Source organism: Psittacula echo, assembly GCF_963264785.1.
Source record: "Psittacula echo genome assembly, chromosome: 9".
Classification (NCBI taxonomy): domain Eukaryota; kingdom Metazoa; phylum Chordata; class Aves; order Psittaciformes; family Psittacidae; genus Psittacula; species Psittacula echo.
The window spans coordinates 1,989,371-2,133,549 of record NC_137745.1 but is presented as its reverse complement, the minus strand read 5'-3'; the positions used below and the strand labels follow the sequence as shown (position 1 = coordinate 2,133,549).

Sequence of the window (144,179 nt, the reverse complement as noted above, 5' to 3'; positions counted from 1 at the left end):
AGGAGAGGTATATGTGCTAGGACATCTCTAGAGGTCCTGATGGCCACCTACTGAGTTTGCTAAGCAATTATTTACATAAGGGTGTGTTTCTATAGGGAGCAGCTCTATGGTATTTGCATACACGCTTTACTCCAGCGCTGCAATACAGACAGAAGCTGCAAGAGACATGAGGAGTACTGGTGTTTGAGGCCCCAAATAAAGATATTCTATAGTAACTAATTAAGCCTGGGGAGCCAGAGACCCTATAAACTAAGGCATCATGTCTAAAGTCACAAGGTGCTTTCTGCATTTTCTAGTAAATGTCTTAAAATGAGTTGTTTGAAGATACAATACTGCAAAGCCTGGCTTATTCATGTTTATATTAGGAATCATTTGCCTTTCAGAAGAAGCTATATTAGAGACACGGAAAAGTCATGTATAAGGTGGGAGTAGAACCTGTTGTGCACAAGACACGTGTCTGCAATGATTTGCCTGGGTAAAAGTGATTTAATTTAGTGAGATATGTTGTAGTCAAGTGTTTAAATTAGAAACCTGCTCTGAGCTGAGGATCTCTGATTAGACAAAGAGGGGAACAGTAATCACTTGGAGCACTGCACACAAGGGACGAGCAACCACTCAGAATCCCTTATTCATAACTTCTTTATGCACTGCAAAGCCCACGCACCTTAATGATTTAGATATTCTGCTTCATGCCAAATGACTAAACGCTCCTCATGTGAGCAGGCAGCCGCTCGCAGTCGGATCATTCATCTTTCAAAACAGCAACAAAGCAAGCCTGTCCCCTCCGGTTGGTGGTCTCTCTCTAGGCAAAGGTGTCTCGAGGTTGCTCCATTTCAATAAGCATCATTTGAGAGCCTGCTGTGGGTAAGTTCAAGCAGACAGCAAAGTTGTGAAGTTGCTTCTCAATATGCAAACTGCGATGGTTATTGTGTGCTGTGAAAGTACCAACACGTCACTGCACACAGTGACCACAGGACAGCTGCTTCTAGAAACACAGCAAGAGTCCCCTTTATCCCAGCATCAGATCTCTATTTGTATAGGTAACACATTGAAAGCCTGAAGCAGTGAGCTACCTGTTCAAATGCATCCGTATTGAGGTAACATCTCCCCATATCAGCACCTTAACCTGGCCTCTTCCAAGCCCAGTAACAGCGGCTTCCCAGCTTGACTTCAAATCTGCATCTTTCCCTGGGGTTGAGTTGCAGATGTTGAATTGCAGAAGAGGGGAGATTGAGATGAACTTTTAGGCAGAAGCTCTTCCCTGTGAGAGTGCTGAGAAGCTGTGGCTGCCCCATCCCTGGCAGTGCCCAAGACCAGGTTGGACAGTGCTTGGAGCAACCTGCTCTAACGGAAGGTGTCCCTGCCCATGGCAGGGGATGGGAACTGAATGAGCTTTAAGGTCCCTTCCAACCAGAACCAGTCTGGGATTCTTTGATGCTGGCTCTGTGGTCTGAGCCTTTTTGTTTTTCCTACACTTTTAAGAGACCACACTGCAAAGTCTGCGTTACACCGAGCTAGAGACACACAGAACCACCCCCATGGTCTCTTCAGGAATCAAAGACTGCTGCAGTGAGCCAGCAACGCACACTGGGGGCTCAGGCTGTATGGGCTGATGGGACACACCTCTGTCCTGTGTACATGGGAGCAGATTCTCACCATCTTGCTTTTGTCCCATAAAAGTCACTGCTCAGACTCCTGCCACAGAGGGAGAGAGAAGAGGAAAGCCACAAACATCTTCCTGTGTGGCAAGTACAGATAGTGCTGTTGTCTTTATGGCAATTTCTAGTGGCATCAGCAAGCACCAGGCTTGAAATCTATTGTGTCTGGGATGAGCAGAGAGATCTTTGCCTGCTGTCTTTGATGGTAAATTAGCATGTCTTACATTAATTCATCAAATTAAGAGCCCTGCCATAAAGCAGAGAAAACTTGTTGGAAAAAAAATCCCTTGTTAAATAATTTGTGCAATTTTGTTTTGGATACTTCAACCAACAGCATCCCTACCCTGCAGGGAGAGTCAGGAAGGCTCCCTTAGCACAAGGGCCACAGCCAGCCAGCGGCTGGGCTTGTACATCCTGAAGCATATGGATGGAGGGGGCTCAGTGCAGTGGCTTCAGGAGGTGTGATGATACACTTAATGTAGGGTATTCATTCCAAATGACAAGTCAGGGCAGTTTTGTGTCTCACACTATTAATGCCTAAGAGCAGAGCACTGGGAGCTGGGGTTTGGCTGGGCTAACACACACTGTATTGTGCTATACATCCCTGTGTGCGGGCAACTCCAGTTACCCCAGTACCGGCACCATTCATCCTCAGCCTGTATCCTCAAGTCCACCCGCAGCATGGCAATCCCAGGAAGGGCACTTCCCAGGACCCCCTGCTCACCCCATACCGCAGGTTTGGGGGTTCAGCTGGCTGGGGTTTTGTGGTGGCTCCTTGAGTCAGTCCACTCACCATAGGGGAGGATTTGAGGTTGTGCCCCTCCTTGAAACCCTGTTCACCCAGAGCATCTCCAGGACTCCTGTCGTAAATAACAGAGCCCCTTTGTACTTTCAGCCTTGTGTTTCTAGACAAGCCACCATGTCCCAGCTTTCCTTACATCCCCAAGGATCCATTAGCTAATGAATAACTGAGACCTGATTCTGGAGCAGTGTCTCAGCGCTCACTTGAGATCACATCACGAGAGACGTGGTATTTGGCTCCCACCACAAGCACCTGCAGAAGGGGGTCTCTTGAGAAAGAGCCGATGACTCTTCTGTAGTAATTACCTTCGGCGAGATGCAGTTACAACACAGCAGTGTGATACACACAAATGGCAAACCAGCAAGTCCCTGATATCGTCATGGCCCTCCCTTCCCCTGCTATCTCCCTATCAACTAACAGGCAGATAGCTGAACAATCAGATTAAAAAAAGAGGGGAAAAAAGGTATTTTTGGATGATTTTCCACTGCAGATCAAGCCACAAGTGCCTGTGGTGGAGCGACAGCCCCTCTTGTTAACATCAGTACCAGAGACATGGGAAAAAGACAAATGCAACACCAGGTTTTAAAGAGAGCCCTGGGACCTGGCAGCTTCAGTACCTGGAAAACTGGGGGAAGCTGTGTCAAGAGCAGCATCATCGGCAGGGAGGGAGCAGGGTGGCTCCTGGCAGAAACCAGCACCATCACACAAGCAGCAGTGACCAGCACAGTGATTATCTACTCCATTTAGCAGCATTTTGATGCCAAAGGGCTTCTGACAAAGCCCCTCTCAAAAGCACTTAAAGCCACTAGGATATCACAGGAGGAGAGGCAGGATCCTTTAATGCATTAATAAGTAGAGGGATGAAAAACCCAAAACCCATAAGGTTTGGAACAAGCCCCAGTTTTTCTACAGAGGAGGGATGTACACAGGGATCTGCACTGTTCACTGTAGCCAAAAATGTCCTAGGAAACCATGCAGAAGCAAGACAGAGTTTGTAAGTGAGGCATATGAGGACAGTAAAAACTGGAGGAGATTTTACATATGTATACGTACACAGAGAGATATTTTATATATAGCTTATATATAATAAACATAAATGATACATATATATCTTGTGTATGTATAAACCAAAATATAATGTGTATTATTTTAAACATATATACATTTTATATACATATATATACACAAACAAGTGCATACATAACTAATGTCCATCCCCTTTGCTGCAGTCTTTCCCTGGGTACCAGGCCTCAGCCCCTCTCACAGGGCAGATGCAGAGGTAGTAATGCAACACAGCAGCACGCACGGCTCCATGGGGCAATGACAGTAGAAGCATCTCAGCAACAACTTAAATACATTTCTTCAGCGCAAACTGAATACCAGACCTTGAGCATGGGATCCACTTTGGTCCCAGAAGCCAAACCCTCCTGTTCTCTCCGGGGATATCAGCCTGTTTCCATCCTGGCCACACAGACAGATGGGCAGGCACACAGCCACCCTCCACCAAGACCCACAAAACAGCTTCCAGAAGAGCCCATAAGTGCAGCAAGTGTTTTTAGGGGTCATTACAGAGACCTGGGCTGCTGCAGCAATTGGCACCATGAAGCTTGAAGAGGTAACAGTTTAAATTCATTTCTTTATTAGCCAATAGCTCAGGCTCTGGTCTATTTCTTTAACAAAGTGACTGGGCACTTCCATTGATCTTAAAGTACCTATTGGCCCCTGTTAACTCACAGTGCTCATTAGGATGCACATATCTAGACAGGAATCTTGTTATGAAATAGTTGTCAGTGGCAAAATACTCCCAGATTGCAGGAGAGCAGAGAGCTCGCATGGCTTCCAGCTCAAGGGAACAATCCTGCCTTTCCTAAGCTCTTAGTGCTTACAAAAAGAAGCAGCAACACCAGACTAGACCTTCTTAAAGCTGTTGGGATGCAAGCTTTGTGCTCAAGACAGCCTTCACAACTGAATTAAGTCAAAGACACCAACAACCCCCACACTGATCAGCACCAGCATTTGTTTTCTTGTATATTAAGAAATCCTTGATGCAAAGAGATATTTTACATACCTGTAAAGCAGCACAAAACAACTCTCCCTCCTGCACACCATGAAACCCAACCTCTCTCCCAAGAGAGCCACAGAAAAAGGGGGTTTTCCCTTTATCAGAAGTCTGAGCTGATTTGAAACACACAACAGCTGAGAGCTCCCATTTAAATCCCTAAGGAAGAGATGCTAAATGTTTTTCTGGGCTAGAAAAGGAGAGAACTGGAATGTTCCCTTTTGAAGACTTTGTCTATAACAGCTCTGGGAGGCAGCAGATATGTCCAGAGCATGGCTACCACTTAGTAAAGTTAAAAGCTAAGTTCCTTGGAAGAGCTTTTCCACCGTGTTTGATGCATACATCCAACATAGTGAAAAAACCGGTCTCTTCAGGTTTCAGAAGTCTCCAGACTCAACCTTGAGCTTCCTTCAAGTCCAAAGCTCACTCTCCTGTTATGTCAGTGATCTCTTAACTCCCACAGAGGATGTTAATCCCTCCCAGACCCTGTATCAGGCAGCAGAGACCAGCTTCCTTCACTCTGAGGTGCTGCCTGTGTATCCTGGGGCACCAGCATCTTGCCTACCATCCCAAACACCCACCCGAGCACCCGCTGCCCTGCTGTGCTCCCTCCTCGCTGGGTTGTGACTCTGCAGCGACTCTGCAGCACTATTGCTCCTCAACCATCATCACCCCAAGCCAGGCATAGCCTGAGATTTGCTACATGAATCCAGATGCATGTGGAAGAGCCTTCCTTTCAACCTGGCGCTGCCACAGAGGCAGCTCTTGCCATCCTTTAACAGGGGTAAAAAGCCTGCAGTTCTCCTGTGGTCTCAACGGTGAGAATAAATACTGAGAAAGAATTAAGTGTTGCTCTTCTATTTGCTAGCTTACCCACTCTTTCCCTCACATACACTCGAGCACCCTCAGCACTGCTTCACCTCAGGTCGCATTCAGCAGAAGGCTTTAGGTGCTCATTAATAAATACCTAATTTGTGTAGGCCTCTGCTTACAATTCTTATGCAAATTGCTCTCAAATTGTGTTCTGTTTTCAGCTGAGCTGAATCCAAGCACTTAAAAGCCAGAAGAGAAAAGACAAATTGAGGAGTATATGTGCAGGTAATAAAGCTTTTCTCTTCTGCAGAGGCTTGGCAATAACCTTGGGTCATGTGTACTACAAGCATAAATTTAGAGATGAGATAAAGAGCACTGTAATGGTTGAGTCTTGCAGAACATGTGAGTTAGAAGCTGCTCTTGGAAAGAAACTATTGATAAACACTCACTGGCGTGTTGGTTATTAATGTGATGTTTTTATATAAACTCTTTCTTCTCTAGGAACATGATGGATTTTTACCACAGGAGGAAAGAAGAGCTTTCCATGTATAATTTAATCACTATGTATGTGCCTGGTATTAACACCACATTTGACAAAGCCATGTCTAGTGTGATCCGGGTTTAATTTGGGCTCTTTATTACAGTTTGTTGTAGCTGCCTAATTAAAGTAATATATATAAATAAAATTATTATTATAAAATAATATTTATATTATTATTATTAAATTATAATATAATTATATAATAAATATATATAAATTATATAATAATTATATTTAATTATAATTATAATAATTATATATATATAATATAATTATATAATAAATATATATAAAATAATATTTATAATATTATTATAAAATAATTAAAGTAATATAAAATAAAATAAAGGGAAGTAATCAGCCTTATTACCATAGTGAGATCAGTTTAATAAGAAGGTAATTTTGCTATTTGTTTTCATTAATTAGGCAAATCCCCATAAAAACCACACAATGGCATATAAGCCCAGGGAAGCTGTGACACCAGCCACGGTATCCAAGGAAAGATGAAATTTACCTGTTGATGTTCTATCCTCAATGTGGTTTTCACTCTGCAGCTTTAGAAAAGCAAACTCTGTCATACAACGCTTAACCTGGATGTCTCTACTAGGGCATTTTGTCATCAAACCAAACCTAAAAGAGCATTGTGAAGGATGGAGGCAGAACAGCTACATCAGGAGATGTGGGAAATGAGTCAATGTCTGTACACAGGCTTCCTCCAACCGTCCCAGGTGTCAGAGTAAACCAATCTCATTCTGCTGTGAAAAGGAATCAAAGTAATGGTGGGAGGGCTCTCTAGGCTATCTCTGGAGAATGAAAGGTCTCCGGGCTGGACTGTAGATCTTTCTGCATGTCCCCACCGTAAGAATACTGGGACGATTTCTAGTACTAACCAGCTTTGTTGTTCAAACTCAAGCAGAGACCAAGCACACACCAATTTATCCAAAGAGCTGTCCTAACTCTGGCTGCCTTTCCAGAGAGCTTGTATTTAGTTTTGTAGCAGTGATTAATACTTAACAAACCAAGCACTACTCACATGCAGCAAAGCAAGACTTTCACCAAAGATCATTTACTGTGATGCTTGTTCTCCTCTGCTCTGATGATGCTAGGGTACCCAGAGGTCAACTAGCTGCTGCATTGCAAGGATAGAAGAGCTCCTGGTATCCTGTACATCGCTTATTGATCATCTCAGGACAAGCAGGGATTGACTTTGCCCACTGATGAACCTCTGCATCTGTTTGGGCTGCTGGTTTTACTGTGGGGTTACAAACGTGGCCACTTGAGGAGCTGCTTCCCTCCACTCCAGAGCTCCTGACCCGTCACTGATTTCAGCAGCAGCTTCACAGGAGTATGTGCTGTGGTTCGTGTTTCTCTCGACATCAAGATCCAGCAGACAGCAACCGAGAAAGCTGGATCATGGCAAGGGGAATAAAACAGAGGAAATCACAAATGGAAATTGGTCCCTTGGCTCCAGGAGCTGCATTATGGGTGTCAGAAGGGGCTGCACCTTGTGCTGCCATCTCGTGAGGGGCCATCACTTACACAGGATCCCTGCCTGCCCAGAGGCCCTTGGTACTCAAGGTCCTTTTTGAGACTCAGTGGCAAGCCATTACAGATTCACTATAGAACCCAGCTTGAGTTTTGTCCCAGGGGAACCAAGCACCACCTATGATTCTCTGCACAGCAGAGCCTTTCCAAGTTGGCCTTTCTGGGACTTCTGAATGGGAGAAACGATGATCGAGGCACTACACCAGCTATGCACCACCAGCCCCTGCTACAGACAACCAGTGCTGGGCTTGGGTCAGTCCTGTAGGTTTCTTTGTGTTCAGTTTGGAGGATCACAGCTCAGCTCCTCTGTATGTGCTGGATGCTGGGACTGAGTCTCGTGATGGCTATGCATCGCTTCAACTCACTCCCACAATAACAATGAATAAAGGCTAAATTCCGCAGCTCTGAATCTGTCTAACCTAATGGCTGTTTTGTGCGGCTGGGGATTACAGGGACAGCCTGATATATCTGTCTGCTGAATACCATTTGCTGTTTACCTTTCCTGGAGGAGGACTGAGATCTAGGACCATAACACTTGCAGGGTGAGGGAACAGCAGATGAACAAAGCAAGATGACACAACTTCATGGAAACCTTGTAAACCACCAACTGCAGTAAAATTCCATGCAGGAATTAAAAGCTGTCAGTTCAGAAAGACATAAAACCAGCACCCTTTCTTTATCTGGATTCCCTGGCTGAGCTTGGAGCAGAGATCTTCTGTTTTCCAGGAGGTGTTTCACAGTGTTCCTTTGAGGCACACAAACCATCGCGCTTTGGAGAGAACATAATTCTGGGACAAAACTTCTCATCTGTTCTGTAGTGGCCTCCTGAGGGGATGCTGCACGTAGTATCTTTGTTAGTCATTCCAGCACTCCTTTAGAAGGTTTCCTTACCTTGTAGCTGCATTTTTACTGCTACCTTGGCGGGCTATGATGCAAACCTCTACCTCTACATGCAAAGTGACCTGTTGCAATAACCACTAGAGTGGATGTAGCAAGAAGCTTTCCTAGACCACAACACTTGGAAGTACACACACATACTTGCAAAGTCTGTGCAATCACAGCAGGGTTTATTTTACATGGAAGGGTAACACAGCACTTACTTTGAGGGAGGAGGAGACAGGCACAATGCCTCGGACTGCAAGACATCCTCAGCATTCATGCTCCAGTGCACCAGACAGGTCTTACTGAAGGTGCAGTCACAGAGAGACGGTCAGGGAGCACATTTCTCTTTGCTGAAAGATTTACACATGATTGCACACACGGCGTGTGTGGCCATAGGCCCCCAGCAGAAAGCTCAACGTGCTAAGCTATGCTGTGGGTCACTGTAAGTCAGTGGCTGGGTGTGAAAGCTCCCCTGCAATCTGGGAGAGCACCTTAGGCTGAAGCCAGATATTCAAAACCTCCAAGTGCAGCAGGCCACAGAGTTAAGGCCAGACAGGGTGTAAGAAGCCATGGGTAGGAGCTGTAAGTGTGCTGTAAGTATGAGAATGAACCTGCTTTCCTGAGCTGATACTGGGAAATGGAAGCTGAAGATCTGAGGCTGGAGCTCTCCCTGACCCCCATTTCTCCTTTGGCAGTCATTTGGAAGCTCACGTAACTGCAGAGGTGACTCAGACTTTTCAGAACAGAACTTTAAGCTTACATGGAAAGTCTGCAGAGCCTCCCAAGGGTGGTTATTCACCCCTGGACAGTGTAGCTGCACAAATCCCAACCCAAGCCCATAGAGGTCAGGTTTTGACTAGCTGCTCTTCATCCTGCCTTCACTTCTAGGGGGTACCAGATATTGATGCAATGTTCACACATGCTGAGGCAGAGGAGCCTGCAGATTTCATCAGTTTATCTGCCTGCTCAACTCCTTAGCACTTGTGTGGGCTCTGCTATGAGAAATCAATGATCAATTCCCATCGCTTCCAATAGGAGCAAGCTAGAAACAAAATAAAGCACAACAGTAGCCTTTTAAGCAAGCTTTTAGCCAGCTCCCTGAGGATGCAGTCAGACACACTGCCTATGCCAGATCAGCTTCAAAGCTGTTAGCTGAGAGGGCTCAGAGCAGCCACAGCCTGAGCTAATAAAAATGCATCTTCCACAGCCGAGCTCAAACTTCTGCCTACTCCTAACTGCAGGAGGACGCTTTTCCAAGTGCGTCCTTCTGCTTTTGAGCATTGGGCAGGACTTTCAAGGACGGATGCAGATCAAGCCCTGCACATCCCATTCACTTTGTTCAGGAACTCTTGTAGAGACCATCAAAGTGACTCTTGGAAAACCGTGGACTTCTGTGCAAGGAGCCCAGTGTAGATTGACATCCAGTTCCAGCCCTGCTACACGTGCTGAGCAAGGCACTTGGTTTTATTGTGTGCCGCTGATCCCTTCTTTACTATCTGTATATCTTTGCTATTGAGTTGTTCAGGAATTGCTTCTTACTTTGGATTTGCACTGTGCTTAGCTGAAGGGGCTTTTGATGGAAGCCAGGGATTTAGGATGCTAGCTCACAGCACACTGTGCTACAAGAAAAGAAGTTTGCATATGACGAAATGGCAGAGTGAACCGATCTGATGAAAGGGTCTTAAGTCATTAATTCAAGCCATGCAAAATTAAGAAACATTTTAGCAATAACAGAAGCTGTGTTAAGGCCTTATCAATTTCAAAGAACTCTTTCTTAATTGTCTTCACAATATTGCTCCTTTTGGCTATTGTTGTAAAGGGGTATAAGGAAATTTATGCTTTCAGAGTCACCAGTGGCTCCCAAACAAGATTTTCAGGGGTCTGCCTTGTTTTCTCTACTTTAGTAATGGGAAAGCCTTCCAGGGATTTTCATTCCATCTTTTCACCCCAGAAAAGGGGCATCAGCTGATTTTCTGAAGCTTTCAGAGATCATCTACCTAGAGAAGAAAAGGGACTGAGCAACACTAGGGACACATCATCAATATGAAGCTGTGATACATGCATGGATAAGGCTACCAGATTAAGTCCTCATTTTGATCCAGGCTGCTTGGTCAAGATCTGCTTCCTCAGAGGACACAAGCCAGGGGAGGTTTGCCCTCCTCATCCATCCCTGTGCTCCCATATCCCATCTCTGGGAGCTTTGATGGGCACCTTATGGGGGCAGCCATCCTCACAGCACAGGTTCACCAGTCCCTCAGTGCAAGGTTTGTGGGAGAGATGTGTCTATGACCAAGCAAATGGCTGCTTGTGGGTTCTGTCACTTCTTGCCACAGGTTTGGTACTGCTGTCCTTGCACTCACTATCAGAGCAAGGGACTTGGTTGATATGAGGTTTTACTTGTAGGAGGCCCATTTGTGAACATTTAGCCATGTCCTGACTGAGGCCAAACCCCATGGGGCAGCACCTTACCTGCTGAGCCTCATTTCAAACCCCGCAGCATCCATTTGCATTTCATCTCTCAGCTCCATCCAATATAGCACAAAGACACAACCCGTCTTTCTCAAAACAAACGGCTGCCGGCCTCCTGCTGCCTTTCCTTTGCACCAAAATCCATTACAAAGCATCCTCTTAGCTTCTGGGAGCACTGAGAGCCTTTTTATGTCAAGAAGTTAGATCTTGTTACTCAGCTGGCATTAATTTCCCTCATTTAACACCAATGCTTTTGATCCCTTCCTCTTAAAAAAAATTATGCACCAAAGCTAAATCATTCTTGTCTTCTCCTTTCCAGACAAGGAAGAAGAGACAATGAAAAGGGTTGCAATGTTCCGCTGGCTCACTCATCTCTCTTGGTAGAGGCTTGTTAAATTCTTACAGATGACATTCTATTCCTGGGGGAAGAGACTGCTTTTTGTGCACCAAAGGGGTGTCATTGGGCTAAATGTTAGCTCTGAGCTGGGATCTCATAGGTAGGAATTGAAACAAAGATTAGGATGGTGAACATTTAATACTGAGGCTCTGGCACTCACCAAGCCCATGGCTGGGTGGCCAATTATCACTCAGCTCCAATACAAACACATTATTGGCCACCCTTATTCCTCACCATCATTAGTCTGGGCCATTCTTAGCTTATCTGGTTTGTCCTCTTCACAGTCTGATGAACCAACAGGCTCAGCTGACTGACATGTTTAACTAAGTCAGCCCCTCAGTGCTGGTGCAATCACAGCACTGCCAAAGCAACACTGCAAATGCTGGACCTGAAATTCCTCCCATAGTGATCCCTCAATGAAAAGGTGAGCTGGAAGAGGAAATAAACACACATAAATACTTCTCTCAGGAGGGTCAGTGACGGGTTGCAAATCATACAGGATGAAGTCATTATTTACTGAATGCTGTAACAGATTTGTGGTCGCTACCAATTGTGGTTTCACCATCCCTGGTATCACTCTCTCAGGGCTGGGGTAACAGCTGGGAAGCTGACTGGCCATGATGTGAGTGCTGTGCCCTGAAGAGAGATGGAGCTGCATGTTTTTGAGGCAGTTTCCCCATCATTTCCGCGCAATGGGGTGGGAGATGATGGAGAGGTCTGGGAGAGCACAGGCTGCCTTTCCCCAGCATTAAGCTGGGCTGGGGGCTGCACCCTGATGCTACCTGGTGTTGAGGCCTCAGGGCCCACTGAGATGCAGTCAGCACACCATCCCAGAGCATGTACATGAAGCCCTTAGCACCAACATTTCACTCCATGGATCATTTGTATAGAGGAGTGAGATCAGCCAGGTCCGGACAAGACTTTATTCCATATAAAGAGATCAGAACAGAGTATCCAGGCATTCAGTGTTACCTCTGCTTGTGCTTCTCGCCTGCTTCCCTTATGAAGCACCAAGCCCTTTCTTCTCCTAAAGCACTGCTCATTTTGTGGTTTTCATGTTTCTGATCTGCTGCAGCAGGTCAGACATTAGAGTGAGGCTGACTAACAAGATCATGAAGTCTTCAAAATCAATTTTGTTCTCCGGCTCCTCATCCAGGGCAGAAATGATTTCCTGGTATTTTGGTTTGTTTTCTTGGCCCTATGGAGGATTTTAAATGGGAAAAAATGAAGAAAAAAAAATTATTAAGAAGTTCCTTTTGTATTGCATCATACAGAAAGACACCTATAGAAAAGTCTGTGTATTTTCCTATATTCCCATTCAGGTTTTTGTGCCCACATTCATATTAGTTTTTCTAAAGGTATCCCAAGAAACTCGGACAGAACTATTATCGTAATCAGTGAGGAGAAAAACCGGTCGCAGAATACATCTTTAAAGACACCTCGTCATGGCTGAAAATCTGGCAGGGATGATGCTGCAGCAGGTAACTGCTGGGAAAAATGGAGTCCTGTGTCTTGATGAAACCAACCCACCCTCCTACCTTCACATTCAAGACATTTCTCATATATATACTGCAAACACCTCAGAAACTGTTGATTTTACAGGCGTAACTTCCATAGCTTCTATTCTCTGCCCTGTTAGACATTATTGTTGAAATGGAAGGGATTATTGACAGTATATATCATGCCTGTTATTCGTATTTCTTTATACATAAAAGAAACAAAAAAGCTACAGGATTTATTTTTTAGCTTAATAATCTTCAAAACATCACAAACTCCAGATTTGATTGGCTATTGAAATTTTCACATCATTTTCCATAAGGAACCTATTTTCTAACCAGCTGCCAAGTCCCCCTTCCCAACCAGTCACACTATTTTGTTATTCTTGGAAGCAAAGGTATTGCCAAGAATGTCCTAAACAGCTCATTTACTGAGTTGAGCTCTTTTTACTAGTCCTGCATTGTTTTTCCTACCACCTTGAACGCTGCCAGGGATGGAACGTTCACAACTTCTCTGGGCAGCCTGTTCCAGTGCCTCAGCACCCTCACAGGAAAGAACTTCTCCCTTATATCTAACCTGAGTACCGGTATAGCTGTTTCTCACCATACTCAGCTGCCATAAACACCCCGGGTGGGTGACTGATGGAGAGGTGCTTTCTGCTCCCTTATTCCCTGCAGTCCCACCAGTGACCACAGTGTTGCAGCTCTGCAGCACTGGGCTGGCTCTCCTGGTACCAGGCCAGTGCTCTGGCAAACTACCAAACACCTCATTAAATGCCATGGGATGACAGGACAAGGGGGAATGGCTTTAAACTAGAATAGGGTAGATTTAAATTAGATCTTAGGCAGAAGCTCTTCCCTGTGAGGGTGCGGAGGCGCTGGCACAGGGTGCCCAGAGAAGCTGTGGCTGCCCCATCCCTGGCAGTGTTCAAGGCCAGGTTGGACACAGGGGCTTGGAGCAAGCTGCTCCAGTGGAAGGGGTCCCTGCCCGTGGCAGGGGTTGGGACTGGATGAGCTTTAAGGTCCCTTCCAATCCAGACTACTCTGTGATTCTATGCTGGTTTCTTCTTTTCATAAATACAGTCTCTTGTCATCATCTGAGGTTTTTTGTTTTGTTTTTCTCCCAAAAATCCATATTTTCTTGTAAGAAAACCCCACAAACAAGCGCATCAACTGTAATTTATTGTGCCTCTCCTCCTTTAGCCCTGTGTTAGGCCCAGCATCAGCATAAAAGAGCTAATTCACTAGCAGTGTTTGTACTGAATCACTGAGGTTTCATTTGACATTGCCCCGTGGAGTGATGCCCAGGCGCAGAACAGAGCCTGAGGTGCCATGTCTGTACCCAAACCACCCAATCAGTGCCATCCCACCACCACCCTCTTGCCCACAGTTCCCCTCACCTGTATGAAACCCCCAAACTGGGTTTGCAGCAAGCTTTTGGTTTCACCTTTGCTGACCTTGCCCTCAGAGTCAGCAAAGTTGTTGTACACCAAAGCCACCGTAGCAAAAGCTTTCTCAAGGTCTGAGCCTTTTCCTAGAGCTGGGGGGGGGGAAGTTATCAGACTATCAGAAAAGGTGGCATTATAATTTAAAGGAATCTGTCAGAACCATCCTGAGTGTGGGGGAATCTGTGTAGTTTAATTAAAGTTAATGAGACTGAAGCTGTTTATACCCACAGAGGACCTGGTCCAGATTTTATTTGGAGCGGGACAGCAACACACCTCATGTCCCATGGAAACACACCCTGAGAGGAAGCTTTTGGGGCAGCAATGCAGGGTGACACATGAGACCCATCAGGTCTACTCTTACCCCTCTTATTTTGCGTCAGCTGAGGGTCTGCGTGGCCTCTGCACCCCTGCTAAATCACCAGATTTACTGGCCAAAGAGGACCTGAACCCAAAGAGGCAATGAATAGGTCCCCTTACCTTTTATTGATGCCAGCTGCTTGGCTATGGGTATGCTGGTAAGGAGAGAGAAGAAAGGCACAGTTATCACCTGGTGAATTGTGTGCATATATAGTTTCTCCATGAGTAAGCTTGCTCATTTCTGTTTTGTTTAATCCCCCAGAAACTCAGGGCTTCCCAGGGGAGACCAGCTTTTCTTCACAACTGAAAGGAAAATGGTCTTTACAAGCAGCACTCAGCATCACACAGCTCCTAATTCCTCACCTAAGCAAGGAGCCTGGAGTTGTTACTAAAGGTGCTTATTAAATGGTTTTCAGAGAGGGGCATTGCAACATCCTTTAAGCCATTTCTTTAGGACTTGAAAGAGCTTCCCAGTTTTAAGCCCGTCCCCAGGGAAGAACAGAGGGGTCCATCATACCCTGCCCACCAGTGCTCCCAGTTTGGAGCAGACATGTAGCTTTTATTTCCAGCAGGACTTACATCAGTGAGCAGCACCTCCCTGCTTCCTATTAAAACATAGAGTCTGCTTACTTTAGCTAAAGGGCCAGAAATACTTACAGAGCAGCCAACACACAGCAGAAGATTTTGCTTGTAACAGAAGCAAATACATCCAGATAATGAACTTCAAGTCAAATGGCAGATCACCTGAGATGCAAAGAGCAAAATGATGACTTACCGCTTGGACATGTCTGCTGCAGCCAAAGGGCCCTTTTTGGTGGGTGCAGGAGCTGGGTTATTGACCAAGCTCTGCTTTGTACTGGAGACGCTGGCTCTGCAGCCACACATCTCGAGGCCAGGGTGTTTGTGATCTCTAAGCAACTTGAGTAATAACAAGCAGGTGAATTCAAGCTCTACCCTGTGGAAGCTTGCAGCCCTGCCTTATCAATAATGGAAACACTATCTGGTGATCATGGAGCTGGTTAAACACATGGGTCTGAAGAAGCCCCTGTTGACAAGCAGCATGGCTTTGATTTGATGTGAGAATTTGACAGAAACAAGTCAAATTAATGGAACCTGAATCCTCTTAGATCTGTAGGGATGTAACTGCATCAGGAATAACTTAAGAACCTGAATCCATTGAGCTATACACATTATCATTTCAATGGGAAATGTTTCTAGTGTGGGCTAATGTAACTTGCCCAAAGCTATAAAGTGAGTTGTTCCAATAGATAGTCAGAAATCCCATTTCCTAACGCAGCATTTATCCCAGGTGAGCACACTCCTGCTCTAATATTTATTCCACAATGCAGAGCAAAGAGATTTGTTCTTTCTCTGAACCTCTTGCAAAGCAGCATCCAGCACAGAGCCTCTGCTTTGGTTTCTATGTGAGCGGATACTACCTGCTTCCAAAACCAGCACGGAGCCATATGGCAGAGCAGTCGCACGTTGAGGAACTGGAAGAGCTCTGATGAACTTTGTTATTTATTGGCATGGATATTGCTTTTAGAAAACACACATCTTGTCACACTGCCTGTCTCCATGCACGGAAACCCAGAGGTGTCTAGATGGGATAACTTGAACCTAAAAGACCAAGCAGCCCTTTTAATCCCAGGGTGGTCTGTTAATAGGTAGTGACTTCAACTGCCTCACCCAGCTTATCATTCCTGATGAAAGAATACAATGCTGATGCTAAAACTACCCAGGATGAGACTTTATGTAACAGGACGTACAAAGGAGACTGCAACAGATGGCCTGGAGAATTAAAATGTTTTCCTCAGTTAGTAGAAGCTAAATTACTGAAGACTAATGAATAAGGATGTTCACCACCTTACTGTTCCTGGATTTTAATTATCTTAAAAAGCATGGGAAAAGAGAACCTTTAATTTTCCATCTAAGAGTGTCATTACTCAAACAATTCAGAGCCTTTTTCTGAGAGGTTTAAGCTGTCTTAGATCTCTAGTGCATTCTTTAGGACTGGCTCATGAATAAAACAGAGCCTGTAATTGCAATGACGCAGCCAAAACACATATAATCAATGCTCATTATCCCATCAATTAACACACTAAAATTAAACAAGAATTCAGGCTTAGTAATATGCCATCAGCTAGCAAAAAAGAAAGAGAGAGAGTCTTGATATCATGTTGAAGTGATAATTCCCTTTCGCATCTGTTGAACCATACAAGGAGGCATGAAAAGCCTTACATCCCACTTAATCCGCAGGATGCTGGTGTTTGGTCTTAGCGTCCAAGGTAAAAATGAGAATGAGAAGCAGCCTCTGCTACATGTTTATCAGCCACCAGCAGTGCTGAGAGCTGGCTGCAAACCCAGCCCTCTGTGTTTTGGGCTCTTTCCACTGTACATCAGATTTCAGCACGCAGCCTTTTTAATCTAACCGACTCCTGAGAACCTGAGCTCTAAACCAGATGATTTGCTTTGCTTAGGTACTAACAAGTTCAAACAAGCCCAGGGTGCATTATCCCTCTAGGATACACTAATCAGCGTAGGCAGCAGTGTTAGTGCCTAACAGATAAAGGGTAACATAAGGATAAACCTTGCCTTTGCAGATGACCAGCTTCAAAGACGGCAAGATTTTGGCTGTATGTGTTGCTCAAGTATTCTGGTCAGCAAGGTGTGCAGGGAGCTAAGCCATCTGCTCTCTATCTATTTTTATACACACTATTTATGTTTGAAATATTCAGGTGCTTTTATTGGTCAATTTTTAGCATGCTTCACACATTAACAATATTGTCTGCCCCAAATAAGCGACCTGACACCTAAAACTGCAAAATCTTTACAGGCAGTTCACTTAAAATAATTGCCACTACAAAAAGCTTCAGCCCCTGCTTCACTTCTGGTATTTCCCCAGAGTTTTCTCACCCTTTTTAAAGTACTTTGTGCAATCCAGGAAGTCCTATGTTGCGAAACAGTGGTGTGTGATGGAGCCCTGGCTCCCTTAGAGATGACCCTACAGCACTGGGCAGGTGTGGGCATGCCCAGGGCAGGAGGCACAGAGACACAAGGGAATTCCTAAACCAGGAGTTCCAGTCACACCATTAACCGCCCAGACTTCATTCCTTCAGCTGACCCTTCAGCAAATGCAGAAGTGATGCTAACTTGCACGCAGGGAGGAAAAACACCTCCATCCCTGGCAGTGCTCAAGGCCAGGTTGAACGGGGCTTGGAGCAACCTGCTCTAGTAGAAGGTGTCCCTGCCCATGGGAGGGGCTTGGAACTGGATGAGTTTTAAGGTCCCTTACAACCAGAACCAGTCTGTGATTCTATGATGATTCTATGCATAGCTTGATTTCTTTGTGACCAGAATATGGTCATTTTGATCTTATGTGATATGTGTACTTTTTTCCAAAGAGCCAAGACTGAGAAGCCCCCCCCCATCATCTTAGACCAAAACAGAACTGGCTGTCACAGCCTAATACCACTTTCCTTTTGCTCCATCCCTTTGAAATCAATTCCTTAACATGGGAAAAGCCAGCAGAAGGAGCAGGTCTAATGCCCTCGCTGTGGCTGGTCTCAACACCAGCCACAACCTGTGATGCCCCTACTGGGGAAGGACCTTCTTCTCTTCTGCATGGTGGCATGCAAAGAGGAGACACAACCCAGCACAGGTCAGTGGAGGATTTAACCAGCTGTACCAGCTGTAGGGATTAATATCCCTGCTGCCTCAACAAGCACTCTGCTTTCCACAAATCTAAGTGAACAAATAGCCACTGTACCCCTCTGGTCACAGAGCCCAGCTGGCTCCTGCTCACCAGTCACTGGTTTACCCATGTTAACATACTGCCAAGCATCCTGAGGAGGAGGATAAATAAATTGGTCCAGGAGGATAAATAAAATCAAAGTGCTTCCTAGTCATTTGTTTCTCCATCACCATGCCTTTGGGGTGGATGCTGCTGCTGCTGCTTCCGTTCATGCTGGGGTAGCTTAAGTGATGATCTGTGTGTCCCAGGAATATTTTCCTCTTGGACATCACCATTTTATAAACAATATCTCTTCGTAGTCAATTTGATTTTGCCCAAGGGTGAAATCTGCACTAGTGCTTACCTGCCTCAGCCGGGCTGGGTGCAGTTTGGTGATTGATGCCTGATGATGAAGCTGGGACCAGCGCTTCTCTGGGTAATGCCAAATGCTGACATGCTCAATGGGTCTGTGCAGGGGTTGAGGGGAGGGAAAGGCCTGGCTGGGAGGCACGGATGGGTCAACCCATGTCCCCTTCCACACACATACGAGATAGTTCCGACTGACCTTTACCTCTGGAGTCATGAATGATTGAAATATGAATCCTATTGCTGAGACAAGAGCAGGTAAAATGTCATTTAAGAAAAGCCACTAGAACTGGTCTGTCTGCAGGGAAACATCATTTGGCATCTCTTATCCAGGCATTTTTCAGATGTGCTACAGCACTTTGGCCAAAATGTGCTCGTGCCTCCTATGGGGGCTGTCAGGGAGCACAGTGGCTGTGGAGGTCCCCTGTGTGCAAGCACCCAGCTCTTCCAGTTTCTATAACAGGGATGAGCCCAGCGTTCTTGGTATAGTATTCATTTTCAGAAGGAGGCCTGAAAATACACTAACAGAATAATTTTTCCTTTGAGCAATGCTTTATTATAGGACTTTTAGACTTTAGAAAGACAGCTATAAACCCCTAAAATGTTATTAAAGAAGGACACGACAAGAAAAAATGCAAGAAATGAAACTGGTAGATAAATGCAATAAATGGGGTGCATCCCTACTGAACTATTAAAATTTCACATTGAAATGCTAAGGTCTCCATACTAAGGACGTATGGCATTGACAAATGATGGGATGATCAGCACCAGATATTAATACTGTCCATTCACATTCATAAAGATTTTGACTCATATCTGGCTTAAAACTATTAGACAGAGGACTAAATTCTTATGACATGATATGGCATAACAGGGGAAGAACTTTTCCAGAAAGGATGGAACAATACATGGTACTTTCTACTCTGTATTTCTTCATCTGTCTGCAACATCAGTTGTGAAACTCTGGAGATGATGTCAGGAGCAGACTACAGGCAGGTGCAACGTGGGTTGCATGCGACTGCCTCCGTCATCAGTACATCAGCATTCAGCCAAGAATACTTCAGGGCTAGAGCCCGAATTGCTCATTCAAATTGAGAGCACATGCAGATTGGAGATAATTAACCTAATCAGGTCAGGCAACTGCAATGTGAATTCATGCAGCAGAAGCACAAACTTCCTCCAAGTCCTGGCCATCACTGAGGCTCTGTTATGGGCAGCTCAATGGCCATGGTGAAGCAGATTTAATCAGGAAAGTATTGCACAATAAGAAAGTACCTTGTCCAGTGAGGGCACAGCCCTGTGGCCTGGATTTGCATCTGACCTTCTCCTTGGCTCCTTGACGTGCTGGGCAGGGAACAAAGCAGGCTTCAAAGCCACTGTGTACCCAGAGTTGTGCTCCCTGCTGTCCCCACAGAGGGTATGATGCTGCATCTTTGCAAAGTGCATCCCTCCCCAGCCAAAAGCAATGGGGAATCCCTAAGCCAAAATGCGAGCATGATTCCTCTTGCTTGGCTTCTGAGTCACCTGGAGAGAAAGTCCTGTGCTTCCACTTCCTCTGCCACACTCTCAGAGGTACCTGAGAGTACACAGCTCTCCTCCACATCTCTACACTTGGTAATGCAAATACACTCCCATCCTGGGTAGCTGAGAAATGGGCTATAAAGAGAAACACATGGGAAAACAGGAGGGACAGCACACAAGATCAAGGAACATGTTTTTTTTTCTCCCAGGCTGACCTAGTTATTCAACTAACTGGCAGAGATACACACTAATGATGAAGTGGGAAAGCAATCAGCCTGCCAGCAGCAGTTTCACAGAGGATGCTCAAGTGTACTGAGCTATTTGTCTTAAGCCCAGGAAACATCAAATACAGGCTTTTCCATCTTGCAGCTCAACACTTTGCTATACCGTCACTATTTCTAGTTCAAATAAACCTCCAGTTTCTCAGTGATTGCTAAAGGATGTGATAAGAGTTGAATCCAGGAGAACACAGAGGAAACATTCAGATACACTTTCTTATATAACACAGGCAAGTGCATGCATCATTTTTGTTCTCCCTGTTGCTACTGTTATATACTATATTATTATAAGAAGCCACAGGTGAAGAGATTTTTCATCATTCCTAATTCACAGTGAAGACTATAGCCCCCAAAGTGTAACAACCAGCTCAATTGTTCTGCTTGGCAGCAGGGAGCTGAGGTACCTGTGAAGATGTGAGTAAAGCAAAGGGCAAGTCTCTCATGAAAACAAGTGCCTCTTTCACTACTTTTGTCAACTTTTTGACCAGCTGTGCCCTTCATGAGAAAATCTTAGATTTGGAGTTACACAAATAATACCCAAAAAAGTAATTCTGTCCCCAGTCTTGTGTTAGAAACTGCCCTTTCTCCAGGGGTGTCAACTCCTAAGGGTTTGGAAGCTGCAGCTCCTGTTCTCACAGAGTCATACAAGAATTTCACCTTGTTTGAAATGCAGGAATAAACCTAAGCAAAACTCAAGTTTCTAACCCTCAGCATTGCATAGGAAAGTCTGGAAATGGGACCATGTTGGTTTGGGTGGAAAAGTCCATGAAGAGAAAGCTGGTTGATGCAAAAAGCCCTCTTTCTAGTGAGGAGGCTTAGATAAACCTTGGGATATTCCTTATTAACTAAAAGAAAGTGGATTTAAAACAAAAAAGGTAATGTGGGAGGGGGCACGGAGAGCACACATTCCATCCCCATCTCCTGCACTCAAACAGATTTCATATTCTCCTGGCTTACTTTTATCAAACTTTACCAAAACTTAAAAATGCAAAGAATAAAAGAACTGAGAACCAGAATTATTTTGTCATTGACCTAGAGAATTGTATTTGCTCCCATTTGGAATGCCAGGACATTGAGACATTCCAATATATATGTAGTTTGTCCTCTCTTCAGCTGAAAAATGGCTTTCCAGCAATACACAGAAGTGGGATACTTAAGTACAGTGCTAAGCTAGTCTTACTGACAAGTGGAAAGAGATGTAAAGAGGCAGGTAGGTATTAAATTGCACAGTTTTAATTATTCTGTATTAAACTTATGATGCTGACATTTAATGACCAGTGTCTGTAGAAGTGCTGTACTCCACTGTACATTAAAACAATCCTCATTAAAGTGTTGGAAAACAGCAAGAATATGACCAATAAGGTCAAGCACAGGAAGAGTTATCTATCTTTAATAGTTATCTTAGTTATTTTGCAGAGACATTTTAATATTAACATACTCTGAAAACATGCATTGTATGCAATAACTTTATTAGGATCAAATAGATATCACAATATAGATTCATCCACCGAGTAGCCATAAATTGGTTACAACAATCATGGAAGAGACTAAGCTGTTTTAAGCTAAGATGCTCTCAACATTACAGCTCATACAATAAGATTATATACTGATACACTTTGATTTAGAAATGCAGATGATCAGTTTTGGTTAGTATATTGTGCTTCAGGCTTTCATTTGTGTCAATGCATCTCATAAGCTGTAGTGAGGAAGGGATGAATTTCCCAGGGAGAGATCCAAATGGGCTACAATTCTGGCTTTGGCTATTTCAGGATGAGTTCCTCTGAGCCTGGGTTATTTGGTCAGTCCAGTTACATTCTGCAGTAGCACCAGGCTAATGCTCAGAGCAGCAACCTAACAGAGGGAGATCTGACAATCTTCAAACAGCATGGATGGAAAGGTTTTGATATTATAAGAGGGCACAAAGGAATATTTATGCTTTCTAAGGTCACAACAATACATGTGATTTGCATGTTTTGCTGTATTAAGCAACGGGGCTTTTTCACATAGGTTTGTATACTGATATCTGCACCTCTGTTATCTTAGTTAAATAGATACCTTTGTAAACATATAACACAGTTACTTGGTCCTTAATTCTCCACAGCTCACGTTAAAAGATTCACAAAACATCCATAGAAATAGTGATTTTATAGAATGAATACTTAGCTGAGTTAAATGGAATACACATTGGTCAGGTACCATATATACTACTGAATGCTATTTCAAGGAAAAACATTTTAGTTACAAAGCATTCAGAACTTGGGTAAGCCATATATTCAACTCTGCAAAATATATATAAAAGATGCATACTTCTTTTAAACATACATTTAACAAAATGTAGTGGCAGAAGTCAAGAAGTTCCATTTACACAGTCCAGACATTTGGTAGTATGAAACTGCTTATCCATGCACTGAATTACAGATGTCTCAGATAAGTGAAATAATAGTGCAATCTTCTGAACCCAAAAGGTATAAACCAAAACAAATGCTCTGAAGAGTCACAAACAGGCATTTTTGAGAATTTAGGTGCAATGTTACATGCATGGATATACAGAATAATCTGTAGAAATAATAGTAAAACACTCTTGTTTTTCACCAAAATGCAGAAGGAAATTCAGTTTTATTATGCATATTAAATACTACAGACTTGAGGCTACAAAATGCTTCTACCATCTCAACACATACAAAACTACCATAAAGTTATCTCTACAGTACATACTACAAGACTGACTTCAGGTCACCACCAGCGATGAGCATATGCCCTGTATCTGGCTAGTCAGGGTTAGAAAAGGCCATCTCCAGCCTACTGGCCACCTCAGGAAGTAGGCTTAGACCTTCCATCGACATTAAACACCATGTTGTAGTATTAATTTATGTAAAACCCTTAAAAACCTGGCGCCACCGAAACTTGAGACCTGTTAAACTCTCTACACATGAGGGATACAAGAGCTTGTTCTGTGTGAACCCTATATTTGATTAGCGAAGGAGGTTGGCCCACTCTGGCCATAGCTCTGGGACTGGCCATATTCACCCACCTGGCTGTAGGAGCCTGGCTGGTTGTAGCCACCAGCTGGCCCATAGCTGTCTTGGTTGTAGCCACCTTGGTTATAGCCGCTGGATTGCTTCTCCATGGTGTCCTGAGCATGCCGCTGGCCCGAGGAATGCCAGCCTGTCTCCTTAAACACAAACCAAATGTTGCCTGCCCAGAGGATAAAGTTCAAGAAGCCAAAGACCTAAGAGGGAAGAAGAGGAGCTGATCACCCAACAGCCAGGGTCTCACAGCCCAGTCTAATGTTATGGACCCTGCACCATCCTGGGAGAAGAAAGTGTTGCTCCGAGTTCATCCTTTGCCCAAAACACGCTGGAAAATCTTTCCAGCTTTGGAGCAAATTCCCAAATTCACCTCCCTTAACTGTATCTTACAAGGGGGTTGGTTTCCTTTTTGTTTCCATAAAAAAAGTTGAGTTTTTAGGCCAAATATTTTTATGTTTGTAAACATTATCTAGCTTAAAGAAACTATGGAAAGATAAAATAGAAGGAAAACAACTTTAAAGTGAGATATTGATCGATCCGCTGCCTGGAGGGGCTTGTTGTGTGTGTTTTCTTTTCAAACATTCTAAAGATCAATTTTTTGTTGATTTTCAAAGATTTAGAAAATTTTAGGCACAAAACCTTCTCAGGGTTTGCAGGAGTTTCAGACCCCCTTTCAAAGTGTTGCAGGGAGCAAGTTAAAAGCAGACAGGCCACCCAATGCACTCCCCATCCCAACCCCGCACGCTCACCTCACTGCTGCTCCACAGCAGATAGCTGTAATGAGTCAAGCTCTGCCTTTCCCTGCAGCAAGACTATATTTCCAGTTAAATCACGTCAGCTAACTGGCACCAGCTGATTTAGGTCAAAACATGAGTAAAAGAGGAGAAAACACATTTGCAAGGTAAGGGTGAAAAGTAGTGGTCAAAGTCACTTACAACAGAAGTATTGAGGCTTGACATAACAGGGCTGCGAACAGGCAAGCATTTGTTGGACTGCTGTTTGCAGGCAGACATCAGCAGCAGCACTTCTTCTGGGTCGGTTGCAATCTTTACATCAGACAGTCCTTTAGCCCAAGCGGATGAGCTCACTAGCCACAAGAATGAGAAGACCACTGTCACAATGAAATCCTAAAAGACAAATTAGTTAGAGGCATTATACTGATGTGCCCATGGGGAAGAAAAGAACATTAAAAATCACCAGAAAACCGACAGCTTGCATCAGAGGAGACAAAAACACAAGACCAAGAGCTTGTTATTTTGTGGAAGGTTGTGATTTATTGTCATCATTTACAGAGGTGATTTTCAGAAGTGCTAGACGTGCCTGATGGGACAGAACCCTTTGGCTACCATTTGCATCTCCAGCCTTGAGCCACATTCCCACAAACATGTGGCTGGTACCCAGGACACTGTGCTGCCCTAGAAATTTGGCTATTCACAGCACCTGGCTCATGAATTGGGATCAGTTAAAGAATATAGATGCCTGGAAAGGAGCTGGGACCTCGTGAGGGCTGGCTCTCTCCCTGGGTGCTCCTACAGACATCCAGGGTGGGTTTCCAATAGGAAATGTTTCCATCTGTGGCAGCATCACAGGGGAAACCTGAAACTGGCTAATCCTCAGCTACCAGATGAGGAGTTTTCTCACAGCTACAGGTAAGGCCAAATGTCCCTGCTTCACGAGCCGTGCAGCCATTAATCATCACAAGTGAACGTATGAACAACAAGACCTGCCAAGCACAGAGACTCCTCATCTCCTCCCTGTCCTGGTAAAGCATTTGCTCCTAATTCCCAATCATGTGAAAAGAGGGGAGAAGGGGTGGAAGTCCCTCCAGGATCCAGCACCCCCAAGCAGCTCTGCTCTGAACCACTCTGCTCACTTTTCCCTTGAAAGACTCTCAGGAGCACACACAGGCATAAACTTCTCCCTGTCTTAGCCAGAACAAGTGGCCAAGTGACACTGTTGTTGTGTGGGTTTGGGGGGAAAGGAGGGAGGAGGTGTGATTTTTCAAGCTTTCTTGTGTCTTGCTAAAACAGAAGAGCCTTTCTGCTGTCATATTTCATCCCATCTGTCAGCCCACAACAGATGGTAGAGGTGCCAAAGTCTAACGTACCACTAACTGCATCGCTGCGTCTTGATATCCCACCTCCCATGGGGGCTGCTTCCCCTTCCCCCTTACAAAGTGAAGGTGTACACGGAAGGAAGAGAAAACATTCATTAAGAACAGAGCGTTTTGGGTAGCTAAGCAAAGAAATAAGTGATCCCTAGGAAGTACTCTCATCTTCTACAAGCACACCTGACATTTGAGGAAGGAACTCTCCACAGCACTGTAGGAACGGAGGACATGAGCCTCTGTCATGATGGAAGAGGCACCAGTCAATAAACCAGCCGCACAAGCGAGCCATGAACAAAGGATTTCTCTGCTCACGCAGATGGGATTAAATTAACTGTGCTTGGATGCTTTCCCAAAGGATACATCCTCCTCTTTTAACAGTGCCACAACTCTTTTTCTGCAGGCCTGTGTCTGCCACCAAGCTTTGAGATCCTCTGACCTCCCTTCCTGCTGCCCAAATGGGCTCGCTTGAAGAGCGTGAAGCCTAGGAGCTGACAACTATCTTAACACCCAAAGAGACCCCGTGTAGGCAGAGGCATATAGCCCAAAGGAATTATTCTTCTTAGGAAGATTTCCAGCAAAAGAGATTAATGTATCTTATATGTCCTGGCAGTAACTGACTGAGAAACAGAGTCCTAGAGGCAACTGTTCAATGGCAAACATCTCCTAAATATTCCAGCTGGTAGAAACACCAGATATTCACTGAGCTGTGGATTGGGATGGGATACCCTTTGTATTTGCTAAGAGGCTTGACATGTTATGGATGTCAAGCCCTTGTATAGGCTCTGATTGATACAACAGAAAGGCACACATCAGTGTTTTGGGGAATCCATTTTTTAGATGCCAAGCGATTCTCCCTCAATGCCACCTCGCTTTTAGACTCTGCCAGCTAAATCAAGCTCTCCAGTCAGGGCACTGGCAATAACAATAAAACAAATGCTGAACAGCAGGTGGAAATTTGAAGCAGAGACAAACCGACCCAAACTAACAGAGTGTAGGAGCTTGAACTTGCTAAACAAAGGGAAGTTTTAAAAGTGAGCAAAGTTCTTCAGGCAGGAGACAGCAGCAGGGATTTACCAGATCCTCACCCCATGTTGGTGATGCATTTGCACAACTCATGGCACAAATGACTGCCATTTGCAAGAGTCCTTCACTCTAACTGCTAGTAGCTCATGTCTCTGCTAGAAACACCCAATGACACTGGGCAGTTGAGGGGCTGGTCCTAAATGGGCTAAGTATTTAATGTTATTTCTCCATCTCATCTCATCCTCCAGCCTTCTGCTGACTTCCTCTGCTCCCCTGCATCAGGGTGTCCACACCAAACCTAACCCTTCCCAATCTGACTCTAGTTTCCCTATTTGAGAGCAGATCAGAGCCTTGGGAAAAGGGTCCCTGCTCCTTGGGGGCCGAGATAAGCCCTTTTATACAGGAACACCCCAAAACTGTGAAGCCTGGCTGGGTGCAAGATGCACACTAGGCCAAATGGGAAAGATCACACATTGGGACTTACAGAAGAAACCATGCAGCTTGTTCACTAGCTGGCTGACAGCTGATCAAGAAGATAAATTTAGATTAGAGGGATATTTAGATTAGATATTAGGTAGATTTGGATTAAATATTAGGAAGAAGTTGCCCAAAGAAGCTGTGGCTGCCCCATCCCTGGCAGTGTTCAAGGCCAGGTTGGACACAGGGGCTTGGAGCAAGCTGCTCTAGTGGAAGGTGTCCCTGCCCGTGGCAGGGGTTGGAACTGGATGAGCTTTAAGGTCCCTTCCAACCCAAACCATTCTGGGATTCCATGGTTCCATAGGACAGAAAGGCCAATGAAACACCGGCATTTTTCCGGTGCTCTCCGGTACCAAGGCTGTGTAGCTGGACTCAGGCTCTTGGAGGATTCATTCCATCTCCTGTGTGCTGTGCAAGAAGCAAAATCCGACTACAGCAAACTTGTGTCTTCCTATTTATTTCAAAAGCTTGCTAACCTTCAGCTTTGGCTGGAACTTGAACCTCTCTTGTTTTCAATGCTTTTTGCATTCCTGGCTGAACATTTTCACAGCTCTGGGTGGAACAGAGTTACAAGATAATGACATGCTGAGAATAAAAGTGAATTTCAAGCTAAGTTGTTCTGTGGCTTAATGTCTATCCGGGGGATTTCTCTTGGTAATTAAAGCCAGAGCATCTGCATACTAAAACAAATCTTGCATTTGAATGTTTAATAACCCTATAGCATGAGTGAATTTTCTTTTTCCTTTGGAACAAAGTAATTTTTGTAGTTGCTCTTTTGAAATGGTGTCTACAGATCTCTTCAGTGTGTATTGTTGTACAGTTAAGCTACACTCCTAATTGCAAAGTTCCTTTCTCAGATCTCAGCTGGGACACTTTGGTCTGCCTACAGGTGCCTTTGGGAAGGAGGCAAAATAGGAGAATGTAGGAGGAAGAAGAAAACAAGATTCAAAATACACTGAATATCCAAAAAGGGAGTTTTTAACAGCCTGAAGTGTGTCTAACAAAAAAACCCCCAAAAACACTCTTGTTGCCTTTTTCAAGTTGAAACTTGCTATTACTGAGTTTGCCAAAAATGCCTGCTTGGAAGAATTTTATATATTATATGTTAGAGAATAGAACTGTGAATGCCTTTTCTTTCCATGGTGACTAAAGCATTTCTCCTCGCTATCAAGCTAGCAGCTTTTGCAAACCGCCTGTCTCTGGAGGCGCAGACACTTAAGTCTCCTAAGCACGATTTCGGATCCCCAGTGTCCAACACAATCTCACCCAGCCAAAAGCATCTGCAGAAGCTGTTTGCTCACTCGGAAAGGGGATGCGTTTGGTTTGCTCTGAGCTGTTTGGTGGATTCAGCAACCCCCAGGGTGCTGTAATATGGGTTCCTGCATGCACTCCATGCTCTGCTCTCCCTCCCAGCCAGAGTGGCTCAAGTTTGGCATGACAGCCCTGGGCTGTTATGCTTGAAAACACGCAAAGCCTCCTCTCTGGCCTGGCTGGAGGGCCCTGGCATCCCCGCAGCACTTGCCTGCCCTCCTCCCTTGCTCTACTGCAGTTGCTGGCCCCGTAACTGGCTTCCACGCAGGGCTGTCAGTGCCTCTCCACAATGCTTCCATCCGCTAATGTTCGTGCTACAAAACCCTTTCATGTGACAAAACCCTCTGGTGCATTCGCAGCAATCAAGGGAAGAAAGCAGAAGTCCATGAACTCTCCTAACCAGAGCATGTCTAGCCCAGCAGCACTGCCAACAGGTTTCGGGGAGAACCACGTGGGAAGAAAGGGAGTTTTCTTTACCCCATCAAGCCCAAATTGCTCAGAAGATTCATTTTCACAGTCCAAACTGACCTAAAAATTCAAGAACGAGCCCAGTGAGAGCCACAGCCCTGGCCTGGGAAAGTGGTCAACAGCAGGTTGCTGCAGGCAACTGCAGAAGGCAGAAAATGCCTTCCTACAGTGGCATTTTAGCTCTTTGTTGGCCTGAAGAAGGTCCCACACCCCAAATTTTCTGCTGAATGAAGCTTTGGAAGAATTACATGGTTATTGCAAGTATTGTATGGCCCTGCAAGCTTGCTTCTGGCAACGATTTGCAGAGCCCTTTGGGAGGCACCAGCATGCACAGTGAGGTCACTGTGGTTTTATTTCAGAAAGGAGATGAAAACAGTGGGCTGAAACAGCTCTTTGAAATGCAAAAAATTAGTCAAATTATTGTAATTTCATTTTTCAACTGCAAAGGATTCAATCTCTGCTTTTACAGGTGGCTCTTTATTCTTTTCCTATTTATTTTCTGGAAAGCTGGACAGAAGGGAGGAAACAAAAGATGTTTAATCAAAGGCATCTCCAAAGAGCAGACTAGAAGTGTACTTAGCTCACTTGGTCCACAGCATATGTAAAGAACTAAATGCTTTTTTGCTTAATGTGATAATTCACAGGACTCCAGATGCAAAGAAGAGATCTCATCTTCTTACACGTAAGCATCTTTATACACTGTAAAAATGAGATTCTCAAGAAGTCACTACAAAAATGAAATACCTCTTTTCAGGGCTATGTCAGTCACTTTGCTGAATCATTTTATGCTTTTATATTAATTGATTGGAATACAAGTAAAGTGGTTTGCATTATACATGAATGCTTGTGTTTTTTTCATGGCTAATATATAACTTCCCAAAGACAAACCTGAAGGAACGTAGAGACAGAGTTTCAGAGTGTGGGTTTTAAATGGAGCATACGGGGTACAGAAACTATGGAAAAAATAAGAAGTCTGAGTGATGGGTGCACATTGCTGTGACTATTCTGTCCTTTATTTTTGCCACTCCAGAGATACATGGAAGCATCTTCCTTTGATCCTCTGAAACTTCAGCACAGGACTAACTGTTGGGGTTGGTTACTCTCCACTTGCAAGCAGCTGCAAACATACACATCCAAAGCAGGGCATCAAGACAGAGGTGCTTGGGGTGACAGTCCCGGGGTGCAGCTCACCTCTGCTCTCATTGCAAACCAGCGATGTCTCCCCTGGATATGTAGTGTTAAACAAGTGGAAACCAGCTTTGGTTGGTCTGAGAGATGCAGATACACTGAGAACCGGTGAGGTTTTGTACATCACATTCATTAAGATTAAGTTGCCATCTCCAGTTAATTTCTTTAAAGAGTTTCCGGCTCATTAGCACTGATCAGTCATTTGACAGCTTGCACTTGTTGTCCCCACAGCTCCTCGCTGTACCTGTTCATTGGGCAGGAGCTTGCAACTCAAATCCCAGCTGCGGTTTGCAGAGCTCAGAAGCACATTGCCTGTATCTATTAGCTGTTTAATCCCTGGTAAACGGCTCCTTGTTCCTTTAGGAATTGGGAATAAAGGTCCTCTCTAGTGTTTCTCTAGTATGAACCCCCCTCGAATCATCACTCCATGGAGCCAGCAAAGCAAGCGGAGGGCACACATGGCAAGAGCTTGGTGCTGACAGCCCTATGGGAAGGGAAGACTCCCACCTCCATCACAAACGAATAGCGCAACAGGGACCCTCTGTGACCAAAAGGAAGATTTTTATCCCCAAAACCTTGCAGGCAATGTTAGCAACAGACACAGCTCCCTGCACAGTGAATAAAACACGCCAGTGCCATCCAAAGAGCCATGGAAAGAGTTAGTGCCTTCTCCTGCTGGAAATATTTCCTTGCCATGATGTCTCACTTCCCACCGAACATTAAAATATTTTTCCACAGCTAAAGTGATGCTTTGGTGAGATCTCAGCACATGCAGTTGGGTTTCCCTCTATCATACATATCAAACACGGTAAACCTGAGACATTTGCGACTGGAATTCTATCTTTCTCATGACTTTGTGGTCATTAAATTCTTTACAATCATATATTCTGCATCCAGCTGGTTGTGCACTGGTGGTCCTCTTAGTGCCTGTGCAAGAATTGGTTGGAAAAATACATAAAAATCTCAAGGGAGAGGTTTTCTTTCCTCTCTCCTCTTCTCCTGTCACACTCATTCAAAGCCTGAAAATTCATCGGGAGGAAAGGCAGCCAGCTCTGCGAGGGTGCCACTTAAAGGCAGATGTCGTCCCAGACTGAGCATACCAAGCCAAAAGGAATCACAAGGCTTAACATGGGAATGGCTTTAAATATGAAATTGTGATCGGTCACTGCCACAGAAGCAAGGAAAGATGAAGCTATCATCTTCTAGCTCTTCATTGAGAGGTGAAAGAATGGTAGTCTGGAAATGAAACTGCATGAAACACAGATCCCTCCTGGTGATGAAGGAGTGAGGGCTGCCCAGCCTCCTGCACTGACATATGTTGAGAGTGCTGGCTGGGCTCATGCAGGCACAAAAGCACCTCAGATTTCTGCAGCACTTTTCTTTGGGAGGGCCAATCTCATGGGTGAGACATACTCACACTTCTGATCCGATATACGTGTGATCTTGCTGGGTACATCAGCTCAGTGTAGCATCTGCCTGGAGCTGGAGGATGCATCGCCTGCCTCCCTTGCATTGCATCCCTTAGGTGATGCCTGCAGCCATGGGAAGCTGGTTTTCACCCTGAGTTTCTCTTGACCCTTGAATTCCTCCAGGCTACAGCTGCTTGCTCTGGCTGGGGCTCTGAGTTTTCCCTGTCTCTTCACTGCACAGTAGGACTCACACCCTCTCCCAGTCAGGCTGTGGTGCCACAATCACTGCACTGGGCAGTGAGACCAGCAAGGATGTGGTCCAAATGAGAGGCTTTATCCTAAAAGTACCCAACATGACAGAGCTGGCAATACAAAGGAGATGCAGATGGGACTCTCCTCCTGGCAGGCGTAGGCTGAGCATTACCCTCAGCCACTTCCCAACACTACTCATCGGCAAGAGCTGCTTTTCCTGCAGGACAAACTCAGAAGCATCTTTTTATTCTGAATAAATAAGGTCATTTAGGCTTGGTTTAGAAACTGGGAAATTGCAAACAGAGGCTTTGGTAACAGGCACTCGTTAAATTTAACCTGCAGATTCAATTACAATCCATTACACAGAACAAATTAAATCAATGCCACGTTAATGCTGTCGCAGATTGCACCGTGCATCCTGTGACAAGCACGACTGCAGCAGCTGTACCTGGAAAGTCCTAGACAACAGCAAATGGCCACACCATAATCTGACATATTTGCATTATTTTTTCTGTTGATTTTTCTTCTATTGCTTCACAGAATGATGTGGTTGGTCAGAAGAATTATTTCCTGCAAGAAAATTAAAATGGCAAATCTCTGCAAGTAATTCTTTGATGAGACAGTTTGAAATGAGTTATTACTTGATATTAACTGCAACAAGCAGAAGCAAGCCACTTTATTTATTGCTTCTGTAGGGATCCCTTTATCTTGCCTGTTCTACCTCTTCTCTGTGAAGATTTCCATTCCTTTCCTCACTATTTTCTAGGGTGAGAGGAAAGGTCCCAACAACTCTCAAAATAAACAGGATTAATTTCCTTTGATGTGGAATGAGAATTTTTCCTTTTGCAACAATTCATCAGTTTTTAATTATGCAAACTTAAATAAAACAACTTATATCTCCTTGCAGCAGGAAAACCTTTCCCTCAATACCCTGTGCTAAGGTTACCTTCCTACAGTTAATTCTTTTGCCTATTGCTACTGCAGCTATTTCCTGTAACAGGTACAGCCTTTCTGAGCTGGTGACTTACTCGCCTTTCTGTTATTTTTCTGATGCCCTGTATCAGTGGCTTTCAGTCACTTAAGGCACAAATCTCAGCCAAATGTCTGGTTTCTGTCAGACATAGACTTTAGATTTTTCTGAAATCCAGGACTGACCCTTTCCTTACATCAGTGTTCACGAATCTCCCCCCACCTTCCCTTGGAATTGCTCTCTTCACACCAAGACTTCAGAGGAATATTTCCTCTACCTTAGTGTAACCTCATCCTTGCAATGATGGAGGAGAGGGTTGCCTGTGGAAGGAAGAGCGTGATGTAACCCTGCAGCCCATAGATGCAGAGACCTGACCCAACTTCAGTGCAGTGAAGGATCAGCACCCAGCCCTGAGCAGCTGAGCAAGACAGGGGTTTATCATGGGTGTGATGCACTGACAGGTAATGGACACCTACAACAAAATAGCTCTCACTGGCTTTACAGTCTTGATTTGTAAGAAAATGAATGCACAGAGGCACTTGGTTTTTTACAGAATCATATTATAGACTGGTTTGGGTTGGAAGGGACCTTAAAGCTCATCCAGCTCCAACCCCCTGTCACAGGCAGGGACACTTTCTACTAGACCAGGTTGCTTCAGGCCCTGACCAACCTGGCCTTGAACACTGCCAGGGATGGGGCAGCCACAGCTTCTCTGAGCACCCTGTGCCAGCGCCTCAGCACCCTCACAGAAAAGAACTTCTTCCTTAAACTCTTCTTATTACAAGCCTTCAGGAATCAGTAAAAAGAAAAATAAAGGCACGAACAGCTGCAGGTTGATGAGTGCATACAATGGTAACTGGAAAATGAGTAGCCTCATAAACAAGCACAAAGACACAAATGTGCTGGGAGCTCAGTGTAATATTGGAAAACCAGCCACACAACTCTCCAAAGCAAAATAATCTGGCTGAACCCAGCAATAATAAGCAATAAGCAATCTCCCTGGCTAGGCTTTGGTCAGGGGCATGGTTTCATTTGTCTGCTGGGTTGGTGGCCAAGATCTTCTCTTCCTTTTTTTCCCCACCTGTGAAGCTCTGCTGTCACAGACACATGGCTCAGACCCCAATCATGGCACCACGCACCAACTGTTCATTATTTGTGTGAACTTCGCTGCAGGCAGTAGGAGAGAAGCAGAGAATCCCACAAGTACATACAAGGTTAGGAGTAAATTTGACCTGCATACAGTTTCTGTTACCCTGTTAAAAGTTTAAATCACCATTAAGATAAAGAGAAAAACCCAATAGGTGAATGCAGAGACGCTTTGGGCATTGGGCCACTCGAATCTCCCAGACCCCACCAAAAGAAGCAAAAGGTTAAGACCTACAGCAGAAAACACTGCAAACGCACACTTACAATGAGAGGGCCTCTGTTGTTTTCACGGTACTTGTTCTGGAAGAAGATATAAACCACGGTGGCAGCCAGCGAGTAGAGGAAGGCGAAGACTGCAATGGTGACAAAGAACTCCGCCGAAGAGGAGAAGTCCCCTATCAAGGAGAGCTTTTCTCGGCGCTTGCCTTCACAAGTGGGAGCATCAAAATTCACTTGATGCAACCTGGAAAACATCCCAAAGAGCAGCAGGTGAAGTATAGAAAAAGGAATCCTATCTCAAGAGATAGAAATACTTTTGCTCTGTTCTCCCAATCTCATTCCCAATGCACATTGATATCCTGCCTGAATAACTGGCCCTGTAAGTTGTCTTGTGGGCTGTGCTTTTCAGAGCTGCTTCTACACGTGAGGTTACTTCCATGTGAGCATCTAGGTGAGACCAAGGACCTGAACGCATCTTTTGATCAACCTCAGAGGAAAGCTTATGTTCCAACAGCTTGGTACAACCCTCCCCGCATTCCTCTCTGGGGTTTTACCATGGCAACAACTGAAAAAGGATAACATAAGAAATTATTTGATTCTTGAATTCTTACAATCAAGGCAGCAGAAAGCAAGTCTTATCCTCTAACCTAGGCCCGTGAGATGGCTGTATTTGGCAATTCATGACTTCCTTGAGTAAAATTGCCTAGTGTGCCTGTTAGCCCCCAGGGCTGTGAGCCTCACAGGGCTTCTATGTTAAAAGCTTTTAAAACCAAGCTGTAGCAAAAATACGCAGCTTGGGTCAAAGGTCCACATGCCCTAGTTTAAGCAACCGAAGCACTAACCTTTTGAGCCCAAACACTCCCAGTGTTTGCAAGCAGTGACCTAGCTAAAAGGCTCCTGCAAAGCCTTTTTTGCTGCAGTAATTCTAATTTCTGATTTAGAAAGGGGATCCTTGGAGGGAATGCTTGTTGCACAGCCCAGGTTAGCACCAGTGGGGACATGGGTCCCAAAGAGGGATCACACTGTTCTGCTCCACACAGGGGATGAAGCCAGCAGCAAGTTAACAGCAGCAATTAAAGAAGTTATGATCTGACGCAGAGAAAGGATGAGGCCTCCTGGGAAACATTCGTCTGATTGAGGGCAATTACTGTGTGCAACAGCAGGCCATGAATATATGACTAAATAAAAAGTTAGGTCCCTTGAGGAAAACAAAACGCCTGCAGTAGAAATCACAGAAGATGGATTAATGGACATTGGAGGATTGCATGACTTTCTGCATTTCCTGGTCCAAACTAAATGTACCCAAACACGTAGGCAGAACCTTTTCATCAGCAGCTGATGCATAATGCTAGTTATTTGCTTTAGGCATTTTCTTCCCTGAGCTTCTGTCACTATAGTAAGTGGTGGGATGAAAACATGGAAGGAGTCTGCCTCGGCGGTGGAGATGAGCAGTGGCTGAGTTACCTCCCCTCTGCGAACCCAGCAAACTCTGAACATACAAGAGACTCTAATGCTCATGAGCAGGCAGTTTCCTGACTTGGTTTCCAAGCTTCCTGGCATCAGCACACACATGCTTTTTGTCAGGGCCTATTGTTCTTTCCTAAAGGGCCGGGGAGAAAAGGGTAGTAAGATTTCTTAGTGCCTGTCATGCCAATTTTGCAGCCTGGAAAGATATGGTTCTGTTTTACCCATCAGCAGAATACATGGAGATTTGAAACGTATGATTTGCATGGTCTGAAAAAGGAAACTTTCTCTGCTTTCCTCATGGACAGCTGCTTCGGTGCTGTATTGACACAGAACAAAACTGGGAACCTTGTTTGAGACCCCTTGAAAGCAGTGGCACGCTCTTGTGGGGATCAGTAAGAAACTTCGTCCCATCCCTCTTTCCCCAGGGGAATGCAATGCTGTGCACACACAGCCTGCACTCATGGTCCTCTTTAGGTCTCTCTAGGGCTTGAGGCTGTGTTCAAGCCAGGTTTCACATCCCGCCCAGCCCATGAGCAGGGGTGATACCTGTGGTAGTGTGCAGAGCCAGAGCCGGGGACCACGCTGTGCTCCCACCCAGCAGCAGAGCCAGGGTCTCTGCGTCAGCCCAGACTTCGCAACTCAACGCAAAGGCCTTCAAGGTCAGGTGAGTTTTGCTTGTTTCTCTCGTTGTTGGTTGTTTTTCTCCCTCTCTAAAACCACCAAATGCTTAAGTTGTATTTTCCAGTTCTTAAATAATTAACCAGCTTTGCAGTGTTTGAACAGCCATGCTCAGGTACCACAGCTCCTTTTGAAGGTCTCACTGCAGGGTGTGGGATGTGGTTTATGTTACCACCTCATACCGCAAACAGGCTTTAGAGAATTGCTCTGGCTCTCACATTCCTTGCACAAGCGCTACAGAACTGGGCTGAACTATATTAAATACAATTTGTTTGCTTCGGGGGAATTAAAGAACAAAACCCAAGGCAATTTTGCATGCATTTTATTGTGTAAAATGCATCTTTAGGGTCTTGTTTCCTCCCCGAGTCCTGAAACAGCCCCGAGCAACACATGGTGTTACAAGTATCAATTCAAACTCCTGCACATAAAGATGGAATAAGGTAAGGAATGTTTCTATCGAGATTTAGACTGGGAGTTGCTGCTCACCCTCTGCCTGGCCCCAGCCCCATCCTGTCTGATCACCAACAACCCATCAACCTTTCCGAAACACAGCCAGCTGAGACCAGTTTGCTTTTCTATTCCTTGTTTCCCCAACTACACTTTAGTTCTGAATCACGATAAGCCAGAAAAAAAAAGATCACATATTAACATCACATTTGTATCTTCCCAGCAGTGCTTTTATGGCCAAGCATCTGTCAGGAATTCCAGATCACAGAAGCCTTCTTCCAGCAAGTTATTTTTACTCACTTGCTCTTTCTTTTTTGATTCCCCTAGCCTCCAGGAGGACGTGCAGCAATCAGTGCCTCTTGTGGCCACCTCACCTCTGCCCAAACAACTGAGATCTCCGTTGCGCAAAGGGCCCCTGAAATAGACCATGACTCAGAACTGGGAAGAGGAGATGTGGCAGAGAAGAGAGGCGAGTGAGCCAAGCCCTGGGGTGGTTAGGGTGGATGCTAACTTTGCAAGATACGTTTGAAAAGTTTCTTTAAAGCAGGGGAGGATCAGTGACAGAAAATCCAGTCCCACCAATCAAACCCTCTTTGATCCGGAATGACATCTCAGGGAGAAACTCTGATTTTTCCCCTGATGTTGCTCAGTCAGCCTTTCTGGGGGCAGGATGGCTTGGTGATGACTCAGGAAAACTAATTGCCTCTACCTCTGTTTCCTGCTTTTGATGCAAGACTACCTGTTCTTTCTCTTCCTGACTTCTCCTTTAACCTCCTCCTATCTCTCATTCTTTACACCCCATCTCTTCCGTCAAGTCATCCTTGGCCAATGTCTTTCTTTGGTTGCTTTTCTTATTTCCAGCATCACCTCTGCATTTCACCTTTGCCTCTCCAGCTGCTTAACAAAGGCAGGAGCACCAAGAGTGTCCCTTTGCACTTGGCTGACACCTGAACAGGGTTGCTGGGCTGCATTAGCAGAAGTGATTTTCAGTGAGTGATGGACAATGCAAGTAAGGAACACTTCAGTGATAAATCTACCTAATGAGGGGGAAAAAGTAATTACAAACCTTTCCCTCATCCAAGTTCCTCCAAAAAACAAGCTGGAAGGTGCTTTTTGCCTTATTAATATCATTATTAATTCAGAAATAAAGTTGATAACTCCTGCATGTGACTTGCACCCCTCATTCAGCAGAGCAGCACTGAGGTTGTCCTTGCTGCTCATCGCTACCGACACTGTCTCCTTCACCCGCTGTGTCTGTTTGCCAACAGCAGCCATCATTGTCAAGCCATCCAGGTCTGAATCCCTTCAAATACACTCGAATCTGAAGCAAGTCCAAAGGCAGTCAAGTTTCACTGATGAAGTCACAGTAATTAAGGGCTTCTGAGGTTTCTCCTACCATTTGGCAAACTTTCCGTTGCCGTGGGAAATATGATGACAAGACAGAGGTATTGTCTAGCCTGACAAGATCAAAAGAGGGCAGGAATGTTTTACACTGGGGAAAAAAAAGCATTTTTACATTGTTCCACAATAGCAAAGAGCAGTTACATTTTCAGACACTAATTACCCTCGCTCTGAAAACAATACATCCAGCCAGACACCCTGAACAAAGCTACAGCTGTTACAAGGGAGCGGGGGAGCAGAAGCTCTGCTCTCACTGTGTAAATGGGAAGTTGCCTTTCCTTCCTGAACTACTTTAGCACAGCATTCAAGCCACAATTTGCTTCTAATTATAGCCCCTGTTTCTTTTCCAGGCACCTTAGTCCATCTCATGATCTTTGACTGCAAAGATGGTCAGAGCCAACCACCTCAAAGGCCAGTCTTGTTCCAGGTCCCACTCTGCCAGCAGACACAGAAGAGCATGCACCCAAGTGATCTAATCTTGTCTGACTCACAAAACCTCCCCCTTCAGCAGTGCACACAGGGATTAGACTTGAAACCAACAGAACATGTAATTAATGCCAAGTATGCACTCAAGTATTATTGATGAACCGGCACAGATTTCCTCTCCTGGGCTTTGATCAGTGCCTGGATTAATAAATAACAGATAAAGCTCTGCCTCCAAAAATTCTCAATGGGGGTTTCTGTTTCTCCATTCCTTTACTAGGATGTGGTGAAGAACAAGAAAAAAAAAAAAAAAAAAAGGCTGTTTTGGCAGATTGTCCTATTTTCTGAAAATAGCATCTTGTATTCCACCCCCTAACCCATCTACAACCTGCTTGAGCAAAACCTACAACACCCACACATGTGCTTGCAAAAACCCAGAGAACCATTATCCTTTCCTTGGGCTTTATTTCCCCCTCGCTTGTTTTTGGTAGTCAAACTGTCAATTGTATTTATTGTCTATAAAGCAATGAGAGAAATACAGCACTGGAAATAGGTTAGTGCAGGTAGCTCGTGAGAAGGAGTTTGTTGTGAGATGTTGATCCAAATCTCCAAAATAAGAGAAAAACAAAAATTCAAAATGCAGTAGTAAAACGCTGAGATGCACAAGGCCCCTTACAGCAAGTCAAACGCTCCATCGAGGCATAAGAACACGACAGGGGTTTTGCCTTCCTTTCTCTGGGATAAAAAGTAAAGGCATTTCTTTTAGCTAGCCCTGGATATACTGCGACTCCCTTGTTTCAGAGGACTATGCTGATGTGCTGTCACATTGCTGCTTCCAGTCAGCCAGTCCCTGGGCACATGCCCCTTCTCAACCTGCCAAATGTGTATTTTTTCATAGGTTTAGTGGAAGAAGACTAATAAATGGGAGCCTTTCCTCTCACAGCAGAGCGCATTCCCATAAGACTTCTGTAGAGATATTACCTGCATTAAGAAAAATACTTTAAAAGTAACCTTTAATATGCAGGTGGATGTAGGAATCTGCCCGAGGAGGAAAGGTCTTTTCTTTAAAGGAATTGAGGTCCATTGACTCTCCCAACACTCTTCACAGCCTGTTCTGAAGCAGGAAGCAATGCACACAGTGCTCCTCACTGCAAAGAACACTTCCTCCTGTGATGGACATCCCCCCATGTTCCGTGCTAAATCTGAACCCCACAGCAATGAAGCCACACTACAAGCTCTCACACACACCACAAACTCTTGCAGAGGGAGCCACTGCTAAGCAGTTGCCCTCAAGTCCATATTTTATTGCCAATTATAAACCATTATCCACCAATTCCCGTAAGATCAGAATCTTTGCACGCAGGCACACTGAAGCTGTTGAAATTAGTCTCTTTTGGAGGCAGCCAGCCTGTTAATACCACATTTGAACTGCTTGAAGTCATTAATGCTGATTTCAACCCTTCCAAGCCAAAGAGCTGAAATGTTAATAGAGCCCTGGACAGCTATTGTGATGTGATGGGCTTAGCTCAGCAGCGGGACAGCAGGTACCACAGAGGTAGCTGTTTCCTGGCCCTTCTACATCTATAATGCTCTGGCAAAATAAGAGTTGTCTGCTCCTTTGCTAACAGTGACAAGGCTGTTTGTCATCCCAGGCCTGCTCTCTAACAGTCCTTTTCCCAAGATGAACAAATTACCACGTATTCCAGCATTCCCATCCCCCACCTTTCCCACTGCCCATCTGCCACGATGCTCATCCCAGTGCTGCCTGCATATGCCGCAGCCATTTGCAACTGGGAGATGCTTATCAATATTCCCCAAGCATCCCAGCAATATTCCATACCTCGCTTTACCAGCCCCCAGAAGCAACACCCCTTGAGACTGCCCAGCATCCAAAGGTGCCTTCAGAGCTCTCCTCTACCGAATCTCCTCCCTTTCAGAGCAGCGGCATGTTAGTTCCACTTAATCCTTACCCTTACAACATCAATTCATTTTTCTCTGGAGATAGGAAGCAAAAATAACATGATTCAGCTGACTCAGTAATCTAACCTGGCTCTTTTGTTTCCTTGCTTTCTAAAGGAAGAAAGAATACAGTTTGCTGATCAAAGATATTTGAAAGTATTTAATGTTGAACCTCTGTTCTCTTAATGAAACCTCTTAGCTTCTTTCAAAACATATCCCAAAGCCCGTATCTCTCTAGCAGTATTCAACACAACCAGTAGACTCACACAAATACATACTTCATCTTGAAAAGATTTATTCCTAACTCCTGTCCTGGAATTCTGTGCATCCTAAAGATCTCCCCTTGGTCACAGCTGCCTTCAGTGGCTTATACCTATCCAAAAGCATGTTCAGAGCAGCATCGCTAAAACACCCAGAAGGCACTGCAGGGAAGCTGACTGGGAAAGCTCTAGTAACCTATATTCTCTTCTGGTTCATGTCCACTCAAAATAACTGAAAATATTCTCCCCCTCCCCATAAATATTCCCCCTCCCATATTTTCAATTTCTAACTTGCCAGGTTCCCAGCCCTCACTCACACATAGCTGTTGTGCAAACATTTGGCCAATACCATTTCCCTACAGTGCTGTTTTTAATAGGACAAGCTGTCAGCCACAGTTGCTGTCTCAACACCCCACATTGTGTGTGTTGTGCTGGGAGAGGTGGTAATTCCCCCAGCACAGGCAGCTTGGTGCAACAGGCACATCCTCTGCTCCATCTCACACCTCTTAACACAGGAAATCAGAGACCCTACAAGGTGCTCAGGTCTCCAGAAAGCTACAAAACTCTTCTGAGGTCCAAAGACATTGGAATAGGGACAACCATAGCAGTGGGGAGGGCATCATTGCCACATCCGCAGCTTGGCATCCCTCTTGCAGGACCCACTCCCAAGGACTGGGTTCACAAAGGTCTTGGGAAACAGCACACGCAACAGCTTCATTGCACTCCTGGAGGAAGAACTGTTCCGGATGCGTGCCAGCCATAGCAGTGAACCTCCCCAGACTGTGCACGTAGCAGTAGTGCAAACCCTCGTACTCCATCGTAGCACCAAAAAAGAAATAAATCGGCTCGTTATAGAACACGCGCCGCCGGGAGTGCTCAGAAAGCTGAGTGGGTGATCCCAACCCCACTTCCAAGCCTACATCCAGACCCAGATTTGTCTCCTGAGATATTTTCACAGCTCTTCTCAGAAACACATACTGTTCCTTGCTGTGCAAGCAGAACACAGTGCTCAAAGGCATGCTCCACTGGCCTTTACAAACCCAAATCACCTCTCAAATTGGGAACTGGCATTCTTTTCGGTACAGATTAGTGGCATTGCTCTGATTTCCCTTCACTGAGCTATTTTCTTGGAGTGAACCACTTCCTAGTCACTGGGAAGTTTAGCTGCTACCTCTGGAGGAAGGTAACCCTGGGTTATCTTACAACAAGTCACCATGTCAATGGAACAACACAAATTAAGAAGCCTGGAAACACCACAAGCATTGCCGCATACACAACTGTCCAACATTAGCTGGTCCCACCATGAGATCCTTATTCAACCCATAGCTCTTACGTTCCTCCTGCTGCCCTCTCATCTAGACAGGCACAGGAATCAGCTTCCTGATTAACAAACCCATGTTAGAACAGAACAAAAGCTTCCATTTAAAGAAAGATCTACAAAAATCAAAAAACCTAGAGATACAACATAAGCAACAGAAAGCACAAAACAAAGGCCTAAAGCACAGCCATTGAATCTAATAAGACCATTTGCTGAGAAGTGGATGTATCAAAACCCTGAGCAGTGCTCTTGTATGGAGAGATGTGAGACTGCTGAGCCCCTCTTTCCTGCACCCCAACATGCTCTGCTGCTGCTCACATTGGTTCACAACATTTGTGCCGCCTTCAATCCACCTTGCCTTCCACAACCAAACAGGCTGCAAACACCATGTAAAATCAATCTAAATTCTAGGGCATCATCTGATGTTCAGCCAGAAACACATGAAAGTATAAATCCTTTGCCCTGTGAGAGGCAGGGATCACATACAATTAAGCTAGGTCTATAAACCCTGAAAGCAGCAATTTTCCCTCCAAGACCAGCTGGGATAAATGCAAGTGCAGTTAAGGAAGATACAGCAACTGTTTCTTCCTTTGTATTGTATTTTAACTTTAACTTTGTATTTTAATTATAACTTTCCCAAATATATTGTCCTAAGGTACTTAAAGCAATCAAATTAAGTCCTCGGTAGAGTTTTATGGCATGACACCAATAAAACTCCCAGTCAAAACATTTACATTCCAAGTACACGTTAAATCCTTTTCCCAGGGAGCAGTGAGCAAAATTAAAGGCTGAGCAGCACAAGGGCAGGAGCTAAGGTAGAACTGCAGATCTGCTGTTGGATCTGTGGACAAACTACTGGCCCCTTTATACTTTAAAACCCATAAAGCATTGCTTCTGGGAATCCAAACAAGACAATGAGAGGTACCTCACATAGTGGGGCTATGCTGGATGGGGTCAGATGCCCACTGTCTCCAGAGTCCATTGAATAAGAAGAAATATTGGAGTCTTGGGTGACATGGTTTAGGTGCAAGGTGCCCCTGCCCATGGCAGGGGTTGGAACTGGATGATCTTAAGGTCCTTTCCAATCCAAACCATTCTATGATTCTATGATTAAACTCTTGGCAAATAAATTCATGTAGAAGCCATATATGAGAGCAGACTGTATTCAGTTCCCTATGGTCCCGGGGAAACCTTCAGTGCTGCTACTCAGTGAACATACATTCAGGAGCAGGGAAAAGGCAAAGGATGGGTTTGATTGTCCCCTCATTGTCTGCTGCATGGAACCAAATGCCAAACAAAGCAAAGCCAAAGGGTTTCTGCTTGATTTGTTTCTGTCCAAGCAGCATGAAAATGTGCAAAAAGAAATGTGCAAGGGAAGTTGTAAAAAGCCTGACTTTTAGCAAAAGCCTGACTTTAAAGCAAAAGCCTTTGTGGCAGGCACAGATAAAACACCGTCACCGCACAATACCGCAGAGACTAGTCATGAATATATATTAAAAACTCAAATGGTGAAAAAGCTGCATATGTTAACAACTCCAAAAGTGACTTCCACTTTAAGAACAAATTCTGTCTAGAGTACTAATGAATGAAAAATTTTTCTGTCACCAAAAGAGTGTTAAGTATAAAATACAGCTTCTATGAAACAAAATAAGCCCATCTGGATCAATACCATCCAAATTCATCAAGAATCCAATTGTTTTGAGACCAAAAGAAAATCTTTGATAAATTGTAGAAGCAGAACTCCCTTCTTTGCAGCAGACACCATCTCCAGAAAGCTGCTCCCACATTCCCTCCCCGTTTACTTCCCAGCCAGCTGTGCATCTGTGAGCCCTGTGTCCATGCAATGTTTGCGCATGGATGTTCATAACAGAAGACAGCAGCTGACCAGTCTGAGAAGATGTAAAGACAAACCTCCTCTATGGCCTCAATTCAGCACTCAAGGACATGTTTTCTTCAAGATTTAAGGGATTGAAAACTACAAACTAGAAACTGAGGATACAGAGGATAGTGGCAACTGAGAAGACCTCAACATCTGGCTTTGAATAGAAAGAAGATAGACTGAGATGAGCTCTTAGGCAGAAGCTCTTCCCTGTGAGGGTGCTGAGGCGCTGGCACAGGGTGCCCAGAGAAGCTGTGGCTGCCCCATCCCTGGCAGTGTTCAAGGCCAGGTTGGATACAGGGGCTTGGAGCAAGCTGCTCCAGTGGAAGGTGTCCCTGCCTGTGGCAGGGGTTGGAGCTGGAGGAGCTTTAAGGTCCCTTCCAGCACAAACCATGCCATGATTTTATGATCTGGAAAAGTTACTTCATGTGCAGAGCTGCTGCCCTGGGACAATCCCACTGACTGAGCAATCAGCCTCTACCTGGTTATGCAATGGACTGGGGACTTTACAGTTTTACACATATTGGCAGCCAGACCTTCTCGAACTTATTCACACAGCATATCATTGTACACAGCCCAATACACCAGCAACACGAATGAGCAAAGATTTTGCCACTTAGGTAGCCACCCTCCAGCTGTGGCTTCTTGTCTGTGTACAAAAGAGCCGGCACAGAAGCAAAGCTATTCTGAGCAGCTAGCAAGTTGTGAGGGTGGTAGATATTTCTTCCTTCGTACAACACAATGCATCCATTGTGCTACTCAAAGAGAAGGCAAAGATGTGGCTGTATCAGACTGCAGGTAGTTCTATATAAATCTCAAGCAGGAACAAAGTGTCAAGTGCCTGGAAGCATCTCCCAGTCCCTCAGCGGTGGGAAAAGGGTACTTGCATTTATCCACAGTTTGAACAAAAGTGCAAACTATCAGTAATAACCATTCTTCGGCCAAGTTGCCAATCTTGATTTCTACAAAGTAGGATTTGAAGACTGTAATTGGGGTCAGGAAGAGATGCTCAAAACTAGAAAAGCCGCAGTCACTCTTACTTCATCAGTTTTAATCAGACCAGCAGTAATTTCATCAAACTCCCTGATAACAGGAATGAAATTGAACATTGTGCTCACAGACAGCCACTACTGCAGACCATGGCTGTCCAAGTACAAAAGCATAGACATTTTCTCCCATTCTACTATCCTGGTCTAAAGACAGTATTTCCAGAGTTAGCACGGTCCTTAAAGACTCATGAATACTGGAGAGCACTGATTTGCAGATTTTAATTACTTCAGTAGTCTGTAGCCATGCACAAGTGAATAAAAATCCTATCAGGGCTCTGACTTATGGCATTCATAGAATCATAGAATGGTTTGGGTTGGAAAAGACCTTAAGATCATCTAGTTCCAACCCTTGGACGCCTCACACTAGACCATGTTGCCCAAGGCTCTGCCCAGCCTGGCCTTGAACACTGCCAGGGATGGAGCATTTGCCACTTCTCTGGACAACCTGTGCCAGTGCCTCACCACCCTCACAGCAAAGAACTTCTTCCTTATATCCAACCTGAACTGCCCCTGTTTAAGTCTGAACTTTCTAATAGTAAACAGGGCTGGCTGCAAAAAATGTGAAATATTCTTTCCTATTAAAAACTATGTTCATTCAAAGATGAGAAGAAACATTCATTCTGCAGACCTGGATCACCTTTTCCTCTGCTCAGGAGACAATGTAAGATCAAACAGCTCTAAGCTTATTGGCTTATTGACTAGAGTGCTCAGCTTGCCTATGTGAGCTCCACATTCAGGTTGCTTACAGATTTGTTCCGGTACAAAAACTAGACAAAGGTCTCCGATACCTTCACCATCAGGGAAGAATTGTACTGGGGCCATACTTTAAATAAGTCAAAGTTCTCCTATTCATGTCACTATGGAATACAATATTTTTACTGGGTTTCCATTGGAAAGAAAATATTTTGGAAAAACTGAGCTGCAATTTCGTGGACAGCACTAGAAATTCCCAGAACGTACAAATCACAGGTAAAAAACCCCCAAAATCTCTATTTCCTAGTTAAAAATACATCTCAATGCTTCAGTCTGCTTTGTATCATTAGGTCACAATTAAATATGAAGGGACTTTTGTGGAGGTGTCACAATTAGAGATATTTGTATCCTGAAGGATTTATTTCCTGAATTTTACTCAGCAGGATACACCATTAGGCTCCTCACTCACATAATTTACAATTTCTACTGACAGTAGTTAAAACCTAAAAGTCCTTGTTAGGCAAATCTATTCAACCAGAGGCCAAAATTGCTTATAAAAAGCACTGTTGAGAATCAGGTCTGAAACTGTTGTGGAAGAAGCTAATTAAAGCCATGACCCAGCCCATTCTAAAGAGCCGTTTTATACAGTTGAGGTATTGCTGCAAATCTCCAGCTTCACTGATGTACTATTGAACACCTTTGCTTTTCAGTCCAGATTGTAACTGCAGATCTGTAGTGCTAGATGAGGTGGTCACAGTTCAGCAAGAAAAGGGGCTAAATTGATGCAGCTTTCATAGAACAATTGATTGCAGGGCCAGGAGGGACCAGGCAGCTTATGGTCTTTGCTGCTGAACTTCATCTGAGCATCCCTACAACTCCTCCTTGTGCTAGAGCACAGCTTTTCAAAACACACCAAGCTTTAATCTAAGAACTTTTTAACTCAAGGACTTCCAGGATGGAGATTTCTCCCTCCGTTAAGCTGGAACGGGTCACGTAGAGTTTAACCATCGCCTCTCGCCTTCCTGGGAGCTGCCAAATCCACCTGGGCAGTGGGGCATCTACATTTTGGCACAGAGCACAGCTGGAGCTAGTGCAACCTCCTCTTCTGTCTACCCACAGAAACATTATAAAGCTACAATTTGCCTTTGCAGAAGGAGCATGTTGTGTGTGACGAACACGTGCAAAATAAAACATAAAACTTAGGTAGTTTAACTGACTAGATGACTTTATTCTTTCCTATCTCCCACCCTCACCTGCTACAGCAGCCCAAGGCAGCTGGGAGGAGAGCCTGCCATAGTGCCTGAAAGGCAGCACTGCAGGCAACTACTCTGTTTTTGAAGACTTATTAATCATCAGCTCCTGGTCTCCCAGCTATAACAGATATTTATAATCTTTTGGCCAAGATGGTTTTTCACTGAATTCTGAAGCGAGATTTACTGCAAATGGATAATAATAATAAAAAAGCCTAGCACACTCTGGCACAGAAATGTGCTAATGTTATCAGAGGCTTTTTCCAAAGAAAGTTAGTTGCAAAGCAGAAAGAGTTAGCTTACTCCTTAATTATCATCTGCAGCTTCTAAGTAGGCAATTTAGATCTGGCTGTCATATTTCAAATGGAACCCATTGCATGCAGATGAGGCACACACTTTAAAGGGTGCTCAATGGGAATGTCTTTATCCAAATGAGATGCTTAGAGGGTAAATGAAAAGCTCTCATGAAATACAATTTCGTTTTCCTTCAGAAGCAAGGATTACTTCAAGAGACAGTTTTACTAACACACTGGAAAGATACTAATAGGTGATTTAAAATGAAATGGAAAACAACCTTTCTTTTGCTCACTGTTGTGATACAGAGATGTGCACAGAGTTATTCTTGCAACAGGCTTTCACATTAGCACCACAAAGCAACCCCATTCTGTCCTACTAGTACCTATTCTCCTAGCAGACGCTTATTCTCCAGTAGGCTCAATTCTCCTAACACCTATGTACATATTTACCTTAACCATTAGTTTAGGTGAGACTGTATTTAAAATTTAATCATGTAATCCTCTGGGCCAGTATTTTCCAAGCAGCTTGCAAGATGAATGCCACAAGAAAAGGCAATATATGAATTCCAAACGAGTTTCCATACAACTTGGGAATACCCTGTGTATGTAGGTTGGACTAAAGCACCTCCAAAAGCTAAAGGCAAAGAGATTTTAGTTCAAGATCTGCCTCAACACTTAAGAGACAGCACACTTACAGGACTGTATTGAAATGCTTTTCCCCATTGCAGTGCACAGTAGGTGTACTACTCGAAGTTACTACTTACTATGAAGTAAAACCTATGAATAGCAGAGCACATGATAAAAATGTTGCTGGGATCAGAAGAAATAATTAAAAATAAACAAATATAACCTTCACCAGAACCCTTACTACAGAAAAAAATATTGATCAGGGCACTTGGATGAGTGACAAATCCAATCCGAAAGGGTGATGGACTGCGAGAGAAACAAAGAATTCCAAGATGTTGATGGTTTTTTTCTCCACTCAAAGAATCATTCCTGGGGTGAGGGTCAAGCTGACGAACATCCTAATGTGTGCCAAATTTGCAATAGGTAATATACCAAGCACAGATCCTACTGCTGAGAAAAACTACTAGTGTGCAACCAGAGAAGATTGGTCCATATTCATAGATGGACAAACTTATAGAACTTTTGAAATACGTATACAGGTACCCAGAAAAAAAGGCTGGTTTATGTTTCAAAGCATGAAGAGGCGAAGAAATCCTTTGCCATAAAACTAGAATCAGGCAATAATGATAGAAAACATCAGGTGATTATTTGAAGCAGCCTTATGAATATCAGATTGGGCATGGAAGAGTCATGGCAGAGCTCCAGGAGACACAGCTGGAGGGTGCAGGGCTTGGACTACAGGTTTCTTTGCATATTACTGGTTGAATATTGGGTCATGGATCTGGGCTGCATGAAGCTTAAGTGAATCAGTGTAGTTAAAAATAGAAAGGCATACGGTGTATTTACCTCTTATTCCAGGAGAGATGGTGGAGCCAGATTTAGGTTCAGTTACTCTGGAGTGATACCAGAGAAGCAGAATTAAACTGGGAAAAGGACTGGATTCTGGCAGAAGTGAGAAGCGACTATCTCATATAGGGGGTTTCTTTGAGGGGTTTTTTGGTGCTGCCACAGTGACAACAGCAGTAAGGTAATGCATGAGCCAACTATAATTCTGTCATATTTGTCTTGGTTTTTTTAACTGTACCCTTCAAAACTCCCCATCTGGTGGAACTCATAATTTCTCTTGAGTTCATTTATATTGTTTGCTGGAGACTTTTGCAGCTTGTAGGTTGGGGCTGAGAAACTCAGTAAGGCAATATGGAGATGCTCCTTGGTTTGCAGAAGCATCTGGAGCTACCTGCTGTGGAGTGCAGTGCTTCAGTACATTCAGAACTGGGCTGAAGCTACATGAATCACTGGTTTGAAGTCAGCTTGGCAACTGGTATGTTCTAATCACACATCCCCAGACCCCATCAAAAGTGATGTGCCCCAGGAGCAATGGCCAAGAGTATGACCTTCCCCTTTTCAGTCTGGAAAACTCCCTCACTGTTCCTATCTTGCCTTAATAGGAACATTTGCAGGCTCCTTCAATCTCATTCCCAAAGAATCCAAGCTCTCTTGCTTTGCCAAGCTGTCCTGTTGAGCCTTACAATTTTGTTTACTTGCTTAAAGCTCTTGACACTTGTCATCAAGTAGCCAAGGTCTAGCAGTTCAACTTCTAGGAGAAGAAAATATAACCTCAGACTCACAGCAACAGGCATGAAAGCAGCTGGTAGCATGGCTGCACGGCTTGCTTTGTTTCAAGTCATGCTGGAAGGCACAGCTCAAAGCAGCACTCAGGTACTCGACTGCTTCAGTGTCGTTACTGACAGCCACAACAGCACTGCCGTGTCAGATGCTCAGCAGTATCTCTCCTTCTACCTACACCTCCCCTAGCTGTCAGCCAAAAATCAGAACACTGAAGGCATTTGAAAGGAAAACGCCACGTGAATATGGATTTATTCAGACCTGAATGCAAGGCAACTGGTGGGAAATTCATCCTACCTACAAAGCCTACATGCCCTTGCAGGCAAATGAGCTTCAGGATCACATCTGATGAGGGACCCTGAATTTATAATGTGCTCACTTTTTTTCAGGGATATCAACTGCTCTAAGAGATGTTACCTTTCCCAACTAATCTCACTTCTGGTTTTAGAGCATCCCTTCCCCATTCTGGTGAAGCAGCACTGGCGAAAAGCAGAAAGAGCAAGTTCATGAGGAAGTCACAAGAATATTTAGACAAAACAGTAAAATAACACCAAGCTCCACACACAGCACTGGGCCAGATTTTCCAGGCACACATCTGCTACCCCACATAGTCTGTACATCTTTGGACACTTCTTGCGCGTGCCTCAAGGTTGCATGGAAGCTCCAAACTGCACAAGAACTGAGTATCTTCATGCTTCTCCCAAGGAAGCTGTGAATGCTCCATCCCTGGCGGTGTTCAAGGCCAGGTTGAATAGAGCCTTGGGTGCCATGGTTTAGTGTGAGGGGTCCCTGCCCATGGCAGGGGGCTGGAACTGGAAGATCTAAAGGTCCTTTCCAACCCTAACTATTCTATGATTCTATGATTAAACTCTTGGCAAATAAACTCTATAAACACCAGCTGGCTAAGTGTCATCTCCCTTCTCACCTGCAAATTACAGGTATATCTATACTACGTGGCCAGCCATCCTACTGTAGATGTCTTACACTCTGTGCATGCTGAGCACATTCAGCCACAGCTGGGAGCCACACAGTTCAAGGACCAGCTACAGCCTCAGCTGGATCCCTTCTGCAAATAAGCCCCATTTTGAATCATCTTTCCAACATGCTGGAATAACACAATTACCTAGCAATTATTTCCAGTTTTCTAATTAGCAAAACTGTGGGAAACTGCAGACCCAGTCACTTCCTTCTAGAAGCAATAGTCATTTTGCCTTGTAAAACACCAGGAAATACTGTCTGGCTACTCCTCTCTATTTTATTAACTTTTTACATAAAGTACTATTTCATAATCATGCAAAGTAAAAGCACTTTACTGTAGGGTGTAATCTGTAACGAATGCTGGAGAAATGACCTATTTGGAAGCGAATCAAATTACAAATTCATCTAACTCAATTTTCAGAATCTATCTCATGCATACTAAGCAGAAATGAAAGAAAATGCAGACAAGTTAAAGACAAAAAATAAACATTTGTAATACCAGGAAATGCGCCTCTTTAGAGTAATAAGTAAAATAAAGGCATCAAGTTCAGTTTTCTCTGTTTGGAAATTGCTGCATTTTAACACATGTTAAAAGAAGTGGATGCTATTACATCTGGTCTGTGCATAGCAATCATAGGCAAAGCAGGATGTGATCTCACAAGGAAGCAAAATAATTTGAGTCATAGTGCACTAGACTTGAGATTGGATTATACATTTTCTTAATCATCTCAATTCCTCAAAGAAATCACTTCTACAGAAGTGAAAGGTTTCTAGAGTGGACTTGACATCTTTAAAAGCAGAAGACTCTGGATGTTCTTTTGAAGCAGGATCCTAAAGAGCATGAGCATTTTTAATATAAATATATGTGTTTATATGTATATTTAACCTCATTACAGCTTTCAGACATACTTAAACAAGAAAAACTGTTTTCCTAATTCACTAGATTCCAAGGTTTAAAGTATTCAGGCACCAAGAGATGCAGAGAGGCAATTAGTGGAATTTTCAAAAGCATTTCAACATTATGGTTCAAACTTGCTTTGAGTTTTGCTTCCCCTTCCCCATGGAGTAGCTCTTCCAGATCTTTGCTCCTCCAGTCATTGGGAATCCTCCCACATTTCCAGCTTAGTTAACAGCTACACTACAGTTATATACATTATCCGCATTTTAGTCTTGGGCCAATGTGGTTTTGTTCCTTTTCCTTACTTTCCTTTTTCTGTTCCCTGGGCTGTCCTGGCCTTTACACAGCTCTGTATGGCCACAACTGCTCTCTTCTCCTGCACTAAGCTCCCATTCCCCAGAGCTTCCTGCAGCCCCATCCACATCAGGTCTAGCCAAATCCATCCCTCATGCACACCCGGAACATTAAACAACATTGTGAGGAACACCTTGGAGTCCCAGATTCAGTGTTTTATCAAAACCTGCTATAAATGATGGGAAACCCCACTGAAAACAGGCTTCACATCAGCCCTGAATGCCTGCCTGCAAGCAAACCACCACGAAGCAAGCCGGGTTACCTGAAGGGGTAGGCAAAGGCTATGTCAATGTTGAGGTCACTCTCTGACTTGTTTGCACAGTCCACACTGAGGCGCAGCTCTCCAGAGTACCCACCGCATGTTGCAAATGCAAAGATTGCAAAAAGCTGTCAAAAACAAACAACATTTTTGTTTTATTTCATTTCAGCAACCCCCACAATCAGATCCATGCAGCAGCTCTTGCTGCAGCACCAGCCCCCTCAGGTCAGGTCTATCCATCACTCCGTGCACTCAAAGCATTGCATGACACTACTCCTGCGCCCTTCCCAAAAGCAAATATAAAGAACCACAAAACACGAAGCTCTGCTGCCAAATGTAGACACAAATATCACCATTTGACTGTGCCAGGCATCTCAGCCCTCCCCTCCTGTTTTGAACCCCATTTGGGATTCACAACCCAGGCAGGCTATTTAAATCATCCCACTGACAGACAAGCTTGGACAAGAGAAGGATGCATATTGACCGAGCAGAATGAATCAGTCTTAACCTGAGTAAAACGCTGGCAGAAGTATTTAGAAGGAGCAACCAGGAGTAGCAATAGTAGACCAAGACAGTTCATATGGCCACCATCCCATTACACAGCAAAACAGAGAATCACGCTGCCCCTCTTCCATTTCTGTTATGACTTGGCAAAAAACCCACAGTAATTATTCCTTTTTCCCAAATGACTACTATAAGCCACCACGGCTGTAGAGGTGCAGGAAGCTGACAGCAAAACGGGGAAAAAAATCAAGACTTAGGATAAGCTCAGGAAAACCAGACAGGAACAAAGAGCTTGGCTGCTTTTGATGAATCTTAATCTTCCAGGAGAAGGTGGTGACGGAGGGAGTGTGCAGGCCAGGGACACATCAACATTTGTATTTATATCAAGGGTCCATATATAAAGTGGAAGTGGAAGCAGGCATCACCAATTCAGGCTTCCTTGGAAGACCATGAACAGAAGTGAGGACAGTTCATTTATGCAGCTGTTGTTTAAATTGAAGGACAGGTTAGATTTTGTTCATTGCAGCACTGTAGCTCTGAAGCAACTCCATCAGCTTTAACAGAGTTACTCTGAGATCTACAGTGGGGCAGATATGGGAAATGACAAGTAAACACCTGATACCAGTCACAATTAAATAAGTTAAAAGTCAGCAACCCAGAAGAAACAATATGCACATCTGGAAAATAAAACATGTTCTTGGGCACCCAAAAATTATACAGCAAATGGATGCAATCACAAAATAAAGGGCTGAATTATTCAGTAAAAGCAATACAGAAATACAATAAATAAACAGACCCATCTTTGCTGCACAAGGCTGTGTGAAACAAACTGTTAATCTTAGCTCACCCATTTCACAGCAGGAGCACAGCCAGAGGTTTCGGCAGTCACTTTGAGTGGGCATCTTTACCTAGAAACCGCTAGGTCACAGGGATGATTCCTGGGCACTGGGGCAGGGAAAGCCACCCTGATGACAAAGTAATTTGCAAGGTAGAGCACAGAGAATAGCAGAAGAATAATGCAAGTTCCCACCCTGCTACTCACTTCTAATGTGACTGGGGCATATCACCGAGGACAGATTTGCTAAGGTATTCAGGTGCCCGGTGCTAAGAGAAGTTGATAAAAACTTTCAATCAACTCCTCATGCTGAGCTGGCTGGGGAAAAGAAGAAAGCTGAATTTTACTGTGAATTGACTTATGAAATAAGTGCCACGAAACAAATGTTTCTACTATAAATTGAATAGTGTTCCTTCATCCTAAATGGGATACTTCCTCTGTAAACACAAGTTTCTGTTCTTACATGTAGCACGGCACTGAAAACCACTATTAATCATCTCAGTTTAATTTGTGAGGCGGTGTCAGAAAACAATATATTAAGGAAAGCAAGAGAGATTAGTGCTGACCTGTTTTCTGGCCTAATTAATGGAGTTGCCAATGCAAGTGCTTTGCAGATACATAGGGAGGCACAAAGATTAATGCTGTGATACAGAAGGAGGGGACAGAAAAGTTGTGGTGTGAGACAGACCTACCATAAAGGAAAAGCCATCAGTGCTCAGCATGAGAACAAGCAGAGGAAAGACATGCTGATTTTCATTACTTAATTAAAGGAAATGCATTTCAATTGCACGTGTGCCACCATGTCTATTCACCAAGGCCATGGAGCCATGCCCAAAAACACAGCCCAGGCTCTTCCTCCTCAGGAAGGATCTCCAGAGCTCCTGGTTTTTCCTCTCCGCTAGTGAGAGCACCTTTACAGCAGCCTCAAGCACAAATCTCAGTCACTCACAATTGAGCTCCAGCCTTCACTCACCGGTTAGCCCCATGTTCAGTTCTTAGAGCTTTTCAGATGCTTTCAGTCAGCAAACCCTTCATTCTCCTTTCTTTCCAGCCACTCCCCCCCTTTTTCGTCCTTGCTCAGCACACACTCTGCTCCAAGCACCCAGGCAGCTCCCATAAGGCAGGTGGGAAACAAAAAAGAGCTCAGCTGCAGATTTTTATACCAAACTTTAGCAAGGCCTCAGCCAACCCAAGCTTGGCTCTCTGCCGTGGCTGCATCAAATGCTGCTAACAGCTGGGATCCCCCAGCTGCCAGTAACGAGTGCTGAGGCCATGCAGCACCTTTTGGAAGCATATTTGTGTATTGCATTGAAGGAGAGCACGGCTCTTCATCAATGGTATTTCCCTGGAGTATCTTGGCCAAGCAGCAAGGATAATTCTCCTCCCACCCAAGCAACCTTTTCCTCCTACCTCTGCATTTTGCCTTTTTCTCCCCCCAGGTTTTGCTGCTTTACATTGTCAGTGGAGCACCCAGTGCAATAAAACAAGATTTACTCATCAGGTTTTGTGCACACTGTAATTCTGTGGCAGTTGCAGGAATGCTGTAAACACCACTGTATTTTATTATAGAAGGATTTGTGTAAATGGCAGTTGTAAACCCCATAATGGGAGCTTTATGGGCCAGATTCAATAAAACCTCCATCTGCAAGATAATTTTATTGAATCTGGCCTCTCTGAAATTGAAAAGTTTATGGAGAAAGGGAAAGCATTTCCCTATGTTCCCGTTTACTCTCTGCCTATAAATCCATATGCAGTGCTAGCCCCATCTGCAGTGTGCATGCATATTGCTTTCCCCCTTCATATTAGATAAAACTCCCCAGCACAGAGTTACCTCTGGTTATCGCATGGCTCAAGGCTCAGCCCTGATGGCCAGTGCTGTGCCTGCCTTCCTTGGAGCAACAGCTGGGAGAAACATGGAGCCCTTGAGGCAATAAATCTGTGCTGTTCCAGACTGCTCCCACAAAGCCCAGCCATCTCCTGCACATCGCATCCCTCCTGCAGCAGCAGGTATAGCCTTGCAATTGCGATTCAGCAGGGTGGTTGGTGCCTTCACAGCCAACTGGAACCTTGCAGGGGAATGGAAAATGCCAGTCCCCACCCTGGATCAATGATCCATGCTCAATGTGGCATAACACCCCAAGCAAGCATCCTGCTCTTTCGATACGCGCTCTTGAAGCAGTTATCTGAAGAGACCATAGACCAAAGGGAGGAGGAGGAATGGACATTATTTGTGTTCCCTAGCATGGATCCTGATCAATGTTCATCTCTTGCGTCCAGTCCAGCCTGGCTGAATGATCACCCTTCTTCCGTATGGTTTCAGACACATCTCTTTAACAAGGCAGCACATCTCTGAAGCTTGCAATGACTTTCTGCATGCTGATTAACACGTCATGGTGATGACCTTCACATCATGGTGATGACCTTCCATCCTTGGCCCACATTATTGCTATATTCTTGTAAGGAAGTCAGATAAATCCCATATTCTAACTTAACCAACAGGATTTATATCATGGTACTGAGCAATAATAAACAGCCTTCCCTATCAAATCAGATTAGCGTGTTTTAAAGATCAGTTGGTTCCTCAGCAATTTGAGGAAAAATAGCGATAATATATCCAGCAGAGCACATGCTTCTCACACCAGCACAGGGAAGGAAAAGGTTCATCAGCTGATTTACAGGATCAAATGGAAACCCTTCTTCTTCTGATGCTAGGCTTCAACACAACGGCAATGGATCCTCTAATTCAGGATCTAACTCAGGAGCTGTGATTTACCTAGAGTCCATGTTCAAGGCTGGTACCCTCATTTCCCAGCCCAACCATCCCTGATGGCTGGGGGCTCTGGGTGTGCAATGCCTTGGTGGACCTGAAATCCCAGCTGTGCATTAGACACTTGGCAGAGCCTCAGTATGCGACCCTGGACATCCCATCCCCACTGTGGATGGGAAAAGTAGGATGATTTCCCATTGCTTCTCTGTGTTTGGCTTTCTGACAATACCCTTCAATGCCTGCTGAGCGACAGGCTTGCTGTGTGCACCAGAAGAAGGCAGAATGGTTTCTGACAAGGCGAGTTAAAAGGCTTATGTAGAACGTGTTACAGCTAAACCATCCTGTTAGGAAGATAACACTGTCATTTAAAATTGATGAAACTTTTATATAAGCCACTTGCTTTTTCTGGGAGCACATCTGCCCTGTGCAGCAGCCTCTGGCAGCTAGCTGGGAGATGAGATGGAGCCATCCTGGGAATGCATCCTAAATCCATCCTGGTGCAAACGGGAGATCCCTACTCTGCCTGAGGGCTCTGCAGTGACTCCTTCAGTATGACAAGATATTAAAAAGAAACCATGTCTGTCTTGCCTGGAGCTCAAAAAGAGGTGCAAGGGACACGTAGCTCACTACATGGGTTGGTCTTCAGCACTTCTCCTTGGGGTTGAGGGAGGAAAATGGGAATGAACCTGCTGGTTTCTTTCCCAGAGAGGTCCTCCCTGATCCCCCCGCTCCTGCCCAAATACTGGAAAGCCAAGGAGAACTCCTGACACTTTCAAAAAGCAACCTGGAATGTTTGAAATACTTACTCTTTATTAGTCATTTTACACACTCCAAGTGTTTTACAAAAGACATATCTCTTTGGCATCATTTCTGGATGTAAGACTTCCCTTTCTCTGGATCTCCTTAATAGACAGACTGCAAAACGTTTGCCAAAGGTTATATTGCTTTACACTTTCTGCCACTCACCATGGCCAACAGTGCATGTGAGAGGGAGAACATCCACCCTGGAGACATCCCCCCGCAGTCAGCATTGCTCACCCAGTTGAGTGTCTCGTTAAACTGAGATCATTCATTTATAGAGCAGAACCAGTAATTGAACATTATTATTAAGGCTGTAAAGAGAAGGTTCAAAGGCACTAAATGACTGTACAGGAAAGCATTTACTGCAGAGCTGATAGCCCAAAATATGTCATCAGTGAAGGATTAGGAAGCACTTTCTCCTCCAAGTCTCTGCCTGTTTCTTTTTTAAAATCTGGCATATTTCCTGCACGGATCTGAGCTGCAGACTTCCTGGAATCACTTCTACATACGAGCCTTTGTGCACTGGAGATTATCCTATTATTGACTTTGGGATTCCTAATTATATCGACTTGACTGGTTGATGAATTGGAGGTGGATAGCATTGCAGCCGATGCAGTACTGGGGGTCAGGCAATGACTAGCAGGAGTCATTTTCCTCCAACAGCTATACAGGCAGAAAACTGAAACATATTCTGCTCCTGCTGAGAAATAAACCCTAAAGCAATTGTTCACTAATTGCTGGGATTTAATGTGCCTCCTCTCAAATAAACTGCAGCATTGCAAAGGACAATTCAGTGCCTTGCCCAGACCTCGTCTGCATGGAGGGGGAAACTCAGGAATAAGGGAACATCTCAGAATTTGGGGCTTGAAGAACCACATGTACCCAAACATCAGTTCTAGTGGTGCCTTCGTTTTAGCATTCAAATTTTTTTTTGCCTTGGTCTTCACTACAAAGGTGCTGGCACATGTTGCCTACAGAAGCTGTGGCTGCCCCATCCCTGGCAGTGTCCCTTCCAACACAAACCAGTCTGGGATTCTACGACTGTCCCACACCAGGAGGCACTTGCAGGCCACGTGCACCTCCAGGAGATGGTGGCAGCTGGGAAAGGGTTTTAGGTGCCACCATGCTGGAGCCAGTCAATGGAGGAGACCAACCTCAAAAGCTCTCCATATGGCTGGGGTCTTCACCAGGGCATTTGCAGCAGCAAACCTCTGTTTGGCATTTTAGAGCACCCCACAGAAAGCAGCCCTCGATGCCACCCGCTGGATGGAAAGACTTGAGCCCACAGCAGGCAGGAACTTGCAGCATCCTCTGTTTAAAGCACAGCGTTCCATTTAATGCTTTGCATTTTTGAAATTATAAAAAAGAAACAACCCCCAAAAAACCAAACAGAACTTAATTTTATTCTTAATGGAAAGATTTATGGAAATGAAACTCGGGTATTTTTAATGAGTAAAGATCATGTTATAATAATTCGGTTTTACAATTCTTTAATCCCAAGGAGACAGTTTTCTCTCTTTTTCTTTAAATAAAACCTTTATCTTTTTTATTCATCTTTCATTGATTATTCTAAAAATCCCATTTAGCTCCACCACATAATGGTATGGTAGTCTTTTCTCATTACATTTTTAATAGAATAAAACCTAACTGTATATGGGAGGATTAGATAGACATTCGTTGAGCTACAGAACATTGTTCCTCCAGATGGCCAGACAGAATCTGGGTAATGCCTTTCCTATTTATTAAGTTCAAAATGTAATGCAAGCTGATGAGATGTGTTTTGTCCAGTATTTAATGGGTCAGCCATAATGCTGAGGTTGGCAGCATGCATGAAAGAGTTAACAGGCAGAAAATAAAGACGTATGTCAACCACCCTCTTCTTGGACTCATTGAAATGAAATGTTGTCAGAGAACAAAGCTACTTACACCAGCGGGGCAGAGATGTTAAGCTCTTCCATAGGGGTTGTTTTATTTATTGTGTAAATTGCTACTGCACATGGACATTGACAGATTGGCATGGAGCCTTCCATGAAACAAATTACACCAATACTTGTTGCAGACCGATTTAGGAGTACCTGTATTATTTACTGAGTGCACATTGCTTCATTTGAGACATAGCACATAGTGGTAATTTCACTGCATTTACAGTCTGCAGCCCTTTTTTCCCCCAGCTGTAGAGCAGTCTGGAAGTTACAGCTCTTCCTCTGCAGTCTCCACAACTCCACATTTGTACCCTCTTCTTTTAAGGATGTGGGAGCTCAAGTTGGACAGATTTGTTTAGATTTGTACATATGATACCTGAATAGCTCATGTTGTGACATGCATCACTTCAGCAGAGACGTGCGCTGATTTCTGGGCATGAAAACTTTTCCAGCCCTAGACTGCTAGCAGAAAAGACAACTGTGGTGGTCTCTACCAGGATCCACATTCAGACGGCATCCAGAGCATCACTGCGAGCCCAAGAGAGCAGCCACCCCTGGGCTTGTATCCCCTTCCTATCACTTATGCTATCTGTCCCCCCACTTGCCCATATCGTTTCATGGGCTGCTTTGGCATCAATCATGTGTGACCACAAAAACCCAAGGAAAACCATGGTCAGGTAAAGGAGAGGTTTTCTAAAAGGTCATGCTAATGCTTGCTTTATTAACGGGTATGGTTCAGCAACCCCGCAAACATTCATAACATGCATAAATGTAATGTAATGTAATTCTGTTCCTGCTCTCTCTTGAAAACACAGGTTTTGTGCAGGCTTTACAGGCTGATTATATGGGATTTACCATGTAACAAGTGTAAACATTTAATTATAAAATAAAAAAGGTTGGATGGCTGCTCATTTCCTTGTTTGCTTGGTGGGTTTAAAAGCATCTGGGTTTAAAATGGCCCACAATACAACATAAATGAATACAGAGCGCGATCCAAGTTATTACTAAGTAGGATTTACTCCCTCTAATAAAGGTAGGGATTTACATTATGGCTGAGCGACATCCACACATGGGAAGCACTCTGTGAAGGGAAGATGCCCCCCAGCTTAATGTTGCTAAACCCGTGATGGTGGATACAACCTCAGGAGCTCAACAACAAGCAGGACTGCACCACCACAGCATTGGATGGCAGGGGACTGCAGACCCAGCTTGTAAAAGCAGCGTTGTACGCAATGCACACACCATCTGGCTGGGACATGGCACTTCTCCCATCTGGGGAGCCCATCCCCACCCCATCTCTCCCAGTATCACCACCATGTACCCCTGGGCAGATTGATGCCCCTGGCAGCACCATCTGATGGCTGCTGTAACTGCTGCCTTATCTAGGCTGCATCTTTCTCTTTTCCATTAGCTTCAGCTCCTTTCCCAGCACTACGTGCCAGACCTGGGCTCCAGTGGAGCATTTTCCTGCTCTGATGACAGATGCACATGGCAGAAACGAGAGGTGGGAGCGCTCCTCTGACTAAGAAATGCTCCTTCAGCTCGGTCCCCGCAGCATGGGGACTGCAACGAAACCCTTGCCAGGTCAGCACTAACTGAATGTTATTAGTACAGGAAAGGCTCCTGTCCTTCAATCACACTGTATTATTGATGACCTAATGATTGCCCATTGACTAGCAGGGATTATAGTTCCCTAAGATGTTTATGGGTAAATGAAAGGGCATTAACCTCATTATTATCACGTCTGTGCTCATCAGAGGCCATTAGTAGCTTCCTCTCAGCTCCCTGTGCTGCTGTGTTGCTATTTGGTGTCATCTACTGCCTCCCCACACTCGCGCATGCCTGCGTTCAGCTCTGTCTCCTTTCTCAAGCAGCTTTAATGGAATGGGTGAAAATGACTTGGGAAAGAATCCACAAAGCCCTTGGGATTAATATTCTGATTCAACAACTTTTTCCTGTGAGGTTTGCAGAGTGCTGTCAAATCTCTAAGCAATGGGGCCTCCAATCCCCTCTTACACACCCAGCAGCACTCTTTCAGACGATGCCTGCCCAATTTTTCCCTTTTATTTCAGTCCTGTGCTAGCAGCACCACTGGGAACCGAGGCTCTGCTTTTGGAGAAGCACTGTTGGTTTCTAGGTACTATGCCTACAAAGCCTCCCATCCCTGGCCACTGAGACCTGTTAGGGTGTCCTTCATTAATCTGACCATATCTCCTTCTTGCCCCAGAGCCAGACTCACCATGGCACCTTTTATGATGGAGTATGGCCTGAGCCCTTTGTACCAGGGCTCTGTTGGGTATTTGGGACCCAAACTTAGGACCTGTTGACTCATCTCTAACCAGTTTTAGATGGAAAATTCCACTGGAGCTGGCTCTGACCTCGGCACCCACCTCTGTGCAAATGGCTGGAAGAAGAATTTGCTCCTGGCTAACTATCAGCCCGCATGGTAAAAATAATTTCTTTTCCAATAATTAAAATGATGGGCTATAAATGAACCTCTGCTTTGCCGAGCCCTGGGAATTCACAGGGAACATTTTGAGCAAGAAACAGTTTTTAAAGTAAAACATCTCTTTTCTGCCTCTCATCTTATGTGAGCGTCCCCAGAGCTGGTGTCGCTCTTGTTCCCCACCCTTCATCATGAAAAGCAACACCTGTACATCAACATGCTGCTAACAGTGTCCTTAAACTGAAATAAAAGCATGTTCCTGATCTCGCTCATCGTTGACACACTTGAACTGGACAGCTTAAGTTGCCCTGTTCTCTCTACATCCTCTCCCTTACTGTGCTCCTCCACACCTCATGCCTGTGCCTTTTTCTTTTCACAGCCTTTCATCGAGGTTCCCTGAAATCTGCAACCCATTCCTGCTTCTAAACACTAAAGAAGATAACAAAAAAACCTTGGCTGAATGTCTCCATTTCCTTCGTCCTTTCCTTTCTCTCAACTGCTAGCAGCTGCTGCCCATCTTCTGTGCCACTTCCCAACGTACTTTAAATCCTTCCAAGCACTTGCACAAACCCAATAATGCATCAATATGGTTTTAGCTGTTGCAGCCTTTATATCTGCACTGCTGGAGATGATTATCTGGCTTTTATATCTGTAGATTCAGGCCTGTGGAATAAAACTTGTGCCAATAAAACTAAGGAAGCAAAGACAACACAAGCAGAATGAAAAAAAGCAATTGAACATGCTATAAATTCACAATCAGGTGAAAGCTAATTATGGCCACGCTCACTAAGAAGATAAGGACACAGTGAGGGAGATAGACTTATTAATTATTTGTGTTATGGTAGCACTTAGAAGCCCCAATCCTTTTTCTGGGACTAGATGTGCTATACATGGCAAACACTCAAATATATCTTTGAGTAATTGCACACAGTTTTAAAGGAAAATGTACAAATGCTCTGTTCTTTCACCTTCAGCAATTCCTGGTTTGTTAATGCTGTTACAGGAGTCTGAGTTCACCACTGGTTTCATTCTGAGCAGCTTGGTTTCATAGGTCAAAATCCAAACAACTCAGCATGAGGGTACCCTCCACCCATACCTGGATTGGGGAAACCACAGCAAACCCCCCAAAGTGGGCATGAGATGCGTCCATCGCCATCCTCATCCCCTGGCATGAGGGACAGAGCACTCACTGTTGCCAACAGGGACACTTCATCCTCATTGACTCTGTGCAAGTTTGATTGCTTTTCTAATTAAGATACATTTTACGGTAATCTACCAAGCCCCTTAGACTAAATCACTCACTTAATCTGTTGTTAGTGCCCATATGTTTACAGCTTTACAGCCTGCTGCAGCATATTTGCTTTGCCACGACACCGGGAAAGTTTAGTGACAGATGAGGCTCTGCACAGCCACTCAGGTGGAGCAGAGCCCTTACACCCAGACAGCCTGGCTCTGCATGGATGGACAGACAGCCCTGGTGCTTTGCAGAGGAGACACACAGCACTGCATATTCGGCACCCCATGCTGATCACCTCTATTTGCCTGGCTCTGCAGAAGGGCTCAGCACATCCTTCACAATTCCCTTTCTTTCCTTTTCTTTTTTCTTCTCCAAAATAAAAGGCTGTACATGGTGGGAGTGGGAGGCTGAATTGTTTCACAGTATCATCATGTCTCCGGCCCAGAGCTCGCTTACTGGGGAGCTTCACTGCAGCTTCAAGGCCTCTGAGTAGTCCTTTGGGTAATAGGCAACAACCAGATTTACAAGCTCAGGACAGGCAGGATCAGACCCTCCTTCTGCACTGGACATTGAATTAGATGAAAACTGAGCAAGCACTCCACAGTTCTATTCCCACCGGCCCTTCAGGAGTATGTGTGTGCCTGGACCCAGCCTTGCCTATCACCAGACCCACCGACAGGCACCTTCTTCAGGGCTAGTGCTATGACACCACACGCCCTGGCGAGGAGCTAAGTCTTTCCTTTGGGCCTGCCTGTGCTCTCTGTGTATCCCACATATTGAAACACATGTGCTGTGCTGGCAGGCAACAGCTTCATCTCTTCATCTTCCAACAGGCTGCCCACGCCAGCTCTGAATGAAGGAGCAGGGATGCGCTGAACTGGGATGTGTCCCGAATCCACCACTCTCCTCATGCCTGCATCCCACAGTGGTACCCACACAGGCAGAGCTCAGGCAGAGACACAGGGGCCCCGGTTCTTCTCAGACTAGCTGTGCTGAGCCCCCAGCCCACCGCAAACAAACACGTTGTATTCACAAGGGTGTACCACCCTACTATTTAAAACGATTTGTACTCAGACGGAAAGAGAGCCCAAAAGCAAAATCAGAAAGGACCAGACTCTAGGTCAAGTTGCCAGCTGCCATCCTATGTATGGGGAAATACTCCCTGAAAGAAATGGTCATATAATTGTACAGGAACTTCTAATCAAGAGTGACATGAAGAATAAAACACCACCTGCCATCACCAGCAGTGACAGGCAGCTGCTACCCAATATCAACACAAACACCTCTCCCCCTGTTCAGTGCCTATTGATGTGAGCAGGATTAACAGAGGCGAGGAAAGAACTCATTAAGTCTTCCAAGGACTTGGCTAAAAACAAGAGGATCTGGCATTCACAAGGAGGCAGATATTTAGGAAATCAATGTTTTAATAGCTTAAGGAATTTCTCTAGGAACTGCTTGATCTGCTACAGGAGCAGCCAAGGAGACAGATCTTAAAGGAAAAGAAGCTCTGCAGGACCTAGGCACCCCTAAAATAATGCTTCAAACTCCTTTCAAACCCTGATGCACCTGCCAGACTGACTCCTCAGTCCTACTGGCACAAATGTGCTGTTTTCAGCCCTGGAGCTTGCCAATGCTGTCAATCTGTCCCCGGAGCTGCACCAAGCCCTGGTTTGCGCATCAGTCTCAGGTTATCTTGGAGAGAAGATGTCACGATTCCGGGGAGGTGATGGAGGCTTCTCCAATGTCTGAGGGGTGAGTGGTGGTTGGGGGTACGGGACTGAGAAGCTGCCCCCAGACCTGCTACCACCAAATAGCTGGAGATGAAGGAACATCTCACCTGCTAGCATGGGCAAAAGGCAACAGATGGAAAATCATGAACACTGACAACTTTTGTATGTACAATATGAGGAGCAGAGGAAGCTCTCCTGTTCCCCTGAGTTTGTCTCAGATGCATCCAACAGATATGGCCTGTAGGACTGAAGGGATCATTCCTCCTCAGCCACAAACTTCTCTGCCAAGGGGAAGTCTTGCAGTGATGGACTTAATCACAGTATTCACTTTGTGCCACACAATCCCTTGGCTGCTGGCAACCTGCCCTCCTGGACAGAGGCGAGACCTCCCCCTGCCTGCCATCAAACCGACCATCCCTGGCCTCTCTTCCTGCTTCAAAGCTATTACGATGAGCTCAACTGGCTTCCTTAATAAACCACAGCCCAGTCTTCAGGGCAGTCTGGCACCCCTGCTGTGATGAGTTACGTGGCACAAAACCCCAGGCAGGAAGGTTTGTGGTGTGGGAAGCAGGAATCATGCTCCTCAGGTCATGCTGCCCAGCCCTCTTTCCCCTCTAGGATCACCCAAATGTGCTCTTCGACATCGTCCTGCTGCTATCTGAGCCAGATAGCAAGGCTCAGCAAAGTTGGGAAAGCTTCATGCTATCCTCAGGCAAGCAGGATTATGCTTAGAAAGTGTGTGAGATGTGCACAGCTCAGACACCCATGCCCTCCATACCCAAGTAGCTAAATGACTGTGAAAGACAATTACTGTTACATACCTTGTTCTCTAACACTGTGGTATATAACACATTTTCCATACCACGATTTGTAACACTGTGCCAAGTGCATACATTCAAATTGCACAGCTGGTATAAATAGACATGGTCCTTATGAAACAGCAAAACCCCAAAAGCCACTGAACACTACGTAGTGCCTGGTTATCACATTCTCAGGAACCAAGATCATGTTCTCGCCTGTGCAACACTCTGCAGAGCTCAGGAGCCCCACAGAATATCCCCATTAGCTGCTTTTCAGGCAGGTGAGAAGGCAAGTGCAACTATTCCACCCTGGAAAACCAGGAACAATTAAACTGGTCCAAAAGCAGCTTAAAATGACTAAGCAATTATTGCCAATCTGAAATTTCTCTCTGGAAGAGTTTAGCTTGAAGTGCCAGACACAATATCCTTACCATCTCCTGTGGGTTTAATAAACCCAGTTACAGTCTTCTAATCTCTTATTAAAGTATACTTCATATATCTATTAGCACAGCCTCCTATCACGAGAGTAGGCAGGTTATTCTGGGTCTCACATGTTAATTTTCTGAGCAGGTATGTACTCGAGCTCACCGCAGCTCCAGCTTGTGCTACAGCTGGAGTTTATAAAGACTTCTGAAACACCACAGCGATCAGCGCCCATGGATATGATTCAAGTATGAAAGAACAGAAGTGCCAATAAATTAACCAATATAATGCTGCAAATTCAAGTATTTATTATGTAAAATCGAAATATTGCAACCGTACATCTTGTTTTCCTCAGCCATGCTGTACAATCACTGTCTTGTTCTGCCTGGAAAGCACAGCAGAGCTCTGACAGGGAGGGAGAAATAACTGCCCCTCGCTGTTATTTACAGGTGAAAAGGAGGTCTCCAAGTTAGCCGAGAGTGCTGAGGAATGAGGCTGCTGAGCTGCGCAAAGCAGAGGCAGGCAGAACAAAGTCAGAGCAACAGTCTATTGACCTGTATTAATGATGTTACCCTCTGAAATGCAACCTATTTTCTTAATTACTTTAAAGATTTTCTTTATTTGACTAATACATTTTGGTGAGGAGCAGCTTGCTGCCAACCTGCCAGTCTATAGATTGATCTTTCTAAGGTAATATGGAGTCAGATATTCATACTTGAGCTTGATCAATATTAAATAGCTCTTACTGATTTTTTTCTTATATCAAACATTACTACATTATTTTAGGCATCTGATCTAAAATGCCAAAAGGAATAGGATAAATCATCATTCCTTCTCCCTTTAATCCTCACTCTCCACGTTTCTGCTGTAAAATGAAGCGCAAAACAAGTTTTCAAAGCAGGCACCCCCCTTTGCCAAAGCAAAATACAAACTGAAAATATTCCGGTAGATCTAAATAACATGGAACAGTTGGGCTCAGCATGAGAGTACAAAGAAACCAAACCTAAAACCAATTTAGTGGGCTTCACGATTCCTGTAAAACCCCCCTTCTCCCCCAGACAGTACAGTTACACACATAAATAGAGATGCATATAACTTACCGGAGCAAATATCACCATACACATTTACAAAAGGGTTTATAATCCAACTTGCGTCTCCTGGAATAAAGCAAGGTTTGTCTCATACTAAAAATAAAGGCTCCCAAAAGCTTCTCACAGGAGGGGGAGAGAGAGAGAGAGGGAGGGAGGGAGGGAAGAAGAGGGAGCGAGCTCCTTGCCTCTCTTTTTATGAAGCAAATAAGGAGAGCAAGAAAATCAATGCCGAGAGAAAGTGAGATGATATACCAATCAGGCAGCAGCCTCAGCCTTATTTGCAGAGGGATGGCAAAATGCTCATATTATTAGACAATGACTACACACACTCTAAGTAGAGAAAGCAAACACTTGTCCCCCAGTGAGAGGCTGATTGCTTTGTGGTGGTGCAGGTACCACCACAGTGGGCTGGGAGATGCAACCCCTTCCTCCCCACTGCTAATGAAGCATCGCTTTAGTCCTTGTATGTGCACTGTAGGAAAAAAACACTTTGCAGTTCTGGGCTAAAGTTGTACTAAGCTTGAAGATCCTCCAAAGCTCTGACACAGACTGCCATTGGAGCAGCGCTTCTTCATTGCTGGATTTGGGGGCTTTTGGGGTTCTCTGTTACACATCTTAGAAAGCTGCCCTGAAGCTAGAGCAACGAGATCATTCAGGAAAGGGAAAAGACCTCTGAGGTCTCCCATACTTCAGTGTGCACTAAGCTCCTCCTGTGCTCAAACAGGACCAGACCCACAAAGCACCTTCCTTCACAAAGCATCTTCCTGCACAAAGCATCTTCCTGGAACCTGAGCTTTTGCCCCTTTTTTGTATATCAGAGAAAACCTATGGGAAACCCATAGGCTCTCTAGTGCCAGAAGAGGACATTTCTGTGCTATTAATCCACCCAAACAAAGCCTTTGCTGTGCTGTGTGTGTGTTGGAAGGAGGAGGAGGAGCAGGTAGCAGGAGGTAAGCTCATTGCCTCTGACATACAGGCACCTGCTTGTTAATGGGACACATCACATGCCGCCTCTTTGGAGAGATGCCGCAGTTGCTCCCCACAGCAGCTATACAAGCACACAAACCCCATGTCCTTTCACTACAAACCAGCTCACAAGAGCGTTTTCAGGCTGGTCCCTTGTCTCCACTCTGCATTCAGGACTTCAGCACACTGAGAGCACAAAATGGATCCATGGATCCCTCTCTACCAGGCACCCAGCTCTGTGCTTCGCAGCGCTGCTTGGTGTAACTGAGGCTGTGAATCACTGTCTGTGCTATTTATTTATCAGCCCGGGGTTTGTCATTGTTTTGCCCTCTTTTCTGCACACTGTATCAAATATTTTCACATACACATGACAATGGATGAGACACAAGGTGAACTTTGTCTTTTATTTGGAGACAGAAGTTACATGCTGCTATACAGGAACACCTGCTGGGTGACAACAGTTCTCTACGCAGCAGAATTCGGGAACAATTGCTTTTCCCCAGCAGCTTGGGATTTACAGTGTGTGAGAAGAGCTGGAATTCACAGGGTAAACCCTAAACACAAAGCCAAGGAGGCTGAACTCATCTGATAACTGAATTTATCTGCGTGGGGCTGGCACTTCTAGCACAAACCAGGCACAGAGGAGACTCCAACAGCCCTTTATGAGCGCTGAACCTTCAGGGCCCTTTTCCCACAAGCAGGAGCTGCATTGCCACGCTGACAGATGTCACTGCCAATGATGTGGCCCCTGGTTTCCAACAGATACAGCCTGATGCTGTAATGAGAAGACATCGCAGTGCTGAGAGAGTTCTCCAGGCTGAAGCACTGCTCTGCTGCTTGGTGCATTTTAACGTATGCGTAAGCACTTGCCAGCCACTGTGCACACTGCCTGAGTCCCAGCTGCAAAGATTAAACAACTCAGCACCTCTGGTCTGCAGAGCTGGGTAGAATTTGCCTCCCACTGCACTGGGAACAGCCCTTGGATGCCCGATCCACACTGGAACTGCCCTCTGAAGACATGCATCACACCACACAGGCTGCAGTAGTTCTTCCTTTGCCTGGTTAGCCTTGGCCGACACGCCTTTGTCCTCAAGGACAGGGCTCACATACCTCACTCCTCCTCCCTTGCTATCTCTAGAAAAGACAGAACAGCCCAGACAAGGGGTGGAGGAGGTTTCGTAGGAATCACACAGACCTGAACTGGAGCATGAACCAAAAGCCAGCAATGGGCAGAGGTGGCTGAGGACCACGCAGAACTTACCACCCACTGCATCAGCACAAGGGGTGATGCTGGCTCTCCTACACCCTTGGGAGAGCTCTTCTTCAGCCTGTGAGTGCCTGGGTTGCTCCCACACATTGGGGAAGGATCCTCAGCCTGCCTGAGCTCCCCAGCTGATGCATCTCATCCCTCTTGGCCTTTTTCATTGCATTCAGCTCTCCAGCTGGCACTGAAACTCACTGTATCTCATGGTGACCAGCCTCTTGCTGCAAGGTGTGACAGTAAGTGCAATGCAAACACCTCTCATTTTCATTTTCCAATGAGATAATTTTATTTTCCCTTCCCACAGCTAACAACTGCTGTTACTTCAACTCACAAAACTCTTCTGAAAACTTTATGAAACATCCATTAAAATACTTTTGCAGAGGCGCCGCTGGGAGCTGCTGTGTCAGCCCTCTAAAAGATGTGCCCACTTGGGTACCTCTGTGGGATGGGAGGATACAGGATGCAGTTTTAAACAGAGCATGATGTGTTGCAGCAAGTGATGACCTGGCCTGTCACACAGCTCCTTCAAACAATGCTGCAACATGGAATCCACAGCATAAGGAGATCAAAGCCTGCTTTTTACCCATGACATGCCATGAATGCTGTGGATTAGGTTTAACACTGCTGAAGGAGGATGTGTTGGTGTTTGCCGACAAGACAAAACACTTGTTAGGCTGCAGCGGACCCTGCAGCACTGCAGGCTGGGGCTTTCTTCAGCTTTACTAGATATCACTCCAAAAATTCATCTGAAACACTGGATGGGGCACTCAGGATCACCAAGCATAAAACCGGACGCTACCAATACCAAGGCTGTTGTGCCACGTCTCTCTCTGTATCAGAGCTTTCCACTTTTGATTCTTAAGTTAGGAGCTTCAAAGCAAACTAAAAAGCTCCCTGGGATTTAAGCCCCAAACTCCTTTAGATACCACTGAAAAGCTGTACACACCCAGCAGATTTCCACCAGCTTTGCCACATCACTCAGGGTTTGAAGACATTTAACCTTTGCCTGTAGGAGGGTTGCAGCTAAAAGGGATGCAGTGACACCAGTAACGGTTAGGGCTGCAGCCTGGGAAGAGGCTTCTCCCGGAGTACAGCAGCAGTCACAGGAGGGATCTGCACGAGAACAGCATGAGACAGAGCTGCTCTTCTGGCTCCCCATCACTCTCTGCTGTCTCTTCCCCCAGCCCACTGCAGGCTATGTAAAGCCCACATAGTGGAAGCCCAAAAGCACTGGTTATGCTTGGATCCTCTCACTGCTGCTTTACTCTATATCTTATTTGCCCATATTACTCTGGAAGCACTGTTCATGCTTTCACGTGTGTGTGCAGATTTACAGATGCCTATAAAATCACACACCACATGGCAGGGATGAAAGTTAATTGGTCTTTCAGCATCATGGTCCTCAGCTTTGCCTGAGGCTGCATTGCACCCATGCTCACCCTGGCCAGGCTAAGGAAAAAGGAGTTAGCAGCACCACAAGCCCATTGGACCATGCTACAACATCTGTGCCTGCTCAACATCTGGAGGAGCTAATTAATAATATCAGAGCCTCCATTCCACCTGTGCCGTAGCAAAAACATCAATCAAGGCAGCAGTGGCTGTGTGAGCAGGATGGAGCCTGGCAGACGGGCTACAGCCTCAGCCAAGGAATGGAGAATGGTCCAACCTGGAGTTGCTGCAGCCCCTAATCCATCAGCCCAGCAAATATTAAGACGGGCTCCTGTTTGCCAGCAGAGATTCTCACATTTCCCTCTCAATCTTTATCAAAATTTAGGAAGACACCAAAAAATCAATGAAGTCCGAGGCACATAACTGGAAACCATTGGTTTTTCCCGTGGAAATGGATCATTTCCTAATGAATCTCCCCTCCCCCTGTGCCGTTCGGCTCTGGCTGCAAAATATTGCTGCGAGTTTATCAATCTGCGGCTTGTTTCATGCAGTTTGCAATGCTAATGAGTAAACCAATTTTGACATATTATGTAAGCCAGTTTCTGAAACAGAGATTCTTGGCAGGCCAAATGTAAACACAGACACCCTCTTGCATCCAATTTAAATGAGCATGTTGCTGGAAGCACTAAGGGCTTGATTCTGTTGACTTATTCCTGATTTACTCCAGTGAAAAAAGGAAAAAAATAGAGAAAAAAATAGACAAACAACAAACACCACCCCCACCACCCCCCCCCCCCAATTCCATTACTAGTGCAGCAGCAATTTGCAAAGTGGATCTAATTTTGTAACAAGGAAATGTGCTGGAATAAGCTAATGCAGGGTGGTGACTCGGGCACTGTATGAGCATCAGCACAGCACACAATCAGGAGCACACATGTCATTCCAGACGGAGCTAATGGGGAAAGATGACAGCTCTCCACTGCCTCATCCTCCCAAGCCAAATTTAGGTCCAGGTAGTGCCCCATGGGTTGGGCCACCCTCAGAGGGTGACTGCTTTCAGCCTCCCTGCTCTTCTACATTGGTTTTGCAGAAGGACACTGCATACCTGGGCAGCAGGCAAAGCCCAAGAGTGGCATCAGGGTGGATGCTGCCCCTGCTGCAGTTACACTGGGGTGGTGGGACCCCAGGGCACAAGAGTTTATTGGTCTCAGCATGCGCTGAAGGTCTGCACTGCACCACACCAGTGCATGGCTGGGTGCTGAAACCCCATGAACCATCACTACTTGGCCCAAACCTGGCAACTGGCCCCACCACAGGCACATCTGGACACCCCAATTGATGGATTATACCCAGTTCTTACAGAGCATGATCCCAGCACCAGAATGACGCGCAGCAAAGCACGTGCATTGGATGACAGACTGCAACAACCAGCAGCGTGCCTTCCAGTAGTAACATGGGAATGAGCTCAAGGGCACAAGCTCAGAGAGAAAGGAGGGATGCATTTGTAAAAGCCCCTAGAAAAGAAGGCTCTATTAGAGACGAGCGAGATTTTATTAAAGTGAGGAAGGGCTGGAATCAAATCTTTCATTTGCACTTTTCCCAGTACCATCTGGAGCATTTGCATCTGCCACAGATTTGCACAGCATTCGCACAGCTTATTTCTGTTGACAAGTGGAAGCAAATGGGGTAGCAGCACACCTGGAAGTGGCCTCTGCCCTGTTAATGGCTCTGGGCATCTCCAGTGTGTTTTAAAACTAACGCATAAGTGTGAAGTTGAACTGTGTTGTTTCTGCCATTGCAGAGGAAAAGACATCAAATACGAGGTATGCTGTGCTGTGAGGTCAGGTGTGTTGCCGCAGAGCCTGTTTATTGCATGTGTCAGTGATCACACCAGGCACCAGAGCTGCAACACATCACCTCACACTCAATCCCCTTCACAACATCAGGATACCATTTATCATACCTGGCTCTTTTGCACTATAAAATGAAAGAGAACAGGAGGAAGAACACTTTCAGCCTTCAAGCACCTGAGCTTTCAACAATGAGAGCAAACCTGGGAGCTCTTTCCTTTGTTCTGTATAACGCTTTCAAGCTGTGATCATAGGCAGCCCAAGTGCCACACATTTGCTGGCTCATCAAGTTTCACCCTGCAAGTTTGGAAATGCACAGCTGCCAAAGTAATTCGAGTTTTAATGGCGTAAGAGAAAACTCACTGCTGTCTAGACACACAAAAAGGACAGTGCTTGAAAGGAGGCAAGCTGACAACTAAGCATCACTTGGGATGTAAACAACAGGGAGATGAGATGCCTGCACAGCCCCTGCTTGCCGGCACACACCACAGCACTGCAGGACTGCAGAGGAGCAGCGAAGACTGGGAAGAGATGATGCCCCATAGGCTCTTGCTTGAATTAGTACAAGCCGACAAATACCCCCCTATCACTCACACTGCCTTACCAGCACAGAGCCCGAGGTGGGAGCAAAGCCCCAAACCAGATCACTGCATCAACTCCCATCTCACCAGGGAGCTGAGGGCAGCAAGCAACCACCGTGCAGAGTGAGGTGTCACAGCACCTCGCTGCCTCTCTCCCAGCAGTTCGTCTACACACAGTGCACTACAGTAACAGGCAGGCAAAAAGAGTACTTCAATTTCTAACATCTAATTTTTACTGCAATTTTCAATGATTTGGAACAAATCCTGCGGTTAGAAGCCTAGCTGTGATTCAGGGTAAGACAATTTGGAAAGCCCTCACTGTCCCTCCAAACATCTTGCAAGAAGAATGCTCAGAAGAGTGTTACTGCCACCCACTTATTCTCCAGGCTTTCTGCATTTTTCAGCATTAAATGCTGTTTCTGCATGTCTTAAATACCAGACACTAAAAACATATAAAATTGTAATCTGAAGGCCAAATGGGCACGAACTGGATGATAAAACCAGCATGGAATAAAAGAGAACCAGATGAATTTGTATTGTAATTTTTATAGCTCTTTAACAGGAAGAATGAAAAAATCTAATTACTGTCAACCATAAGTTTTCAGCTTCCCAGCCAGCAGAGCACTATTATTAAACTACTGTATAATTGCTTCTTTTACTCTGCTTCCCACAGAAGTTGTGTTATTTCACTCATAGTTGAACTCATAATATTGGCTTCATAACTAATCCTGTCAATCGAAATCCCCAGGGGCTGGTACAGCGATAAAAATAGCAAGAGGTTGTTTCTTCCCTCAGCTTTCTCCCAAAGCCCCTTTCTGCAGGTACCAGGGCTGCAGCTTAGCAATGCCATGGACTGTTGCACCCACCAACAACACATGAACGCTGCTCCTCTGGCTCAAGCAAAGCGTGGAGGAGAGGGACAGACCCTTCCAGCAGACAATTGTGTCCCCCTGTCCTGGATAGGATAAATCCTGTCCATCAATCCCTGCTGATACAGGCAGCTCAGGTAAGATGTTTGATGTTGCACAGCTGAGCATTACCTCCAGCCCGGATGTGACTGCCTACCCTGGGACTTCAGCAGTGACTTGTATGAAAACCATGGGTTTCCTCCTTCCCCAGACACTAAGCTCTGACATAGTATCTCACATACAAAACCACACTGAGACACCCAACTACGTGTTCAAGCACCAAAGATAGGCACTGACTTGATCTTAAGGGTCTTTTCCAGCCTGAATGATTCTGTGAGATCAGCGCAAAATTGTGCTCACTCATCAAGGAGATTGCATAAAGCACCAGACTTTTACCCCTCCAAGTTTTGTAAGCTCTGCCTGAGCCCCTGCTCACTCCCTGTGCACTGGACTGATGCTCCTTGCTAACTCCTGGCCTGGTCCTTCCCTGCAGAAGACCCAGCAGGGTCTCTTGCCAGAGCTTCACATGGCAGCACATCCTCCCTGCCCAGTGGAATGCTCCTCTTGCCCAGGACACCATGAGGCCAAACTCACTGTTCAGCTCAGGTTTGGGATGAGACATAGGGCTGGAAAGGGCGAGAGAAGATGGATTTGGCTTCACACCCAGACCTTCCATCTCAGCCTCTGTCTCCCTGGAGACAGCAACCCTGTGCTGGGGTTGCTCTCTGGTGGGCACACACAGAAACTGCTGACAGCTGGCGAGGAACAGATTGGAAACGTTTCCCAAAGCAGTGTCCCAGAGCGAGGGCCTGGGGTGTCCATGCCAGAGGGGAGCCAGCACCAGGGCTCTGCACGAACCTGAACCCGCTCTGGAGTCATCGCGCTCGCTACATCCTCATCGCATCCTCAGCCGCCACTGGAGCCACTCTCTTTGCTGTGACTGACGTGCAGCCTGACAGCACAAAGCACGCCGATGAGTCCATGGGGGATCATGGAACGCTGCTTCAGCTGAGGTGTTTTCCTCCTGGAAGAGCCATCACCCTCACTATTACCAGCCACAGGCAGGTAATACTGCACAGAGCTGCGGTACTGCAGCCTTCACTCATGGTTGGAGCTGGAGCTATCTTTGGGATGGACCATCTCCCCCACCCCACAGCACAGAGGGACCAGCCTCAGCACACTCTGCAGCCATATGGGAACTACTGCTGCCCACACAAGCCTGAGACACCCTTACCAGCACCAAAGAGGGATCCCAGGGTTAAAAAACCCTTCTGTGTGCACTGGGAGAATGAGTGTGCCCAGTGCAACCCCTGCGGGAGCACAGCTCTTCCCTGAGCTGCATTATTCCTTCCTCTCTCCATCACTGTAGTCGCTTTAATGTTTGAGACAAGAGGATAGAAAACCATTTATGCCATTGCCTGGGCTGCCAAGCGGCACCATGGTGCTCTCAGGCAAACCAGGAGAGCTCCCAGCAAGCCCAGCCTGGAGAGTCCTGGTGCTCCCAGGGGCTGGAGCTTAGGCGGGGGGGGTGTATGGCTGCCTCCCAAGAGATGGTCCTCACAGCATGCAGACAGCAGGACCAGATCCCTGGAGCCAGCAGGGCCTGTGGGACTGCCTTGGCTCACACAGCTCCCAGCAGCCCCTGAGACTTAGAATAAACACGGCCTGACGCAGTGCGTGTTTTCTCACCCATGGTGTTAGTGCAAAGAAACCCTCAGGTTATGGATCTCCTAACCCAGAAAGCAGCAGAGACTGAGAGAAACTGATACAGCCAAAGTTACCATGCCGATGGCTCGGTCAGTGAGCTGCCAGCCCCTGGCCAGTGAGCAGAGCCTCCCCATCTGCGCCAGACATAGAAAGAATGAAGGAGGGAAGCACCAACATGCCAGGGCTGAAGCAAACCCATTTGCAAGACTGAGAACCACCTCTGTGTCCAAGTACAGAATGAGAAGAGTAAACAGCAAACAGAAGCTCCTGGGCACAGGAGCAGCAAAAACTCCTATAGGAACAAGTGCTGGTGATGGCACAGCATGCCGAGAACAGATGCAGTCACATGAGCCAGCCTGCCTCTACTGGAAGTGACAACGCATACCTTCTCTTTGGATGCTCAGCCAGGTCCTCAAGGAGAACATGGCAAAGCATTTGCTCTTATAAACACAGGCCTTAATATCTAGATGAGCGTCCTTGGGGTCTGATTCTTCAAAGCCTGAAAACCTGCTAGAGGATCCTGATCTTCCTCCATCTCCCACAGACTCAGCTGCTCGTGGTGTGTCCATTTAAACTTGTCAACTCTTCATCCTCAAAGAGGAGGAGCAAGAGTCCCAGGCTATCCTGTGCTCCTCCTGAAGCGGCACAATGCATTTTGACAACTTCCATCAACCAGCAGTAGATCCTTCAGGAGGAATCTGGAAGAAGAGAGCACAGGCTGTGTAAGCACTGGGTAAATCAAGGCAAGCCCAGCTTTCAAGTTTGCACACAAGTCTGAGCATGCAAGAAAATGTGTGCAGAGTCTCACTGTTCCCTGAATTAGATAAAAGGGTGAAAATGCATTTCAATGACTCATTGACCAGGGAAAAAGGAAAAAAGTGCATTCCTGCTTCCATAACATTTAATTAGGTGTGCGATTTTAGCTGCAAAAAGCAAAGCATTCATCTTGCCACCTGCTTTTTATTGAACATAGTTCAATCAAAGAGACCTAAATGCCTAGAAAGTTCAATCAACTTTCCTAGGTGGAAGTAATTAAGGAATGCAAGGGTTGTTGTGTTTGCACTTCAGAGGGGAGCCTTTCCTTTGGCAAATTGTATAGCCCTGGACACATCCAACCCACCAAAAGTTTTCAACCAGATGTTAGCCCAAGGCTTGTTCCCAGATGTGGGGCACCCCACTGCTGCAGCTCCCCCAGACATGCAGTCCTGCCCCTGCCATGCAGCTACACCCCTTATGGGAGCAAAGCACAGCTGCTTTTGCCAAGTGCACGCCATGCGACAGGCATGTGAGAGGAGCTGTTTGCACGTGCCCATCTCACGGTGCAGAACACTTGCACTTTGGCTCTGTGATGGATCGACTTCTAGTCACACCCAGAGAAGTAGGTTGTCCCATGTAACAAGACCAGGAATCACTAAAGAGCCTCCACATGGAGAAAGAAGCTGGAGGAAAGTGAGGGGTTGGCCATCTGGAGATTACACCTCTCCAACTGACGCCCAGGCAGACAGTGCGAGACCAAGAAGGTGGCTATGCCACTGGGCTGGGTATCTGTTTAGTTCTGTTTGAGACAAGCTGACCACTGAAGGTCATTGTATGGTCCCCATGCTCAGAAAAATCAGTCATTCCCCTGACAGCAAGTAACATTGTTGATGTAAAAACCAGGTAATACCTTACCTGAATCATCAGCAGCAGGGGGCTTCCAAACACCAGCTTCAGGAAAGTCGGTGGTGATGTACTGTATTTCCCCTGCGAATGAAGGGGAACGGTGCATTTTTAAGTCTCGGGTTAGGCAGCTGCACAAGTGCTTTAGGTGGACCTTCCCTGTGGATCGCAGAAGGCTGTGCTTGTCCAACCATCGGAGGGTTTCTGTACAAATCAGCTCATGGCGCTTGGGCTTTTGCATGTTTTTGTGCATATAATAAGATGCATTGAAGTGTTTGTTGTTATTTCTCGAAGTGAGGAACCCTCAGGAGCACTAAAGTGGGTTTGCATGGAAGACAGCACTGCTGCACACCAGCCATTTCCAGTAAAGTATTCCACAGGAGGCTGTGTGTCCAGAACACGCCTGTTAGGAATTTATGCAAATCTATTCTACAAATAATCTCGACAAATAATGCTAAGAGTGAACTTGAGCTGCGACTGTCTGAGATCGAAGGTGTTAGTTAGGTTATCAGACACAGTGGGTGGCATGTTAATGAGTTCACTTCTTAACTAGTGGGTTTAAGTGAGAGGCTTGATCTACAACTGAAAGAAAACACTGAAAGGAAAACTGAATTTTGAGCACAACAGCTATTCCTGAATAGATTCGAATGTGGGCACTTGTTTCATCGCAATGCCTACGTAAATATGCATGGAGCAACTGTTTCAGAGTAGCCCTGTGTATGGACAAGCCTGTGAAGTTAGGTTTCTGGTCTAAATATTAAAATTGAAATGCCTGCAAAAAACATAAAATAATAGTCTCTTACAAAATCACTGCTTCCATGAATTTTACCGGCATCACCTTTGTTTATCAGTGGAAGAAGGGGAGGGAAGCACCAGACAGGCCTGAAAGCCAGCAGAATAAACTGTTAGTTGTTTTCAAGAGGATTGCTTGTCTCTCAGTTAAGAAAATGCACCAGGAGATGGAAGAACAGGTGCGGGTCCCATCTCTGCCATGGTCTACTTTTTCTACGTAGAAAAGCGGGATGTGTGTATCTTGTACCAGACACAAAGCATTTTCCCTTCCTTCAACCGACGCTCGTTTTTCCTGGGCAGTTACATCAAACCACTTACAGCTCTTTGGATTCTACTGGAGCTTTGTTTTACTGTGATTGCCCCTGTTTAAAACAAAAGTACCTTCTCTCTTCCTTAAAGCGATTAGAAATGTCATTCACATCCCCCCTGGATGTGAATCTAGCTATTCCCAACAGCCACTCAAAAAATACATAATCACCATAATTACTGGTGGCATCTAATTAACAGTCAGCTTCCTCTCTACAGCAGCTACAGCTGGACTGCCCATTTACTTCACCCCAAAACTAATGCTCTGCTAATTATTTCCCATCACACCAAGCAGCCCACCTGTGTCCATCCTCACTGACATCTCCATCTGGCACAGCAGTGAGGCAGCAGAGTGAGCACCTCTGCATGCACTGTGTGTGCTCAGCCTCTCTAACAGACGACCCCTGCAAGCGTGGAGACCTGCTGCTGTTAACTGTGCAGCTGCTGGCTTTATTAGCTGCCTTGACTAGGATTCACATGCAAGAAAAGGGAAAAAAGGAGAAGAAAAAAGGTAAAGGAGCAGCCTACATCAAATGCAAAACATTCCCTGCTTGGCACCATCTCTGGGGCAAAACGCTGCAGCCTTCCCAAGATACTCAGTGCACCAGGTTTGTTGCCACAGGAGAGGGCAGAGGATAAACGAGCCCATGAAATACACGTGCCTCTTGCTCCTCAGGGTGCTGGGGGCTATTTGTGCCTTCCCACATTCGTGGTCCATCCTGAGTGAGCAGGAGGGCTCTGCCTATCTGTGTGCTGCCTTTAGCTGGGGTGCCACCCTGTGCTCACATCCAGGCCATGGCACAGTCCAAGAGCTGCCAAAATTCACTCTCATCATCTGGAGGCAGTGGGGTCAGGCTGGGCATGCTGATGGCCCCAAACCCTGGCGCTGGTCTCCAGGCTGGGGCAAATCCTCTGCTGTCACCTTCATTCTCCCTTCCTGGCCACTCTGTAGCAGCAACAAGATGAAAACTGCTCAACCCAAACATTGTTCTATGAATAAGGACAGATAAAGCAGCCTGATTTTATGAACTACCCAGCACAAGGCTCTCATTTTGAATAAACCAAAGTACATATAAATCCATGATACCTCACTTCGGTCTGCTTCTAGTCCTTTTCTGTAGTGGATGGGGCTAGAAGGAGCTAATCAGACAATTGCTAAATTCTCCTTTATTCTGCAGACAGAATAAAGGAGAAAAAAAGACATTACCTCTCTTGGTAGGAAAAGCAATGCCTGCTGCTGCCATCTAGATGAGCTCCAACTCATTAGTTTTGTTTCTTCCCAAGACTAGGCTGAAAACTTATTTTCTCTTTGCTCACGCTTCTCCATTTTCCTCTCTCTTCACTATTATCTCTGTACTTATATTATTTCAGCCTGTAATGGCTGTAGCACTAGTAGAAATGATGCTGTGCAAAATTACGTTGCCTTTGCATTCACATTTAAGCTTTCATCATGACACCGACCAGATATATAACGGGGATAAGAAGGGAACTGGCAGTTACCAGGGGAAGCTCTGGCTGAACTTCTTCTGATCTCAGGAATTACTAAGGCCTCTGTTTCCCTTCTCCCTGCTTCCGTTTGTCAGCTTTGCTGTGAACCTCTCCAGATACTAAGAGGTCTCTACTTATTCCAGCCACCAAGGGTCATAAAACCCAGTGACAGAGAATTTACTTCCAGTCAAATTTGGCTAAGACAGACTAAGGAAGCTCAAAATCTGTGGGGAGCAGGAAGGAGCTTAGATTCTGTAGTCTTCGCTTGCTTCAGAGGTCAACAAGAAAAATACAGAAAATCAAGAGTTGTCATAAATGGTCCAAGTTTCAAGAGGAAAAATAAAGTAAAAGATAGTAAAATCAATGCAGATTGTTGGGCTGTTTATGCACTAGTGAAGCAGTTATGGGTTTGATGCCACCATAAGAACGGCAAGTTCCAGTTAAGCTCGGAAATTCAGTATCTTTAAATTCTGTATGAATTTCCCCCCCATCATCACCCACTGAGTGGCAAAGTGCCTCCAAATTGAATTGTCCAGCCTTCCCCAAATGAATTTCCAGCTCCACAAAAGATGATCTCATCTTGGGAGCTGCCTTATGAAACATTTTAGACAAGGCTATAAGCAGATGATCAAACTTTATGAAAACGCCCTAGCTCTTATCACTGCAAATCAAGCTAAGATGGACCAGAGAACTGAAGCCTCAGTGTTTCATAAATCAAAGAGCCGCCTATGTGCTCTGCTGGCTGTCCAGAAGCACTTGTGTTTGAAGGACTAACTGCAAGCTGGTATATTTTTCTCTGCTGTTTATGCAGAAAAGAACAGAGCTATCAGAAAGATGCCAACTGTTAAGGTTGCCCAGGTGAACCACTTGCATCTTATTATCTTCCCAATGCAAGCCAGGTTTGCAGACTCCTGAGCTCACCCTGCCCAGCATCCCACCCAGCAGCTCCCAACACCACTGGGCTCAAACTTCCTGCTGCACAAGGGTTCTCCAGGGAAAGGCACCCAAAAGCATCAGTGGCAAAAGAGCCCCTGCAAAGGCCAGAGGTGCACAACCAGCCTGGCCCAGGAGGAATGGTGATGGTGCTCTGAAACTCCTCCATCACCACAGGGACTCAGCAGTGCCACCTCTCACATGTAGCAGGCCTGGCTCCTTAATGCGTGCTCTCATGGCCAAAGAGGAGATGTGGCTTCTGACAGAGGCTGTTGCTGTCAAGCTACATGCAATTTGTTGATCAAAAGAGCAGGCAGGCGCTTCTTTGAAGGCAGGAGCTGGTGGTGCTGAGAAATTGGACAAAATACATCAGAGTAAAGAGAAGCACGAAGCATTGAATCCCAACAGCCTCCCCAGCCCCTGGCTAGCACTTGCAGCTCTGTATTTCAGCTGATTAGACTTTGATCTGCAGGGCTCAGTCGAGATGCTCTGTCAGCACACACAGCCCTTACTCTGCTGTGCTGTTGTGTGAATTGCCAGCAAAGCAGAAGAAACCAGCTCTTCCCTTCTTCTCACATTAGCCCTGGAAGCAGCATATTCTGCAATGCAATGCCCAGCCATGCAACCCTCATGACTTGTTTGTGAGCAGTGGGGCTAAGGAAGCACCATGGAGCTGCCTTTCCAGTCCTCCCCACTGTGGATTCTCTGGTGTCTATAAAAAGTCGTGCATATGCTACCTCTACAAGGACTCTCAGCAGGGGCAGTTGTGGGAATTGTGGGGTTTCATGTATTTGTTAACTCACACAAAACTTCCAGGAATGCAGGCTCTTTGTCTCACCCTGTCCTATTGAGTTGAAGCTGGCCAGCAGGTTCAAAATGTACCTGGGTACCTTGCTGGGCTGCAGGGAGCCAGCACCACGCAAGCTGAGTTGCAACCAGATTATTTCAGCTGATGCTTAAAGACAGACAATAAAGCAAACATCCCCTTCGAGCTAATGGCCCTCTCCAGAAGCCAACCAGGTAGCAACCTCTCACTTCAAAGCTCAGCTAGCACTTGCCTGCATTCCTAATTGCTTTTTGTCTCCTCTTGAGGCAATTAACTCCATACCCACCCTCTGACACTGTCTCACTCCAAAAAGCAGTTCCCATTTTGCTGGCACAGGGCTCTGCATTTGGATCTCAAGCTTCCGTGCTTAGTCCCTCTCCTCTACCAAGCTCTGCATGTGTTTGTGCCTGGGCACGTGTTTTCTCACCCTGATGAATCCATTATTTATGGGGCTGAAAGAGCAAAGCTGCTGAAATGGCTGTTCATCATTTAGCTCTTCTACATGTCTCTCAAAGGCATAACATTGTGGGAAAGCAAATATCAGGCTCAATGGGGTTGCTTCAGGGAAAATACAGAAATTAGCTTATGGATGCTGTGCAGGGGATATGCCAACATGTGCCACGCTCCCCCTGTCTGGCATGGGGCTAGAGCCCTCCTAACAGGGCAGCTGCCTGGTTTCAGCACGATGCGCAGAGCAGCCCCGGCCTGGCGCTGATCAGTGTGCTCCAAGGGATGCTCCGGGTGAGGCATACTCCCGGGATCACCGATGTGCTCCGTTTTATCAGGTTTGGAAGCGGCACTAGAGGGCAGAGCTGTTTACCCTCAGCAGATCTGAGACTAGGGAGAAAACATCCTGACTTTCAAACAGCTTCTGCATTCTCCGCAGTCCTGTCCAATAGCAAAAGCCTGTTAATACGCAAAATCCACACAACATATTTCCAATTAGAAGTGACAAGCACAAGCATTAATGAGCCAACGGAGAGCCTGCACTTCCTTGGACTGTCTTTATTAAGATGGGAAGACCTTCGTGTGTGGAACAGCCCTTGCCAACACAGCAGCAGCACTGCCAGCCCTGCTCCTTGCAATCCAGGGTGCACAGGGCAATACAAATAACCTGCACAGCAGGGACATAACAAAGCCTCTCACCACTGATGTTCATAAAGAGGCCTTACTCATCAGGAACCCCTGTAGCTGGGGAGGCAGGACTCTTGAGGGCACACCACCCTACCACTACAGCTGCCAGACCTCAGATTGTGGAGCCTAGCTCAGGAAGGACGAGAGGGACTGTAATTCCCAAACTTGGGACACTCATGCTGTTACACACAAAGGTTTTTGGACGGGTAGATTTAGATTAGATTTAGGTACATTTGGGGTAGGTGTAGATTAGATATTAGGAAGATAGTAGGGACTGCGTTTGTGCTCTCCTCTGTTTTTTTTCTTTCCTGCAGAGAAGGACTTGGGGGTGTTGGTCGATGAGAAAATGAACATGAGCCGGCTGCAGTGTGCGCTCGCAGCCCAGAAAGCAACCGTACCCTGGGCTGCATCAAGAGGAGCATGACCAGCAGGTCGAAGGAGGTGATCCTGCCCCTCTGCTCTGCTCTTGTGAGACCTCACTTGGAGCATTGTGTGCAGTTCTGGTGTCCTCAACATCAAAAGGACATGGAACTGTTGGAACAAGTCCAGAGGAGGCCACGAGGATGATCAGGGGAGTGGAGCACCTCCTGTATGGAGACAGGCTGAGAAAGTTGGGGCTGTTCAGCCTGGAGAAGAGAAGGCTGCGTGGAGACCTCAGAGCAGCTTCCAGTATCTGAAGGGGGCCTACAAGGATGCTGGGGAGGGACTCTTCATCAGGGACTGTAGTGACAGGACAAGGGGTAACGGGTTCAGACTGAAACAGGGGAAGTTTAGATTGGATATAAGGAAGAAATTCTTTACTGAGAGGGTGGTGAGGCACTGGAATGGGTTGCCCAGGGAGGCTGTGAGTGCTCCATCCCTGGTGGTGTTCAAGGCCAGGTTGGATGAGGCCTTGGGTGCCATGGTTTAGTGTGGGGTGTCCCTGCCCATGGCAGTGGGGTTGGAACTGGATGATCTTAAGGTCCTTTCCAACCCTAACTATTCTATGATTGTATGATTCTAAGAAGCTCTTCCCAGTGAGGGTGCTGAGGCGCTGGCACAGGGTGCCCAGAGAAGCTGTGGCTGCCCCATCCCTGGCAGTGTTCAAGGCCAGGTTGGACACAAGGGCTTGAAGCAACCTGATCTAGTGGAAGGGGTCCCGGCCCATGGCAAGGGTTGGAACTGGATGAGCTTTAAAGTCATTTTCAACCCAAACCAGTCTGGGATTCTATATAGTCACCTGCTGACTTTTTTATTGCACATTGCTGGTACTAACAGCTCCCTCAGACATGGATGCCAGCCCTTAAAATCCCACTCCAAACCACTTACAAATCCTTTTCTTATTATTTCCCCAGTGCACACAATGTGCTTTATTATTGTCAACACCAGTTATCCTGTGGAGTTGGGAAGCAAAGGATTCTTGTGTCAGAAAGTCACTGTTTGTTCTAGAACATAAAGAAGAGTTCACAAAGTGCCACAGTGCGTTGTACCCCAGCATCCAACTCCACTGCCTTCATAAAACACTTCATAAGAAAATCTCTCCTGAGAGGGGGCAAAAAAAGCCTGCAAAACACAACTCAGAGCACAGTGCATTAACGGCTTAGGCAACAGCTGGCTACCTTGATAGCATGAAAAAAAGGTCTATTATTAATAAAGAGAAGGAAGAAAGTAATAATTATATTGGTTTCACAGCTCAGTTACATTGTGCCCCTTGACACAGCTCTTCCTCCTGGGCACACCCTGCACCTCCTTCCTTGCAGAGGAAAATACAGAATAAGGCAACCCATTGAGTTATTTTTATGCAGAATTTGGTTTCCATGTCATCATAACAAAGAGGGTTGGAAGGAGCCGCAGAGCAGTGGCCAGGCAGCCCATCACCCTGCCTGAGGCACGGTCAGCTCTATCTGTTCTGGCAGATGTTTGTTTGACTTCTGAGCCCCAGTGACTACAACTACACAACTTCCCAAGGCAAATCTATCCCAGTGCTTCTCCATCCTCATCTTAAAGTTATATATCCCATAATACCACTACTTCTCATCTATCCTGGTTTACCAACCACAACGGACATAGAAAACTGGCCATTCTCTTTTCTGAAGCGGCCCAGGAGAACTCAAACAACATGAGCTTATCTCCTTGCAGTTATCTCCTCTTGAAAGTAAACAGCCTTAACACCATAACTGTTCTCCCCAAAGCTTCTATTCTCAGCTCATTTTTGCTGTACCTTTCTTGACTTGGTTTCCCCAATTATCTCTTCTTTTGAGGATGAAGCCCAAGTATGATACTTTCACAAGGTCTAACCAGAACAGGGTAAAAGAGGAAGAATTGCCTCACCTCCCCATTAGGCAGCTCTCCCAGCTTGCTGTAGCTATTTGGCATATATTTACAGCCAAACATACCTATTTGGCTGCTTTGCAGAAGAACACTTGTTATTGCAGTCTATGAAACGTCACGTCATAACCAAACCCTTTCCTCAGACCTCCCCTCCCTTCAGACTCCCACCCCAAATGTGAATGAATCTCCTCAAAGGATGCTTAGACAAAATCAGATGGCTCCAGATACTTTCTCAGCATCAAAGTCATCCCTTAAGTTACCTCAAAGGGCAGCCTCTCTTGTTCCACTGGCTGCATAAAGCCCCATCAAACTGCACAGCACAATTTAAACATCTTAAAATCTCCTGATTCCATTATTCACTGGTCACTTTGGCTTGTGCAGGTCTTCAGTCTTACCCCACATATGCGCAGGAGTTGTGCTGCAGAGAAAGGCAACAGGAAAGACAGCCCTGACTTACACATCAATGTTCTGCTTGCATCTGCACCAGCCAGTGTTAAAACTACTGCTGCTGCTGCTTCTTCTCCTTCTCCCTTCCTTCCTTCAGCTATGGCTGAATGAGACTCTGCAAATATGATTAATGACAGACTCGTACACTTTGAGTCTGGTTGACCTGAGCTCACCTGCACTGACTTTAGCACGCAGGGTTTGGTGATTTAACTTCATGCTCACAAATCCCAAACGCACCACAGGTATGGCGAGGCTCCTCCTCAGCTCATCCATCACTGTTCCTTTCATCCTTCCCTCAACACCCGGCAAAGCACAGGCAACTCTGGGTTTGTGCAAAACTTGAGCAACGTTTAGATTTGCAGATAAAGTTCCTTCACTCCTTTCTGTGTATGAACAATTTGTCACTTCAACTCTTCTTTAAACAGAGTTGGACAGAGCACTATGATGGATGTTGTCCCTGTTTCCCAAATAATTACTAACAAATTACTCCTGGAAAGCAGCAGCTGTATACTAATATTAGATACACTACTTTCACCAGCTGCATGGTCATCCCTCTGTGGCTGAGGTTGTCCAAAAACGACTAGCTCCCTATCAAGGGAAATGCAGAATACTAGCACCTCTGCATATAATAAAATGAAGCCAGTGGCATGGTTTAACCCCAGCTGACAGCTAAGCACTATTCAGCTTATTCATCCAGTGGGATGGGGAGGAGAATCAGGGAAAACCAAAGGTAAAACCCATGGGTTGGGATAAGAACAGTTTCATAACTGAAATAAAATAAAACATAATTATAGTAATCGTTATGAAAAGGGAGGCAGCAGAAGGAGAGAGAGGAACAAAACCCAAGAAACACAAGTGATGCACAGTACCATTGCTCACCACCGTCTGACTGATACCCAATCCATTCGCAAACAGTGACCAATTGCTCCTGGCCAACCCCTTCCCTCAGTTTCTATGCTGAACATGACATTCTATGGTATGGAATATCCCTTTGACTAGTTCGGGTCAGTTGTCCTGGCTCTTCTCCCTCCAGGCTTTTCTTGTGCTCCTCCTCTTTGGCAGAGCATGAGAGAGTGAAGTCCTTGACATACAGTGAGCACTACTAAGCAACAGCTAAAACGTCAGTGTGTTATCAATATGACTTTCAAACTACACCCAAACCACAGCACTGTACAAGCTACTAGGAAGAAAATGAACTCTATCCCGACCAAAACCAGGGCAGCCAGACAAGGATTAAGATGCATTACAAAGATAATATTGGTCTAATGTCAATGACCAAGACTGAGCCTGGTTTCAGCCACCCTCCAGGCTTTTAGCATGTAGCAGCTCTTGTCTCTTGCCCAAGTACACTTGCCAAACCTGCTTGTATGCATTTGCAGCAACTCCTATGGTGATTGTGCAATAAAATATCTAATTGGAACATGTAAATTCTCATGAAAACCATAAAGACACAATTAGCTTGGACAATTTTCCAGTGTATACTCAGAAGCTGCTTGACAATTTAATCATTCTAAAGCACCCTTTTTGTTACAGAAAACTGTGGCCTGTCATGAGGTTATAAATAAAACACACACAAATTGCTATCTGAGGAGTCTGAACATCAAAGCCAAAGAACACCAAGGCCTGGATGGATTTCAAATCAGAGCAGAGCTGGCATGAGTCAATAGTGGTAAAGAAGAACCTGCAAACAATTTAATGCATGAATCTCTGTGTGTGTATTTGGCTATATATATTATCATATTAAATGTGACTTGTAATACATTCTTGTGTAATGCTTAGGCACAGCTGCCCATCCAGGAGGAGCCTGTACAGTCAGTGTGCAGGTGCCGTTTCACACAGTAGTTTTGGAGCAGGCTGTGCCCATCCTTACCTATGTGATGCTTTCTATGCTCGTAAAAGGCTGCTTTTTCTGGTGCCTGTAGATGCAGCCAGGGTTGCACCACATGGTGGGGAGGAAAGGGACCCAGCTTGGGGTATCTGATGCAAAGGACCTGGGCATGTAGCAGGAAAATGTGCCCTTGCAAAGCAGCCTCACAGGGCAGACAGTGCTGCAAGGCAGAAGGCAATGGGCAGTGGGAGCTGCAGATGCACACTTCTCATGTGCTCCCCAGCAGGTCAGCAGACATCAGACTGCTCTCCCCACGCCCCTGGGTTGTTCCCTCTATCATCTCTCAGCCTCTAACCTGCAGCTCACTTCTTGTGTCTCACAGAGCTGCCAGGTATTTTGGAAGAGTTCTCTTACCAGTTAGGGGATAAAAAGAGGTTAAAGAATATCTGCTGTGACATTTAGAAATGGAGAATCACCTGCTGTAAATCCATGCAATTAACAAACCCACTTCTCTTCTGTCAAGCAAGTGTTTTCAATTTCAGGAATACCAGTTTTAATAAAAACATGTTTCATATGAAAGGAAAGAAAGTTGCTTTATTTGTAATGTAACTATTTGATTCTCTTCTCAAATATTTGCCTAGTTTTTGTAGAAACCCCAAATGGAGAGTGAGATCAAAGAGACTGATTTCGCTAGAGACAGTATGTTTTATAGAGCTCTGCAAAGTTCTAGCATTGCCTGAAGATGTTTTAATGCAGGAAAGAGCTTTACGTTTCCAGCCTGCCAGATTCAGTTAAGACTAATAATTACAGTTGTAAATGAACTGCTGGTTCATACCTGAACTGTGATTTTAACACCAAGTTTGGAGGTGGCAGCTTACCGTTCGTGTTGGGCAATTTGGGGCAGGGTTAAAAATGTTTGTATCACCAGGTCACTTAAAGCGGATGACACCAAGGCTCATGTTTTGGATTAACTCAAGCTGCAAATCCTTCACTGTACTTTGAGAAGGAAACAGTGAGAAATAAGGAAAAAAGCCCTCTCGTCCTATGTTTATTTCAGCCAGACATGTTAGTATTATATTATTTATCAGATTTACTTTTCATTGTTTCTAATTGGAGTTTAGTGGCTCCTCCGCATGAGGATTGTCAGTGACAAATTCAGTAATATTCTGCAGTATGTGACTTCAAACACACACAGGCTTAAAACAAGGCTTTGTAGATAGTGGGTTGGAACTAGATGATCTTCAAGGTCCCTTAGAACCGAAATAATTCTATGATACTAAGGGTGTCAAAGCAAGTGCATTCACTCAGCTTTGGGGGAACCGTCACTGTCTGTGACTAAAACTAGTTGCATCAAATGAAACAGAAGTCGTACTGCCTTCACTTTTACACCCATTAAGTGCTGGGAGGTGACGGGGGAAACAGGCCTTTATTCCTATGGCATATGATTTCAGCCAGCCCCCTGAAATAACCACAGCACTGCAAAATTAATTGCAGTTATTGCTTTTTAAGACATCACGGAAAACCCCCAAACCTCTAAAAACTGAACACCGTGTTTTCCAAGCCCACAGCTAAAGCTCTCTGCTGCCTGCACGTTCCCAAATTAATGCTGGGGAGTGGAAGGAAGTTCCCACTGACAGTGTTACGCGTGGCTCAACCTGGGGTTGAGTATCCACACACTGGAAGAAATCTCTGGCTTCTTCTGCAATGGTTTTCCTTCTTTCTCTGGAGCTTGACTATGCTGGAGGGGCAGAGTTCAGTCACTATCTATCCAAGCTAGGGAGGCTGTACTGAATCTTCAAGTTTGTAGCTAACTAAAGAAATAGAGCACAGCAATTATGCTCTCTCTCCCTAATTGCTGTTTGGACCTAGGAAAGGAACAGAAGCTTTGAAACTTCCTTATGCAAGACTGGGGAAAGCTGGCTTTGCTGCTGGGGTTTATTCTGGTGCCAGCCTGCTCTGGTACAGGAGCCCACAGGAGTGCTCTATGGAGCTAGCTGGAAGCATGGCGAACACTCACTGCTTTGATCAGTGGGATGCCCCTGGGCAACACACTGGGGCTGGCTCAGCTGCAGGGACTCCCTAAACGCAGACTGCAGCTGGTCAAGTGCAGAGGAGTTTATCACAAGGACACCCAGCTTCCCTCAGAGAGATGACCCAGTGGTGAGAGATGGTTTCCTCCAAAGCCTGGTTTGCTCATCAGTCTTTTCTTCTGCAGATCCACCTTGTTTTCCCAAGGTTTTATCTCTAGCAGGTTGGCAGTTCCTGTTGCCATGAGGGTAAAAGATCCGCTTATCTTGATCCCAGTTTGGGGCTTATGGAGACAGTGTCGAATCAGAGCTTCCCATGGGAAGGTCAGGATGGATGTTTCACCTGGGGCACAGTCCAGTATGCTTCGGAGGAGATGGTACAAAAAGTAAACAGCAAAGGCTGCCTGTTCCATAGAGCTTACAGCAATAACACAGTGCAGGTGTTTAGCGATCTTGTCATTGCTATAATCCAGGCAAAGTCACAGCTGAGTCCTTCCTGTGCTTTGATTTTAAAGTACAGTCCTTGCAAACAGGTTGGCTGAACTCAGGACATAGATAAAGGTAGTGGGAGGCTTTTCCTCTACAAAAAGCAGACAATGTTTTTTCCTTGAAAGAATTAATCACAAAACCAGGCCCTATTTAAATGATTTATCTCAAACATTTTGGAAGGGATTTCATTTCTCCTTGAACTCAACATGAAAGCACACATTACACACACCGCATTTGGGTTAGGAAGCACCAGAAGTAAAAGCAATTAGAACTTTCCTGTTACTGAAGACAGAACTGACTGGGTTATAACAGCCTTCTGGATCTGCATTGATGCAGTGATGAAACACAAATATTTATGAGCTGAACGCTACCTCCAATGTCGTTCAGAAAAGGTCTTTTTTGTGCTCCAACCTACATGTCAGGGTTTCAAGAGGAGGCTTGCAAGTGATAAGCTCTTCGCCCTAGCCTGCCTTGCAAGTCAGGCACCAGCAGCTGTACCTTATCGCCATGTGTATCTCTTTTTCATCAGTGCTAGACAAAGGCAAATGAAAATGTGAGACAGGATAATACCGATCAATAAAGAGAGAATGAAATATCTGGAGATAGCTTTGAAGTGATGATCAAACTACTGCACAGAAATATGTAAAAGAAAGCTTTTTTTATATCACAGCACTGGGGCTGGTGCATTATTAACAGCCTTGAGCTCCTGATAGAGGAAAAGAAGATCTCCTCATTTACAGCCAAGGCACAAGAAGAAGCCACTTGCCAGCATTTCGCAAAGTCTGTGACCCAGCCAAGAAGCCAGATTTCAGGGCAGTCCAGCATCATGAACACATCCTTCCTATCAAAGGAAGGGTGGAAGAAATGCCCTGGCAGCGCAAATCCATACAAGAAAATTCAACCTACCTAATTAAGAAAATATACCTCCGTGTCTGTGAAACCTATTAGTACAGGTCAAGAGCAATTTGTCTCAATATCTCATCATCTCACACTGCTTTGGCTGCCTCAGCAATGTGTTAATAGAGATCCCAAAGGATGTGGAAGGAAATATGACCATGGTGGCACAGCACCAAGCAGTCACTCCATGGCATCCTCCCTAGGGCAAACAGGACCAGCCATCCAGGGTCAGCCCATAAGTCCATTCAGCTCTATGTCCTTTCTTCACATTGCACAGCTGAGAAATAACCAGTGCCAACTAATACTTAGGAAAAGAGGGGAAAAGAGGGAGATGCAGGGCATATCCAGACCAATTCTCACTTTCCCCACTTCTATCAATGAGTGGGTTAAAGACTTGCTGAGCTGGAAACCATCTTTAAAAGCCACTTTTTATTCCCTCTTCTCTTCCTTAGATCTGCCCACTTCTTTCTGCTTTTCACTTTCATGCCATTATCAGGCATTGACTCCTACAACTTCACTCAAGTTCCCTCAAATAAAGAACTATTCATTCATTTAGGACTCATCTTTTAAAAAGACTGTTCACTGTTGCCTGCTATTATATATCCAGCTACACTCAATTCACACACTTGAGTTTAGAAACTGAAGTGGTTTTCTCTGCATCATTTAAAATCCTACAGCAACAGGTGCAGTAGTTCTGTTACATGGTTATGGCTGTAACTGAATAGTTTGTTGTGTTGGGTTTTGTTACATGTTCTATTGCACATTTTTTACATACAATATAAAAAGCTACTCAGCTTACTTTATGTCAAAGTGTGCTATCCTGATAGTCATCTGTTTCAAACTTCTATCTTCTTCACAGCGTGGTATTCCCATGAAATGAATGGAAATAAGTAGCTGGAGATACTGAAACACCATATTCCTTTTAGGAAGGTAATGGGTTTCCATCCCAGAACATATTGGGAATAGGTAGGTTAGATAAATGCCTGTCAGGAACAATTTAGGCTGATCCTGTCCTGGAGCAGGAGAATAGACGAAATGGACTCTCAAGATGGAAAAGGATGTGAAAAGACTGAATTACATGGAAAAATTATTACTCACTGGATGGACAAAATTGAGCAATTACTTGATCATCATTGTGTTCCTCTGAATGAGAAGAGATCCAGTAAAGCCAAGTGTGGTCGCTCTGCTGTGGAAAGAACTGCTCTTATCAAGCATCCTATTCCCAAACTCACAGTCTGTGTCACATAACTGCTCTTATGTGCTGCTCACAGGGGAAGAGTAGTTACAAACCTGTTAGCAAAAGGATTCACTTAGTATCTATCATGACAGACATAGCAGACAGAAACCAGAATTAGGCCAGTTATTAAATTAAAGCAACATGTTAATTAAGAAAAAAAATCCTCCAAGCCCATATAAAGGATGGAGGAAAACCCCTCCACCATGTGCCAGGTTGGTTCAATATCCAACTGCAGGAAATACCCTGAAGTAAGAACAAGTGCTGTGTTCTTGCCTGGGATGGTGCAGGACTTGGCTTTTGTTTCCTGCCCAGGTCAGTCCCTTCTCCACATGGAAGAAGAAGGTATAGCTTCAACCACTAGAAAATATAAGCAAGAACCTTCACCTTAAACTAATGGAGGGAGATTCCATCTTGACCTAAAAGGAAGAACTGGAGGTTAGTTGAGATGCCGAACAAAAAATCCATTACAATCATCACACTGCTTTTGCCCATTTATCAGTTTGCACTTTTTTCCTACCTTCATAAATCAGAATTTGCTGCCAAACATATTGTTTTATGTATCTATCTGTGTGACATATGGATCGAAGGCTGAAGTGTATCAGTGAGCCATACCCCACCTGCAGGGCTGGCTGCTCAGCTTCCGAACTGCCCAGCCTGCATCACCCCATCGGTGCCAGACAGCCACAGAAAGATTCACAGGCAAGGGAAGGAGCACAGCACTTGGGAGAGGAACAGGAATTTTCTGGTGATCATCAGTGAGAAGGAAATGCATTTGATGTACCGCAGGAAAGCAGGGAGTGTGCCTGTAAAGCCAGGGAGCTTGTCACAGTTGCTTAAACACACACAGAACAGGAAACAGATGCTTTGCTTTAAACTCTACTTTAAGGGAGCACCAATTGTGCACTTGCTGAAAAAACCACACTAAAACACTTGTAGCAGCTATGGACACCACAAATGAAACTATGCAGTATGATGTCAAAACACGTAACAGGAAAAAAATCCTTTCAGTTATCTCTCCCTTGGCCTGAGTTGATGTGTAACACCCAGGGGCAAGTTTCCCAAGGGGTGAGTGTGGGATTACCCACAGGGTTTGTGTAGCATCAGTCTGACTTCAGGGAGCGTCTCCCCTGGTGCTGCTTTGACAGCCGAGCCATGCAAAGCTGGCAATGCAGAGGCACTTACCTTAATAAGCCTGTGGAGATGAAGTGATGGCAGAGAGTTTTGCTGGGCAAACCTGCAGCAACTGGGGTGCAGGTGCTGCTGCTGCAGGGGCTCCAGGGACAACCCTCCCTGCACCCCGCTTTTACCTGCTGGGAAAAGCAACATCACGAAGGAGCAGCGGGAAGATGATGCCTTCCTTGTGATAGGTTCCAAACACGGCTTTTTTAGTGGCTTCTTAAACCTGCTTCTAACTTTTCTGACTCTCTGGGTACGCATGAAGTAAGATGCTTTTGGCACACACAGAGCACTCGGTGTGGGGTCATTTGCTATACACAGAGATGTTAGTGTTCACTCTTGAGAAGGCAGCTTTTTCTACCGTCCCTCTGGCACTGCAGATAACTGGGTAACTTAATAGCTCAGAGCACCAAGAAACACAGAAAGTAAGTCTATTAAAAGCCAGGGAAGACTCTTAAGTGAGTTACAGTGTCACTACTGTCAGGGAAAGCCTCAGTCACTGCAGACACCAGGAAGGACACACAGTACAGTTCATTAAAGAGCTCTCAGCAAACATTTCTTGTGTCAATCCCAGTCTGGCATTATCCTCCAGCCCTCATCCACACTGGCTGTATACCTGGTTCTTCTGGGGTATTTCAGAGACAAGCAGCTCTCAGGACAAGGCATTGCCTCCCTCCTCTGCCCAGAAGGGCCAGTCCTGGGACATCAGCCACCTCAGTGTTGAATCACGTCCCTGTCCCTGCCTCACAAGCAGAAGCAGCCGCTAATCCAGCAGCAGAGCTCAGTCTGTTCGCTGAGAAAACAGCCTTGGATCTGGGCTGCATCAAAAGTGTTCATTCTTTTTGCATCCTTCATCCACAAAGACAGTTCCCTCTGGGCCAGGCTTCCAGCATGACCACTCCAAATATAACATGCACACATCTGTTGAGGATGGATGTGATCTTGTCTTTTACACACAGTTGCTTATTAGTCATCAGTCCTCACTGCTAGAGAAGGTCAAACTGTCTCCTTTCTGCCTCCAAGCTTTTGCATTGAGCTCCATGCAAAGAGCGTCCTTGACTTGCATTTAATATCAAGGTGGTTGAAACTCCCCAGATGAACGTAGATTCTGCTTGTATGGAATTATCTCCCATGGCACAAGTTCAGTTGTGATGGAAGCAAGAGGATGCCCCATCCCTTGGCAGTGTTCAAGGCCAGGTAGGCTAGGGCTTGGAGCAGCCTGGCCTAGAGGAAGGTGTCCTTGCCCATGGCAGGCAGCTGGAACTAGACGATTATTAAGGTCCCTCACAACACAAACCATTCTCTTTCTCTATGATTTAAATAAGAGCTGTGTACATTCAATATAAGGCTGATCGCTTTCAAATTGTCCCATATTCATTTTCTGGGTTTTATTTTAGTTCTGTTGGTTTTGTTCTCTTTCCATATGCTTACACCATAGACACCATGTGTGTTGGGGATGGGGAGATAAACTGTAGCAGTAACTGAAAAGTAAGAGTAGTATTTTGGATGTTATAGGAGAAAAACATGGGAATTTGTGGGTTTCTCAAATCCTTACAACTCTAGAGCTGCTGCCAAGCACAGGAGCTTGGTCATAACAGAATCATAGAATAGTTAGGGTTGGAAAGGACTTTAAGATCGTCTAGCTCCAAACCCCCTGCCGTGGGCAGGGACACCTCACACTAAACCATGGCACCCAAGGCTCTGTTCAACCTGGCCTTGAACACCGCCAGGGATGGAGCATTCACAACCTCCCTGGGCAACCCATTCCAGTGCCTCACCACCCTCACAGTAAAGAATTTCTTCCTTGTATCCAATCTAAACTTCCCCTGTTTAAGTTTGAACCCGTTACCCCTTGTTCTGTCACTACAGTCCCTAATGAAGAGTCCCTCCCCAGCATCCTTGTAGGCCCCCTTCAGATACAGGAAGGCTGCTCTGAGGTCTCCACGCAGCCTTCTCTTCTCCAGGCTGAACAGCCCCAACTTTCTCAGCCTCTCTTCATACGGGAGGTGCTCCAGCCCCTGATCATCCTCGTGGCCTCCTCTGGACTTGTTCCAACAGTTCCATGTCCTTTTGATGTTGAGGACACCAGAACTGCACACAATGCTCCAAGTGAGGTCTCACAAGAGCAGAGTAGAGGGGCAGGATCACCTCCTTCGACCTGCTGGTCACGCTCCTCTTGATGCAGCCCAGGATACGGTTGCTTTCTGGGCTGCGAGCGCACACTGCAGCCGGCTCATGTTCATTTTCCCATTGACCAACACCCCCAAGTCCTTCTCTGCAGGGCTGCTCTGAACCTCTTCTCTGCACAACCTGTAGCTGTGACATGAGTAATACATGGGCAATAGGAGCTCACCAAAGAGGAGGGATGGGTTGCATGCACCCTCAGCATCCACTTGTCTCACTGCAGCAACACAGGCTCCTTCAACACTATTTGAAATACCATTGAAACATCACTCTTCCCATACATTACATATAAATATGCACTAATCAGTGCACAGGAATACTTTTGGTTGTCTCTGATGCCAAAGTTATAACTCATGGCATAAATGGAGACCATTGCTCTTCATACCAAATAGCTTTTCCCTGTATCCAACTTCATCACAAGTAGGTTCTTTCATGCTTTCATTCAATGTTTGCAAACAAATGTTACTTTGGCAAATTCTTTTGTCAGCATTTTTATGACAACATATACATACATAATGCAATGAATCCAGAAAAAAAAGGCATTTCTGAGAAAATTTCGAAGATCTAGGGAAAAAATATTCTGGTCTAGAATGACTGTCAGCATCTTCCTAAAATTATTCATTAGTTTCTTCACTGTTGAGATTTATTGCAAATGAAGGAAAAGTAAACACAAGAAGAAGCAAATAAATCTCTAATGACCACCCTCTGCGAACCACCCCTTGGAGCTGGCTTGCATTTACACCACACCAAAATATGCATGGGTGACAGGGCTGGCTTCCAATGTGAGCTCCTGTAATGCACGACCATCAGCAGCAAAGCTCTTTGGAAGCTTTCCAAGGCCCTGATTCATCATCATGCACATCTGTAGCACATTAAGCTGTGCATTTGTTATCTCAGAGCTTTGAGAATAATTTGAGAATTTAGTCCCTTAGCTGACTAAATAAAATCACATTACAGCTTCAAGAGACATCACTCTGAGGGTTTGAGATCCAGGCAGATAATGGTAATGGAGCTCCTTAGTCCAGCACCTTGTGAGAGCATAATCCCTTTAGTCAAGCCTTGAAAGAGCAGGCTGCTGGTAAAGTTTATCCTGTTGCACTAGGTATCTGCTTAGGACAGATATGTTTGGATGCCCTGAGAGCAGGACATCCTTCCTCTGCAGTGGCACTTCCCAGTGCCAGTCACAGCTGGTGGCTTTCATCACATCCCAGACTGGTTTGGGTTGGAAGGGACCTTAAAGCCCACCCAGTTCCAAACCCCTGCCACAGGCAGGGACACCTTCCACTAGGGCAGTTTGCTCCAAGCCCCATCCGACCTGCCCATGAACACTGCCAGGGATGTGTTCTAGTATTAGAAACCACTTTCTAAAGTTTATGAACCACAACTGCAGGCAGACCTGTGGCCTTCAGGATGGCTCTATCCCTGTTTCTGATGAAATTGAAAAGCAGTTTATTGCTAAGGCCAGATACCTGATTTTATTTTGGTTTTAAATATGCCATGATCTGCTGTGTAATGCAGGTTACGGACTCCATGTACATATAAAAATAGCCACTTGCTTGGTCAGAAGGTTAGAATTACAAGGTTGTCCCAGGTCATGAACAAAAAGGCAACATCTTTCCTTAAAAATTTAAAAATAGTAATTAAAACTGGTGACTTTCCTCAACCTAGCAATGCCACAATAGCTGTGCAAGCTGTTCTATGGAAAACACATTCTGTATCTGGAGTCCTCCATCCCCATGGCATAACCCCGGTCACAGCATCTTTCCCCTGGAAAAGTCTCTGCAATTATGATCCTGTTGCTGCTCCCCCTAATACATGAGAGAAATAACTCTTTCCTCTGCTTTTAGACACATTTTATGGGATTTGATGTAAATACAGCCACCTGTGCAAAACCTGGAAACTCCCAATCAAAATAAGCTTCATTGCCAAGATGATCCAGTTGCAATGAAGCACGATGAAACACAAATCCCCAGCCAGAGAAGGACACACCAGTTTTCCCTTTGCTCCACTTCCCCGACACATGTTGAATGAAAGGCCACCTTCTAAACCAAGAGAGGGGCAAACTGCAAAGTAAACACAGGCTTTTATATCTTCATATTTCATCTAAATAACACAGTATAGGAATGAGTTCCAATGCTTAATATTTTCACTTTTATTGAGATGGACATTAAATATCCAACACAGATGCAGATTGGTTCCAAAAGTTTACAGCAATTCCAACAAACACCTGATGGATCACAACAGATACACTTGGTGTGTTATTAAAATCTGGAATTATAAATTATAATTTATATAAAATATAAATTGGAAATTATATATAAAAATTATATATAAAATTATAAATTATATAAAATATAGATATAAAATTATATAAAATGGAAATATAAATTATAAAGTAATCTGGAGTGTACAATGTTAATATCTTTATCCATCACAGTAGCCAGATGACCTCAGAAAGACATCTCCAAGTATCTTAGACCAGGAAAGCTCTTTATTGCCTGTTTCCAGAAGGTATGCACAGACTTTACCTGCACTGCAAACAGCTGTCATCTTCCTCCGTGCGCAGGCTGATCTGCTCACAAACACTTGTAGTATTATATATACTATTACACAGTATATATATATTGTATATCTACAGTATATGTATAGTATATACTGTAGTATATTTTTATATATATATATATGCACGCATATGTATACCCTGGACTTCACAAAACAAGCTTTCACCAGTACATGCTTCTGCACCAGTATTTATTGGCTTCTGCACTTACAAAACTTACACAATCAGATGTTGTACACTCAATAATCATGGTTACAGAAACCAGCAAAAATGGACACAAATCTATTTTTAGCCCGCCAGGATAAATAAAAAGATCTCCTAAGAACACAGATAGAGTGATTTTGGTATTACCAAGCCTGGGAAAGCAGGGAGATAATGAGCTGTCACAGCGAGTAGCAGTTCGGCACCAGTGATGCAGCTCTGAATGGTGGCAGCTACCAAATAATAATGTTTACTTCAGCATTTCTGTCGAGATCAACTTGACGCCTCAGGCGGTTTTGGGGAAGAGTCACTTCGTCAACATGCAAAATCCAAATTCAACTGGAGGAAACTAATTAGACTGAGAGCCTAAAACACTGAATAACGTCTGAAAATACACCTTCGTAAAACTGAACTGACCGGATTTTGGAAAAGTTGCTGTTTCTCTGATCTTAAAACATGGCAGGTTTTAGGCTGCCCAAAAAATAAGTTTCATGGTTAATCTCTTGTGACAAAGCCATCATTGGAGGACATTTGCGGCAATATCCACTGAATAATCCTTTCATGTCACTCCTCTGATACAACGACGCTATACTTCAATCAGCCATAAGATGTGATTGTAAAGGATGAAAAGTCACTTTCAAGAAGTCTTCAGAAACCAATTTTAATTGGCTTTCATTTTACAGGGCTTGGGGACTGGAACCATTTTATACTCTTGGAAACACAGGACTGGAACCATTTTATACTCTTGGAAACACAGAAGGATCCCAATCGCAGCCTTGCTGAGACTCTCCCTTCAGCTCTGCAGAGGCAACCACCACCAGGATAACTGTGCAAAAGCATTCTTCCAAGTTAGACACTTGCAAGTATAGCAGGTATGGATAAAAGTACGCATGTTATTATCTTCTCTTTAGTTGATTCCCTATGTCTCTGCAAGATAAGCCAGATAGAAGCAATGCAGAACTTACACATCCTGGTAAGTAGAAACAGCATTTAGTTACTTCAGAACATACTAGATAAGAAGTCAGTTGAGCTTAACCTCTGCTACATCCCATCCTTCACCAAATTCATCATCCTTTACACGAAGCACACTCCCAGTGATCTAAGAGGAGGAGATCAGCTGAATTCAAGCAGCTAGAAAAAGGCACAGAATGTCTCAGAAACATCATCTCTGCCTGTGCAGCCGGGAACCACATCACAGTCAGGATGCTCCGTCGCTGCACACAATTACCTACCAGGTTTTATCGCTGCGAAGCCCTGGCACACAATAAATGTAACGTGGAGCGTTTTGCCCTTGTCAGGAAACAGCAGCAAATTCTGCAGGAGCACATTTAAAGGGCAATCTTGGAATCTGGGTCAGGCAGTGTGCGTTTTCCAGCGAGCTCCGCAGCCGGCTGGCGCTGCCACCAGGTGTCACCAACTTCTTGATTAAGGCAGATCTGATCTGAAAACGCTCCTCTATCGGGCTATTTATGACCCAAAGGGACGATTTTCACACGTAGCACTAATACAACCAGAAAAACCCAGCCACTTTCCCCTCTAAAATCAGGTGCTGTTTGTCTCCATTCTTGTAGAAAAGCTTTTATAACTCTTGTTCCCATGAAAGATGTGGGGACTCAGGGGTGCCCTGTGCTGCCTTTGAACAAGGCAGACTGATGTTATAGGGAAACACAGTATTGCATCCTTTGCTTTACTGCCAAAACCCAAACCACAGAGCAGTTATGGTCCAGATTTCCAGAAGGGGTCAATCCCACAGCTCCAGCTGTGGGAGAGTTAGCCCCCAGATATGTAAAGCATGAGATTTAAAGAGTAGCTTGGAAAAAGGTAAGTGATAACTGTAAAAAGCAGTTACCTATATCCTGGCATCTGGAGCAAATGGTGCTGAGACAGAGACTTCTTACATGAATCTGAAATAACACTAGAGTGGGAGTGATAGAAATTGAAACAGCTCAGATGAGGGAAATCACCTTTCTGCAGTCTCATATCTTCACGTACATGCATGGCATTTCTACTCCAGCATAATATAAGAACTAGAGAGGAAATGAGAGTTACCAACACTTCTGCATCAGTTACAGAACTAACTGGGAAAAAAAGTTTTCACAGGAGAAAATTACAGAATGGTTTGGGTTGGAAGGGACCTTAAAAATCACCTGGTTCCAGCTCCCTGCTACAGGCAGGGACCCCTTCCACTACAGCAGGTTGCTCCAAGCACCATCCAGCCTGGCCCTGAACACTGCCAGTGATGGGGCAGCCACAGCTTCTCTGGGCACCCTGTGCCAGTGCCTCAGCACCCTCATAGTAAAGAGCTTCCTAACATCTAACCTAAATCTACCCTCTGACAGTTTAAAGCCGTGTAACAATGTACCCCAGGCCCACAGTGCAATGCCATGTGTGGAGGCAGGGATACACAAACTCAGCACCCAGCACTAGCCCTGGGAATGCTGCCACCATACTCCGTGCCTACAGACATTGCCACACTTTGAAGATGATCAATAAGGAAATACTCTTGCAGCAGCTTGGCACTGCCTCATCATGTGAAAGACGCTCCCGGAGGGACTCAAAACTCTCTGAGTTGGGCTGCCATGTATACAAGTGTATTCAACTGGAAACAAACCTTCCTTACTGGTCGATAAGCCCCAGGTCCTTTGGTTGAAGCAAGCAAACCCTTGCAGAGTGACAAAACTTAACAGTAGCCTTGAAATCTCCAGAATCCTACGGAAATTAGGACTTTCTGTTCTTCCTCTTCCTCTGTTATTCATCCCAATGCCAGAGCCTTGTCAAATACCTCAGAACTTATAGCATTTACCTGGCAGGTCCTCACACCATCATATTCTTTGAGATGGTTACTATAATGTCCATTGAAGGCGCCATCACTGCAGACACTAACCATCAGGTTCAGGAAGGATGGTGTCCATATCTTCATACAAGACAGTTCCCGGAATTTGGATTTTTTGCAGATGCTGAATTCAAGACACAGACACAAGACCAGAAATGTTCTACTTTGTTTTCAAAGCATCACTTTCTATGGCATCCATTCCAAGAATATTTTCACTTTGGAAGGGCACCAAAGCCTCATGTCCTCTACATTAAGCTTAAGTTAAGATCTTCATAGCAAAGCTGCAAGAAATCCTTTAAGATACTCAATTATATTCAAAAATCTTAAAATTTTCAATTCAGTGCAAAGCTGTAAGTAAAAATACCTCCAATCTCTGTTGACTTCAAAGATGCTGTGTAAAATTTGCCCCCCAGCCTTCCCCCGTAACAATGCAAAATCCCAAGGGTATTATGCAAGGTGTAAAAAAACCAACAACAAACAATTCCTAATCTGGTACAGCAGATATTTTGGACAGTCTGAAAAGCAGATGTGCTAACTGAGCTTTTAGAACAGGCACGTCCTAATTATTCTGCTAACATCTTCAGTAATGGGTGACCACAGCACATTCAGTTCATTTGTTACCAGGAGCCACAAATCTCTGCTTCCATGCAAAGCCAGAAAGATGCTGTATTCTGCACAAGGAAACACACATCCTGCCTTTGAGCCCACGGCATATTTCACACTGCATGTTCTGCTGCAAAAACATACCACACCACAGAGGTGGCAGTGAGGCAGAAACCTCCCAGGTTTGTCCCTGCTCCTGCAGTGGATACAGGCAGCATCTTCCCCACATCAGGTCCTTTGTATAAACAGCACTCAAATAGCTGAGCAAGTTCCCATTGATGGTCTCTTCTCTGACAGCGCCTGGCTCAAACAAGCAAAGAAGGCTTGTGTGCTGCTTTGATTTTGCATCTCGTTATCCCACTCTTCACAGCGAGCAGATGTGAGGAGGCTTTTCACTTTTGGGAGCACTGCTGTATCCAGGCTGGGTAGAAAATACTGCACAACTGCCCAAATACAAAGTGCTATATCCTCTTATCCCTTAACCTACTGGTTAATATAGAAGTAATCCAGACCTTCTCCTCTATTGAACTTTGGTTTTTCTTGCTGTATGACGAAACCCAGCTTTGTCAGCAGCATCAGTAGGAGAAGAAGGTTGCCACATCCTTAAATCAGTGATGAAAACTTGGGAACCCTGGATTAAATTCCCGGCTCAGACACCCATTCCCTGCACAAGCCAACACCAGCCTTTCCTGCCCCTTGCTTTTCATGCATGAAACAGAGGTGGTGACTGTTTCTCCAGTCTATAAAAGGAGGGAGGATGTTTGGCAGCACTTTCAACAAGCCATGTTTCAATACAGCAAAGGGTGAATTGAATGCCTAACCCACACTGGAGGGTTTTGTGTTTTTATCAATGGTGAGGCATTGCAAGTCAAGAGCTGCTACAATATACCCTAAATCATACTGGATTACTACATTGTGTCAAACAAACATATAATTAGCAGCTTTAATATGTTAACAGTTTGGAGTCAGATTAGTGTTGTATTAGGCTAATAGAGTTGGTCCCCATTAATCCAGATGAATTGCTCAACTCTGTTAGTTTATTTAGGGTTTTTATTATAGAAATTTAGAAACATGAATCTAATTCAGAGCAGAACATGCACATGCTGCAAGGCAGGATGTATTCATCAAGATATCTGGGCACGTGGATCAACCAAGTGCAGCTTAACTGGAGCTAAACCCTCTAATCCCCTGTGATGAGATTTTTTGTGCCGTATAAACACAGAGGGTACCACAAGAAGAGATGATGTATCTGTACAGCAAGGTCCTGGGCACCTCTCCACGTGTGCAAGTGGCACTGAGCTCTGTGTGGCTTAACACCCCTCCAGGGCTGTGTTTGAGCCCAGCACTACCTTATGTTGCAGGCACAGGTAACAGAGGGAATGCTGCTTTTATAGACAAACATACAAAGCATGCAAGGCACAGATGTGTGTAAAACCTGCTGCCTGGCTTCCCCATGCTATCCAAGCTTTAAATACAGGGCTTTAGGGGTCACATGCATCATGAGAGCAATGCTGGGATGTCAGCACATGTTCATCATGGATGATCCCAAATGCAAGGCTTGCACGATGACAGTCTTCACAAGACGGCTCAGTAAGGGTCTCAATTTTCCACCCGTAGATCACTCTTAAAGATGACTACATGGGAGCATCCAACTGAAAGAAATACTCAGGCAAGGAAGGGGACCAAGGGCCAAACCATATTGCTTATGACATGTACAGCACTGATGAGATTTAACCAGGCCTCATTTAACCCAGACTACTCTTGGCATATCTAAATACAAACTGCTGCAGAGTGGCGTCTTGCTCCATTAAAGTTTGGTACAGATTTCAAACTCACGGATGATGCTTAAATCCAGATTCCTACAGCCATCCACACGTGCACTCTCTACTTAATACATACATATGCATATGCGTGTGTCCACATGTGTGTGTAAAGTTATACATATTCTTCCTACCTATACGTGCTTTCTATATTTTATACGTAGATGTATTCTATATTGCAAGCAGGACAATGGCAAGATTTTACTTTAGTTGATCTAAGCAAAAATCACACATTACAGATGCTATCTCTTTCAAACCATTTATATATTGCTTCATACGTGCAAAACATGGCATAAGTTTAGACAAAAATCAATGTATATTTTCTTAAACTGGATCAAATGTCCACATTTTTCTATATCACTGCAAACAATTCTTTTTAACAGCTCATTTAAGCTGATAAACAATGCAGTGTCACAGAAGAAAATTTCAGAAGTTATTGTCTACATTCAAGGTAGCATTCAGCCAGTGAGAGAGATTTGATTTACATTGCATGAATACTTGTGAGTCACCCAAGCACCCATAAAGTAGATTACACATACAGAAGGCAAGTGCCAAAAAGCTAACTCATCATACCCTTTCTGAGACAAATTCTGTGGTGCAGAAGGTAAGATGCTGTACTCACCTGATATGTGGACACAAAGCTTTTATTGATGTCGAGATGTTATTCTCAATACAGAGAGATCTAGGCCTTGAGTTGCAGAGCATAAATCCATGTCCACAGTGTTTATGCTACTGGGGACAAAAAGCCTGCTTGGAAATGTGGCTGGGAAAATGTTAAGCCGTGAGCTATATCCATGATGGAATGACAGGGAGATGGTGAGTTTTATTCTGAGAGTAAAATGGTATTTTGATACTGAATGTAAATAGGTTTGGAGGGCACTGATTTTCTCCAAAGTCTGAAGCTCAGAACACAGCCCTAAGAAGAAAAGCCACTTGCATCTGTTTTGTTTATGATGGAGTCATAAGCAGCAGTCAGGTATTTTCTGTTTGCTATCAAGCACTTCTTGATGTATATTTTCATCTGCTCACTCAGATGAAAATATTTTATGACAAAGACACCGGCAAGCAACCTTGCACCAGCAAGTACACACACTGTGCTGAAACAATAGGGTACATATTCCATCTTCATGCATATCAGTACTTACCACATGCAGCAGTAAATCACACATAAAAAACATGGCCATAAACACTTACCTTCAAGGGCAGCTTCAGCAACACATGTATTTGTTGACCATTTTGAAAGTAAAAGGAAAGCCTAAGCTGCAGCTATGCTGGCAGAGAACTCACCAGTGCAGCTGTACCCACCCTCACTTTCACCAGTCTGATGGGTGGTCATGTTCTCTCATTAACAGTAGCTACAGTACTAGTACTGGACACAGTGCTGCACATGGGTAGTTTCCCCTGAGGGACAGGAGGATTTTGGATGTGATTTTGGAATGCACCTTTGGTAGGGTGCACTTGCTCCTGACTGCTCTGACCCCTCATAAAGAGGTGCCTACTGCTTTTGGAAGGGAAAAGCAGGACCCACAAGGAGGCACCATGCAAACCCACACTCCCCAAACCCTGGCATTCCTAAGATCACTTTGTGAATCACCTTTCTTCCCAAGAAGTGCCAGCCTGACCTTCACTCCCCCTCACCTTTCCATTTGCAGTCAGCCACCTGTACAGAGCCAAGGCTGCAGAGCTGCTGGCTCCTCAGTTTTGTCTTTGCATTTCCAAATGCCTCAACATTCCTCCACTCTTCAGCAGGTAAAGCCATGTGTCCCACTGGGACTGTGACAGGAGGCCATCAACCATGTCCTTCTGCTAAGAAGTGGCAGTAATGGGAGATGATTTCCTGACGGCTCGCAAGTGCTGTCAGGACAACAGAAGACCCATCTTCCCTCTCCATCAACAAGAAGCTGGCTGACTGAGCCTCAAGAGGAATTGCCACTGACTCCCCAAATATGCTACAGGTCTATACTAGCTGTTTCCTTTCCCATTGAAACTGAAATAATGTATGAAGTGATGCAGCTGGAAAGGAATTTCCCAAAGAACTATTCTGGTGCGTGTGTGTTTTCCCCTTAAAACTCAGATTTGTCACAAACCATTGTAGACAGGAAGGATGACATGTTCAGTACAGAAATGTTTTACATTGTCAAAATCCTTCTGAAGTTTCCAAACTTAACAGTTTGGGTTGCAAAAGACGCATAACAAAGAAAGTACAATGGAGCAAAATCAAAACACTTCAGTTGACCAGATCTGAGTTTTGGGGCATTGGGATCTTTTTCAAGGCAAACAGACTTTCAAGATTTCAACATTTCTTTCTGACTCAGACAAAACGTTGGCATTCTTGCCTTTTTTCAGTGAAACATGCTCTGGCAGGGGGATTGGACTAGATGATCTTTTGAGGTCCCTTCCAATCTCTAACATACTGTGATACTGTGATACATGAAGGCTTTTTCACACGTGGCTTCTTCATTGAGGAAGAAATCGCCTTCACATGTAGGGAGAGGGCAGATTTTTCTCCTCCCATGCCCTGCACTCTGCGACAACCCCTTGAGAGCACAGTGGTGACCAGGGCCAGCCTCTGCCCTGTCCTGTCCCAAGGGCATTGCAACCACCATGCTCTCACAGGGCTGGAAGCAACCATGAGGGTCACCAAGTCTCCCGCTCCTAGGGAGGCACAGCATCATCACTCTTGGTTTTCTCACAAACCTAGCTTTGCTTCCTTTCTTCCCACCATGCTGGCAAAGGAGCCTCAACTTCCCAAGGGTTCCCCTAACCTACAGTGTGCCTACAGCCACACAGAGCTGGTTCATCAGCTCAACCAGCTGTTCTCCCCTTGGTGTGTCCAAAGAGCAGTTATTTTTAGGTATGCCCACTCCACCCAAAAAACCAAACCAAGCCCTCTTTTGCCTCCCTCTTGCACAGCAGTCCCCATTTCACATCACACCAGCACTTTTTTCACACCCTTCCCTGCTATAGGAAAACAATTTAACATCACACACCAGGCAGGAAAGCCCTCCTTGGCTACCTCTTCTGCAATTTTTGCAAGGTATAGCCCAATCACAAACATTTCTCTTCCACAAACAGTGCCTGACCTCCACAAACACAGAGTATTTCAGCCTTTTCGGTGTGATTGCAAACAGATATGTCACCTCCATCTATTACCTGGCCTATGACAGCATTAAGATTAATTCAGTTTTTAGCACATTGAGAAGGACACCATGCTGAGGGTGAGTTTTGCCCAGAAATCAGACCTCCAGGAGAATGCAGAAGAAAGGGAGGTACAGGGACCCCAATAAACATCCTGCTTCAGTGAGCACCTCCAATTTATCAAACCAGCCATTGGCATCCACTACACCCCAGCATCCAAATGGTTCAGTGCTCAAAAGGCAAACAAAAGCTCTTACAAAGGCAGCACAAACCTCATAGGTTTCATGCTCAGCCTGGCAAACACGGGTTTGTTTTCCTTCTGAGCTCCTTCTGCGCTCAAAACATGCAGGAAATTGTGTTGTGCTGCTGCAGCTGGGACTCTCATTACATCAGGACCGCAAAACCCACAGCCAAATGTTTTATCCCACATAGAAGCAGAGGCTGTGGCCACCATCCCCAGCCCAACCTCCACCTTCAGCCCTTACGTGTACTGTTTGAGTATAGTGAACCTTTAAATCATTGCTTTTAAGACTCCGCCACTTTCAGTAAATCAGATGGATTCTTGGTTTGGTTTTATATTTTGGAAAGAAAGAGGGAGGCTTTGATACCGCCGAAACAACTCCAAAAATCCAACAACATCAAAATAAACCGTTCACTTTTCAATATCAGAAGCTTGAACTAGCATTTTGTTTGTGCTCATATAGTGACAACACTCAGGTGAGACTAAAAATAAGGTACTAAGTGTCACAGGCTCAAAAGTAATATTTTCTAGGTGACAAAGCATTTATGAAGACAAGTCGGCATCACAATCTCATTCATGCTCAAATCTGAGGGAATGAGTTGGCACAACTGACAACTCCATCTTTTTGACATACTTGTAATTTGCTCTTAAAAGTTAATGCAAACACAAAGTAAAAATGTTCAACATAGAGGATAAAGAAACGCAATCAATGTCTCTCACTCCCCTCAGCTGGAGGTGGCACATTCCCTCAAACACATTATTTACCTTGGCATTTCTAAATTATTCACAGTTAATACTGTTTTATTTTTCCTAAAGACATGCCAATGTATCACTTTCCAAGTTACTGGCCTCTATTCATGAGGGAGCCATAAACCCCACTGCATTCAGGGTGCTACAGCTCCGAAAACACACCATGAGAGCTGCTGTCCCTACCAAAGGAGTAGAGAACAGAGAGAGTGGAAGGGAATCCAAGCCATGGGGCTGCCACTTCCCATGGATCACCCAAGAGAAGAAGTGGGTCTGGCCATCAACATGACTGCTGCCTGCTTTTTCCCACCACCCCAACGAGCAGGCTGTGGGATGAATACACCACCTTGCACATGGCCTCTGCAGAGCATATTGCTTAAACAAGTGTCACTTGTTTGGCACTTGGGAGAAATTCGGCCAAGCCCCGTTAGAAGATGCTGTTTGGAATCATGTTGATGCGTCATCGTCTTGCCACAGTATTTTTAGAGATATCTGTGATTTCTAGCTTTTCCTACGCTAGGAAAAAAAAACCCCTACTTCGGCCATGATAGGCACATAGCAAGTGAAAGCAGCCACGCAAGCACCGTCGTACTATGAATATGCAGCAAACGCTGGTACCCTTTTGCAGTAAAGGAGAGGGAGCAGACAACCAGAGGATTTCGATCCAGATCTTCTTCCTTCAGGTACCGACTTGAAGCAGTTTGCAACAGCTAAAGCAGCACAAGGATTCCACATTCAGTTCTGAACTTCTCCTTAACCTTTGTGGTGGCATTAGCATAAGGCAAAGAGACATATTTTGACTCCCATCTGTGCAAATCCTCCCTGTGCTGCAGAATCAACATTCTGTCAACCAATTATTTTATGCTGTATCACAGCACTGGGGGAACAAGGGGGGGGAGATGAGGGGGAATCATCACACCTACAATCAAAAGAGCAAGGTTTTGCAACATAGCATGTACTAAAGATGTCTGTCTTAAGTCAAACTAGCAGCCATATTTTATTCAAGAAGCATGTAAACAAATCTGGCACATTCATTATGAAAAAAATTGTGTACCTAGCATATTCATCACATTTGAGATATTCCATTCCTTCCTCCCCACTGAGCTCCATGGAGACAAGTCAATCACAGTTAACCATCTGGTAATCCTTAGCCCAGGCTGTGCAGCTGCTACCTACCATTTTTAATCAGGGCTATGTCTTCCATTCATGCTAAATAGGAGGCATGAACAGCTGCTTGGCCAACACTTTCAAGCAAGCTCCCTCTCACTCTTTAGTATTCCTGGCTTCTCTTCCTTTCAGCTTTGCATTTTGCCCATGTTTTACAACCTTTCACTTGAAAAAAGAAGTGAAACAAGAGGAAAAGGTTTCTGATCATTAAATCTTTAGAGAATGTATCTGCTTTAAACAAATTCCTGGCAGACACAGACCGCAATCAGAGCCTCTGCCTTTAGAAAGTACAAATCAAAATGTCCATGGAAATACCCTGGGTTTTTACCTAGAGCCCCACAGAATGGCTCTCCATCGTGTATTTCAGGTAGAGAAGTTTCAAGCATGCCAGAGGTAAATATAAATCATTTTATTCAATGTTTTATTTTCTAAATGGGCACAGTGATTTCTTGTCTCCTGCAGGGTTTTCTGTATCCCAGCACCAAAGCAGAACCCTCCAGCAGATGCAGGGCAAGGGCACATGCCAAAGGTTTGTTATCCAAGGTCACCACCAAATCAGGCTGTCTCACCTGCTTTGCTTGCATCCAGAGGAGCTGCTGCCTTGCAAACCATGTCTTAAGCTTCCCCCATTGCACAAAGAGCTTCGGGTTATTTCTGTAGGAGTCCAATTTTTCTAGCAACAAACCATCTTTTCCAGAGAACAAAACATAATAGTATCAGCACAGCACTATCCCATCACCTTCACACATTGTGCAACAACAGTCACAATTTAGACCCCAGCACTGTTGTTATAGCTAGTGTTGTAACACTGCAGAACCTTTCTTGCTCAACCTAGCAAGAGGCAAAACCAACATGAAGGTCACACTGAAAATAACAGTAATAAAAAAAGACACAACACTCCAGCTATTAGAACAGACTGTCTTTATTAGTGACATGTCACTGGGGAGGTATAATCTTGCATGGGGAAATCAAGTAGTTTGCCTTAACAGGAAATAAACAGAGGACATTTACAGTACAGAACAATGCATAAAGGTTAACGTAATCAGGTATTCCTCCTGGCTCACTATGAATTCAGCATTCAGCTTGTGAGAGTTCGACACAAGTGAAAAAACAAGTAATAAATGAGATGAGAGGATGGTGTTTCATCTCGTGGCAGCAAAATTCCTCCGAAACACAAAATATGTCAGTGCAAATTGTAAGAGAAAATAAAAAAGGTCTAGAAATGCTGCAGAAGGACCCTGTGAAAAAGTAGCTCTAGCATAATGAGTGCCATCAAATCGATAAGGTTCGCTTCTCTTTCTGGTTTTTATGCATACACACACATAAAATTACTACAAACATTCTGCTTTAATGACATTTTAGTATTTCATAAGGGGTAAAGAAAGTCATCTCTGCTGCATCTAGATGTGCAGATTCACTTCAGCTCTCATTAGTTAAGAGTGGATTGGAAAATCTTTAAGTTTCTCTGTTACAGATTGAAGAATAAAATACAAACCCAATGTTAGCCCTTTTGTGAAGTCTGGTTTCAACCAAAAAAATCCTTCTCATGAGTGATGGTCCAACACGTGTACATCTCTAGGCAATGATTATTCTGGTAGCAGTGAAAATGGGGCGAGAGATGGACGCAAGGAAGGAAAACAGCCATTGAAAAGCACAAGTATGGATGATTCCTTGGTGGAAAAAAATAATGCATAACGCAGAGGAACCACTTTCTACCACAAACCAACTAAACTAAACTGGAACTATGTGCTGAACACATTAAACTGGCCCTTGCTGAAGGCTGTCTTCTGCCTAGAGGTCAGCATTCCCACTCCTCAAATTCTGAGCATGTTCTCTGATAACCACTGATGCATCCTCCCCCTTGTACATCCCCACTTGCTATGAAAGTGAATAAAATTTAAATTTAGGATAGAAAACACAGTAAAAGACAATAAAAATTTCCATGCGCTAACAACAGGCAGCAGCAAACTACAGGAGCATTAGGAAACAATGAGAGCCAACAGATTTCATGGTACGGGCTCTGATTGTGCCAGCTGCTCCACAATGCTGAGAATGACGATGCTTTTCCAGAGGTGATGGTGTGGCAGAAACTCAGGCTCAGCAGCACAACCTGAACAACTATTACACAAACTACCACATGCCAGAAGAGTACAGGAACCACCTTCTGTGACTGAAGTGATTTCCTCAGTCACTGTAACACTACAAAGTTGTAAAAGCCAAGCTTTGCAACCGAAACACTCTTACATATCCTCCTAAGCAGCAATGCCAATGCTTTAGCCAGTGGTTGCTATTTCTGGCAGAAAAGCTGATTCTCTGGTGATACTACTGCTACACCAAAAGATGCTACACCATCTCGAGATGTCCCTGGCTTGTGGACTTAAAGTGCTTATGGCACTTAAACCACTTGGTAGGCAAATGAAACATCATTAATCCTCACAGCACTTAATTCAGTGTGGAACAAGCCCTGGACAGACACACATCCACCACTGCAAAGACTCAGAATGGCTACCTCCTTCCTCATGGGCATCAAATGTGCCAACACTGGATGTGCTGGGATGTGGAGCACAAAAACCATGCAATGAAGGGTTTGGATTTAATAATTCTTTCTTGTGGAGGGTTTTGTCATAAAATAATGCCTTCTTTGGGGAAACAAATATCTAATTTTTACAGAATGTGGTCCAACTAATAGAATTCATTCTTCTTTGGATTTACTCCTAAATAAAACCCAGCTTGGCATCTTTGTTGGTTGAAACAAAACCGAATCACAACCTGCCAGATGTGAGCTGTAATAATGGTGGTGGTGACGGTTTTGAGCTTGGTTTTTCTCCCCCTACCAAGTATACTAGTTATGAAACACAGACTAAAAAGACTGAAAGAGAATTTCAGCATCTTTGATTAAAGCAAACAGAATGAACTAGAAATCTGGAAAAATAACTTGTGACTAATATGCAGATTTTATCAGCTTGTGGATCGGAAGTCACAGTTTGCTGGAAGTTGTCTCCTTTCTGCTAATTTTCCTCAGATGAAAAAGCCACTTGTGTTCTCTCTCTAGCTCAATGATTTGCCTCCCTGCTTTTCGCTGCATATGTTCAAGTTTGCAGTTACTATTGATAGAATGAGAAAGAATTACAATTCTTAAGATTCTATGAAAATTCTTTTAAAGCCTAAATGCTGTAGAGTTGCAATTATAATTGAGATATTCACACTCAGACATCATCCCTCCAACATTCCCTTGCAAAATTCCTACCATAGATGGAATCTGATTTAAATAAAGGAACCAATGGGGCACAAGTTTAGACTGTGGCCCCACTGGAGCCTGCGTACAAGCATGAAAGCTAGTGATGACAATAAAACAGAAGCGTCCAGGCTATTTTAGGCCAAATTTCCAGTAGAACACTTGAAAACTGCTGATTTGAAAGAGGATAAACACATGACTTTAGAGCAAGAACAGAAATCTGCTCTGTGATCATTAGCTGAAACCTTGGGAGCATCCATGCGATTAGCAGAGGGAGCTGACTGAGCAACAGCCCCACAAGTGAAAGTTGCCCAAGCTCTACATAAGCCTTCGTGTCAAGCATTTCTTGAACCCACCAGCCCCAGTGCTAAGGTATAGGAAACTGAAGTCATCAGTCATCATCTGCAAAAGGGACAAAGCCTGTATCACACATGAGATCACTCCTGTAGGATTAGGGTTTATAATGCCTCTCAACCAGTATTCTGCAGGGGTCAAACCCTTGCTTCCTGCCACCCAAAATCACCCCCAAAAGGCAAAAAAACCCCACAAAACCTAAACACCTCAAGCTGCTAAAGTGCCACAGCACTAATGCTGATGGACTCCAGACTGCTTCTCAGAGGCTCTGTGACAGCAGCAGTAGATCTGGTCCCACAAACAGGAAGTATGTACTTGCTATTGGAACGTCTTTGTTACACGCAATGACTATAACCATGAATTACACCTGGAAACAAAATTTCTATTTCCTAGGCTTTTTTTCAAAGCACCATCGTAGGGATATAGAATCGTAGAGTAGCTAAGGATGGGAAGGACCTTAAAATCATCTAGTTTCAACTCGCTGCCATGGTCATGCAAGGCTCCGTCCAGCCTGGCCTTGAACACTACCAGGGATGGAGCATTTACCACTTCTCTGGGCAGCCTGTTCCAGTGCCTCAACACCCTCACAGTAAAGAACTTCTTCCTTATATCTAACCTGAACTGCCCCTGTTTAAATTCGAACTCATTACCCCTTGTCCTATACAGACACAGATTTACAAGCTCATGCAATCTCTGAGACAAAGTGACTAAACTATCATAATATGTATGACTGGGTAAGAAACATGATATTGTCACAAGACCATGAATGAGAACATAACACAGAAAAACGTATCCCTAAGGAGCATGAAAACATGTTAACCCCTTGATGCTCTTCACAATCAACTATCAGCTACAGAAGGCATGCTGTAATACTCAAATCCAGAGTGTCAAAGACACAATGCACAGCCATAATCAATTTTAATCACATCATTTCATCCACAGTCACCCTGTGAACAGGTCAGGAGCTAATTGAATAATAAGTGAATTCGCATCAAGTGCAACGAGCTGCACATTTAGCAGGGTAAGTTATCCCTGCCTATGGATGCAGAAAAAGAGTTTATTCTCAGCATTATCAGGACAAGATAATTTTTTAAACTGGCTCAAGCTGCACATCACGGCACTGCCAGCACACTGGTTCCCAAAGGCTGCTACAAAGGGCAAGAGTGGCTTCAGATAGCTTACGTACCCACCGCAGTGGCCTTCATTATATTCAGTATTTGAAGCATAAAACATCCAACAACAGGATATTTTAACTCCTAAAACCAGTCAATTACATTTGCTGAATTGGACTGTGTGACTGAGTTGGTAAGCTCAGAGAAGGAATAAGAGTGACACAAAAGCCCTGTTTAAAATAGGTCACTTCTTTAGAGAATCCTGTAATTACACACTGCAAATGCATTTGCATGTTCAATGAGTAATACATGTTTCTCGTGATGAGAAAGCCTGGAAAAGCTTAATCAAAGCCTAGCTTATCAGCAAAGGCTAATTGGCTTCCATACTGCATCACCCAGCAGAATCTAGCATTAGTGCAAGCTCTGCCAACTAATAGTTGGCAGAAAATCCCAATTTATTTTGATAACAGAGGTCTTACCTCTGGGGGTTTCCATGGCCACATAATCAGGTGATGCATCAGTGGCCCATCTCATGCCCTCCAGTCAGCATCACCCAGTTAATCAACTCGACAGCCAGGAAAGACAGGAACCGACCATGAAGCAAAGAGTAATTTGGGAAGGAAGAAAGGTACAAGGGTGATACATAATGAGTTGAAATCTTTTTGTTTCAGAAAGAGTGCAAAATAAAAGCTAATTAATAAACTGCCATGAGTAACACAACCCAAAACCGCAAAATAATGATGGACTGAAGTTTTCCCTGCAGCGAGCTGTCATCTCAGTTTGTGAGTTCCGAGGATGATTTCCCCAGCATTATGCAAAGAAATGGTCCTTTTTCCCTTTTATTTAGACCTTATATTTTAGCTGCTGAGTCTTCTTTACACTGAGGTGGGGTTTGAAGGCAAGGAATAAACTCTTCTCTTCCTGGGTATGATCTGCCTGGGCAAAAACATGGTGATATTCTAGGGAAGCACATCCTGGTTCTTTGAGTCTTGGATTTCTACTGGGACAACATATGACAACAAATGACAAAATCTAAAGGAAGTCAGACCTTATGGGAGGTGGGGGTTAAGCACATCTTTTATAAACATTAATTTATTCATTTAACACTGTATCTGAAATAATCTTATATCTGCATCACAGCTTGATGCTGTTATAATGAACCCAGTAGGAAGTATCACAAGACATCATTGGCTTGGTACAAGTCAACAGCAAGGAGATAGAACCATAATTTATTGCCATACTAAGCCTGGCATGCAGGGAATACTTTTGTCATTTCAATTCAGTGACTAATTCCAGAGTGAAGGATCAAGTCGTGCCAGGATCACCTGCAAGCATCTCGTGGCTATTTGCCACCAGGCCACAGAAAAATGATATCTTCTTGGAGTCTCTTACAGCTAACAAATAAGCATATATTGTACAGTGCAAAGATAAATGCTCTGTAAGCATTATAGACTCATCAATATAGCACTTCGCTGCCGAGAAGCTGAGCTCATTAGCACTGCCACACTGGCAGCATCACATTAGGATCCAACCCATCCCCTCCACCTGGCACTGTCTGGTGTTAAGGAGGTCCACCAGCTCATTCAGAGCCAGCCAAGGTGTATCTGGATGACACGTGGTGCATGCCTCACTAGCATTTGTCATTCAAATCACCCAGCTACGAAACTCCAACAGTTAAACACAAGCAAAACCATCTAATTTTGTGCTTCAGAAGACCAACTAAGAGTCCCCTCAACCATTTGTAAATCCAAGTGCCAGACCTGGGCGATTAGGACCGCGTGTTTCCTAGGTGATAAGCCTTTCATTTTTCTGGAAGACATTTGAAATAGAGCATAGGAAGATTAATCCTCCCTAGAGAAGGGAGAGTTCACTGGCTAATTTCTCTCGCATTTAGATGTAATAATTAGGCGTATTGATTCTTCTGCTTTGTTCCTTACCATTATAATGAAATAATAAAGACAACTTCAAGGAAATATTTGAAAGCTCATTTCACATTGTGTCTTCAAACATGGACCACCTAACGCTTACATGCACACTCAAAAGGAGAAGCAAAGGCAGACTCTTGCCTTATTTATCTCTGTAATTCATCAGACAACAACTTCAGGCAGCAAAGTGCTGCCTCAGGCTCCACTCCATTTGCTGCCTATCATGACTGTGAACAGCAACACAAATGAGATCCATCTGCTGCAACCAGGACACACATTGCTCTGCTAAGCTCTCACAGCAGCTTGTTGTCAAGGGGGACTGGAGAGAGGCTGACCCCCTCCAAGGATTATGAAGAACCAAATGCAATATTTGTAATTCTCCTTGAAGAGCCTCACGGGACCCTTCCTGAAACTGTTACACAAATGATTCATGGAAGATAATGCTGAAGGGTCTACACTGAAAAACACTCATGATGATCTTAAGGTCCTTTCCAACCCTAACTGTTTTACGATTCTATGATCTCTATTCTCTCAAACAACAGCACAACCAAAGTTTTCAAACATAGGTATGAAATTACCCATGAAGGGCTCAATCTTTGCACTGCATCCATAGTAGGAAACTATACCCCAAAGGCATAAGTGGTTTGGGGGCTCCCTCATAGTCCTCAGGGATGTGTGGCTTGGCTGAACAGATCAGGGCCTGAACTACATGCACTGTGCACATCTGCAGGGATATTCAGGGAGAGCCAAAACTTGAGCGATTACTAGAAGGGTGAATTAAGATATTAAACATGTAAAAAGTTTTGAGAAAAGCCACTTAAATTTAAATGGATTTTCTCATGTCTAATTCAACATTACTAATTCAATAGTTGATAGGAGTTCTCTGATCTTTCCAGCGTGTCTCAGATTTAAATAATTTTCAGCAATTTTGTATTGAATAGCCTTTAAAATATTAATCTTGTAAAAACACAGAGAAATGCATATGCATTTGAACACATGCTTGCTTCAAACGTACCATTAACGCCAGCTGATACAAAACCACAGTCTCCCAACTGCTGAGGCACAAAGGGGATGACTGAAAAGGAAGCTAGCTCCCCCAAAAGCATGCAGATATGCTGTCCTAGAATACGACATCAGAGATGTTAGATGTGGATGAGAATTTAGGTCCAAAATGAGAACCAATCTTTCCAGAAGTGAGACATTTACTGCAGAATGTGATCACTGGAGTATCTTGCCCCAAAAAGTGAAGTCGCAGCCTCCTCCACCTTTTCTCTTGATGCAAAGCTCACTCAGACTGTCATGTCTGATGTAGCTCTGGCACAGTATTAGCTATTAGCATTTAATAGGCGTCTTCTGTGTCTAGTGGTCACTCTGACAGCAGGGGACCAATGTTTATGATTGAATACTTCAAACAAATCTTAGATGTGGCTCCTTCTCAGGAGGAGGAAACATCTGAAGAATGTGTTTTTCTGATATTTGTTCTCCCTGAGCTATGGAGGGTGGTTTCTGTATGACTCACATCCATGGTTTTCACTTGTGATATTTTTAAACACCGAGATCCAGCACTGATTGGAGTGCAAGAAGTGTGCCTTTCCTCCCGTCCTACCCTGAAGGGCCTTTCAGCCAGGTACCGGTGACACTAGGAACTGGGAATGTACCATCTCCAGGTTCACGACGGGGACAAAAAGCCTAAGAGAAATAGATTTGGGATTTATGAATGTCAGTCATATGGGAAAGCTAAAACCTGGCAGATTTATTGAAAAAGGAGAACATAGGCCCACTTCCTATGACAGCAAAAGAAAAAAATCACTTGGAATAAGGGCTCTTTTCTCTCCCCTCCACCCAAGAGGATCTTCACAGCCTAGATCAGAGCTAAATTAAAAAAATGCAATTCAAGGAGATATTCTCATGACAAGCGGTCCAGTGCAAACTGTTCACATGAATTTCCTCCTGCTGCAACATCCCGTCTCAAATTCAACCAGCTTGCATGAGGGCATCAAGGAGAAACCCATGGCTGTCAAAGCTATCTCGTATGGACTGCACCCAGAGTGTCCAGGCCTCAAAGAGACAAAAGATGCAGGAAAGAAATACAACAAATAACAACAACAGAGTTTCATTGCATTGAACTTGCTCCCTGGAATGCAGCTTCTCTTTCAGCTTCAAGAAGACTGAAGGGTTTCCTGCTAGATCAAGGCTCACCATGAAATCTTGCTGATTGAGCTAAAATGTCTTTAATATCAGGTGAATGATAAAGGCTGTCTTTCTTTAAATACAGTTTAGTTCCTTTATAGCATCATTCAAGAGACATAAATGCCAGCCGCAAGCTCAGAGACAACTAGGTTTTCAGAGGAAAACCATGGGCAAGATTTTGCTCTGGGCAAAAGGATCCTGCTAATGGTTTTGCAAAGCATTTTTTCCTGCAGGAGCCAGAAAGAAGAGGGAATTTGAGGCAGAACCACCACACAAGCACTCAGAACAGCAGTAAAACCTGGAAACTTGAGAAAGGCTAAGAGAGGGGGCTCTGCCCAGCCGGGTGGAAAGAGGCTGTGGATGCCTTGTGCCTTGCTGGACGCACATAGAGGTGCATCAGGCTCCTCTGTACCACCAGTGTGGATAAGCACGAGTTCATCACCAGAACAGCTGAGGCAACTTCTTCTTTTAAAAGAAGTACTTGCAAAGGTCTTTAGATTTCACTAATGATTCTGATCGAAAGGGGAAACATTATCACAGAAACCCATTCAGTCTATGCAACACGGAATACACTGTTTTCTTTGCAGTAACCCAGAACTGTACAAGACACAGAGTTTAAATACATTTCCATTCAGATATGTTATCTCTTCCCCTCCCCACCAGCAGCTTTTAAAAGATGCGTCTTGAACTTGCAGCACTGGAGGGTTTTTAATTCTCAGATTTTTAATTCACTGGCATCATAAAGACCTTTAGCAATTTACAGTGTGAAGAGCACTTTCTCTTCAGATTGCCCTGCTTTGAGCCAGTTTGTACATTATGGTTACTTCATTACTTACATTGCATTACACACGGGCAAACGAAACAGCCACCTCTCTGCTGCAGATATGCCTCGGGGCTGCTACAACCCAGATGTTTCCACATCAGGCACAGAGGCTGGGTTGCCCCAGTGCTGTACCCCAAATGCCCCTCTGTGGTGCCAAGCCAGACAACACACTGCTTACCCTTATGCTACCTTGAAAACAGGGTAAATTCAGACTTACACAGGGGAGATTTAAGTTAGATATAAGGGAGAAATTCTTTACTGTGAGAGTGGTGACGCACTGGCACAGGCTGCCCAAGGAAGCTGTGGCTGCCCCATCCCTGGCAGTGTTCAAGGCCAGGTTGGACACAGGGGCTTGGAGCAAGCTGCTCTAGTGGAAGGTGTCCCTGCCTGTGGCAGGGGTTGGAACTGGATGAGCTTTAAGGCCCCTTCCAACCCAAACCAGTCTGGGATTCTATGTTTCTAAATCTGAGAAATACTGCAAAGGTAGCAGCCACATTATCAACCTACACTAACCAAGGCGTTGCAATTAGCAAACCAACAAAATAAAGAAAACCCAAACCAACAAAACAAAAATGAAATAAAATTGTGGGAGACATCCAAATCCTGTTGATCTATGGAAGGAACATGAGGGACCAGAATATATTCCTTCCTGCCTCTTGCCATGATGTTCTCAGCTATTTGTCCTCCTGCAAGCCAGATTCCTCAAAGTCCATGCTCCTACAAGCAGTTTTGGTGACAGTTTCATCAGGGGTTAAGAGTCACAAATTTCGGGTTTAGCAACCATGACCAGCCAACATGCAAAGCTTTTATTCTGTTAGGTACTGTCTAATGAAACGGCGTCTTGGTCAGAAAGTCACATGGATTTTCTTCACACACATTCAAAGCAGAAAGCTCCCACAGCTCATTGCTTAACACCTGACCGCTGCTTCTGCAAGATTTCTGTTTTCTCTGAGCCCTTCCCATCCATACACACTACAAGTTGGCTTTAAACAAAGAATACAGGTGGTGAAAAGCAGATTAGACTGCAAGAAACTCACTTTCTTCTTTGAAGGCACCTGTGCTTTCTTAGTAACACGGTAAGCTTATGAAACTCCAAGAGGCCAGTCTATAGAGAATACATGAGCGCTATACATGGCACGTTGAATACGATTTCGCTGTGTACCACCATATGGAACAGAATCTCGCGGCATCAAACGTTTACCTAAACTCCATTAATGTCTTCTCCAAGCCAATATTTATAGCATACACACCAGTAGCTGCTGTCAGAGTGTGTATAAATGTTAAACTGAACTGTTAAAGAAACATAATGACAGATGTAGAGATGCTGAAGAGTGCAATCTATTCTAATTTATGATAATTTATTTCCATCATCTGGAGCCCTATTCAGAAGAGAAAGCTGAATGCATCCCAAAGCGCATCACGGGGTGGAGTGTAAAAATCCCCAGGAAAAAAATAATCATCTCTTTTAAACCAAGCAAGAGTACTTTTGTCCTAACACCCAGAATATGCTTAGCAATCTCTCTGTGCAGAAGAAATACAGATGTGGGGTACTCAAGCCCTACCTCCTGGCAGCCCAGTGACACACAGGTTTTATTGCCAGTTGGGAATAGCTGGGAACTGTTTGTCCCATGAGAGATGCCTGATCATTGCTGAGTCACTACTTTGGGGGGAAATAAGCTGCACAAAAACCCCATTTATTAGCCCCATCAGAGCTCTTCAGCTGCATTAACAACCAACACTGCACCCATGGGTGGCCAGCACTGATGAGCACATTTATAAAAACAGTTTTCCGTCTTTTTATTTAAGAGTGAGCCATGGGTATATGACAGAAAGAGCTGTTCTAGTTAACTCCTCAGCAACAAAAGCTGTGCTGATTCACTTCCACCAGGAGAAGCAAGCCCTATCACAGTCCCGTGTTGCTGCTGTTCCGCTGCAAAAAACCATGATGAATGGGGTGAGAAAAAGAAAAGGGGAATAAAGCAGTGGCAGCACTCGGTGCTCACAGCGGGGAGTGCTGCGGGGCCGTGCAGGACTGCAGGCAAAGAGCTCCTTGTCACAGTACCATCCCTCGCCGGGAAGCGCCGTACCGTGTGCACTGGCAGCGGAGGCTTTGCCGTGTGGCGCACCCAGCGTCCCCTGCATATGTCAGCCCACTGCGAAGCCAGCTCCTGCTGCCTGCCAGGGCCACGCAATCTGGACAGGCACAGATTTTGTGCTGGAACGGGTGCCCTCTCCGCAGAGCCGCCTGCCACGAGTGACAGGCTGCAAGGCAGCAGCGGGAACGCGCACAGCCCACGGAGACAACGCCGCAAAACAAGGAGGGTTGTTATGAAGGCAGCTCAGTGATTCTCTGTGAAGCGGACTGTGCTGCCTCTGAAAAACTGCGTGTTTGACTAAAATAAGGGATAGACAATATGCACAGGTTGCCTGTGCGTGGCTGCCCCACGCCTGTTGGATGGCTTGGTTGGATGGGGCTTGGAGCAACCTGGTCTATGGCAGGGGATTGGAACTAGATGATCGTTAAGGTTCTTTCCACCCCAAACCATTCTGTGGCTCCACAATCTCACCAGAATGCCAGTTTTCAATGGAAATTTAGATTGAAAATTATTTTTCCCCCAAGGAAATGAAATGCCTTTTCCCAGATCAAGCTCTACCAGTGACTTATTGATGCAGCAATCGCAGATGCTTTACTGACATCTAGGTACGGCCCAAATTGCAAAGGACAAATGCTCCACACACTCCTCAGTCACCTGTTCCAGGTTATTATACACAAGGAAACTCACTTCAACACCTTTCATGGCCATGAAAATACAGCCTGCTCCCAGCTTGCTACCTCCTCCGAACATCGTTGAAGACTATCAACCAACAGTGCAGCGGAAACAATGCGTGACCATGTCTTTATTTAAAGACTTTTCCACACATTTGGAAGTCAGCTGTGGTGGGGCTGCTTGGCTACATGCTGCTCGGTACCTACATTTTGCATGGCTGCATAGAAAACAGCAATTAATGATCTCAGGCTGGGCACTTGGATGGAACTAATCGATAGCTGTGCCCAGTCAACACCACACAGCATTGCTTAAGCTCTCTAAAGGATCAAACTTTATTAATCATCCGACTTGAAACTGAATTTGTTTAGCAGTAAAATCTCAGCTCCTGGCTTCAGTCCTCTCAGTGAGCAATTCCATCAAGCAAACTCTTCTTGCAGCACCATTCACAGAAGTAGATCAAAAATAGGGAGAGAATATATTCAGAAAGGAGCTCTATTGAGCCATACTCATCAGTAATCTCCCTCTACACATCCATTTGGTCACCAGTTGGAAAAGTCAGCTTGCGATGTACTTGGCAGTGCCCAGCTTTTGCACTTTCATCCACACTCAAATGCACCCTTACATCTGCTTGCAAGATTAGAACAACTCACTGCTACGACTCAACAGCAGACACCGCGTACATCAGCTCACTGAGATCAAAGGTGCACAGCAGCAAAGAATTTAATTAAAATGTTAAAATTAAACAGGAAGGCATCCATTGTTTAATTTTTTGGCAGGCACATTCCTTCAGACTGGGACTTAATTCCACTCCAGCACGCTGACTGCCCTTGGAGATGGCAATCTGGAGAGCTCTACCGGATTTATCGGCTGCTGGATTTGGCGGTGGGGGAATCCCACGCTTACTTTGCCTTTCAAGCACAGACTCTATAAAAGCACTTAGAGAAACTACTCAACTCCAAAGGATAATAATTGCAATATACTTATTCTGCAGTAATAGGCCAGTTTCCAGCATCAAACCTAACTCCATTTGGTTGGGAATAATAGAGACCCACCAGCATTTCCCCTCACAGTCCTAAAAGGGAGCTGTGACCTTTCCATGTTCAATTGCTCCCAGCCACCACTCTCTCCATATGAAGGCTGTTCTAAGTGGGGTGAAAAACTGATGCACAGCAGTGGGGTTCTGTGCAACGTAGACTCTGCATAAGGAGTAGCAGGGATAAAGAACTACATGGTTTTAAACTTGCATGTAGATGGGAGACTTCTCTTTTTTTACTTCAAGCATACCTCCAGCACACAGCCAGGGAGAAGATTGCTCTTCAAAAAGTCCAAGAGAGGATGAAGTTTGCTCATTAAATTGTAAGATATTTCCTGACATCCTGGGGTATTTTGACTTGGATGCTGAAGGCAGCCATAGGCCATAATATGACCCACATCAGGGAGGCTGAACAAAGAAGCCACTCATCTCCTTGGCTTTTGGGAACCCAGAAAGGAAGATTTTGCTGCTTCTATAGTACTACTTGGGGTGCCACAGAGGCTTTTCACCTAATATTAGGAAGGTCTGCAAATGCAGTGTCAAACATGCAGTGTCAAACAGTGCAAGTGCCAAAGGATTTGAGCTGAAGCATCACTTGAGAAATAACACAGGAGAGCAGAGAATTAACAACAGGAAAAGTGAAGACTGAGGACAGACACAACAAACTTCTTTTGAAATTCAAAGAGCTACTGAAGAGCTATTACTATAAATTACTTCCTGATGTATCTATGATCTTGCCAATGTTAGTTAGCATTTCTTTCTGAGATCATCCGGGCAGAATTTCACCCTCAATACTTCAGGTTCGTGAGCACCTCAGTCAGGCTGTATGTAGCAGGTCTGGTATTTCTCATGGAATAAAGATCAAGTTGACAAATTGAGAGTTTTGCAAGACAGTCAAATTAGATTTATTTCTGACAGTGGTGCTGGGACTGTTCCCCTCTCATCTGATAATGTATAACTCATGGATATCTTCCTGCTCTACAGTATTTCTCCTGCTTCTTTAACACAGAGAAACAGGAGACTACAACATCCCTACAGATCTCAGAGCCAAGGATGCTTGTTGTGGTGTTCTTAACAAAGAGACATCCCCATTCTCCTGGCAAAAGCCCCCTGTATAGGGCATCATGATCTCTGACCACTTTGAAAATACCCTTACCAACTTCGGCCTTGGCAATGGCACTGACAAACTGAAGCATCTGTACCAGCACTCATCGGGGAACAGGAGTCCACAGAGCTCCCCCCAGCTTTTATCCCAAGCTCCAGGCTGCAGCATTTGCTGCTCCCCACAGCATTAGCTCACCAGCTCCCACAGGCTCTGCCTCTAAAACAGTCTTCTCCCCAGATGGTAAGGCATTTTGGAAAAGACACAGACAGAACAGCTCGTTCAGAGAAACATGTTTATCCATCCATTAGAACACGATAAAGACAGGAAAGGTAAAACAATAAAGGGCAATGAGTATGTTACTTTGGCCTTTCCTGGCCATTTCTCATGGATCATGCACGTACCCCACTGCTTGAAGGACCAAAGTCGGCATTAGCTTTTGAGATCTTTCTTCTTTCCTCTCCACACTGAAGACCATAACATTGCTTCCTGCCACATATGGCTGTCTACGTGGAAAATCCCCTCTCTTGAGGGGCCATGTCAGTCTAATCCTCTGCTGATCCCCCTTCTGTAGCAGCATTATGAAAATACTCAGCCATGGCAGTAACCACACTGTCTGATGCTGGATTCCCTGCCTGGCTTCACACCCTCTCACCATAGCCAGCCTTTGAGCCTGACTGACAGGAGTTCTCACCTCACCATGCATTTCAGTGTAGGCTGGAGCACTTTGCAAATGCATGCAAATACTGCACACAAAAATCCTCCAGGCTGCGCACTCGGGAATGTGCCCACATCCACAGGCAACACCTAATATCTGTTGTTTATATAAAAGGTTCTTAGAGAATACTTCCTTACTTGTGTGAATGCCATTACCAAACCCTTACAATGCCATAATTTGTGTGTACAGTTATAATCATTGAAAACCCCATCATTTTATGCAATTTAAGCATTTCCTTAAGAATGGGGAGCAATATTAGATTTGCTAATGGAGTGAAGCATTCTGAATGGGAAAATACTGCTTCCAAAGAGAAACCCAAGAAGTCTCTACAATGGCCTGGAGATAAAACTGTGCAAATTAAACAAAGCAAAAGCTTACAATTTGTCTATATTCAGTATTCTTTTGCTTTTGCCAAAAAGCAAGCCGTCACCTTAGCAACTATGCCACACTTTACAGTACATATGCCACTTTGAACAAACACCTTAAAAGCAGCACCTCCACACTGTATGCTCCTTTCCATCATGTCTCTTACAGCACTTTGCAGATCCCCCCTGCGAGTAAAAACTATTAAGACCCCTTTGGGCAGTTGCCAGGCTGGACGGGCAGACAGAAGGCCAAGTGCTGTTTTCCACGCTGCACCCCAGGACCAGAACACCACTTAACCACTTTTATTTGGTGCCAAAGGAGAAAGCTGTGCTTGCAGAGCTGAGGCCTCAGCACTTTGCCTTCCATTGCCAGCCCTGTGCAGAGCTCAGCATCACCTGCTTTCTGCCTCTCTCCTCCTACATCAAGAGGAGGTCTCCGGAGCAGAGTGGAGACTTCAGCCAGGGAACAGGAGGTCTCCCACCCCTTCATTCACATGTAGTGCAGTGAATACAGCATGGTTCAGATTGGAAGGGACCTTAAAGCTCATCCAGTTCCAACCCCCTGCCTTGGGCAGGGACCCCTTCCACTGGAGCAGCTTGCTCCAAGCCCCTGTGTCCAACCTGGCCTTGAACACTGCCAGGGATGGGGCAGCCACAGCTTCTCTGAGCACCCTGTGCCAGCGCCTCAGCACACTCATAGTGAATGAAAGGGTTTTATCACAAGCACTTTGAATCCTGTCCTCCCCAACTGCAAAGACTGAATCCAGAGATGTCAACATGCAGGGCTTTTACCCGCGGCTCTGATTATGCAGATGCTGATTTACAGGAGTGATGACTGAAACATCTCCCTCATAAAAATTGGCAAGGAGACTTTAACTGTGTATTGTCTAATGGCAGAGCCCTCTATCTCCATGCATCTTTTTGCTAGTTTGAAAGTCAGATCATTTTTGCTCTTCCTTTCATAGAAACCTGGTTTGCATATATAATCAAATTTAGCATTAATGAGTCTTTCTCCTCATCTTTATTCCTACTGCTTCAAACAGCTACACTTGGATGACACCAGCCATCAAAAGTTCCTACCATGAGGAGATTTAACCAGTTTAACCCTGGGATTTCCATAGAAGCAGTACATAACCCCCAAAGCCCTGCCTCCTGGAGCACTGTAGCTCAACCATATGCACTAAAATCCTATCTGTTTTATACCAGATCCCACTCTGGGCTGCTAGAGAATCATCAAGATTTAAATGAATCATTATGCGCCCTTTTAAAATCAACCTTTCTGTGATCACAATGTGGGACTAAGTAGAAAATGTTAGGCATTTTCCTGGTGAAAGTTATCATTTATCTGCAATGTGGTCAGGCATTGCTGACCTTTCTCATTCCCTCCTTGCCTGTATCAGCATTTGTACCATTTAACAGCAACATTTTGATGGAACAACATTGTTCACAGTTTCCATCAAGATCTGTACACAGATAAACATGCATGTGAGGAGCATGCAGAGGAGTCAGTGCTCTGCAGTCTGTATAAAACCATGGGATCATAAGACAGACTTTCTGCTCTTTCACTTGAGTTCTGGGTTTTCAATCTTTAGGGCTTCCATTCGTCTGTTACCCTGATCCAAAGGCATATGGCTTATCAAAGCCAAAGCTTTCAGAATCACAAAACTCCCAGAAGTTGAGGCTTTATAACCACAAGGTAAAATACAACATAGGTGTTGTTATTGCTGCTGCTGCCTTTATCCCAGTCCCTCTGACAGAGTGGCATATGGCTTTCACACCTGGCTTTGACAAGACTACAAAAACTTATCAGATCTTAGACATCAGGTTCTATTGTGTCCAATGGGAAATGGCAAAATCCACCTCCCACTTCTTCCTAATAAAAATACTTGTCCAAGAGAGCTCCCTGCCTGCAGGTTACTAATGCCCCAATATGTGTTTGTAAGTTGTAGGTGCAATGACAAGGGCTGGTAAAGCCAATACAGAGGACTCAGGTCTCTTGAATGCTCACATCCTCTTATTTCACTGAGGCAGTTTTCATCTGTAGAGAGCTGCAGTGTATTTTGCATGTGTTATGCTAAGCTGCCTATAAGAAATCATCCAATTAATGGCAGCTTACAGAGAAGGGTTAGTTACATGGTAATTACCTTTCTAATATGAAAATACCGTAGAAATGGATTTACATTTTTTGATTAAGTGGCACATGTTTCATTGACCTGGCACTGCACATGCAAGATCTTGGAGGTAGTCAGTAGCACCAGGTTTCGAAGAACAGATAGACACCTGTATCCCAAGGCAGACATCAAAAAAACCCAAGAGACAACAGTACAGCTTTTACATGTGTATATGTGCCTTACACCTCAGGGTGAATAGACCTAACACTAAATGCAGCATCTGATCCTGGCATTGCATAAGCCACTTCAGCAAGCAGAAAGAACCACTCTTTTCATTAAGGCTTCTCTTTCAATATGAGGGTAGAGAAGATCAAACACTCAACTCTTCCAAGCCCTGCATCCATATGGAGCACGAAGCTCTAGCAAGGTTACCCTGCTCCATCGCCTGAAGTCTCTGCCCATGTCAGAGTAGACAGCAGCCTTCTGGTTAAGCAAAAGCCAGACACACACAAGCAAATGTGATGAAGAGTCTCAAGCAACTATGAAAATATCTCAGGCCCATACTACACTATACAGAGCAAGCTACTAATCACACATGCCTCATGCAAGCATTACCTTCTTAATTTTTTTCCCCCACTTATTTTCAGCGTCTCAAGATATTTAAGCTTTTCTAGGACACACTTGAAAGCATGCAGCTACTTATGTCCATTCATATGCATGCAAATATAATCCAACAAACGTGCTCCATGGCCAGATGAGCAATCAGCATTAGGACAAAAGACAAGACTTGCTATCAGTCTTTCAAGACTGATTCCCTCTGCCTTCCAAACACACATCTGCTTGCAAGGCGAGGGGTGCTAACCCTTTCAGAATGTAAATAATCAAAGCAAGCTTGACTCTTACATATATATAGAATCTATACAACCGAAGCAGCAGCCTGGCCTTTTTCCTAGCTCAGCAGTCAAACAATCACATCATGCAAGCAAGGAAGCAAAGCAAGGTTAGCTTGGTCCATGTACACACACATTTCCAAGTCACTTTGCAATTGCTTTCTCCAGGTTGCCACCAAAAATGAGTGGGGGGCTGTTGTCCAAATGCCCTGCACTGTTTTGGACATCTTTGGTGCATCCCATGAAGATGCTCATCAGCAGTGACTATATGGAGTCACGCAAGGCCTGGAATGTATTTTTCTGCACAAAGGCAAGACTTAAAACAGCTCTTCAGACACATTTGGGTTCACTGAACATCCTAATGTCCACGTCCAAGTCATCTTATCAAGAACAGCCCCAGTCTCCACAAGATTTGTCCTACAACATAAACAACTCACCTCTGCCCCGACACAAGCAGCACTGGCTTAAGACAGAGCTACTTTTATGGTCTTTGTACCCAAAACACCCCTTCTGTTGTGCCTAGACAGGGCTGCAAGCTGGCAGAGCAGGGAGCAACTGTAAAACAACCACCAGCAGATAGTCAGCAAGGCAATCATAGCACCTCCCAGTTTGCCAACTGGTGGAGTTCCTGCATCTGTGCTAGTTACAAAGGAAAGATGTGACAGACATCGCTGCAGCTCCCATTGTTTTACCTTGGAAAGGGACAGGCTGCTTTGCAGGGGGGAAGTTGTTTGTGGCAAAGCACTGCAAGAAAGTAGCAGAAGTAATGACAAACCTCAGCCTAGTGACACAAAGTTGCCATTTTCAGACAAATATTTGGATAAAACAATACATGAGGTAGCTCATACATCACTGGAATGGGCAGAGCCCTGCTTTTTGGCTTCATCTCTCTTGTAGGGCTCCAAAGAGGCAATGACTGCAGAAACTTGCTCGTCTTAATCACTGTTTGTGAACCCCAATAAAAGCCATCTAAATACATCCAGAGATTCACATAAATTAATCCAGGGAAACGACTAAACACATTTCTTCTCTTTCATCTTTCCTTATTCATTATTGTCAGGTATGTGTGTAGGAGAGCCTCTATTCAAGTGAAGTTGTAATAGTGTTTGTGACATTGCAACTGGTCATAGTGCCACATGAGAAATAACTTCAGAAGGACACCCTCTTCTCATGCAAAGATCTGTGGAGTAACAGCCAAGGCAATAAAGAAGACCAAGAACAAATACAGCTTTTAAACAGCTTTTCCCTGCCTCTGGTACATATCATGAAGCAAGAGCTGACTCTAAGCTGGAAAAAAATCAGGGTCTATCTTGTACAGCTGTGTGTGCAGTTTTCCAAGCCGAGACCTGTGATCCACATATTCCAAGTACACAGCCTATTACCAAGGTGGAGTTCAAAAATTGCAACTCTTGCTTAATTGCTACCAGATTCTTTTTCTTTCCTCCTTTTCTCCTTTCTTTCAACCTTTCCTGGGTCTGAGCCAATGTTGTCTCTTAAAGGCTTCTAAATGCAATTTCTCGGCTGAAAATGAGAGTGCAAAGTACATGGGAAATACCAATGAAAATGTATCACAGTGCTGTGAATATTGAGAAGAATCAGTCTTATCTCAACATCTTCTCTTGGGGTGTTAGGTGACAGCCAAAGCAGAAGACGGAAAAAGGTCAGATAAAGTCCCTGCTCCTTAAGACAATGATCCATGCCTGAGCCAGACTTCAGGCAAACTGGAATTTGCACACCTATGGATTAATTCTGCAATGGATACATGTTCCCACCTGAGAAACCTGCTGCCGCTTCAGTTTACTTGCAAACATTTGCACTCATCAATACACAGATTCCATCAGCACCAGAATACAAGAGGTTTACGAATAAAGACATGCTGACCCCTAAGCCACCACCAAATTGCCCAAGGGATAAGAGTGAAGGTTCAGGGCTGTACACCATCTCCACACCACCAACCTCTCTGAAGAACCCCCATACCTCTGTTGTCTATGCTGCAACACCATAAGCCTCCCTCCAAGCACGAGAGCCACCCAACACCCTGAATCACGGCACCACCAGCTGGGCTATGAACTTTATTTCTTTGCAGATGCAATCTAGGACTCAAGTGGGAGGTGTTAGGAAGTGTAATCTGACTGTACTGATCAAGCACACCGTGGCTGCGAGGCTGCCGGGGGAATGTGGAAGTGGATGCAGAATCAGCTGGAGCATGTGTCCTTTTAAAGTTTAAAAGGATAATTAGGGGGATGAAAGGAGCCTGAGGGAGAGATGGGCACTTAGCTGAAATGAGATGGTAAAGAGAGGTGGGTAGCAGTTGGTAGGCATGGTAAGAGAAGGATGATGGAAGCAACAAGATGAAGTGAATGGAGCTGGAATATGGGTAATCCTAAAAGCCTTTCAAGAATATAAAAACCCCAAACACAAACAACAAAACCCCAAATCTTCCACACAGTATAACCTGCTTAAATCTACTTACACATAGATGCCAAAGGGGGAAAAAGTAATTTCTCAGACCGTCTTAAATGCTAACAAACTTTGCACCCTTCTCTTGCATTCCCTTATGGCCAAGAACTGATACACCCCAGCCATGGCAGCAGAGCTGTTTACATACAGCCACATGTGCATTCATATGTACACAAACAGGCAATGTGCGGATAGAGCAGCCAGAAGAGTTCTACATGTGGCTTTCAACCATGACAACAGCAGCTTTTATATTCGGCCATTGGAAGAAGTTACAAACGTAGGAAACTGCCAAGAGAGGAGTTCCCACTTGCTGTCCTGAGGATGCCAACACTCACTAGGGAACAGTTTCCTCAAGGGCACAACCTCCCCCAAAGCCCTTCCTGGAGGAGCTCGTTTCCCAACCACCATTAGACACAGGGCAGATAGTCAAAAGACCACTCTCCCAGCACCTATTTGCCATAGAAATAGCTTTGCTCCCAATTCTTTTGCTCCGCAGCAAGGGATGCAGAGTGGCTGAAGCACCCTTAGACCAGTGTCCAGGGCTCAACCCCTGGATGTCCTGACTTCTCTTTGAGATGGCAGCAGCAGCACCAGGTGGGATTGGGGGAGCTCTGGGTGAGGAACACAAGGTACCTTGTCCGTGCTGCATAAGCAGGTCACCCTCTGCGGGGCCACCTCATCCCAAGCCTGTGGCACCACCACATCCTCATCACCCAGCTCCACCAGACCTGGTGCTTTGAGGTGCCCAGCAGTGAAGAGGAGCTGCTGAACATGGGCAGAGATGGGGTCTGGTGTTAGCTGTTGCCCGCAGCACATCAAACCAGCTCCTTGCAGCGGGTGGAACGTGGATAAACGCACCCACACGGGGACTCAACCCCCAAAATACACGGCTTACATAATTCCCCAGCCAGCCGGCGTTAGGGGAATGTGATTAATCCTCCATGACATGTTCTGAACTTTCCGTTCAGAGAGGCTCTCTCCTCCCGCAGACCTACTGGCGATGAATGTCATTTGACCTGCAGACTTCACTACGAATGAGCATCAGAGCAACAAACAGTGACATTGCTCCGCAAACCAATTATCTGCCTCTTTCGCGGCTCGGCCCAGAGACAAGTTTGCTAAATGCATAATGAGGATTATCCCCCTCCTCAACCCTCCCGTTTAAAAGAGAATAAATGGTTTATATCCAGCGCAAAGATGGAAGTGGGGGGGGGGAGGAGAGAAGGGGACAGATACACACAAACACGGCACCCAACCCACCCGGCTACATCATTGGAGGCTGTGAGCCCTCAAACCAAGCCCCCAGCCCCAATCCCAACCTTTTCCCACCTGTTCCGCGGGGCGCACTTCGGGGGTATCCCCCCCTCCCAAACCCTCCTGCGGCCGAATCGCTGCCCGACCCCCCCCTCGGGACTCACCCACTCGAGCACCCTGAGGAAGGCCAGCGGCTCCTTCACCACGCGGAAAGTGCCCGCGGAGGCGAGCTGCGGGCAGAGACAGCGAGTCAGCACCGCGCCCGCTGCCCGCTCCGCGCACCCCCCGCTCCATCCCGGCCGCTTCCCCCCCGCATCCCGCCCGCGGGGCTCCGCGCACCTGGTCCACCGCCTCCATGGCGCCGCAGCCCCGCGGAGCCGAGCGGAGCCGAGCGGAGCGGAGCCGCCCCCGAGCACGCCGGGCGGAGCAGCCGGGCGGGGCCCCGCACACCCCGCACCGCCCCGCACCGCGCCCGCCGCTTCTTAAACCGGCATTAGTCTGGGGTTAAATGATTGTTTTATTCCGGGGCAGGAAGGAAAAGGAAAGCGAAAAACAAGGTGAAAATAACCCGGCTCCTGCACCGCCTGCGGAGGAACCGGTAACGTTTTCTTGGCAGCAGCAGCAGCAGCGATGGGGATGGCACCACGTTGCATCCTGTCCTTCGTGCCCCTCTCGCCCTCCCCGGGGTCGGCGGCAGCAGGGCGCAGCTCGGCTAGACAGATCTCAGAGCACTCCCTCCTCTTGTTTCTGTAGCATTTGCTTGACAGCAGAACGTTTTCTGCCTTACCGCTGTTTTGGCCTTTTTCCCCCAACATAGCCTTAATAATTATAACACATCCCGGGTGGCACAGCCTGGCTGGAGCAGCAGCTCCCTGTGTTCATCCACACTTGTGCTGCCTTAGCTTGCTGACAGCATTTCCAGATCCTCATGGCATTCAAGCATCACCATGAGGATTTTGCGATGAAGCAAGGTCCTGCCCCAGCAAAGTGCAGAGGGCACAAACCCATCACCCTGTGTAACAGCACACATCCAGCAACTGGATTCGGTCTGCAGCTCTGCAAACACTCAGATGTTCAAGTGAACTGCCACCCTGACAACCAGCTGTGCCACCAGCAGGACACCAGTGCTCAAATAGGATTTGGAACCTAAGTAGGTCAGAGACTACAATATCTGCCTAAAAAATACCTGAAGCTTTTATGCCCTGTAAGGAACCAGCGATCTGCAAAAGTTTAATAAGGCATTGCTCAGACTGAAGCTCTGTTTTAAAAAAATCGATAGTACCCAAATGTCTTCCTAGAGTAAACAAGATGTACTGGGGGGGAGTGAATTTGTGAAGGTTTAACTGGAATTTGAGGCAGGGGGTTTTGTGTCAAAGTCATGGATTTGCAACAGACCCAGCTCAGGTCTGTAGCAGCAATAGGACAGGGTCCAGATGTGTTTTTATGAAACAAGTTTTAACCCCACCAAAACCAGCTTTGAGGTCAGAATTGAAAACACATTGTATTTTTTCAAGAAAAGGTGTTTCATGCCCTTTTTCTGCCATAGGAGAGAAAAATGTGTGTGTGTGGGGGGTATGAATAAAACCAGAGAACTTTTCCTTACAGAATGTTACCAAGCAAGCTTTTATTTATTTAAATAATAACGTCTAGGAAATACCAAACGCTTCTCAGCAATACTAGCAGCTGCCTGCTGGTGGCCTAGCGCTATGGGAGGCTGAGCCCTTCACAGAGGCACAGGGACAAAGCTTTTCCCAGTCTCCCGAAGGCAAGAGCGGGCAGGGACACACAATATCCCTCTGACTTCCAGTCAGAACGTCTCCACCGGTGCAGATGGTACAGAGCCAGGTCAGTGCGAGCCTTCAGCGCTCACACCTGAGGAAGAGATTAGCTCGGTTCCCAAGAGGAGCAGGGTAACTGTGCTCCCTCCTGCAGAGATTCCAGCTCTGGTGTCTGATCTCAGCTCTAATTTGTGCCGACACAAGAACTACTAAAGCTTTCAGCTGTGGGAAGTTTCATTGCTTGTGGTTTGCTGTAACTCTCGTGCTGTTTTCTCTAAGAGGTTTCTTTCATGGAGGGACTTGCAGCTGTGGATGTACTGAAGGAGTTCAAAAACCTCCAGAGATCAAGAAAATAATGAAATATTTAATAAAGGCATAACTGAGCAGTTGGCTGGGAAGAGGTGGAGAATTTTTTCCCCTTAATTTTATTTAGTAGTATATTCTGGGAAAAAATACGCCAAATCCCCATTGATGGCCATGGAGAACTGGAAGCCTAATTCACTCACCCTGTAGTAATTACCTTTCATTATAGCATTATAGATATGTAGTAGCACTTGAACTTCAGTATTCTTAACTTGTCAAAGATAACGATATTTGCTTTTGGTTTTCTAAGGCCTTCACCACTGATAGGTTGGGCTCTCTAAAAGCCTGGGATGGTTTCCCCACTGCTCTCTAGCTTGCAGCAGTGACCAGAGATCCCTCATGCTGCGTTTTCCATTCCCTTTCTTCCATTCCAGCTGTGTTTTGGCTTGGTGCTCTTCAGTGCTCAGCCATCCCCACCTCAGCTCCCTCTTTGGCTGGAAATCTTTCCAGGACCATGACAGCAACCCGGTTTTATAGTCAGTTCCTTTTCTAGTCATTATTAGTCTTCCAAATATCTATTAGCATTTGCACTTCAATATGGCAGAGCGTCTCTCTTTGGCTTTCACAGTTGCTCGCTTTACACATGGTCCCAGTTAGCTCAGAAGCAAAAGCTAACTCCTTCCCAGTGCTCAAGTTTCAAAACCTTGCTCTGCAAATGACATGAAAGATCCACACTTCTTTTGATACCACATAATAAAACACAGTCTGAAATGCACATTCAAACAAGCAGAGATATGTCTGCAACTACTGGAGGTACAGCAAGAAGCTGTATACCAAGATACTAAATTATATTCACTGTTCTCACAGCTGGATGACTGTTCTGGACATGCATGAATCAAAACCCACCATAGAGGTACAGTTACAAATCTCTGTGATGAACGAAGAATAGCCTGGAGAGACCTGAGGTGTTTCACAGGGACACCCACTGTGCTCCCTGAAGACAGGAGCCTCCTGCCCTTTCCTTTCCTTGGAGAGAGTTCACCAGTGCCATAAGCGAAGCAGCAATGCTAGTGCCCCACAGGACATTATCGATTAAGTGCTCTTTCCTCTTCAGGGAAATCAGTTTAATTGGCACAAATCCTGATAGAACAAGTTTAAAAGCTGAAGTCCTCATTTCAGGATTAGCATCTTGTCCAGCTACAAGCGGTGATTTCTTTCCTGTCCCTAGGAAGCACATACCCTGTTTTTTCATTTGGGTACAGAAGGTGGGAAGCTTCCCTAATGAATGGCAAATGCAAGAACTGCATCTGTTGGATGTTACAGATCAGCAGGAAAAGCATCAAGAGGCTCCTACCTCTCACTCTTACCTTGGAAAGGTTTTCTTTCAGAGCTCTACCGAAAAATACATGTTAGACTTCTAACCTGACCGAACCTGTATTTTGGCAAATAGTTTCCTGTGTCCTCCGAGTACCAGGGCAACTAAATTAAGCCTTTTGCTCCGCACGCACGAACTGCAGCCCACACTGTGCTTGAAAGCCGCAGATCAATGCAAGCAGCAGATCAGTGCAAGGATGGCTGTGCCAGCACACGGCTCAGGCTCAAATTGTCCCTGTGGGAATGGAGAAATGGGCATTGCAAGGAGACACTGACTTCAGGGATGGGAGTGATGCTGCATGGCCATACCAACCTTGAGGGACTGAAAGAGGACAGCAGGGATTTGTCTTTGTTTGGGACACCTTTTTGTTTAAATCTTACTTCCATCTGCTCATGGGGAAATAGTAAGGAATGATCTCTCATGCTGCTGGACTGGATATTAAATGTAAGCCAAATACACTTACAGGTATAGGCATGCACCCCAATAAACAGTAAACAGCTGAAAATGCTTCTCTTCTTGCTTGGGGCAGAGCACAAAGCTTATGACCCATGGGTCATTTGGGCTGCAGCAAGGGGGACCAGACGGTGGGGACACCCGGTCTGAAGCAAGATTAAGGCAACTGGTGATAGCATCAGTGCTATTTCTTTTGTGAGCCTTTGGGGGTGGAAATTAGGTCTCGCACAGGCGCTAGAAGGACCATATGGTGCTTACCACACCAGATTTCCCAGCTCCAGCCAGGCCTCAGTCTCACACTCTACCTGTCACTCTTCTCAAGATCCGCACTGTAGAGGGTCATTCCATCCTCTTGGGGTCTCCATCAAATTAGCTCGCAATACATTATCCCTAGAAAGGGAGAGCTCAGTGCCATCTCTTGGCTTTCTGTTGTTTTTAAAGCCACCAGTCATTTTGATTAGGTTATACTGTTTTCCCCCAGGGCTATATTCTGCACCAGGAAGCTTTCACTTTTTCCTGGTGCAGGGGAGTCCACTCTCCCATCCTAATGCCAACTGCCAGACATTTCATGGCTTGCCTTCATTTGTTTCATGTCTTCACTCTAAAACTTAATCACAGATAAGCAACAAAATATGAGGCCTTGGGAGAGCCAGGAATTGCCTTCCATGTGAGCAGGCACCACAGGTGGGACCAGTCTCTATCCCTGCTCCACATTTTCCAGCACCCACAAGCCTCCCACACCTTGTTCTGGTTTCAAGTTCTAGGTTTGCAACCCTGCCTATATATAATCTTTAATAAACCTAATTTCCTAAGGAACCTCATTTCCCAATTTTTCCTTTTGTCCAGAGGATAGGGACATCAATACACCAATCCTCTCTGACTACATGTTAAGGTCAATAAAAACCAAATGTCACAGTACTGCACCATATTCCACCCTCAGAAGCTGACAAAAGTCTGTATATAGAAACCCACACGTGCTTGTTTCAGAGGAAAATAGCTTGGGAAAAAAATGCATATCCCAATATGTTGCCAGATAGACAATAAAAAGTCTTCAGGATTCAAATTAGCAGAGCAACGAGGCCACTCATTATTAAGCTGAAGGTACAAAAGTATTTTTCAGAGGAGCTTTGCTGAGCCAGCATTTGTTTTTCTAGCAACATGCACAATTTCTTTAAGCAGGGTTATTTGCAGAGTATGGCACGAAAATAATTATGGAGCACTTTCTAAAGGTTCAGTGATTAAGGCAAGCAGCCAGCTGTTTGGCTGCACAGCTGATGTTGACCAAAAAGTATCATGTCTACAAGTCAAGCTATCTATCCAGTCCCTGAGGGAATCAGCCATTCTAGAGATGATCTATCACAAGCCAGATGACAGGAATGCACCCATAGATCCAGATGAAGTCGAAGGTACATGACCCATGTGGCAGAAACTTACACAGAGTGAGCCATCATCATATGCCCACTCGTTGGCAGCAATAACCTGGAGTGAAGCAGCAACAGCAACAGTGGATGAAGCAACACATCAACTCCGAGAGTTCAAAGACAATAGCATCCCTTCCATCATTTCAGGCATGGAATTCAAACAATTGAGAGACGGTCTATCCGATCTATCCAGCTCCCCACGCGTACCAACCCACATCTCAGCTATTAACAAAAGGCATCCTACTGCTCGAAGATATAGGAGATACATGCCACGGGCCACACTATGGTTTTACCTGCAGGATTACAGAGAGGACATGAGAAAGTGGGATGGAAAAATTACCTCAGCCCTGGAGGAACGGATGCGTGAATTGAAGAGGAGAAAAACGGTCAAGGATGATCCTCCCAAGAAAGTTGCTGCTCCAGCCTTCGATGAACAGCCTCCCAGTGGAAGTGGAAGAGCTAATTTTACTGCAACTTCTGTGATAAGGAATTCTAGTCCCTTTCTACAAGACCTAAGTGGAGAATCTTATGATCACTATTAGAGGGGCCCTGCCTCCAGCCAGGTGGAGGTAGGGAACTATTGGATTTACTGGACTGTGCGGATCAGATGACCTGGCACATCAGACCCACAGGAGCATAAGGCTTTAGTAGATACTGGTGCAATGTGTACCCTGACGCCATCAAGCTGTCAAGGGCTGGAACCATTTGTATTTCTGGAGTGACAGGAGGACCCCAAGAGTTGACTGTACTGGAGGCTGAAATCAGTGTGACTGAGAAGGAGTGGCAAAAGCACCCCATTGTGACTGGTCCAGAGGCTCCATGCATCCATAGCATAGACTATCTCAGGAGACGGTACTTTAAAGACCTGAAAGGTCTCAGCTAAATGCCCATCTCCACCAGTTTGGGCCTTGAAAAGAAGATACGTGCTGTCAATATTGTCATCGGAGAATAAAGTCATGGGAAAAGCTGGCAGGAGCAACAGAACTGTCTTCAGATCACCATCAGCTGACCCTGACTTCCCTCTGATCATCACCCCAACAAAAAATAAACTCCAGTGAAACCAGATGAGCTCAGCAGTGACAAGTTCAGCAGTGTTGTCAGTAGGCGACAATCAAACAGTACACACCATCTTTCCTGCCCTGAGAGACTGTTACAGGAGGTAAAGCCTGACAGCATGGACTGGATGAATTCAGCAGCTTTATAGGGATTGGTCCATGGACTAAGGAATGATATCTCTCTGTGAATGTATATGTGTATATATATATGAGGTAAAAAGCGAAGGTACATTTTAAATTATGGGATCTGAGCATGACGTGAAGGGTATGGAATAAGGGGCGGATACTGTCCTGGGTTCAGCAGTAGCAGTCATTTTCTCCTTCTTAGTAGCTGGTGCAGTGCTGTGTTTTTGACTTTAGCCTCAGAACAACACAGATAACACCGACATTTTTAGTTGTTGCTCAGTAATGTTTACTCTGACCAAGGACTTTCAGTCTCATGCTCTGCCAGTGAGGAGGGGCATGGAAAGCCGGGAGGAAGCAGAGACAGGACACCTGACCCAAACTAGCCAAAGAGGTATTTCATACCACAGCACGTCATGCACAGTATAGAAAGTGGGGGCAATTACCTGGAAGGCCCAGATCACTGCTCGGGTCCGGCTGGGTATCGGTCAGCAGGTGGTGAGCGGTTGTATTCTCTTCCCTTGTTAATTCCCTTATCATTATTATCATTGGTGGCAGCAGCAGTGATTTGTGTTATACCTTAGTTACTGGACTGTTCTTATCTCAACCCATGGGAGTTACACTCTTTCGATTCTCCTCCTTATCCCTCTGGGAGTGGGGAGCAGGGAAGAAGGGTGGAAGTGAGCGAGCGACTGTGAGGTTCTGAGTTACCGGCTGGGCTTAAACTACAACAGAGTTCTAGATCTCATGTAAGACTTACAATTATTTCACTCCTAATCTCCAAGTGTAGCTGCAGAAATCATCTTTGGTGTTTCTGTTTGGATTTCAGTTCTGTGCCCATGAAATGAAACTAAAAGTCAAGTTTCTCTGAGTCTAAAAGGTATGCCTGACTTCGCTGCCACCTTTGTTCCATGTACAAAGTGCAATCCTGATTTGATGTTTAAAATTAATCCGTCAGTTTTCTTTTCCTTCTTAATCCGTCACTGACATCAAGTCTCGTCATTTTTGATCCTAGCTTCCATTGTGCATTGTCTGGCTTTAATCGAAAGCATTCTGTAATTAGGTTCCAGCTAATTTAGCTTAGACTATTTAAAAGCAACAAAAATAACCTTGCTTCCTGGTAAAACCCAGCTAAGTTTCAAAGGAACTGAACAGGGGTACCTTCAGTTCATAAATATATTGCTGGCAAGCAAATCCTGCCTTGAAAAGTATGGGGATATAATTTTATCCTGGGTATTTTGAGGGTGATTTCGTACAGAGGAACACAAGAACACAAAGAGCACAAATGAGCATGAGGAGAACCGCTGCAGTCATGTTCTGTCTCCCTCCGAAAGCCTGGGTCTGAAGCTCTGGAAAGGACTCTGTCAGGGCTGGGATCCTTCAAACCCGACCTACTTTTCCATTTCATCCTTTACCAAAGCAAATGTTTAAATGCTAGATTTTATCTTTTTTTTTTCTTAAAGGAAGAGGAGAATAATTCCAGTGCTCTGGCTCCGAGGTGCAGCTGCACAAACCAGAGCTGCTTTGGGGTAACCTCGGAGGAAGGTGCTTGCACCATATCCTGCATGGACATGATGCTCTCAGCTGTACCACCCTCATGAGGGACATATCTGTACATACATGCTGTGCCCTTCCCCACTGCCCCTTTAGGGCACCACAGCAATAACAAAACCCTAAACCCACCTTGCTGCAGGAGGAAAGCTCTTTTCGTGGTAAGGGATTTGAGGGCCAGGGTTCGCCAGCGGTGGGCAGGATTCACCTTGCCAGCTCCAGGAATAGACGAGAAATACTGCAAACCCAGACAATGTCCCTAAATACTGGTATAAAGGAAATGCACACCACTTACAGCCTTAGAAAAGGAGGAGGTAGGCATGCAGCATGCACATTTGTATCCCAAGAAGTATTTTCTCTCTTCTTTTCTTGCTAGGGGAGCATTTATTTGCCTCAAAACTCACACCAGCATTGCCCTGAAAGTTGGAAGGCATTTTTTCACAGCTGGCTGTGCAAGGTAGTTAATAAGAATGCAAGCATCCCGAATGCCATTGCTCTCCAAGGAATAGCCATGTAACACCACATCCATCTACAGCCTGAAGCTAGTAACTGGTGCCCATCATTTCAGAGTGACAACAGCTCCTTGTTAAAACTGCTACGTGCCTTTTACCCTGCTGCTTGCTGGTCTGAGCTCTCACACAAAGCACGGGAGTAAAATTCAGTCTCTTCTGCAGCCAGGGAAAGTTCAAACTCACATCATCCTTTCCAGAGGGTGCCCCGAGCACAGAGCTGCAGCTGAGGCCAGGATGAGAGGCAAAGCATCATCTGCTGTGCAGCCTGGGCAAGGTCACAGCAGCGATGGGGATGCTCCAAATAAGATCAAAACACTCAGCAGGCTTCTTTGGTGAAAGCCTGAGCACTGAAGGTGTTAAAGACAGTAACCCATTTGGATGTTCTTGTAAAAGGCACCTAATTAGTACTTGGTGGATGGATAAGAGTTAAGCATAGCACCAGTTCCCTTAATCTGCAACAGGATTTCAAGGAACTTTTAGGAAATGAGCACCTCTTTACATCCCACTTCTGGGGATAAGAAGCAAAAAATGGACTACACGTTTGATGAAAAGGACTACAGATTATGGGAAAGCAAGAACCTACAGATCTCTAATACTGCCTATAACATCCCTGAGCATCAGCCCCTATGCACACTTTGTCTTTGTTTCCTCAACTGCCTTGTCAAGTTTTGGGGTTGAGTAAAGAACGGTGCTGGAAACTTTCAGGTTTTAGTAAGGAACTTTGCTGGATGTAATTGGAAGGTTAGCTAACAGTGTGAATAGTTCACCAGTGTGTGCTGAAGTCGGATTATTGGTAACACCTCAAAACAGAAGATTCATTACCTGTCAAAGAGAGTGATTTAAAGCAATAGATAAACACCAAAAGCAACTGGAGACATTCCTTTTCACAACAATTAACATTGCTTTCTCACGCTAAGTGATCCGAGTTTCCTTCGATATGCAATCTGGCTAAAGCTGTTGCAGCAGTCATGCTGGCTGCTGAAGTACTATTTATAGCACTGTTGACAAGTGAAATCCATTCTTGCCTCCCAGGATTGGGTGGTTTTAAATTTGTGTTTCATCAAATTTGAACTAATTAAAAAAAGCTTTTTTTTGTTTTTGTCAAGGTTTAGTGGTAAGATTTGAACACACACACAGGAAAAGCAGCAACCTCTAATGCCCATTCCAACGGCCTGTGGAGTTCGTTTTCCCTTATAGCATCCCCAGGGAGGGGTGCAGCTCCCCCCAAGACCGAGATGGACAGCACTGAAACCTCTCCTCCCCACCAAGGGCTTCCAGACCCTGCTCCCTCCTCATTTCAAACAAGGTACTTGCATTTAAAGCTTCTACACAGCTTCACATGTACCTCCAAAGGTAGAGCAGAGCCTGAATCCTCACAAGTAGTCAAACCCTGACCAGGCTCTCCTCTGCCACAGGGACAGGGTGAAAGGGGAAAGCCATTCCTCTCAATTTGCTCCTGAAGTTTTTCTTTAGGCACTGTAAAGCACAAAGAACCAGCCAGTGTTTCAGTCTTACATACCAAACACCACCCAGTTTTTATAAGGATAAACTAGCCTTCCCATCAGTTAGAAATACGCTCTTAGAGTTGTCCGAATATCCACAGTCCCTGAAGCTGCAGAGGAATTGACTGCCTTTTGTTTCAAAGAACTTAGATCCTTGCTTCTTTACTGGAAAGAGAAACACCGGGAGACCCTACAGGACAGAGAGCGGGCAGATACACCACTAACACAAAAGCCATGGTGAAAGGGTGTTACCAAACAGAAGAAACAGCATGAAACTGAAATAGAAAAGTAGGATGGAAAAAATAATGAAAAAGGATCTTAAAAGCACAAATATAACAAGAAAAGTAACAGAAAAGCACAGCAGGCACAAAACCCTCAGATACTGCAGCTGAAGAAATGGGCTTTATTGAAGGGTGGGATTATATTGAGTTAGCTCCTCCCAGAGACATCAGTAAGTCAATTAGTGAGGGCTGAGGAAGGCTGTATATAGTGCCTGAGGGGAGAATGAGAGAGGTGGATGAGGCTTTGTGTGGTGTACTAGTGGGCTATGTACTGAGCTGCTTCAAAGTCTGTCTACATCTGCTTAGCATTTTCTAGTTTAGTTTTCTTCATAGCTTCTCCTAACAGAAGTTTTGTTTCATGCTGAAGGTCTTAGTAATGAGAAAAATCTGGAGTTTTGAGACCTTAAGCACCAAAAAGGGAGTAGGAGAAGGGAAATCTGCAGCATCTTCTTTCTTTTTCCCTCCTTGTATTTTACCACTTCTTGTCTCCCTTCCTCAGACTTTGGCTTTTGACTGTATTCACTGCTGCGGTTTTCAAAAACATTTGAAGTCCTGCAAGGACATCTCTTCAGGTGCAGAAGGAGCTGGGGGCTATGGCAGCTCTCACAGGATCAGTCTGGGAGATGGAAAACAAAGGTTTGAGTCTCTGAAACAACTTATCTGGGAGAAATGATCAGCTCAGGCTGTCTGAGAGCATTTGGTAGACCTGGGAAAGAATGGGAGGTTGGAGAAGAAAATAAAGAAGTTTCCTTTTGCTCCAGGCTGCTGTCAGCAGGAGGTGATGCAGTGACATTGCACTGCTTTTCTCCAAATCTGCCTTGGCAGAAACAGCTTCTACAGCAGCCTGATTTTTATGAAAGCCACATGGCTTATTTCAATGACCTGTATACACCAGAACTTCATGGTGAGGTTGGAGACTTGTTGAGAAGCCCAATGTCTCTGTATACATATATATTCATGCATGCATCCCAGTGGGTGACAGTTCTAGTGCTTAGGAGGAGCACTGACTTAATTGACAGTGTCTCCTGTAATAGTGTAAGCTATAGGGGACACATGTGACCAAAGGACCAAATCCAGCTGTTCTTGCCTTAAGCAGGGAGCGCAGCAAGTGTGACTAGAACAGGGTCTGGCTATTCGTGTATATACATATATACACAGCTATGAGCCAGCAGGGCAATATGGCCACAAAAAGGCAGACGCAGTTACGGATCCTTTCAGGGGTGATATTTTCCATGGGGATAAAGGAGTGTTTGTAGCCCTGTACAATGTGAGATATTCTGTGATGTTATGGCCACCCAGGAATGAGAAAAGTAATCACAGGCAAAGGATCGAATAGGAGAATGAAAGAGTTTAGCTGCTTCTCTGAGCAAAATAAGACCTGCAAGGGAGCGTTACTCCCGTCTAAAAGTACTGAGTGTGCAAGCATACTGAAGGCTCAAGTCTCAAGCTCAGGCTCTCTAGCCAGGAACAGCATTTATTGTGCACCTACTGCCGACCCGTTGGCCAAGAGGTGTGAAAACAGCCCTTGACTCGCACCCCTGCACCTCCCTGACTGTGTACCATGGTGTGGGAGTTGTTAAGATCATCTACTGAAACTTAGGCTGTTCCATGGTTTCTTTCTGAGAATGGATCTGACAATGCCAATAGTGTTTAGACTGAAACTCAGTTGTGTTTTGACAACAGCTTTTCTTGCTGTGATAGAGAAGAGCATATCCCAAAACCTATATTGCCCAGGCTTGTGTCTCAGCAGTAGTTAATAATCTGGGTTTGGATGCCCTATAAATAATGCAAAAGGCTCATGGGTCTCCCTGAGACAGTCTCCTTCCTCTTCTCCTGGGTTTCACACAGACTACCTGCAAATCTGAAATCTAAATACGTACATCAGCTAACAGGAGCATTGCATCCAGAGTGCTCTGCTCCTTAATCCTGTTGCTGCCCCCGGGGAGAGCAGGGGCTCAGATTAGAGACGGCAGTGGCTGACGTGGCCAGGCTCTATTTGTCTCCATCACAAGTGAAATGAGGGAAAAGGGGAAATAAGCATAAAAACCTGAAGAACAATTTGTTAAATCAATCAATTTTAATCCTAAAATGTTATAGAGGTCTTTAAGCAAAGTGGATGAGTAAATGTGTGTGTACAAGCACCTGATCGATCCTGCTATGCTGGAGGAAAAGATTAAAGAAAATCCATCCTAGGCATGTAACAGATTGAAGGAGAAAAGAAAGGACTCCTTGAGCTGAAGAGCTGATCTCCCTACATTCATTATTCACTATCTGAGCATGCAGGCTCAGGACCCACAGGAGCTGCTGCATTTCAGAAGTAAAAGATCATGGAAATTGATGTGAAAAGGTTGTTATTAAATGCCTTATCGGGACGTATTGATTTAAAAGTAAGGCTGTATTAAATACTCTATCAATATAAATATTTTGATTCATTTAAAAAGATACAGGTCAGGCAATTAAAGTGCTTTTCAAAAAGTATTTCATATCACATTCCCTTGATGTAGAAACAGGGGACAATTTGCTTTGTTTTGCAATAAAACCTCTATTGCCACAAACCACACCATGAAATGAAGAAAATAATTAAGCCATCAAAAGAACAAAAATAGAACAACATTCTATGTGTTTTTTAAGTATATATTATTTTTTTGGTACAACCCTAACCAGTAATGAAAATTATGTGCATGTAACAACGGGAGGAAATAGATTCTTAGGAAGGTTTTCACAGCTCTCAAGCAGGACATCTAGTGCAAAATCTGCTCTGTGCTGTTCAGTGTGAATACGAGAGCAGCAGGATTTGGGGTTGTTCAGTTGCCTTTCATCTCATTCTTTTAGAGCAAATATTTTGCTGTGAGTAAGTCCATGATCAGTCTTTTTTGTAAATGCAAAACCTTTAGATCATGGGGGAAACGCATAAATTGAGGACTACTGATAAGCGATAACATTTCAGCAGTGTGTGTTAAAAATCATGAGTTTTGTATTTAATGTGTCACTTCTCCAAATATTTGAGCTATATTTTCCATCTTTCAGAATTCAAATAAAGTATAATTCCATTTCACATATCAACAGTTCATTCTCAATCCTCATTTGCACAAAAGCCTTTTACACATTTTTAGGAACGCAAAAGGTGCCTAAAAGTAAGGGTAATTTGCTGGCACAGTATGAAGAATGAGTAAGGATCAGTCCCCTTACCTAAAATGCATCAAAAAGAAAAACCAGCTTGGATTCCATGATCACAGGAATAATTTTTGCAAATAATAGCCCTATTATATGCATATTTACACATTAATCTGAGCTTGGGAAAAAAATGTAACGTTCAAAGTGCAAATCAGGGAAGGCTAAATATTTTATAAATATTAATTGGCTTTCTGTTTTATTATGCAATTTGTCACGGT

The 144,179-nt window shown here is 44.9% G+C and overlaps 2 protein-coding genes across 2 annotated transcripts; both read right to left on the bottom strand.

Annotated features, from left to right (window-relative positions):
* Positions 1-12,205: 12,205 nt before the first annotated feature.
* Positions 12,206-15,352, bottom strand: SNTN (sentan, cilia apical structure protein; the record flags this gene model as incomplete). Its single annotated transcript, XM_080625485.1, has 4 exons — positions 12,206-12,364; positions 14,063-14,202; positions 14,588-14,622; positions 15,243-15,352. The coding sequence occupies 4 exons, from the start codon at positions 15,350-15,352 to the stop codon at positions 12,206-12,208; spliced, it is 444 nt and encodes a 147-aa protein (XP_080481611.1).
* Positions 15,353-23,327: 7,975 nt separating this feature from the next.
* On the bottom strand, positions 23,328-130,892 carry SYNPR (synaptoporin; the record flags this gene model as incomplete). The annotated part of the gene is made up of 6 exons (XM_080625445.1): positions 130,773-130,892; positions 130,598-130,663; positions 51,833-51,957; positions 34,013-34,211; positions 24,330-24,521; positions 23,328-23,594 (listed from the first exon to the last, which is right to left on the bottom strand). The coding sequence occupies exons 1-6, from the start codon at positions 130,788-130,790 to the stop codon at positions 23,328-23,330; spliced, it is 867 nt and encodes a 288-aa protein (XP_080481571.1). The 5' UTR covers positions 130,791-130,892.
* Positions 130,893-144,179: the final 13,287 nt, after the last annotated feature.